General features: G+C 44.0%; 7 protein-coding genes across 11 annotated transcripts in view; 4 read left to right on the top strand and 3 right to left on the bottom strand.

The window, feature by feature from the left end:
• Positions 1–11,733: 11,733 nt before the first annotated feature.
• On the top strand, positions 11,734–22,711 carry LOC115179746 (cyclic AMP-responsive element-binding protein 1-like). Of its 4 annotated transcripts, none has more exons than XM_029741462.1 (8): positions 11,734–11,885; positions 13,376–13,501; positions 14,324–14,470; positions 19,104–19,207; positions 19,435–19,580; positions 19,962–20,144; positions 20,343–20,499; positions 20,765–22,711. In XM_029741462.1, exons 2-8 carry the CDS (start codon positions 13,415–13,417, stop codon positions 20,907–20,909), a joined length of 969 nt encoding a protein of 322 aa, XP_029597322.1. In that variant the 5' UTR covers positions 11,734–11,885; positions 13,376–13,414; the 3' UTR covers positions 20,910–22,711. The 4 variants fall into 4 exon arrangements, with proteins under 4 accessions (XP_029597322.1, XP_029597323.1, XP_029597321.1 ...); XM_029741463.1 differs by having other exon boundaries at positions 11,743–12,029; XM_029741461.1 differs by having other exon boundaries at positions 11,743–12,038.
• A 5-nt stretch (positions 22,712–22,716) lies between these two features.
• LOC115179747 (protein N-lysine methyltransferase METTL21A) lies at positions 22,717–26,037 on the bottom strand. The gene is made up of 3 exons (XM_029741466.1): positions 25,787–26,037; positions 25,462–25,573; positions 22,717–23,390 (listed from the first exon to the last, which is right to left on the bottom strand). The coding sequence occupies exons 1-3, from the start codon at positions 25,931–25,933 to the stop codon at positions 22,990–22,992; spliced, it is 660 nt and encodes a 219-aa protein (XP_029597326.1). The 5' UTR covers positions 25,934–26,037; the 3' UTR covers positions 22,717–22,989.
• A 141-nt stretch (positions 26,038–26,178) lies between these two features.
• On the top strand, positions 26,179–35,417 carry LOC115179744 (cyclin-Y-like protein 1). The gene is made up of 10 exons (XM_029741460.1): positions 26,179–27,045; positions 27,737–27,811; positions 29,035–29,075; positions 29,212–29,309; positions 29,404–29,439; positions 29,866–29,917; positions 30,011–30,130; positions 30,306–30,472; positions 33,700–33,862; positions 34,181–35,417. The coding sequence occupies exons 1-10, from the start codon at positions 26,883–26,885 to the stop codon at positions 34,295–34,297; spliced, it is 1,032 nt and encodes a 343-aa protein (XP_029597320.1). The 5' UTR covers positions 26,179–26,882; the 3' UTR covers positions 34,298–35,417.
• A 1,081-nt stretch (positions 35,418–36,498) lies between these two features.
• LOC115179743 (frizzled-5) lies at positions 36,499–39,120 on the bottom strand. The gene is made up of 2 exons (XM_029741459.1): positions 38,912–39,120; positions 36,499–38,719 (listed from the first exon to the last, which is right to left on the bottom strand). Exon 2 carries the CDS (start codon positions 38,701–38,703, stop codon positions 36,910–36,912), a length of 1,794 nt encoding a protein of 597 aa, XP_029597319.1. The 5' UTR covers positions 38,704–38,719; positions 38,912–39,120; the 3' UTR covers positions 36,499–36,909.
• A 30,457-nt stretch (positions 39,121–69,577) lies between these two features.
• On the top strand, positions 69,578–105,794 carry LOC115179434 (potassium voltage-gated channel subfamily H member 3). Of its 2 annotated transcripts, none has more exons than XM_029740949.1 (15): positions 69,578–69,635; positions 76,442–76,675; positions 76,949–77,095; positions 77,266–77,405; positions 81,090–81,351; positions 82,226–82,383; positions 84,474–84,681; positions 90,667–91,062; positions 95,930–96,129; positions 96,803–97,052; positions 98,121–98,335; positions 103,439–103,662; positions 104,300–104,400; positions 104,778–104,830; positions 104,987–105,794. In XM_029740949.1, exons 2-15 carry the CDS (start codon positions 76,546–76,548, stop codon positions 105,401–105,403), a joined length of 2,901 nt encoding a protein of 966 aa, XP_029596809.1. In that variant the 5' UTR covers positions 69,578–69,635; positions 76,442–76,545; the 3' UTR covers positions 105,404–105,794. The 2 variants fall into 2 exon arrangements, with proteins under 2 accessions (XP_029596809.1, XP_029596810.1); XM_029740950.1 differs by lacking the exon at positions 69,578–69,635 and adding an exon at positions 71,019–71,376.
• Positions 105,795–105,964: 170 nt separating this feature from the next.
• Positions 105,965–111,141, bottom strand: LOC115179435 (gamma-crystallin S-like). Its single transcript, XM_029740951.1, has 2 exons — positions 110,710–111,141; positions 105,965–106,237 (listed from the first exon to the last, which is right to left on the bottom strand). The coding sequence occupies exons 1-2, from the start codon at positions 111,034–111,036 to the stop codon at positions 105,965–105,967; spliced, it is 600 nt and encodes a 199-aa protein (XP_029596811.1). The 5' UTR covers positions 111,037–111,141.
• A 17,931-nt stretch (positions 111,142–129,072) lies between these two features.
• LOC115179200 (DNA-binding protein SATB2) overlaps positions 129,073–135,981 on the top strand; it is a 63,291-nt gene continuing 56,382 nt past the window's right edge. The window contains exon 1 of the mRNA XM_029740581.1: positions 129,073–129,697. The gene's annotated coding sequence lies outside the window, so the exon portion shown is untranslated. The remainder of the gene's footprint in view (positions 129,698–135,981) is intronic.

Raw genomic sequence — 135,981 nt, 5'->3', positions numbered from 1 at the left:
GTTTGTTAAAAAAAAGAGGGGAAAAGATACATACAGTCTCTAGTGAAAGTCTACACATCCCTTTCACATTCTGCTGCCTTAAAATTACATCTAAAAAGGGATTAAAATTGACGTTTTTCCTACAGATCTGCACAACCTACTCCACATTTCCAAAGTGAAAGAAACTTATAGAAAATGTTCCTAATTAATACACATTAAAATAAAATGTATTTTTATTTGACGAGGCAAGTCAGTTAATAACAAATTGTTATTTACAATGATGGCCTACCCCGGCCAAACCCTAATGAATCTGGGCCAATTGTGCACTGCCCTTTGGGTCTCCCAATCACAGCCATTTGTGATACAGCCTGGAATCGAACCAGGGTCTGTAGTGATGCCTCTAGCACTGAGATGCAGTGCCTTAGACCGCTGCACCACTCGTCTCGGATTGCATATGTCTTCATACTCCAGACTTAATACTTGGTGGAAGCACCTTTGGCAGCCATTACAGCTGTGGATCATACTGAATAAGATTCTACCAACCTTGTACAACTCTTATGTCAACACACATGTATCCAAGAGGTGTTGAGTGTTCCTGAGTGGTCAGGTCTCAATCCTGACTTAAATTTGCTTGAAAATCTTAGACAAAATCTGAATATTGCTTCCATCAATGACTCCCAACCAAATGCAATGAGCTTGAGCAGTTTTGACAAAAACAATGGCTGTATGTTTCCATAAGAGGTTGGTAGAATCTTATTCAAGCCAGGGGCATGCACTCTGACTTCGGCCGCCAGCGGTGTTGGCTTCGACTGGTGCAGCTGGCTTCCGGGTTAAGCGATCAGTGTGTTAAGAAGCAGTGCGGTTCGGCGGGGTCGTTATTCGGAGGACGCATGGCTCTCAACCTTCACCTCTCTCAAGTCCGTAGGGGAGTTATACGATGGGACAAGACTAACTACCAATTATATATCCCGAAATTGGGGAGAAAAAGGGGTAAAAAAATACAAATAAAAATAATAATTTCTAAATAAAATCTGGAGTAGGTTGTGTAGATCTGTAGGAACAAAATAAAATCCCCCAAAATGTGAAGACAAGGTGCAAGGGGTGTGTAGACTTTCACTAGGCCCTGTAGATGTGTGAGATATCCCAAGACGTACCAAACATTTCCCCGGGCTGGACAAGACAACCCGTGAGATAAAACAGTTTGTTCCAGTTGAGAATGCATCAATGTCATTTTCCCACAAACACACATATTCCCTCCCTGCCTCACAGAACAGAACAGTCAGATCCTCAATGACAAGCACAGAAGCTTCCAAAGAAGTGTTTTTCACCACCCAGTTTACCCTGCAGTCCTTCTGCAGTTCTCTAATGGTGTCTGGCAGCTTGGGGAAACAAGCTAATGCATCGAGGCATGGAGAGAAAAAGAGGTGGATTCCATCTCCAGCGTATTGAATTCGAAGCTGGATCTTCCTAATTGGCAGAAATGCATTATCTATACGTACACTACCATTCAAAAGTTTGGGGTCACTTAGAAATGTCCTTGTTTTTGAAAGAAAAGCACATTTTTTGTGTCCATTAAAACAACATCAAATTGATCAGAAATACAGTGTAGACATTGTTCATGTTGTAAATGACTATTGTAGCTGGAAACGGCAGATTTGTTTATGGAATATCTACATAGGCGTACATAGGCCCATTATCAGCCACCATCACTCCTGTGTTCCAATGGCACGTTGTGTTAGTTAATCCAAGTTTATCATTTTAAAAGGCTAATTGATCATTAAAAACCCTTTTGTAATTATGTTAGCACAGCTGAAAACTGTTTTCCTGATTAAAGAAGCAATAAAACTGGCCTTCTTTAGACTAATTGAGTATCTGGAGCATCAGCCTTACAGGCTCAAAATGGCCAGAAACAAAGACCTTTCTTCTGAAACTCATGTCTATTCTTGTTCTGAGAAATGAAGGCTATTCCATGCAAGAAATTGCCAAGAAACTGAAGATTTTGTACAACGCTGTGTACTACTCCCTTCACATAACAGCGCAAACTGGCTCTAACCAGAATAGAAAGAGGTGGGAGGCCCCGGTGCACAACTGAGCAAGAGGACAAGTACATTAGAGTGTCTAGTTTGAGAAACAGGTGCTCACAAGTCCTCAACTGGCAGCTTCATTAAATAGTATCCGCAAAACACCAGTCTCAATGTCAACAATGAAGAGGCGACTCCAGGATGCTGGCCTTCTAGGCATAGTTGCATTGAAAAAGCCATATCTCAGACTGGCCAATAAAAATAAAAAATTAAGAAGGGCAAAAGAACACAGACACTGGACAGAGAAAGATTGGAAAAAAGGTCTAAGTTTGAGGTGTTCAGATCACACAGAAGACCATTCGTGAGACGCAGAAAAAATAAAAAGATGCCGGAGGAGTGCTTGATGCCATCTGTCAAGCATGGTGGAGGCAATGTGATGGTCTGGGGGTGCTTTGGTGGTGGTAAAGTGGGAGATTTGTACAGGGTAAAAGGGATCTTGAAGAAGGAAGGCTATCACTCCATTTTGCAACGCCATGCCATACCCTGTGGACGGCGCTTAGTTGGAACCAATTTCCTCCTACAGCAGGACAATGACCCAAAGCACAGCTCCAAACTATGCAAGAACTATTTAGGGAAGAAGCAGTCAGCTGGTATTCTGTCTATAAAGGAGTGGCCAGCACAGTCACCGGATCTCAACGCTATTGAGCTGTTGTGGGAGCAGCTTGATTGTATGGTACGTAAGAAGTGCCCATCAAGCCAATCCAACTTGTGGGAGGTGCTTGATGAAGCATGGGGTGAAATCTCTTCAGATTTCCTCAACAAATTGACAACTAGAATGCCAAAAGGTCTGCAAGGCTGTAAATGCTGCAAATGGAGGATTCTTTGACAAAAGCAAAGTTTGAAGGACACAATTATTATTTCAATTAAAAAAATCATTATTTATAACATTGTCAACATCTTGACTATATGTCCTATTCATTTTGCAAATCATTTCATGTATGTTTTCATGGAAAACAAGGACATTTCTAAGTGACCCTAAACTTTTGAACGGTAGTGTAGCTACATTACTTCGTGTCCCTAATGCTTTGGTGTTCTTGTAAAGAAGATGGCTATAGCATAACATTGTCCGAAGCGAGCAGTCAGTCTGATGTCAGGGCTGTACTTCAGGTAATGTCCACCTTAACCCCAGAACACCAGACCAGGGACGTTATTCAGATTGGTCAATAGGCTACATGATATGAATATTTCCTAGTTTGATCGATGTGATGAGTCGATTGAAGAAGTGTTTAATTGATGAAGAAGTGTTTTTCACATGGACCTAGGTGTGTGTTCTTCCTTTTCACTTGTCTGTCTGCCTGGCTGTATAAAATGTGACAGGGAAAAAAAGCTGGCCAGCTAGTGTTTACCTCTCCCAGTCGTTCCTTACCTGCGGGCATTTTGGCTCGTGTGTGACTCATCCTCGGTCTAGACCGGACTATTCAACACACCAACACCCCAGGACTGTATTGGAAATGTTGACATCGATTCAAAACAGGCTGCCTAATCACAGTTCTCAGCCACTGAGAAAAGGCAGCTTAAACATCTACGTGACAAATGTAACTATTCCCCACATAGTGCACTACTTTGGGGGGAAAGGATGCCATTTGGGATGCAGCTATAGAAGTCGGCAATGTGCACTGTGGGAAATTCTGAATGATCAGAATGAGTAGTGTGACTGTGGTAGAGACAAGCTAGAGAAAGAGTAAAATAATACACTACAAATCTACAAAGACATCCCTGGTAAAAACAAAACAATTGTTTAACTGCCCTGATACAAACCCTATTGGCTGTGCAACAGAACAATCATTGAGCGGTGCCAGGTGTCTGCAGGATGTTGGCAGCGCCAGCGGTTTAGGGGACATTATTGTCACATCTGGCAGTGTTGATCTGCCTACCAAGTGGGAGGTGGAGTTGAGATTTCCCCTCCCTGTTGCTCCTTCCATGTTCCAGCTTTATTATGTCCTGACACTGGTGTCTGGTGTTCATAATGATCTGACACTGGTGTCTGGTGTTCATTATGGTCTGACACTGGTGTCTGGTGTTCATAATGATCTGACACTGGTGTCTGGTGTTCATTATGGTCTGACACTGGTGTCTGGTGTTCATTATGATCTGACACTGGTGTCTGGTGTTCATTTTGTTCTGACACTGGTGTCTGGTGTTCATTATGCTCTGACACTGGTGTATGGTGTTCATTATGGTCTGACACTGGTGTTTGGTGTTCATTATGCTCTGACACTGGTGTCTGGTGTTCATTATGCTCTGACACTGGTGTCTGGTGTTCATTATGTTCTGACACTGGTGTCTGGTGTTCATTATGCTCTGACACTGGTGTCTGGTGTTCATTATGCTCTGACACTGGTGTCTGGTGTTCGTTATGCTCTGACACTGGTGTCTGGTGTTCGTTATGTTCTGACACTGGTGTCTGGTGTTCATTATGTTCTGACACTGGTGTCTGGTGTTCATTATGTTCTGACACTGGTGTCTGGTGTTCATTATGCTCTGACACTGGTGTCTGGTGTTCATTATGCTCTGACACTGGTGTCTGGTGTTCATTATGTTCTGACACTGGTGTCTGGTTTTCATTATTCTCTGACACTGGTGTCTGGTGTTCATTATGTTCTGACACTGGTGTCTGGTGTTCATTATGCTCTGACACTGGTGTCTGGTGCCGAGATGATTCGCTGGTGAAAAGTACCATTAGGCCTGTAGGGAAAATAAAGATAGCATTATTGAAAAGGATGATGTACATGAATGAGCTGTCTAATAAATGTATTGCATTAAAAACATGCAACAAACATACGTACAAGAATAAACTTCTTGGCATTCGCATTGTATTGAGTATCAGTAGTCTATTCAGTGGTTGCTTTGCTAGAAGGGTGGATTTTGCCTGTCTGTGACCCCCCGCTTAGGAAGTCTGTGAGATGGTCATCCTCCTCACCTCACAGCTTTGGATTTCATCACCGACTCCAATGGATTATTCTGTGCCCCGCACGGGGCAACGGGAGCCCTTAGATATATCCAGTCATTGGGAATATGTCAACGTGGCCCTCGGTAATTAAAGCGTAATCATCCCGGTGAATTCTGAGCGTGGTCCTCATCAATGTTTGATTAGTCTCCACCTGGCTCTCCGACGCCCCTCGCCAGCCCTCCTCATTCTGCTGCTTTAAACCTGCAATATGTCACTTTTTGGGCGATCTGACTAAATTCACATAGAAATGTGAGTTCTAGATCTATCATTCTCATTGACAGCAAGTCTAATAAGCGATAGATCTGTTTTATCTGCACTATTTCTATGCTTCCCTTTCATAAGTTTTGTTTTGACTTTTGGTTTTGTACACCAGGTTTAAACAGCTGAAAATACAATATTTTTGGTTATTGAAAAGATATTTCACAGCGGTTTATCAATCAAATGTATTTATAAAGCCCTTTTTACATCAGCCGATGTCACAAAGTCCTGTACAGAAGCCCAGCCTAAAACCCCAAACAGCAAGCAATGCAGATGTAGAAACACGGTGGCTAGGAAAAACTCCCTAGAAAGGCAGGAACCTAGGAAGAAACCTAGAGAGGAACCAAGCTCTGAAGGGTAGCCAGTCCTCTTCTGGATGTGCCGGGTGGATATTATAATAGTACATGGACAAGATGTTCAAACGTTCATAGATGACCAGCAGGGTCAAATAATAATCACAGTAGTTGTAGAGGGTGCAACAGGTCAGCACCTAAGGAGTAAATGTCAGTTGGCTTTTCATAGCCGATGATTCAGACTTAGTGACAGCAGGTGCGGTAGAGAAAGAGAGTCGAAAACAGCAGGTCTGGGACAGGTAGCACGTCCGGTGAACAGGTCAGGGTTCCATAGCCGCAGGCAGAACTGTTGAAACTGGAGCAGCAGCACGACCAGGTGGACTGGGGACAGCAAGGAGTCATCAGGCCAGGTAGTCCTGAGGCATGGTCCTAGGGCTCAGGTCCTCAGGGAGGGAAGGGAGGGAGAGAGAATTAGAGGGAGCATAATTCAATTCGCACAGGACACCAGATAAGACAGGAGAAATACTCCAGATAAAACAGACTGACCCTAGCCCCCCGACACAAACTATTGGAGCAGGAGGGGTAGGGAGACACTGGATGTGCAGTAGGAGATGGTAGCCACCTGGATGTGCCGTAGGAGATGGTAGCCACCTGACTGTGCAGTAGGAGATGGTAGCCACCTGGCTGTGCAGTAGGAGATGGTAGCCACCTGGATGTGCAGTAGGAGATGGTAGCCACCTGGATGTGCAGTAGGAGGTGGTAGCCACCTGGATGTGCAGTAGGAGATGGTAGCCACCTGGATGTGCAGTAGGAGGTGGTAGCCACATGGATGTGCAGTAGGAGGTGGTAGCCAGCTGGATGTGCAGTAGGAGATGGTAGCCAGCTGGATGTGCAGTAGGAGAGCTGGTGGGTTGGTGGATGAAGACATGGCAGTGCTGCTGCACTGTGGGGCCGCCTGGCCTTCATGCATTATGTAGGACTCTGTCGCCATCTCACCACCTCTCCCTCTGTCTCTCTGCAGTAAAAATAGATCAGCGACTGTCTTTTTCTCCCACCACCTCTGTCTTGACTCTTCTCAGGTGTAGCAGGCTATGGCTGTTAGGCCTACCTCAAGAGCTAGGTGGTTGTGGTCATTTCTCCTCTGCATTCTTGTAGCGTTATTAGGTAAAGCATGCACACATGTTTGTGTGTGTGAGTGTGTTCCAAATTAAGCGAATGTGGAAAATTTGACAACAATTTATGGATTTAAGATTTTAAGCATCATCCAAACAATAAAAAGTCAAGTTATTTTTAAGGTAAATGTTTCATTTCCTGTAGGCTCCTCTTTTTACAATGAGTGTACTTTGCACAGTAGGCAAAGTCTCTAACAGCACAGATAAAAAGAGCAGACTGGCTTCATGCTGAAGGATACAGTATTGCTGAGTGTTGGAGTGAAGGCTAGAGGGAGTTCACACGAACACAAACACGCCCTCCTGGAGGAGTTGCACAGTGGGGGGCTCGTCGGAGAAACACTCCAGTCTTCCACTCACTGCCAGCTCAAGGTCAGTCACTGTTTACTGAATGCGTGTGGGGGTGTATAGACTATATGGTTCGATCTATTAAAAAAAAAATGTTTTAAAGCTAATAAAGATGATTGTCATAAATTGGTTTGAAGTGTAAGTTTCCCTTAGGATTTGCACCAGCTGCCAAAGCTGAGGGTTCATTTATTTTATAACACAGATAATTTTGTGTCTGCAATAAAGGGGTGTTTTTTTATGGCTTGTGTAAGTTGGAGAGGAATACTAGACAGATAAAGCAAATGAAATGGGCATCTTGAGCATTATAAAATGAACAGAAACTCAATAACCCCAGCACAGCATTTCCCACAATACAAGATCAGGGTTTTCTCTGTTGGAATACCAAAACATGCCTCCTTTCTCCCTCAACGTGATCACTAATCATAGATTAGATAAGTGAAAGTACCTAGCCAATAATTACAATAACACTATATCGGGTATTGCTTTAGTAGAGACCTTAATCAAAACCTATCCCTTTCTTTCAAAAGGGAAGATGGAAGCATGTATTTTTGTATGTATTCCAACAGTGCCCAGATTGTAGAAGCTTCCTATTTCTGATTTGCAGCTTGAGGGTGGCAGCAGATCTATACAGCATGCTCACAGACAGTGTTCTACTGCCCCCACCTGGGACTCCCTAAAAACACGCCCCTTCGATATAGCTACGACCGGAAGTGACTTCTCGTAGCAGCTTAGGATGAAAAGTCCTAACCTTAACCTAATTCTCCTAACCTGCTATGTTAATTATCCTAACCTGCTGCGTACGTTCTCTTAACCTGCAATGAAAAAGTTACTTCCGGTTGTAGCTGTATAGCACCCTCATATATGTCATCCTAACCAACCTGCCCTCCAAATACACCTCTGCTGTCTTCAACCAGGATCTCAGCGATCACTGCCTCATTGCCTGCATCAGTAATGGGTCTGCGGTCAAACGACCACGCCTCATCACTGTCAAACGCTCCCTAAAACACTTCAGTGAGCAGGCCTTTCTAACCAACTTGGCCCAGGTATCCCAGAAGGATATTGACCTCATTCTGTCAGTAGAGGATGCCTGGTTATTCTTTAAAAGTGCTTTCCTCTCCATCTTAAATAAGCATGCCCCATTCAAAAAATGTTGAACCAAGAACAGATATAGCCCTTGGTTCTCTCCAGACTTGACTGCCCTTGACCAGCACAAAAACATCCTGTAGCCACCGCGATATGCAACTTTTCAGGGAAGTTAGGAAACAATATACACAGGCAGTTAGGAAAGCAAAGGCTAGCTTTTTCAAACAGAAATGTGCATCCTGTAGCACAAACTCCAAAAAGTTCTGGGACACTGTAAAGTCCATGGAGAATAAGAGCACCTCCTCCCAGCTGCCCACTGCACTGAGCCTAGGAAACACTGTCACCACCGATAAATCCACGATAATTGAGAATTTCAATAAGCATTTTTCTATGGCTGGCCATGCTTTCCACCTGGCTACCCTTACCCCGGTCAACAACCCTGCACCCCCCACGGCAACTTGCCCAAGCCTCCCCCATTTCTCCTTCACCCAAATCCAGATAGTTGATGTTCTGAAAGAGCTGCAAAATCTGGACCCCTACAAATCAGCTGGGCTAGACAATCTGGACCCTCTCTAAAATTATCCGCCAAAATTGTTGCAACCCCAATTACCAGCCTGTTCAACCTCTCTTTCGTATCGTCTGAGATCCCCAAAGACTGGAAAGCTGCCGCGGTCATCCCCTTCTTCAAAGGGGAGACACTCCAGACCCAAACTGCTACAGACCTATATCTATCCTACCCTGCCTTTCTAAGGTCTTCGAAAGCCAAGATAACAAACAGATCACCGACCATTTCGAATCCCACCGTACCTTCTCCGCTATGCAATCTTATTTCCGAGCTGGTCATGGGTGCACCTCAGCCACGCTCAAGGTCTTAAACGATATCATAACCGCCATCGATAAGAGACAATATGGGCAGCTGTATTCATGGACCTGGCCAAGGCTTTCGACTCTGTCAATCACCACATTCTTATCGGCAGACTCAACAGCCTTGGTTTCTCAAATGACTGCCTCGCCTGGTTCACCAACTACTTCTCAGACAGAGTTCAGTGTGTCAAATCAGAGGGCCTTTTGTCCAGACCTCTGGCAGTCTCTATGGGGGTGCCACAGGGTTCAATTATTGGGCCGACTCTTCTCTGTATACATCAATGATGTCGCTCTTGCTGCTGGTGATTCTCTGATCCACCTCTACGGAGACAACACCATTCGGTATACTTCTGGCCCTTCTTTGGACACTGTGTTAACCAACCTCCAGACGAGCTTCAATGCCATACAACTCTCCTTCCGTGGCCTCCAACTGCTCTTAAACGCAGGCAAAACTAAATGCATGCTCTTCAACCAATCGATGCCCACACCTGCCCACCCGTCCAGCATCACTACTCTGGACGGTTCTGATTTAGAATATGTGGACTACTACAAATACCTAGGTGTCTGGTTAGACTGTAAACTCTCATTTCAGACTCACATTAAGCATCTCCAATCCAAAAATAAATCTAGAATCGACTTCCTATTTCGCAACAAAGCATCCTTCACCTGTTGGGGTTCGTTCCTTGCTCCTTGTCAATCATTGCCTCATTGGTGAAATTAGCATTCTGACAACATCTTTAATTAAATCATTCAAAAACCTTTATTAATGCAATTGCAGACAGAAGTTGACAACAGGAACATAGCACGCATGTTTCCGAGTAAATTCTGCATCAAAGAAAAGGTCCCAAGTAGTTTTTATCATCCTTGTAGTCAACCCCCTGTGATGTAACTGCCTACGTCATTACCTTATACTCATGAGACCAAATCCATGCCTACACAGCTATGTAAACAAGACTTTTATTGTTATCTAAAAGCTTAGCAGTAAATGTCCAAGTTGATTTATATTGGAATGTCTGACTAGTCTCTTATCTCTTACACTCCCCTGCAGAGTTCTGTCTTCACAGTCACACATTTCTCAGACAGTTTCTTTATAAGAGGCAGAGATGATAAAAGACTGTGGAACAACATTAAACCTTTATAATGAATGTATATATATTGTTAATCTGTAGTCTGGGACCCTATAAATGTAAGGAGGGAGGGGTCTTATAACCCCTCCCCTTCTATTAATACAACATAAGCATAATCAATTATTATAATACATCAAACATTTGGTACAGCCCCTATCATGACCCCTAGGTGAACCCCTGACACACTCATGCTGCCAAACATACCCTCGTAAAGCTAACTATCCTACCAATCCTTGACTTTGGCGATGTCATTTACAAAATAGCCTCCAACACTCTACTCAGCAAATTAGATGCAGTCTATCACAGTGCCATCCGTTTTGTCACCAAAGCCCCATATACTACCCACCACTGCGACCTGTATGCTCTCGTTGGCTGGCCCTCACTTTATATTCGTCACCAAACCCACTGGCTCCAGGTCATCTATAAGTCTTTGCTAGGTAAAGCCCCGACTTATCTCAGCTCACTGGTCAACATAGCCGCACCCACCCGTAGCACGCGCTCCAGCAGGTATATTTCACTGGTCACCCCCAAAGCCAATTCCTCCTTTGGCCGCCTTTCCTTCCAGTTCTCTGCTGCCAATGACTGGAACGAACTGCAAAAATCACTGAAGCTGGAGACTCATATCTCCCTCACTAGCTTTAAGCACCAGCTGTCAGAGCAGCTCACAGATCACTGCACCTGTACATAACTCATCTGTAAATAGCCCATCCAATCTACCTCATCCCCATACTGTTATTTATTTTGCTCCTTTGCACCCCAGTATCTCTACTTGCACATTCATCTTCTGCACATCTATCACTCCAGTGTTTAATTGCTATATTGTAATTATTTTGCCACTATGGCCTATTTATTGCCTTACCTCCCTTATCCTACCTCATTTACACACACTGTATATAGACTTTTTCTATTGTATTATTGACTGTATGTTTGTTTATTCCATGTGTAACTCTGTGTTGTTGTTTGTGTCGCACTGCTTTGCTTTATATCGGCCAGGTCCCAGTTGTAAATGAGAACTTGTTCTCAACTAGCCTACCCAGTAAATAAAGGTGAAATACAAAATATATATAAAATAAAAAGAAGTGGTAAGTTTTTAGGGAAATCTCACCCCCATCTGGGCTAAGAAGCTGGTTCCCCTTCCTTTGGAATCATATGGTAAAGCACAGTCTTTGGTTCATCATTTCCAACAGCCTCACAAAAATGTATCCCTCACAAAAAAATCTAAAATATATCTAGCCCATGAGCAAATTGGTTAGGGAACATTTGGAATATACCTCTTGATTTATCACTGGTGACAAGTATGTACAAAATAGTCTATTTGAGATTTTAGAATCAGTTCTACTGGCAATACAATGCTGTTTTTAGCATACTTACTGCTCATGTTTCCTAATATATAACAAAGATGTTCTAGTTTCTGTTTATAAGACGTCTTTGATTGACAACTGTTCATGTTCTCGGCTGACACATGTCGCACATGCGCACTTTTATGTAGGCCTACATTCGTACACTTCCGCCAATGTTCGTACTTGTCGGTATTCTTCGTGTGCATTTCGTCATTTTCCGTTCGAATTCGAGCCCTGTCGATAGAACTGATTTTCGTCGTCTCCCTCGTTCTCCGTGTTGTTGTTCATCTCGGTGACGCGACAGAGGTGTAGCCTGACGCGGTCTCTTACGTGTCGGTCTGAATAAAAGTGGAGCTCGGAGGACCCGGGAGTGACGAAGCGAGTCTGTGTCGGGTAAGCATCCGATGCGGAGAGAGGGATAGAAGAAAGCCCTGGTGTGTTGGAGAAATCGCTCCAAATCAAACAAAGAGATCATGGCGGCGGTGTTGCAGAGCCACACGATGTTGAGTCAGTCTACAAAGCTAGCCAGCCAGCTATGTGAGAATGGTACTGAAAATTGGGAGTGAGGCTTGAGTCCTCGAGTAAAGATTGCAACCACAGTAATTATAGCATCAGCATGTTGGCTAGCAGACCTAGTTTGGCCATCTAGTTACATAGCCAGCTGGCAACCACAAAAAAAATGTAGGTTCGAATGCCTAACTTGCTAAGCTAACTAGCGGTATAGAATGTTAGCCCAGCCCAAGTATATCTGGCTTAGCTACAGACATTTCCCTCCCAAAGAACTAGCTAACGTTAGCTTGCAAGATAGTCAGTCTGCAAACACAGCGTGGTTGTCTTGAATAAGCATACTACATTAGCAAACTTAGATAAAGACATCAATTCAAGTGTCATAGCTAGCCAACGTTGAATTAACCAGATGCAAAATAATTGATTAAGCTAATAAATACTCTTGATTTTTACCGCATGGAACACATTTGTATATTTACGCTAGCAGCTATAGCTAGTTAGCCATGTTGTCGATATTAGCTAGCTACCACAAAGCTTTAATATATCGAGCAACAATGTGAACATGGATACATTTCGTACCATTTGGTTGATTTTTTTAATTTATTTTTCTTGTCTATTAGTATAGCTAGGCAAGTGTCAGCTAGCTACTGTTATCTTTGTAGCTAACAATGCTATATACTTTTGCTAGCTAACTACTTGGAAAAAGGCGGCAATAACAGGATATCGTGTTAGGAAATGATGTACTGCATATTATACTGTAAATTGAAAATGCTCTTTTAAAACTAGTGTTGTCATAAAATCATTACGTTCATGCAATGTTGGAATTAGATAAACATTGAGCAACACACTCAATGAAGAACACATTTTTACCTTAGGAACGTTACTTATGGTTTGGGATAGTATCTCTCATACTTTTCAGATAGTCACATGTAATACTGCATGTCTGGTGTAGCCTACAATCACTTAAACAAACCTGGTCTGGTATGAATAGACAGGGGCACAAAAGCCACGACCTGAAACATCACATAATCAGTGCATAACATCACTTAATCAGGGCTCTCCAACCCTGTTCCTGGAGAGCTACCATCCTGTAGGGTTTCTCACCAACCTTCATCCTGGAGAGCTATTGTCCTGAAGGTTTTAGCTCCAACTGTAATCTAATGCACCTGATTCTAATAGTTAGCTGGTTGATAAACTGAATCAGGTTAGTTACAACTGGGGTTGGAGCGAAAACCTACAGGATGGTATCTCTCCAGGAACAGGATTGGCGTGAACCTACACAACTTTATCTCTCCAGAACCATGGTTGGAGAGCCCTGAATTAAATCCACACCCATACCAATATTTGACATTTTGTGTAAAAACGTACATTCACAGGCTCTCCAGAGTTCTCCACCCGCCAATCCAGCCAACTAAATGACCATGGAAGCGGGAGCCGATACACAGCAGGGTGGTGACACAGCTGTTTCTGAGTCTGAGGCCCAGCAGATCACACTGGCCCAGGTACAGTACCCTCATCAACGTTGCCAGACACTTTGAATCAAATGTAACTTTATTGATCCTCTGGTGAAAATTCTTTACGAGGCCCTACTTCTTGTGTACATGTATGAGTCTGTATGGCTGCGTTTACACTGGCAGCCCAATTCTGATGTTTTCCCCACCAATTTGTCTTGACCAATCACGTCATATCTTTTTAGAGCAGATATAATTGGTCAAAAGAAAGCTCAGAATCGGGCTGCCTGTGTAAATGCAGCCTATGCGTGTAGGGAGCCTCCATATGTGGGCTGCGTTCAGCAGGGCACAACATTGTAGAATGTTCAGAAATAAATATGTTATGTGGAAGAGCAGAACTGTTCTCTGACATGAAGAATAATCAATCACTTCTATTCATGGTCTTTGATTGTAACCATTATGTGGATTTTGGGCTCCTGAGTGGCGCAGCGGTCTAAGGCACTGCATCTCAGTGCTAGAGGCGTCGCTACAGACCCTGATTCGATTCCAGGCTGTATCACAACCGGACATGATTGGGAGTCCCATAGGGCGGCGCACAATTGGCCCAGCGTCGTCCGGGTTAGGGTTTGGCTGGGGTAGGCCGTCATTGTAAATAAGAATTTGTTCTTAACTGACTTGCCTAGTTAAATAAAGGTTAAAAAGATGGACCGGTTTCCCAAAAGCATCTTAAGGCTAAGTCCATCGTTAGAGCCATAGGATCCTATTGTGCTAAAATTAACTTGGCCTTAATATGCTTTTTGGAAACCGGGCCCTGGAACGTGCATGTACAGCCCACATTCATAAGCCGTTTCTAAATCTGCGTCTCTGCTGCAGGTGTCTATGGCAGCAGGACAGGTCTCCTCCAGCGGCCCCACAGTCACCCTGGTGCAGCTACCCAACGGTCAGACGGTTCAGGTCCACGGGGTCATCCAGGCCGCCCAGCCCTCAGTCATCCAGTCGCCTCAAGTGCAGACTGTTCAGGTGAGCCCCATTCCTCCCTCCATAACAGTAGTCTATTGTGATATACATAGGAAGGTACATGCAATAGGCCTTGGTAGTAGGCAGCAACAGGTATATTTGACCTGCACTGTTGGAGTTTTAATAATTTCACTGTACCCTTCAATTACATGTGACCCTGTGCATGTGACTAATGAACTGATCTAATCTATAGCAGAGAATCTCTCAGATGGCAGCTATTTGAGGGTTGGTGTGGGTCACATACAGTAATATAACAAATCAATGGAACATTATTGGATGTTGTATAGGTATTACTGCATTTCCAATAAACTGTAGGGTGTCCACGTGCTTTGGTGATGAAATTTCACTTCATGTTATATCCCTGTAATTTATTGGGTCAAAATAAAGAAGGCACAGTGATGCCAAAAAATGAATTACTGGGAGTTATATATACTAGTGTCTGACTCTCTATTTTCATAGCCTATAGTTATTCGCCATTAGTCAGCACCTCCACACAAAATATTTTTTTCTGGGTGTGTGCCAGCTATGCTTTTTATTAGACTTATGTTATAAAATCTATTTTACCAAGACAAGTATGATTCTTCATGTTCTGAATCGTTCAGTTGGGTCTTTCGCTAACATATCATTAACATATTTAAAAAGTTGAATTTCAGAACCTAATACATCTGATAATAAGCACCAAGCTCTGTTCACATAGCGGTGCAAGTTTCCTGTAATGACTTTTGAGAATTTTACATTTTGTGGTCAAAGTTGTTTCTGTGGGTCGCAAAAAGCTAAATTAGCATGGCACGAGCTGAAATAAATGTAAAAGGCTTTGGTAAAAAACAAATTGGGGTATATGCTTATTGCTCTGACATTTCAGAGGTACGCTTGTTTTTGTGAGATATCTTGGGGAAATTACAGGAATTTTGAAAGAATATGACATAGAGGTCGACCGATTTAATTAGGGCCGATTTCAAGTTTTCATAACAATCGAACATCGGTATTTAGATGTTTTATTTTTTTTACATCTTTATTTAACTAGGCAAGTCAGTTAAGAACGCATTGTTATTTTCAATGACAGCCTAGGAACAGTGGGTTAACTGCCTTGTTCAGGGGCAGAACGACAGATTTTTATCTTGTCAGCTCGGGGATTCAATCTTGCAACCTTATGATTAACTAGTCCAACGCTCTAACCACCTGCCTTACATTGCACTCCACGAGGAGCCTGCCTGTTACGCGAATGTAGTAAGAAGCCAAGGTAAGTTGCTAGCTAGCATTAAACTTACCTTATAAAAAAACAATCAATCAATCATAATCACTAGTTAACTACACATGGTTGATGATATTACTAGTTTATCTAGCCTGTCCTGCATTGCATATAATCGATGCGGTGCGCATTCGTGATAAAGGACTGTCGTTGCTCCAACGTGTTCCTAACCATAAACATCAATGTCTTTCTTAAAATCAATACACAAGTATATATACTGCTCAAAAAAATAAAGGGAACACTTAAACAACACATCCTAGATCTGAATGAAATAAATAATCTTATTAAATACTTTTTTCTTTACATAGTTGAATGTGCTGACAACAAAATCACACAAAAATAATCAATGGAAATCCAATTTATCAACCCATGGAGGTCTGGATTTGGAGTCACACTCAAAATTAAAGTAGAAAACCACACTACAGGCTGATCCAACTTTGATGTAATGTCCTTAAAACAAGTCAAAATGAGGCTCAGTAGTGTGTGTGGCCTGTATGACCTCCCTACAACGCCTGGGCATGCTCCTGATGAGGTGGCGGATGGTCTCCTGAGGGATCTCCTCCTAGACCTGGACTAAAGCATCCGCCAACTCCTGGACAGTCTGTGGTGCAACGTGGCGTTGGTGGATGGAGCGAGACATGATGTCCCAGATGTGCTCAATTGGATTCAGGTCTGGGGAACGGGCGGGCCAGTCCATAGCATCAATGCCTTCCTCTTGCAGGAACTGCTGACACACTCCAGCCACATGAGGTCTAGCATTGTCTTGCATTAGGAGGAACCCAGGGCCAACCGCACCAGTATATGGTCTCACAAGGGGTCTGAGGATCTCATCTCGGTACCTAATGGCAGTCAGGCTACCTCTGGCGAGCACATGGAGGGCTGTGCGGCCCCCCCAAAGAAATGCCACCCCACACCATGACTGACCCACCGCCAAACCGGTCATGCTGGAGGATGTTGCAGGCAGCAGAACGTTCTCCACGGCGTCTCCAGACTCTGTCACGTCTGTCACGTGCTCAGTGTGAACCTGCTTTCATCTGTGAAGAGCACAGGGCGCCAGTGGCTTATTTGCCAATCTTGGTGTTTTCTGGCAAATGCCAAACGTCCTGCACGGTGTTGGGCTGTAAGCACAACCCCCACCTGTGGACGTCGGGCCCTCATACCACCCTCATGGAGTCTGTTTCTGACCGTTTGAGTAGACACATGCCCATTTGTGGCCTGCTGGAGGTCATTTTGCAGGGCTTTGGCAGTGCTCCTCCTGCTCCTCCTTGCACAAAGGAGGAGGTAGCGGTCCTGCTGCTGGGTTGTTGCCCTCCTACGGCCTCCTCCACGTCTCCTGATGTACTGGCCTGTCTCCTGGTAGCGCCTCCATGCTCTGGACACTACGCTGACAGACACAGCAAACCTTCTTGCCACAGCTCGCATTGATGTGCCATCCTGGACGAGGTGCACTACCTGAGCCACTTGTGTGGGTTGTAGACTCCGTCTCATGCTACCACTAGAGTGAAAGCACCGCCAGCATTCAAAAGTGACCAAAACATCAGCCAGGAAGCATAGGAACTGAGAAGTGGTCTGTGGTCCCCACCTGCAGAACCACTCCTTTATTGGGGGTGTCTTGCTAATTGCCTATAATTTCCACCTGTTGTCTATTCCATTTGCACAACAGCATGTGAAATTTATTGTCAATCAGTGTTGCTTCCTAAGTGGACAGTTTGATTTCACAGAAGTGTGATTGACTTGGAGTTACATTGTGTTGTTTGTGTTCCCTTTATTTTTTTGAGCAGTATTTTTAAACCTGCATATTTAGTTAATGTTGCCTGCTAACATGAATTTATTTTAACAGGGAAAATTGTGTCACTTCTTTTGCAACAGAGTCAGGGTATATGCAGCAGTTTGGGCCACCTGTGCTTTTTTGTGTGAAGACTATTTCTTCCTAACAAAGACAGCCAACTTCGCCAAACGGGGGATGATTTAACAAAAGAGCATTTGCGAAAAAAGCACAATCGTTGCACGACTGTACCTAACCATAAACATCAATGCCTTTCTTAAAATCAATACACAGACGTATATATTTTTAAACCTGCATATATAGCTAAAAGAAATCCAGGTTAGCAGGCAATATTAACCAGGTGAAATTGTGTCACTTGTTGCATACACCAGGGTGTATGCAACAGTTTGGGCCGCCTGGCTCGTTGCGAACTAATTTGCCAGAATTTTACGTAGTTATGACATAACATTGAAGGTTGTGCAATGTAACAGGAATATTTAGACTTATGGATGCCACCCGTTAGATAAAATACGGAACGGTTCCGTATTTCACTGAAAGAATAAACGTTTCGTTTTCGAGATGATAGTTTCCGGATTCGACCATATTAATGACCTAAGGCTCGTATTTCTGTGTGTTATTATGTTATAATTAAGTCTATGATTTGATAGAGCAGTCTGACTGAGCGGTGGTAGGCACCAGCAGGCTCGTAAGCGTTCATTCAAACAGCACTTTCGTGCGTTTTGCCAGCAGCTCTTCGCAATGCTTCAAGCATTGCGCTGTTTATGACTTCAAGCCTATCAGCTCCCGAGATTAGGCTGGTGTAACCGATTTTGAAATGGCTAGCTAGTTAGCGGGGTGCGCGCTAATGGCGTTTCAAACGTCACTCGCTCTGAGACTTGGAGTAGTTGTTCCCCTTGCTCTGCATGGATAACGCTGCTTCGAGGGTGGCTGTTGTCGATGTGTTCCTGGTTCGAGCCCAGGTAGAAGCGAGGAAGGAACCATCAGCTTTCATATGTAAGTCGCTCTGGATAAGAGCGTCTGCTAAATGACGTAAATGTAAATATGTTCTCATGTTCTGAGCAAGGCACGTTAGCTTTCTTACATGGCACATATTGCACTTTTACTTTCTTCTCCAACACCTTGCTTTTGCATTTTTTAAACCAAATTGAACATGTTTCATTATTTATTTGAGGCTAAATTGATTTTATTGATGTATTATATTAAGTTAAAATAAGTGTTCATTCAGTATTGTTGTAATTGTCATTATTACAAATAAAAATCGTCCGATTAATCGGTATCGGCCTTTTGGTCCTCCAATAATCGGTATCGGCGTCGAAAAATCATAGTCGGTCGACCTCTAATATGAAAAGTGGATATCCATCTTACCTCTATTGTTTCATGTCCTTTGGATTCTAGAAGAAAGACCAGTTCAACAGGAAAGTGATTTTCCAGATTTGCCGCTTTTTTTCTTCTCTGGCCTCGATTGATTTAGTCACCCTAATTCTGACCATCCTACAAGGGTAAAATATTTTGAATGGATTATATTATTTTACCCATTGGTCAAAAAAAATTGTTTTTGATTGGACACCTTATAAACTGCAACTCTTGTTTGACCCTGTCAGATTTCAACAGTTGCAGAGGATTCCCAGGACTCCCAGGAGTCGGTGGACAGTGTGACAGACTCTCAGAAGAGGAGGGAGATTCTGTCCAGACGTCCTTCCTACAGGTACCGCTCCTCCACAGGGCCACTGTCACAGCCTCAGGGTGGCAGGAAAAGAATCCCAATCGCAACATGACTGTCATGTTGACTCAGTGTTGCCAAATTGGGATTCTTTTTTTTATGCAGATTGGGTGTCATTTTGGATCTGATTGGGCTGTGAATGAAATCTCATGACACGTTGTTGACTGAGAGTCCGAGACATTGATTGGGATTGTGTTTGTTATACCTTGCAGGAAGATCCTGAACGACCTGTCGTCTGACGTGTCTGCGGTCCCGCCGATCGAGGAGGAGAAATCGGAGGACGACTCGACCCCTGCCATCACCACCGTTGCCATGCCCACATCATGCCCCATCTATCAGACGGCCAGCGGCCAGTACAGTACGTAACCCCTCCCTATTCCATCCTCAGTTTTATCGCTCCGGGGGGGGGGGGGGGGTACTTCACCCGTACTCCAGTTTCATCATGGACATATGTGAAGACTGCCTGCTTGTTCTGGTTTGGACAAGCTTAGTTGGCTTACTTACTTTATATTTGATGAGTAGTGTATGGTCAATGACTATAGTGGAAATAGGGTCATGTTCAGTAGGGAGAAATGTTGAATGAAACGAAGGTTCTACCTGAACATGTCCAATAATGACAATGTTAATTTTCTGTTTCAAAACATTTCGCTATAGTTTGCCTTGCTGAACATGACCGAGCAGACCGTTGCAATGTTCCTAACCTGTCCATCATCCATTAACCCCGCCTCCTCCTCTGCAGTCACCATCACCCAGGGCGGCGCCATCCAACTGGCCAATAACGGTACAGATGGCATGCAGGGGATGCAGACCCTGACCATGACCAACGCGGCGGGCGCCCAGCAGGGCACCACCATCCTGCAGTATGCCCAGACCTCCGATGGACAGCAAATCCTGGTGCCCAGCAACCAGGTGGTAATGCAAGGTGAGAAAGTCTTGGACCATGGGAGGCCCCAGCCTCAATCAAGTTTTAGTTCTTACGGGGTCAGTTGTTCTGCTCGTACATTCTAAACAGAACCTCTTTCCTGCATATGCAGTCACACAACACAAACAACTCCTGTATGTCCACAATTTCTTGACGTAAACACCAACACGTAACGCTACGATCCCTTCCGTTTCCCAGCTGCCTCTGGAGAAGTGCAGACCTACCAGATCCGTACCGCCAACACCAGCAGCATGACTCCTGGGATGGTGATGGCCTCCTCTCCCGCCCTGTCCGGCCAGGAAGGCCCAGAGGTTGTAGTCACCCGTAAGAGGGAGGTCAGACTGATGAAGAACAGGTAGGTGGAGTAGAGGGTATAGATACTGTAGCACTGTTAGCTAGGGTTATGTTGATCACTTTAATGAAGGCTGTTGGGTGGAATGGTAGACCTATAATGTAGGTGTACATTTAGCAGGTTGTTGATATGGAACTCCTATTTCTATACCTACATAATAAAGCTGAGGTAATGCTAAGTGAAAAGATGAGTAACATGATGATCGTGTTAAGATTTGCTTCGCTGAGGCGGACATACAGTACTGACTGTCCATACCTGTGTGTGACAGGGAGGCGGCCCGGGAGTGTCGCCGGAAGAAGAAGGAGTACGTCAAGTGTCTGGAGAACCGTGTGGCCGTTCTGGAGAACCAAAACAAAACCCTCATCGAGGAACTGAAGTCACTTAAAGACTTGTACTGCCACAAATCAGAGTAGTGTCCCACCCCCATGTACAGAGACTCACCACAGAGCCATGCATCTAGCAGCACCCTCCCCCATTTCTATCTTTTTCTTTTTAAAAAGCTCTACCAGTCTATAGGACCTAGGATGACCTCATGAGTACCCCTAAAAAGGATGGCCTCATAGGTACCTCTTAAAAGGATGACATGAGTACCTTCCATCATGAGTACCCTAAAAGGATGAGGTGGAGCACACACTGTTTCTCCACCAATAGAATGGAGCCCCTAGTGGAATCTTACAGTGGTAGGTATCGTGTATATCCACGACACCACTGCTGATAACTAACCAGTAGTCCCCAGTCTCAAGATGTCAGATACCAGGAGAACACCAGCTGTGGAGGACTAGGACCCCTCTGCCCACCATGAACTACCCTATACAACTATTGAGTTTGGACCGTCACCTGGCAACACACGTTGAAAATTATTTTGGAAAAATTTTCATTTTTTTGAGTGCTACACTATTCAGTATTTAGGCTGATTGCTTTAACTCTTCTGTTACTTACTAACACTTTATGTGGACTGTAGATCCCAACCACTGTCAGATGAAATGTATTATCCTTGAGTTGGGTTATCATGTATTGAATTTTTCTGCTTGCAAACTTTTTTGTTATTCAGCATTGCTAAGTCGGGAAAACACATCTGGTGGCTGTTTTGGGGTAAGAGATGGATTGTGGGTGGATTGTCTGCATCAACTAACAGGCATTACAGGTAACCTCAGCGATATGACGTAGATGCAGAATGTAAACAGCGTAGTGGGTCAATTTCCACAACAACTAAGAGCGTTAAAGCGAGAAGCTCAACTTCTCTGTTGTTTTGGTGCCGTGGCTACCACTACAACGTGAAGCGATACTGTGTGAGAGCAAAGTGTTGCATCTCGCTCATCTCCGGTGCTGCTCGGGGCAAAGTCATTTCGCTGAGTACCTTTTAAAGAGTTGTGCTAATGTAAACTGAGCTACCACGCAGCTGACAGGAGGAGTTGTGAAATATGACTGAAGGGTAGACTATGGGTGTTGTATAGTGTGCTTTTAGGCATTCATGTAATGTATACGATGTCTGAGGCAGTGTGTGTTTGTTTCTCCATGGCCTGAACAGGCGTAAGGCATAATCATATTGGAGGATATCCTAACTTCCACTTAACTTAATCATCATGCATTGACATCAATGGGATTGTAGAGTGAAAGTTAGGATTAGCCCCACAATCACACTTTTTCATCTGTTGTGCCTCAAACACTTCTGATAGGACAATGGAAGAAGCATTTTCTATCATGTAGTTAAAAGGGATCGTTTGCTTGGGTCTGCAGTGACGTCGTAGACCTGGATTTTGGGATCCATCGCTGACATTTAGACTGACAACTCAGTCAACAAACGTGGGATTACACCAGGGGCGCGTTCAGCAGCTCACAACAATGTGGAACAGATTAAAAAAATTCAGCTAGAACTGTTTTGTAGAACAGACATGCCTTTCTGACATGTAAAATAAGGATTCATGTCAGCTCTATTCACGATATTTCTATCAGCAATGTTCCATAACATTTGCTTACTGAACCTGGTCTTCTGTTTGATTGGATAACAGAATGCCATATTGTATTATTTTTACGTAGCCATCTGTCATAAATAACGTATATGCATCTTATTTTTAAAGCACTTGCCATTTTTGTTCATATTTTGTAAACATTGTATTTCTTAATGTCAGCATTCACTTGTATGAAAAAAGCAAAAACAATTATATTACAGATTCTACTATTTGTTTTTGGCAGCTGTTAATAAATGTGTTTCTGGTATTATTTTTCAGATGTCTTAATTTATTTTCAAATCCATTTAATCAAAAAAGGATGATTGTAAATGTCTTAATTTCAATCACCCATAGTAGCTGGGTTGTGGCTCCATATTTTCTCCCTACTGGACACAACCCTGCATGAAACAAAACCATCCTCCATGAACCATCTCACTGGCTGTCCATTCATGAGTAGTAGCTCCCTGAACCATCAATGATTGACAGCACATTGATCCATCCACTGTGATTCAAACTCCTCACATCCCCCATCAGTCACTGGTTCCTACAGATCTCTCCTTGCTGGAAGCTTCACAGCCTTGTAGATGTGAATGTCTCTTTCCTTGTCATAGTGCACCTCGTGTACTGTGAAGCGCTGCTTCAGCATGCTCAGGAAGTTAGTGTCTCGCTCGTAGCGGATCTTGCAGGCCAGTAGCACTACACTACTCTCTGAGCTGAGGTGTTCCATCGTTTGCAGTAATGATGGAAATGTGTCTTCCAGGTAAACAATGTCTGCTCCCAGCACTATGTCAAAGCCTCCTGTGGGATAGCGCTCCAATCCCTGGCCCCAGGTCAGTTCTGAGACCTCCACTGCTCCTAGCTGATCCGGGGGAATGTTCTCTTTCACATTGGCTGCAAGGAAGCCCAAGGCAGGCTCACGGTCTGTGATGGTCACTTTTTTGGCACCTTTGGAGAGAAGGCTTGCACGGTTAGCACATGTAAAAATGTGACTAACAGTTAGTAGTTCTAACAGTTGAGCCTGATCCACGCTGTAGGGCCAACCCAAACAGTTCTGGTTCTGATGGTTTATTTTCACATTGTCCTTTCCAGAATGGTTCCAGCAACTATATAGTAGTCAGGCCAGCCCACATCAGCTCAACTATATAGTAATCAGGCCAGCCCACATCAGCTCAACTATATAGTAATCAGGCCAGCCCACATCAGCTCAACTATATAGTAATCAAGCCAGCCCACATCAGCTCAACTATATAGTAGTCAGGCCAGCCCACATCAGCTCAACTATATAGTAATCAGGCCAGCCCACATCAGCTCAACTATATAGTAATCAGGCCAACCCACATCAGCTCAACTATATAGTAATCAGGCCAGCCCACATCAGCTCAACTATATAGTAATCAGGCCAGCCCACATCAGCTCAACTATATAGTAATCAGGCCAGCCCACATCAGCTCAACTATATAGTAATCAGGCCAGCCCACATCAGCTCAACTATATAGTAATCAGGCCAGCCCACATCAGCTCAACTATATAGTAATCAGGCCAGCCCACATCAGCTCAACTATATAGTAATCAGGCCAACCCACATCAGCTCAACTATATAGTAATCAGGCCAGCCCACATCAGCTCAACTATATAGTAATCAGGCCAACCCACATCAGCTCAACTATATAGTAATCAGGCCAGCCCACATCAGCTCAACTATATAGTAATCAGGCCAGCCCACATCAGCTCAACTATATAGTAATCAGGCCAGCCCACATCAGCTCAACTATATAGTAGTCAGGCCAGCCCACATCAGCTCAACTATATAGTAGTCAGGCCAGCCCACAGCTCAACTATATAGTAATCAGGCCAGCCCACATCAGCTCAACTATATAGTAATCAGGCCAGGCCACATCAGCTCAACTATATAGTAGTCAGGCCAGCCCACAGCTCAACTATATAGTAATCAGGCCAGCCCACATCAGCTCAACTATATAGTAATCAGGCCAGGCCACATCAGCTCAACTATATAGTAATCAGGCCAGCCCACATCAGCTCAACTATATAGTAATCAGGCCAGGCCACATCAGCTCAACTATATAGTAATCAGGCCAGCCCACATCAGCTCAACTATATAGTAATCAGGCCAGGCCACATCAGCTCAACTATATAGTAATCAGGCCAGGCCACATCAGCTCAACTATATAGTAATCAGGCCAGGCCACATCAGCTCAACTATATAGTAATCAGGCCAGGCCACATCAGCTCAACTATATAGTAATCAGGCCAGCCCACATCAGCTCAACTATATAGTAGTCAGGCCAGCCCACAGCTCAACTATATAGTAATCAGGCCAGCCCACATCAGCTCAACTATATAGTAGTCAGGCCAGCCCACAGCTCAACTATATAGTAATCAGGCCAGCCCACATCAGCTCAACTATATAGTAGTCAGGCCAGCCCACATCAGCTCAACTATATAGTAGTCAGGCCAGCCCACAGCTCAACTATATAGTAATCAGGCCAGCCCACATCAGCTCAACTATATAGTAATCAGGCCAGGCCACATCAGCTCAACTATATAGTAATCAGGCCAGGCCACATCAGCTCAACTATATAGTAATCAGGCCAGGCCACATCAGCTCAACTATATAGTAATCAGGCCAGGCCACATCAGCTCAACTATATAGTAGTCAGGCCAGCCCACATCAGCTCAACTATATAGTAGTCAGGCCAGCCCACAGCTCAACTATATAGTAATCAGGCCAGCCCACAGCTCAACTATATAGTAATCAGGCCAGCCCACATCAGCTCAACTATATAGTAATCAGGCCAGCCCACATCAGCTCAACTATATAGTAATCAGGCCAGCCCACATCAGCTCAACTATATAGTAATCAGGCCAGCCCACAGCTCAACTATATAGTAATCAGGCCAGCCCACAGCTCAACTATATAGTAATCAGGCCAACCCACTTCAGCTTGGTTTGGCCCTGTAGTGCAAGTCTCCTACCAGTTTCTCCTGTGAGTTCTTACCTAGAAGAGCTGCCACGATGCCCACCAGTCCAGTGCCTGCCCCCAGCTCGATGGCAACCTTCCCCGTCAGCTCGACCTGCCCCAGCTCCAGGTACATACACATCACTACCGCCTGACAGAGAAAGAAAAACAGATGTAAGGAGAGAACAGTATCAGTAAATTGTGGCAGAATCAATCGTACCATAGTTGACTACATCTTTGTCACACTCAAGAAGACGACCTGTCATTCAACAGATGATTGAATAGTTCATATTGGAATTAAAATTGGCATGAATTTTTACAGAATGCGGCAAAGCATGTACACCAACGATGGTCGGTCACTCACTGCATCCCACACGACAGCAGCTACTCCGAGTTTATTCCAGTCCTGGGTTAGTCTGACATTGTGGTCAGCGAAATGGAACTCGGCAGACGAATTATGTAGTTTGGAGAGCACGGGCAAATAATTCCCATCATATGGTACAAGCGCCATAGTCAAAAGAAGACCATGGAAATGTAATATAATATATAACTTTTAGTTATATTGAAATTCATACCGCGCTGAACGATTTCTTATAAGGAAGTGGAAAAATCTATATTCTCGCGATAATAAAATCGTAGAGCTGACACTTGTCAAATGACAATGTTCACCAATCTCTGTCAAATAACAATTATTAATCTTGATAAACAGCCAATGGTAATTGACGTGCGTCAAAATGGGCCGTTCTTGAGGGCGTTTCTTCCTAGTTGGCTTTGGCTGGAGTGGGAACCAGCTGTTAGCAGGCTAGCTAGTCGTCTCAAATCTGAGCATTATACATTTCTGTGTACGGTGAACGACCATACCTGGAACATTTGCTGATGCGAAGGAATTCGGCATATTCTCTGACTGCAATGCATCGCAAGAATAGCTAAATCAAGTGGACCGGCATAAGTAGCCAGTTAGCTGAAGCCTGGATTAGCGTTAGCCGGGTGCAGGGCTAGCTAGCAATAGCTTGCCAGCTAGTTGCTAGCAAACTACGTCTGGTTTATGAAGACCAGATTAATGTTTTTTAACGTTGTATCAGCTGTCTAGCAGCTTCAGCTAGGCTTTTTAAAACCGAGTAAAGCGTTGCCATTAACGGTTAAACCGGCGTCCTAGCGTTGCCAGCCATTAGATTAGTTTAGTGGTCAAGCCTGTATCTGGCCGACGTATCTATGCGTTACTCGCCATGCCTTTGCGCACACGCCCTGAAAATGATAGGGATTCAACTGTTCAGTTTGAATGGTGTGTTGTAGATATGAACCCAGATATGTGGCTGCTACTCATGTATTTAAAATTGAATGTGTCATTTTGAGACCAGACATCACTGACAGAGGTTCTGTCTGATGTTATAGACGAGTGGACGGTTCTTTCACATTTCTGGGGTGTAGTCAGTGGTAGGACTTTAGCTAATTGTTCAATCATGGGGGCTACAGTGTCATGCTGCATGTCCCCCGGTGGGAGTCCAAAGCTTGCGAGGAGAGCAGTCGAGCTCGACGACTACCCAATAACCACCACTGGCGACGACGTAAGCGAGGACACGGGCACCTATCTGCAGCACATCAGCGATAGAGAGGTCCCGGATGGTAGGTGTACTTTTCGGATAAGCTGGAGTGGAGGGGTATACGTCATGGTCACACCTCTCTGAACAGCCAAGACATGCATGAAAGGGGAAAGGAAGATATTGCTTGCTGTTAACGCACAATGCATACATCACACATCAGCATATGACCTGTTGCACTATTGATTGTGCAGTCGTCATATTGGTTCAGCTATTCCAAGATATCCTGCAGAGTATCCAGCATTGTTTATGCTTCAGCTATAGCCAGGTAGCTTAGTGGTTAGAGCGTTGGGCCAGTAACCGAAAGGTTGTTGGATCGAATCACCGAACTGACAAGGTAAAAATCTGTCGTTCTGCCCCTGAGCAAGGCAGTTAACCCACTGTTCCCCGGGCGCCGAAGACATGGATGTCGATTATGGCAGCCCCCCGCACCACTCTGATTCAGAGGGGTTGAGTGAAATGCGGAAGATACATTTCAGTTGAATACATACAGTTGGACAACTGACTAGGTCTCCCCCTTTCCCAGAGTATAGTGAGTGTCAATGTCAAGTCACAAGGTGCACCCCCGGAAGTTCTGATCTGTAATCAGTCAGTATTATACTGTATCTCACTCTGCCGTTTTAAGATATAAATGGTGCATATAGTTGGGATACGTGTGCATTTCTTGTGGTGTTCGTGACAAAATAGGCTAAGTGTGTATTTCTTGTTTCTTTCAGAATTGGCGCAGGAGTCCAACCCATCCGATAATGCCAGAGCCAGCACAATCTTCCTCAACAAGTCGCAGACTGATGGTAAGTGTGTAGCGGTATTGTTAGAGGGGTAAATAAAATACTTTTTGTTCTGGCGCCAGGCAGGCAGGTATTAACCCTGCTGAAAGGTAAAGAGTAGGATAGATGGAGTTCTGCTACCAGAAACGCACATCAGCAGGAGAGACTGTCTAGAGTGTAGACTGTTGGCCAGATAGCAAGTGGAAAGGATAAGACACACCATAGAAAACACATGTCACAGCACAGGGGTAACCCAACCAATAATACCTCCTACAATAATAATGTGCAGAGCTATTTAAAAGGCAAGTTCATAGATACGATTGACAAGAACCCACTCATAACACTTAGAGAATTAGCAATATTCAGCATTACCTCCGAGGGGGGGGGGGGGGTTCATAGGCAAAACAAAGGCCTTAAAATGTCAACTCTTCTCGGCCAAATGTCAATAGTACCAAATCAATACAGTTCAAACAACAATAAACTCACACGCAACCTCCCTTTAACTAAAATGTCAACCCAAACACGTCTGGCAGGGCAATAGTAGTCCAGCGACACTGAGCATCAAAGGGAGTGTATGGGGGGGGGGAAGAGTGCTGCAGTGTAAAGCACAGAGAGAAAGGGGTCTTAGCTGTTGACTTCAGGCTTGCAGTTGTTTGTCAAAGTTTCGCAACAATGTTGCTACCACTCCATGTGATCAATGACAGGAGCGCTCCCAAGAGGTACACCCACCACCTAGAGAGCAAACACTGGCGTTCCACTTCAACACTTTACTAAGTATGCTGAAAATAAACAAGACTTCTGCAGAGTTGCACACACTGTCAAACTGCCGCGCCAACCGAGAGCTCTCCACAGAGCACCGGAAGAGCTATCTTTATCTCCCCCTTCCTGACTGCTGATGCGCTCTTAAAGTGGCAGTGCACGGTGAAGGCTCCGTGCAGCATGTCGCCACAAGTGGCATGGGGATCTTCTCCTTCTCATGGCTGTATCCTCTGCTTATCATGGAACGGCGCAGATAGAAATATCATGAATAGAGTTGACGTGATTTCTTATTCTACATGTCAGAGGGGCACACTTGTTCTACGTAATATATTTCTTTATCTGAACGTCCCATAACGTTGTGCCATGCAGATCACGTCCCAGGTGTGGTACGGACAACAAGAGAGTCTGTCTAATGGTCAGTCAGATAGTTATTCAACACGTTCAGGGAACTACCTGACCTAAGATTTGTCTGACTTTTTTTCCTCCAGTGCGGGAGAAAAGGAGAAGTAACTACTTAAGTAATCATCACGTGAGTAAATCCATCTTTCCAGTCGTGCGTTACTATGGCTACCCATGGACATCCACTGATACTAATGCAGAGATGTCAGGAAGTGATGCTATGTTTTTCCCTGTTCCTTTGACTAACAACTACTCCCTTTTCCTAGACGTCTCCTGGGTTATCTAAAAAGTACAGCTCCTGCTCCACAATATTCCTTGATGATAGCACGGTCAGCCTGCCCAACCTGAAGAGTACAGTCAAATGGTGAGTCCTCCACACACACACACACACACACACGACAGAGCAGAAAAGAGGCGGTCATTGTAAGAACTCACCGTCTTGTCTCTCTCTGTTCCAGTGTCACGTTGGCTATATACTATCACATAAAAAACAGGTAGGTTCTATCTGTCATTCATTTCATGAGAAAAACAGTGAGAAAAATTATGTAGAGACGTGGTGAGGTAAATGGAGGAGTTTTGTGTTGATGACATAGTAACATGGTAATGAAGGTGTGTTGACATAGTAACATGGTAATGAAGGTGTGGTGACATAGTAACATGGTAATGAAGGTGTGGTGACATAGTAACATGGTAATGAAGGTGTGGTGACATAGTAACATGGTAATGAAGGTGTGGTGACATAGTAACATGGTAATGAAGGTGTGTTGACATAGTAACATGGTAATGAAGGTGTGTTGACATAGTAACATGGTAATGAAGGTGTGTTGTCATAGTAACATGGTAATGAAGGTGTGGTCTTTCTCTGTGTGGGCTTGTAGCAGTAGTCTTGAGTCTTTTTTTTTTTTTTTTCCCCTCATCAGGGATTCAAACCGTTCTCTGGACATTTTCGATGAGAAGATCCACCCGTTAACGGTGAGTAGGGGGAAGTAGATACTGTGTGTGTGTGTGTGTGTGTGTGCACCAAGCCTCCTGTCAGACTGACTGGCCAGGCCTCCTCTTCCTCAGAGAGAGAAGGTTCCAGAAGACTACTACAGCGTGGACCCTGAACACAAGCTCATCTACCGCTTCGTCCGCACGCTCTTCAGCTCGGCCCAGCTGACTGCTGAGTGTGCCATCGTCACCCTGGTATGTATGCCACCAGTCAGTTGCCCTATGACAGGATGCCACCAGTCAGATACTTGTTCTGCATAATAATCTATTGTCTCCTGCTGAACACCTGGCCCTGGTAACGGTGTTACTGTGTGTGTGTCCAGCAGTGTCAGATGAGTCTCATTTTACTGTGTGTCCATCCTTTCCCAAGGTGTACCTGGAGCGTCTGCTGACCTATGCAGAGATGGACATCTGTCCGTGCAACTGGAAGCGTATCGTACTGGGCGCCATCCTGCTGGCGTCCAAGGTGTGGGACGACCAGGCCGTGTGGAACGTAGACTACTGCCAGATCCTCAAGGACATCACCGTGGAGGACATGTCAGTGTGCCTCTGTCCTGTCCCGTCACCTGTCCCCATGACTGCTCACCTTTACAAGTCACCCCAACCTTTAGGCATTAGATCTGAGGGATGGATAGGTATAAGCAATAGGGACGACTACCATCATCCTTACAGCTCTCCAATCCTCTCATATCTAAGTGCTTAAGGCAGTGCTCAACTCTGACCCTACGAGGTCCCGGAGCCTGCTGATATTCTGTTCTATCTGATCATTAATTGCACCCATCTGGTGTCCCAGGTCTTAATCAGTCCCTAATTTGGAGACAAGAATACAGTGAGGGGGAAAAAAGTATTTGATCCCCTGCTGATTTTGTACGTTTGCCCACTGACAAAGAAATGATCAGTCTATAATTTTAATGGTAGGTTTATTTGAACAGTGAGAGACAGAATAACAACAAAAATCCAGAAAAACGCATGTAAAAAATGTTATAAATTGATTTGCATTTTAATGAGGGAAATAAGTATTTTACCCCTCTGCAAAACATGACTTAGTACTTGGTGGCAAAACCCTTGTTGGCAATCATAGAGGTCAGACGTTTCTTGTAGTTGGCCACCAGGTTTGCACACATCTCAGGGGGATTTTGTCCCACTACTCTTTGCAGATCTTCTCCAAGTCATTAAGGTTTCGAGGCTGACGTTTGGCAACTCAAACCTTCAGCTCCCTCCACAGATGTTCTATGGGATTAAGGTCTGGAGACTGGCTAGGCCACTCCAGGACCTTAATGTGCTTCTTCTTGAGCCACTCCTTTGTTGCCTTGGCCGTGTGTTTTGGGTCATTGTCATGCTGGAATACCCATCCACGACCCATTTTTAATGCCCTGGCTGAGGGAAGGAGGTTCTCACCCAAGATTTGACGGTACATGGCCCCGTCCATCGTCCCTTTTGATGCGGTGAAGTTGTCCTGTCCCCTTAGCAGAAAAACACCCCCAAAGCATAATGTTTCCACCTCCATGTTTGACGGTGGGGATGGTGTTCTTGGGGTCATAGGCAGCATTCCTCCTCCTCCAAACACGGCGAGTTGAGTTGATGCCGAAGAGCTCCATTTTGTTCTCATCTGACCACAACACTTTCACCCAGTTGTCCTCTGAATCATTCAGATGTTCATTGGCAAACTTCAGACGGGCATGTATATGTGCTTTCTTGAGCAGGGGGACCTTGCGGGCGCTGCAGGATTTCAGTCCTTCACGGCGTAGTGTGTTAACAATTGTTTTCTTGGTGACTATGGTCCCAGCTGCCTTGAGATCATTGACAAGATCCTCCCTTGTAGTTCTGGGCTGATTCCTCACCGTTCTCATGATCATTGCAACTCCACGAGGTGAGATCTTGCATGGAGCCCCAGGCTGAGGGAAATTGACAGTTCTTTTGTGTTTCTTCCATTGGCGAATAATCGCACCAACTGTTGTCACCTTCTCACCAAGTTGCTTGGCGATGGTCTTGTAGCCCATTCCAGCCTTGTAGGTCTACAATCTTGTCCCTGACATCCTTGGAGAGCTCTTTGGTCTTGGCCATGGTGGAGAGTTTGGAATCTGATTGATTGATTGCTTCTGTGGACAGGTGTCTTTTATACAGGTAACAAGCTGCGATAAGGAGCACTCCCTTTAAGAGTGTACTCCTAATCTCAGCTCGTTACCTGTATAAAAGACACCTGGGAGTCAGAAATCTTTCTGATTGAGAGAGGGTCAAATACTTATTTCCCTCATTAACATGCAAATCAATTTATAACATTTTTGACATGTGTTTTTCTGGATTTTTTGTTGTTGTTCTGTCTCTCACTGTTCAAATAAACCTACCATTAAAATTATAGACTGATCATTTCTTTGTCAGTGGGCAAACGTACAAAATCAGCAGGGGATCAAATACTTTTTTCCCCTCACTGTATATAAAAAAGCAGTGGGAAGTGGCTTGGAAGTCCAGTTGAATTTGAGGGGTGTCAGGGTAGTTTTAGGATTCAGGCTGTGGGTCTCCTCAGTCCCTGGAGTGGCATAAGGCCCCCCTTCTTACCACTGTGGGCTTCTTACTGGCTGTAGGACAGGCTACAGGGCTCTTTGTGGCACATCCTTGTTCATAGGACTATATTACTGTAATTTCCGGACTATTGAGCGCACCTGAATGTAAGCCGCACCCACTGAATTTAAAAAATATATATTATTTTGAACATAAATAAGCCGCACATGTCTATATAGATGTACTATTGTAAAGTGATTGTTCCACTGGATATCATAAGGTGAATGCACCAATTTGTAATTTGCTCTGGATAAGAGCGTCTGCTAAATGATGTAAATGTATAAGCCGCAGGTGCCTACCGGTACATTGTACAAATGTACAATGTACAAATTAACAAATTAACTTTACACAGGCTTTAACGAAACACGGCTTGTAACAAAAATAAATAGGCTTTAACGAAACACGGCTTGTAACAAACAAAAAAATTAGCAGTAAGCTTTAGTTGTCTTTTTGCACTGAGTCAATTCCTCACGCTGCTGTTTCCAACGTCTTATCGACTCATTAAGACCAAGCTCCCGTGCAGCAGCTCTATTTCCTTTTCCAACAGCCAGATCAATCGCCTTCAACTTGAACGCTGCATCATATGCATTTCTCCGTGTCTTTGCCATGATGAGGGTGACAAAATGACTACCGTAATCAGAATGATGGGAAGTTTGAGAGTGCTCGATTTAATCTAAACAGTAAATAAAAAAGTTGTTTGACCTTAACCCGTTCGGCAATTTCATTGGTCTAATGAAAGCTTCATGCCGCCAAAAAACCGAGCACGTCACAATGTTTTTTTTTTGAGGAAAAAAAAATTAAAGCGGGAAAAATCCATATATTAGCTGCGTCATTGTTTAAGCAGCGAGGTTCAAAGCGTGGGAAAACAATTGCGGCTTATAGTCTGGAAATTATGGTAATACAATTTAATTGATTGATGCCGCTGACAGAGGTCTCCATAGAAGTGTGCAGGAATTTGTTTTGGCTCACCCAAGACTGAACTGTGAACATCCTCATATAAATCAATATTATGAGGAGCATCGTTAAATTGGAACGTTGCCATGTGGGTCAAAACTCAGTCTTATGTAATCAATAAAATTAGATTTAGATTTGCCTCTTCCCTCTGATGTTTTGAAAAGGAGGCTGGGAGAGTATGGAGGGTAAGACTGCTGAGATTCACGCTCTACCCCTTTCTCTACCTGTACCTCTCTCTCTACCTCTCACAGGAACGAGATGGAGAGGCACTTCCTGGAGCTGCTTCAGTTCAACATCAACGTGCCGGCCAGCGTCTACGCCAAGTACTACTTTGACCTGCGCTCCCTGGCCGACGACAACAACCTCAACTTCCCCCTGGAGCCACTTGACAACCAGCGAGCCACTAAACTGGAGGTGAGGAGAGCTTCTAGTACAGCAGGAATGAAAACATTGCTACTTGGCAAGAGGAGAGTTTAATGATAGTCCTGTTCAGAAACAACCCCAGCCCCTACTCCCCTACTATCATGTAGATACTAAACAATTGCATAGGTGTTAGAAATTAGGTAGATCCACTCTGCCTTCTGATTGGCTAGGGGGAATGTACACCTATCTGCACAAGTGCCTAGGTGGGAGGGGCCAATGTCTTGTCTATGTTATGGTTTAACTGTTGAGTGACCTTGGGGTTACATAAGTGTTGTTCCCAGGCTATATTAAGTGTTGTGGCGTTCCCAGGCTATCTCCAGACTGTGTGAGGACAGATACAAGGATCTGGGCAAGGTGACCATAAGGAGGTCCCTCAGCGCAGACAATCTGGTGGGTGTCCGAACCACCCACGCCGTGCTGTCGTAAAGCTGGACCTGCTACACACACAGGACAGGCGGAGGAGGAGGATGCACCGAAGGCCTTCCTAAACTAGACTCACTGGCACCATCAACACACACAGCGGGTCCCAAATCACCCCCAACCCCAGATCTGTATGGTGGCAGCTCCACCACTGATACCTACTCATACACTCCAGATCTGTATGGTGGCAGCTGCACCACTGATACCTACTCATACACAACAGATCTGTATGGTGGCAGCTCCACCTCTGATACCTACTCATACACTCCAGATCTGTATGGTGGCAGCTCCACCTCTGATACCTACTCATACACCCCCAGATCTGTATGGTGGCATCTCCACCACTGATACCTACTCATACACTCCAGATCTGTATGGTGGCAGCTGCACCACTGATACCTACTCATACACTCCAGATCTGTATGGTGGCAGCTGCACCACTGATACCTACTCATACACTCCAGATCTGTATGGTGGCAGCTGCACCACTGATACCTACTCATACACTCCAGATCTGTATGGTGGCAGCTCCACCACTGATACCTACTCATACACTCCAGATCTGTATGGTGGCAGCTGCACCACTGATACCTACTCATACACTCCAGATCTGTATGGTGGCAGCTGCACCACTGATACCTACTCATACACTCCAGATCTGTATGGTGGCAGCTGCACCACTGATACCTACTCATACACTCCAGATCTGTATGGTGGCAGCTCCACCACTGATACCTACTCATACACTCCAGATCTGTATGGTGGCAGCTGCACCACTGATACCTACTCATACACTCCAGATCTGTATGGTGGCAGCTGCACCACTGATACCTACTCATACACTCCAGATCTGTATGGTGGCAGCTGCACCACTGATACCTACTCATACACTCCAGATCTGTAAAAATCAAAGGGTTAGAGTGACTGACACCACACACTGACCATGGTGACGAAGCCTCTAACTACCCTGTGGTGTAGTTTGGCACACGGACGGACAGATAGTGACGCAGAAGGACGGTTTTCTTTGCTTACTGTGTAGGCCCTTTAGCTGTGAAATGTATCGGTTTTTAATTGAACATATTTTCAGTTGCTGTTTATTTCAAATAAACCGTAATAAACGATCAAATCTGTGTATGGTGTCCCATTTCTAGATAAGATTCATGGTGTCAGTCCTGGGTTTACTTTAGCCTGCCTGGAGTGCCAGATGGGCGGTGTTGGCAGTTTTGCAGCTATTCTATTGGTTTAATGTGCCAGGTTAAGCTCAATCAAGCCCTGTATTTGAAATGATTTCAAATAAATTGGGCTGGTTTTATTTTCCCATTGGTTTTTCATAGATCTGACAGGACTAGACTAGAGAAGCGTACGCTCCATAAGCGTTGGTTTTTAGAATCAGACCAACCCACGGCACGACAACATGTTCCAACAGGCCTTTATTCTCTACCTGGGTTACAGGCTACGTAGTTTAACATGCCAGAATTAGACATGGCACTTTTTTGAAGGAGAACTGCATGTACACTGACCCATTCAGTTGATTTATTAGGTATAAGACTTTTATTAAAGGCCACTTGATAAATGGGACGATAATACAACCGTTGAAGTAGTGGAGAAAATGAAATCCCAGTGTAGGTTTACTAAGAGGTAGATTATGGTTAACACATTTGCAGAGAGAAACAAGATTGTGCTGCTGTAATTACTAGAACTCACCACATGGAAGCAGAAGAGGCTACAACTGGGCTCTAAAGTGGGAAGTTGCACCTTTTAGAGGCACTCCAGTCTCCTTTCACCTGATTTAAAGGCACTTCTCAATAGGTGGTCCAGGTAAGTAATGACATAGCACAAGTGTGGGGGATCTGTATTGCTCCTCAAGCAAGGGGGAGAACGATGACATTATGGATTCCAATCAGACCAACTCCTTGAATGCCTTAAAGTTAAAACACTATTTTCACCCCTTGTGTATGCTTGGGATATCAATTTAACAGGAAGAGTAAAACAAAGACATTGTAGTGGTGACACTTCTCTCAATTCATCCGATACAGATTAAGACAATCTGGGTTTTTTTTTTAAAACGGACTTCATGTTAAATTCTGCACATGCGCATAAACGGGTAGTGAAATTTCTTCATCCTAACAAGGCATTACTGTGTCCATAAACATTTCCGGAGTGAAATGTCCTTTTAGGATGGCTACTTTAAATAAAATGACAAATAGTAATTCTCCATCTTTATTACGTATAGAAGAATACCATGCCACTCAGTTATCTCCAGGTTAATGACATAACTGTTGATTGGATTCCTGACCATTACGTTTCTGGTTAAGGACATACTAGCAAAACATGTCATTTAAAAATCCTAGAGACATTGAAGTGTACTTTTTTTCCCCTCCAGATAATTTAAAAACTTCAGGGGAAATCCCCTGCAATGAGTCTAGAATGAGAACTAGGAAATACAATACAAAATACTTTTTTCTATACTTCCACAATTTGTTTAATTATGTCCTTATGTGAAGACAATAGTTTACATAATTTACAATCCGTTCAATAAGTTAAATTAGCATCCATTTAGTTTCTTCTGACAGCCACTATGTGGAGCACCATGAGTCTGACGAGTCCAGCCAGTCTGGTCACACAGATGGGTGCGACAGGGACTTGTGCTCAGACTGCGAGGGGAGCAGCCCGGTGCGTGTCGTGAGGGATGTGCTGGCCTCACTGTACACTGACGCGCTGGACGGTTTGTGGCCCCAGCAGGGACATGAACAACAGCACCTCCCCAGGAACCTCCTCCACGACTCCAGAGTCTTCCCAGACCACACCCACACCCCTGAGGTGATCCCCACCACCAGGCTCATAAAGTACTTCAGCATGAAGATGGCGTGGTCTGGCCCTAGGCCTAGCCTCTCTCTCTCAGCCTGGCAGGAGCAGGAAAGGCCCCTGTCCCACTGGGGCCTGAGGTGCTGCTCGTACACCAGACAGGCCACCACCACCGCGGCAGGGACCGTGTAGAGGACGGTAAAGAGGCCCAGCCTTAACATCAGTTTCTCCAGCTTGTCCGTCTTGGTCCCCCCCTGCTTGATGACGCTGCGGATGCGGAACAACGATACAAACCCCGCTAGGAGGAAGAGGGAGCCTGTGAAGAGGTAGACCACCAGGGGCGCAAGCACAAAGCCCCGCAGGCTCTCCACACTCTGGTTGCCCACGTAGCATATCCCTGCCACAGGGTCTCCGTCTGCAGCGCTCAGGGCCAGCACAGCGATGGTCTTGACGCTGGGTACCAGCCAGGCAGCCAGGTGGAAGTACTGCGAGTACCCGGCGATGGCCTCATTGCCCCACTTCATGCCCGCTGCCAGGAACCAGGTGAGCGAGAGCACCACCCACCAGATTGCGCCGGCCATGCCAAAGAAGTAGACCAGCAAGAACACCAAGGTGCACAGGCCAGCAGGGCCCGAAGCGTCGTACAGCACGTGCCCGCCGTCCTCGGAGCACGCCACACGATCATGGCCCGCCGCCAGCCGCACCATGTATCCCAGGGAGATGAAGAGGTAGCAGGCAGCCAGGTAGACGATAGGCATCTCGGGGTAGGAGAAGCGGTCGCGGTCAATCAGGAACGTGACCACCGTAGTTAAGGTCGAGACGAAGCAGAGGACCGACCACAGGCCGATCCAGAGGGAGGTGAAGGCGTGTTCGTCCGGGGTGAAGTAGGGCTGACGGCAGGGCTGGGCACAGTTCTCCACGGGGCCTGTATGGACGCCGCGGCCGTACGGTGAGCGGGCTTCAGTCTTGACGGACACCAGGGGGTGGCGACAGCGGCAGCCGCGTTGTTCACAGTCCTGGTGGTGGTATTGACTGTGGTGGGGTTTGGGCAGGAAAGGCGGCCTGCGGCGGGCTGGGTTGCGGTGGGGGGCCTTGGAGGTAGGCTTCGGGGGGAAGGCCGGGCCTGGGGACAGAGTTGTGGCGTCACTGCTGTTCCGGTCCATACAGAGGCGGTCAGCATCACCCAGCTCTGGCAGCCCCTCGCAGCTCATCCTCTCGGGCCATTCAAAACCATACTGGCTCATCAGGGGGGAGCAGCCACGCTTGGCCCGGTCGCACACGGAGCGGCACGGGGGCAGAGGCTTGCGATAGTCCGGGATGCAGATAGGGGTGTACATGCTGCAGAGGAAGAAGAGCAGGTCAGGGGAACAGTGGATGCGCACCAGTGGCCAGAACTGGTGCACCTCCAGCCCCACCTCGTCCTGAGTGTCGTGGTTAAACTGGTTGGGAGTGTAGGTGAGGTTGTAGCCGATGCCCTTGCACATGGGGACCGTGATGGGTTCACACACGATGGCCTTGGAGGCAGCGCGCACCGGTTGTGCGCGCATCAGCAGGAGCAGGCACAGAACGCTGATGTAAAGAGGGCAGTTGTGCGTCATGGTCGCCATGGAAGCTCCTCCAACGCTGTGAATTTCCACACAAAGAAAATGGAGGTTATTGGATAGGAACTGCGCTCTGAACGTTTGAAACATTGTATTACTGTTTCCATGTTCTATCAATAATACACCCAATGCACTTTGGGTGTGCGCTTATTCACTCACACGTAAAGGCTAAGAAATACAGTGATGAAAAAAGTTGATAAAATTGATAACTCACCAAGTCGATCACACGGGAAATGTTAGCTACCTCATCAATATCCAATGCCAATCAATGATAGAAGCGCCATCTGATAATCTTGCCACCACTGAAATTTACTCCCAGTGTACCTTTAGGAAACGCGCCTCCGGAGCAATCAAATAAAGTCCATTTCGACTCGATAATACAGACGGAATTTTCAGGCAGCAACGCGTAATCCTTGCGCCACACTTTTTCTTTCAACAATATTTAGCGAAACAGCCTCCTATTTTCCGACTGTCTTCTCGCTGCGGCTCCTAACCATACTGACTAACTACACCTTGACCGCTTACTCTGGACAGCCACGCCCACAGGGCTGCGTCCTCTCCAATAGGAATCTGCTTACACCCTGAACGACTCAATCACTACATTCCTTACCCATAACCTACTTATCACATGAAGTCATTTCATTCCTTATTTTTATAGGCCTACAATCTATGTAACATCACCAGTAAAGTTAGACAATGTTTAAAATAGTGTGTGACCAACTCAAACCATTAATTTCTTTTACCATAACCTTATCAGACAACTGAATATAGCCAAACCTGTTTTTTTATTCATTCTATATGACCTGACACCTACGTTTAATCAAAAATAGTGTTTGATTACTAGTTAATGTGAATTTCAATTTAGATAAACACCTTCCTAGTATTGAGTTGCAACCCCTCCCCCGCTATACTCCTATAATGAACCTGTGTGTTTGTCCTGTGTGTGATATACTCCTATAATTAACCTGTGTGTTTGTCCTGTGTGTGATATACTCCTATAATTAACCTGTGTGTTTGTCCTGTGTGGGATATACTCCTATAATTAACCTGTGTGTTTGTCCTGTGTGTGATATACTCCTATAATTAACCTGTGTGTTTGTCCTGTGTGTGATATACACCTATAATTAACCTGTGTGTTTGTCCTGTGTGTGATATACTCCTATAATTAACCTGTGTGTTTGTCCTGTGTGTGATATACTCCTATAATGAACCTGTGTGTTTGTCCTGTGTGGGATATACTCCTATAATTAACCTGTGTGTTTGTCCTGTGTGGGATATACTCCTATAATGAACCTGTGTGTTTGTCCTGTGTGTGATATACTCCTATAATTAACCTGTGTGTTTGTCCTGTGTGTAATATACTCCTATAATTAACCTATGTGTGATATACTCCTATAATTAACCTGTGTGTTTGTCCTGTGTGGGATATGCTCCTATAATTAACCTGTGTGTTTGTCCTGTGTGGGATATACTCCTATAATTAATCTGTGTGTTTGTCCTGTGTGTGATATACTCCTATAATTAACCTGTGTGTTTGTCCTGTGTGTGATATACTCCTATAATTAACCTGTGTGTTTGTCCTGTGTGTGATATACTCCTATAATTAACCTGTGTGTTTGTCCTGTATGGGATATACTCCTATAATTAACCTGTGTGTTTGTCCTGTGTGTGATATACTCCTATAATTAACCTGTGTGTTTGTCCTGTGTGTGATATACTCCTATAATTAACCTGTGTGTTTGTCCTGTGTGTGATATACTCCTATAATGAACCTGTGTGTTTGTCCTGTGTGTGATATACTCCTATAATTAACCTGTGTGTTTGTCCTGTGTGGGATATACTCCTATAATTAATATGTGTTTTTGTCCTGTGTGTGATATACTCCTATAATTAATCTGTGTGTTTGTCCTGTGTGTGATATACTCCTATAATTAACCTGTGTGTTTGTCCTGTGTGTGATATACTCCTATAATGAACCTGTGTGTTTGTCCTGTGTGTGATATACTCCTATAATTAACATGTGTGTTTGTCCTGTGTGTGATATACTCCTATAATGAACCTGTGTGTTTGTCCTGTGTGGGATATACTCCTATAATTAACCTGTGTGTTTGTCCTGTGTGGGATATACTCCTATAATTAACCTGTGTGTTTGTCCTGTGTGTGATATACTCCTATAATTAACCTGTGTGTTTGTCCTGTGTGGGCTATGCTCCTATAATTAACCTGTGTGTTTGTCCTGTGTGTGATATACTCCTATAATTAACCTGTGTGTTTGTCCGTGTGGGATATACTCCTATAATTAACCTGTGTGTGTGTCCTGTGTGTGATATACTCCTATAATTAACCTGTGTGTTTGTCCTGTGTGTGATATACTCCTATAATGAACCTGTGTGTTTGTCCTGTGTGGGATATACTCCTATAATTAACCTGTGTGTTTGTCCTGTGTGGGATATACTCCTATAATTAACCTGTGTGTTTGTCCTGTGTGTGATAAACTCCTATAATTAACCTGTGTGTTTGTCCTGTGTGGGCTATGCTCCTATAATTAACCTGTGTGTTTGTCCTGTGTGTGATATACTCCTATAATTAACCTGTGTGTTTGTCCGTGTGGGATATACTCCTATAATTAACCTGTGTGTGTGTCCTGTGTGTGATATACTCCTATAATTAACCTGTGTGTTTGTCCTGTGTGTGATATACTCCTATAATTAACCTGTGTGTTTGTCCTGTGTGTGATATACTCCTATAATTAACCTGTGTGTTTGTCCTGTGTGTGATATACTCCTATAGTTAACCTGTGTGTGTGTCCTGTGTGTGATATACTCCTATAATGAACCTGTGTGTTTGTCCTGTGTGTGATATACTCCTATAGTTAACCTGTGTGTGTGTCCTGTGTGTGATATACCCCTATAATTAACCTGTGTGTGATATACTCCTATAATTAACCTGTGTGTTTGTCCTGTGTGTGATATACTCCTATAATTAACCTGTGTGTTTGTCCTGTGTGTGATATACTCCTATAATTAACCTGTGTGTTTGTCCTGTGTGGGATATACTCCTATAATTAACCTGTGTGTTTGTCCTGTGTGTGATATACTCCTATAATTAACCTGTGTGTTTGTCCTGTGTGGGATATACTCCTATAATTAACCTGTTTGTTTGTCCTGTGTGGGATATACTCCTATAATTAACCTGTGTGTTTGTCCTGTGTGTGATATACTCCTATAATTAACCTGTGTGTTTGTCCTGTGTGTGATATACTCCTATAATTAACCTGTGTGTTTGTCCTGTGTGTGATATACTCCTATAATTAACCTGTGTGTTTGTCCTGTCTGTGATATACTCCTATAATTAACCTGTGTGTTTGTCCTGTGTGGGATATACTCCTATAATTAACCTGTGTGTTTGTCCTGTGTGTGATATACTCCTATAATTAACCTGTGTGTTTGTCGTGTGGGCTATACTCCTATAATTAACCTGTGTGTTTGTCCTGTGTGGGCTGTACTCCTATAATGAACCTGTGTGTTTGTCCTGTGTGTGATATACTCCTATAATTAACCTGTGTGTTTGTCCTGTGTGTTATATACTCCTATAATTAACCAGTGTGTTTGTCCTGTGTGGGATATACTCCTATAATTAACCTGTGTGTTTGTCCTGTGTGTGATATACTCCTATAATTAACCTGTGTGTTTGTCCTGTGTGTGATATACTCCTATAATTAACCTGTGTGTTTGTCCTGTGTGGGATATACTCCTATAATTAACCTGTGTGTTTGTCCTGTGTGTGATATACTCCTATAATTAACCTGTGTGTGATATACTCCTATAATGAACCTGTGTGTTTGTCCTGTGTGTGATATACTCCTATAATTAACCTGTGTGTTTGTCCTGTGTGGGATATACTCCTATAATTAACCTGTGTGTTTGTCCTGTGTGTGATATACTCCTATAATTAACCTGTGTGTGATATACTCCTATAATTAACCTGTGTGTTTGTCCTGTGTGGGATATACTCCTATAATTAACCTGTGTGTTTGTCCTGTGTGTGATATACTCCTATAATTAACCTGTGTGTTTGTCCTGTGTGGGATATACTCCTATAATTAACCTGTGTGTTTGTCCTGTGTGTGATATACTCCTATAATTAACCTGTGTGTGATATACTCCTATAATGAACCTGTGTGTTTGTCCTGTGTGTGATATACTCCTATAATTAGCCTGTGTGTTTGTCCTGTGTGGGATATACTCCTATAATTAACCTGTGTGTTTGTCCTGTGTGGGATATACTCCTATAATTAATCTGTGTGTTTGTCCTGTGTGTGATATACTCCTTTAATTAATCTGTGTGTTTGTCCTGTGTGTGATATACTCCTATAATTAACCTGTGTGTTTGTCCTGTGTGTGATATACTCCTATAATGAACCTGTGTGTTTGTCCTGTGTGTGATATACTCCTATAATTAACCTGTGTGTTTGTCCTGTGTGTGATATACTCCTATAATGAACCTGTGTGTTTGTCCTGTGTGGGATATACTCCTATAATTAACCTGTGTGTTTGTCCTGTGTGGGATATACTCCTATAATTAACCTGTGTGTTTGTCCTGTGTGGGATATACTCCTATAATTAACCTGTGTGTTTGTCCTGTGTGGGCTATGCTCCTATAATTAACCTGTGTGTTTGTCCTGTGTGTGATATACTCCTATAATTAACCTGTGTGTTTGTCCGTGTGGGATATACTCCTATAATTAACCTGTGTGTGTGTCCTGTGTGTGATATACTCCTATAATTAACCTGTGTGTTTGTCCTGTGTGTGATATACTCCTATAATGAACCTGTGTGTTTGTCCTGTGTGGGATATACTCCTATAATTAACCTGTGTGTTTGTCCTGTGTGGGATATACTCCTATAATTAACCTGTGTGTTTGTCCTGTGTGTGATAAACTCCTATAATTAACCTGTGTGTTTGTCCTGTGTGGGCTATGCTCCTATAATTAACCTGTGTGTTTGTCCTGTGTGTGATATACTCCTATAATTAACCTGTGTGTTTGTCCGTGTGGGATATACTCCTATAATTAACCTGTGTGTGTGTCCTGTGTGTGATATACTCCTATAATTAACCTGTGTGTTTGTCCTGTGTGTGATATACTCCTATAATTAACCTGTGTGTTTGTCCTGTGTGTGATATACTCCTATAATTAACCTGTGTGTTTGTCCTGTGTGTGATATACTCCTATAGTTAACCTGTGTGTGTGTCCTGTGTGTGATATACTCCTATAATGAACCTGTGTGTTTGTCCTGTGTGTGATATACTCCTATAGTTAACCTGTGTGTGTGTCCTGTGTGTGATATACCCCTATAATGAACCTGTGTGTGATATACTCCTATAATTAACCTGTGTGTTTGTCCTGTGTGTGATATACTCCAATAATTAACCTGTGTGTTTGTCCTGTGTGGGATATACTCCTATAATTAACCTGTGTGTTTGTCCTGTGTGTGATATACTCCTATAATGAACCTGTGTGTTTGTCCTGTGTGTGATATACTCCTATAATTAATCTGTGTGTTTGTCCTGTGTGTGATATACTCCTATAATTAACCTGTGTGTGATATACTACTATAATTAACCTGTGTGTTTGTCCTGTGTGTGATATACTCCTATAATTAACCTGTGTGTTTGTCCTGTGTGTGATATACTCCTATAATTAACCTGTGTGTTTGTCCTGTGTGTGATATACTCCTATAATTAACCTGTGTGTTTGTCCTGTGTGTGATATACTCCTATAATTAATCTGTGTGTTTGTCCTGTGTGGGATATACTCCTATAATTAACCTGTGTGTTTGTCCTGTGTGTGATATACTCCTATAATTAAACTGTGTGTTTGTCCTGTGTGTGATATACTCCTATAATTAACCTGTGTGTTTGTCCTGTGTGGGATATACTCCTATAATTAACCTGTTTGTTTGTCCTGTGTGGGATATACTCCTATAATTAACCTGTGTGTTTGTCCTGTGTGTGATATACTCCTATAATTAACCTGTGTGTTTGTCCTGTGTGTGATATACTCCTATAATTAACCTGTGTGTTTGTCCTGTGTGTGATATACTCCTATAATTAACCTGTGTGTTTGTCCTGTCTGTGATATACTCCTATAATTAACCTGTGTGTTTGTCCTGTGTGGGATATACTCCTATAATTAACCTGTGTGTTTGTCCTGTGTGTGATATACTCCTATAATTAACCTGTGTGTTTGTCCTGTGTGGGCTATAATCCTATAATTAACCTGTGTGTTTGTCCTGTGTGGGCTATACTCCTATAATGAACCTGTGTGTTTGTCCTGTGTGTGATATACTCCTATAATTAACCTGTGTGTTTGTCCTGTGTGTTATATACTCCTATAATTAACCAGTGTGTTTGTCCTGTGTGGGATATACTCCTATAATTAACCTGTGTGTTTGTCCTGTGTGTGATATACTCCTATAATTAACCTGTGTGTTTGTCCTGTGTGTGATATACTCCTATAATTAACCTGTGTGTTTGTCCTGTGTGGGATATACTCCTATAATTAACCTGTGTGTTTGTCCTGTGTGTGATATACTCCTATAATTAACCTGTGTGTGATATACTCCTATAATGAACCTGTGTGTTTGTCCTGTGTGTGATATACTCCTATAATTAACCTGTGTGTATGTCCTGTGTGGGATATACTCCTATAATTAACCTGTGTGTTTGTCCTGTGTGTGATATACTCCTATAATTAACCTGTGTGTGATATACTCCTATAATTAACCTGTGTGTTTGTCCTGTGTGGGATATACTCCTATAATTAACCTGTGTGTTTGTCCTGTGTGTGATATACTCCTATAATTAACCTGTGTGTTTGTCCTGTGTGGGATATACTCCTATAATTAACCTGTGTGTTTGTCCTGTGTGTGATATACTCCTATAATTAACCTGGTTGTGATATACTCCTATAATGAACCTGTGTGTTTGTCCTGTGTGTGATATACTCCTATAATTAGCCTGTGTGTTTGTCCTGTGTGGGATATACTCCTATAATTAACCTGTGTGTTTGTCCTGTGTGGGATATACTCCTATAATTAATCTGTGTGTTTGTCCTGTGTGTGATATACTCCTTTAATTAATCTGTGTGTTTGTCCTGTGTGTGATATACTCCTATAATTAACCTGTGTGTTTGTCCTGTGTGTGATATACTCCTATAATGAACCTGTGTGTTTGTCCTGTGTGTGATATACTCCTATAATTAACCTGTGTGTTTGTCCTGTGTGTGATATACTCCTATAATGAACCTGTGTGTTTGTCCTGTGTGGGATATACTCCTATAATTAACCTGTGTGTTTGTCCTGTGTGGGATATACTCCTATAATTAACCTGTGTGTTTGTCCTGTGTGTGATATACTCCTATAATTAACCTGTGTGTTTGTCCTGTGTGGGCTATGCTCCTATAATTAACCTGTGTGTTTGTCCTGTGTGTGATATACTCCTATAATTAACCTGTGTGTTTGTCCGTGTGGGATATACTCCTATAATTAACCTGTGTGTGTGTCCTGTGTGTGATATACTCCTATAATTAACCTGTGTGTTTGTCCTGTGTGTGATATACTCCTATAATGAACCTGTGTGTTTGTCCTGTGTGGGATATACTCCTATAATTAACCTGTGTGTTTGTCCTGTGTGGGATATACTCCTATAATTAACCTGTGTGTTTGTCCTGTGTGTGATATACTCCTATAATTAACCTGTGTGTTTGTCCTGTGTGGGCTATGCTCCTATAATTAACCTGTGTGTTTGTCCTGTGTGTGATATACTCCTATAATTAACCTGTGTGTTTGTCCGTGTGGGATATACTCCTATAATTAACCTGTGTGTGTGTCCTGTGTGTGATATACTCCTATAATTAACCTGTGTGTGTGTCCTGTGTGTGATATACTCCTATAATGAACCTGTGTGTTTGTCCTGTGTGTGATATACTCCTATAGTTAACCTGTGTGTGTGTCCTGTGTGTGATATACCCCTATAATTAACCTGTGTGTGATATACGCCTATAATTAACCTGTGTGTTTGTCCTGTGTGTGATATACTCCTATAATTAACCTGTGTGTTTGTCCTGTGTGGGATATACTCCTATAATTAACCTGTGTGTTTGTCCTGTGTGTGATATACTCCTATAATGAACCTGTGTGTTTGTCCTGTGTGTGATATACTCCTATAATTAATCTGTGTGTTTGTCCTGTGTGTGATATACTCCTATAATTAACCTGTGTGTGATATACTCCTATAATTAACCTGTGTGTTTGTCCTGTGTGTGATATACTCCTATAATTAACCTGTGTGTTTGTCCTGTGTGTGATATACTCCTATAATTAACCTGTGTGTTTGTCCTGTGTGGGATATACTCCTATAATTAACCTGTGTGTTTGTCCTGTGTGTGATATACTCCTATAATTAACCTGTGTGTTTGTCCTGTGTGGGCTATACTCCTATAATTAACCTGTGTGTTTGTCCTGTGTGGGCTATACTCCTATAATGAACCTGTGTGTTTGTCCTGTGTGTGATATACTCCTATAATTAACCTGTGTGTTTGTCCTGTGTGTTATATACTCCTATAATTAACCAGTGTGTTTGTCCTGTGTGGGATATACTCCTATAATTAACCTGTGTGTTTGTCCTGTGTGTGATATACTCCTATAATTAACCTGTGTGTTTGTCCTGTGTGTGATATACTCCTATAATTAACCTGTGTGTTTGTCCTGTGTGGGATATACTCCTATAATTAACCTGTGTGTTTGTCCTGTGTGTGATATACTCCTATAATTAACCTGTGTGTGATATACTCCTATAATGAACCTGTGTGTTTGTCCTGTGTGTGATATACTCCTATAATTAACCTGTGTGTATGTCCTGTGTGGGATATACTCCTATAATTAACCTGTGTGTTTGTCCTGTGTGTGATATACTCCTATAATTAACCTGTGTGTGATATACTCCTATAATTAACCTGTGTGTTTGTCCTGTGTGGGATATACTCCTATAATTAACCTGTGTGTTTGTCCTGTGTGTGATATACTCCTATAATTAACCTGTGTGTTTGTCCTGTGTGGGATATACTCCTATAATTAACCTGTGTGTTTGTCCTGTGTGTGATATACTCCTATAATTAACCTGTGTGTTTGTCCTGTGTGGGATATACTCCTATAATTAACCTGTGTGTTTGTCCTGTGTGGGATATACTCCTATAATTAACCTGTGTGTTTGTCCTGTGTGTGATATACTCCTATAATTAACCTGTGTGTTTGTCCTGTGTGGGCTATGCTCCTATAATTAACCTGTGTGTTTGTCCTGTGTGTGATATACTCCTATAATTAACCTGTGTGTTTGTCCGTGTGGGATATACTCCTATAATTAACCTGTGTGTGTGTCCTGTGTGTGATATACTCCTATAATTAACCTGTGTGTTTGTCCTGTGTGTGATATACTCCTATAATGAACCTGTGTGTTTGTCCTGTGTGGGATATACTCCTATAATTAACCTGTGTGTTTGTCCTGTGTGGGATATACTCCTATAATTAACCTGTGTGTTTGTCCTGTGTGTGATAAACTCCTATAATTAACCTGTGTGTTTGTCCTGTGTGGGCTATGCTCCTATAATTAACCTGTGTGTTTGTCCTGTGTGTGATATACTCCTATAATTAACCTGTGTGTTTGTCCGTGTGGGATATACTCCTATAATTAACCTGTGTGTGTGTCCTGTGTGTGATATACTCCTATAATTAACCTGTGTGTGTGTCCTGTGTGTGATATACTCCTATAATGAACCTGTGTGTTTGTCCTGTGTGTGATATACTCCTATAGTTAACCTGTGTGTGTGTCCTGTGTGTGATATACCCCTATAATTAACCTGTGTGTGATATACGCCTATAATTAACCTGTGTGTTTGTCCTGTGTGTGATATACTCCTATAATTAACCTGTGTGTTTGTCCTGTGTGGGATATACTCCTATAATTAACCTGTGTGTTTGTCCTGTGTGTGATATACTCCTATAATGAACCTGTGTGTTTGTCCTGTGTGTGATATACTCCTATAATTAATCTGTGTGTTTGTCCTGTGTGTGATATACTCCTATAATTAACCTGTGTGTGATATACTCCTATAATTAACCTGTGTGTTTGTCCTGTGTGTGATATACTCCTATAATTAACCTGTGTGTTTGTCCTGTGTGTGATATACTCCTATAATTAACCTGTGTGTTTGTCCTGTGTGGGATATACTCCTATAATTAACCTGTGTGTTTGTCCTGTGTGTGATATACTCCTATAATTAACCTGTGTGTTTGTCCTGTGTGGGCTATACTCCTATAATTAACCTGTGTGTTTGTCCTGTGTGGGCTATACTCCTATAATGAACCTGTGTGTTTGTCCTGTGTGTGATATACTCCTATAATTAACCTGTGTGTTTGTCCTGTGTGTTATATACTCCTATAATTAACCAGTGTGTTTGTCCTGTGTGGGATATACTCCTATAATTAACCTGTGTGTTTGTCCTGTGTGTGATATACTCCTATAATTAACCTGTGTGTTTGTCCTGTGTGTGATATACTCCTATAATTAACCTGTGTGTTTGTCCTGTGTGGGATATACTCCTATAATTAACCTGTGTGTTTGTCCTGTGTGTGATATACTCCTATAATTAACCTGTGTGTGATATACTCCTATAATGAACCTGTGTGTTTGTCCTGTGTGTGATATACTCCTATAATTAACCTGTGTGTATGTCCTGTGTGGGATATACTCCTATAATTAACCTGTGTGTTTGTCCTGTGTGTGATATACTCCTATAATTAACCTGTGTGTGATATACTCCTATAATTAACCTGTGTGTTTGTCCTGTGTGGGATATACTCCTATAATTAACCTGTGTGTTTGTCCTGTGTGTGATATACTCCTATAATTAACCTGTGTGTTTGTCCTGTGTGGGATATACTCCTATAATTAACCTGTGTGTTTGTCCTGTGTGTGATATACTCCTATAATTAACCTGTGTGTGATATACTCCTATAATGAACCTGTGTGTTTGTCCTGTGTGTGATATACTCCTATAATTAGCCTGTGTGTTTGTCCTGTGTGGGATATACTCCTATAATTAACCTGTGTGTTTGTCCTGTGTGGGATATACTCCTATAATTAATCTGTGTGTTTGTCCTGTGTGTGATATACTCCTTTAATTAATCTGTGTGTTTGTCCTGTGTGTGATATACTCCTATAATTAACCTGTGTGTTTGTCCTGTGTGTGATATACTCCTATAATGAACCTGTGTGTTTGTCCTGTGTGTGATATACTCCTATAATTAACCTGTGTGTTTGTCCTGTGTGTGATATACTCCTATAATTAACCTGTGTGTTTGTCCTGTGTGGGATATACTCCTATAATTAACCTGTGTGTTTGTCCTGTGTGGGATATACTCCTATAATTAACCTGTGTGTTTGTCCTGTGTGTGATATACTCCTATAATTAACCTGTGTGTTTGTCCTGTGTGGGCTATGCTCCTATAATTAACCTGTGTGTTTGTCCTGTGTGTGATATACTCCTATAATTAACCTGTGTGTTTGTCCGTGTGGGATATACTCCTATAATTAACCTGTGTGTGTGTCCTGTGTGTGATATACTCCTATAATTAACCTGTGTGTTTGTCCTGTGTGTGATATACTCCTATAATGAACCTGTGTGTTTGTCCTGTGTGGGATATACTCCTATAATTAACCTGTGTGTTTGTCCTGTGTGGGATATACTCCTATAATTAACCTGTGTGTTTGTCCTGTGTGTGATAAACTCCTATAATTAACCTGTGTGTTTGTCCTGTGTGGGCTATGCTCCTATAATTAACCTGTGTGTTTGTCCTGTGTGTGATATACTCCTATAATTAACCTGTGTGTTTGTCCGTGTGGGATATACTCCTATAATTAACCTGTGTGTGTGTCCTGTGTGTGATATACTCCTATAATTAACCTGTGTGTGTGTCCTGTGTGTGATATACTCCTATAATGAACCTGTGTGTTTGTCCTGTGTGTGATATACTCCTATAGTTAACCTGTGTGTGTGTCCTGTGTGTGATATACCCCTATAATTAACCTGTGTGTGATATACTCCTATAATTAACCTGTGTGTTTGTCCTGTGTGTGATATACTCCTATAATTAACCTGTGTGTTTGTCCTGTGTGGGATATACTCCTATAATTAACCTGTGTGTTTGTCCTGTGTGTGATATACTCCTATAATGAACCTGTGTGTTTGTCCTGTGTGTGATATACTCCTATAATTAATCTGTGTGTTTGTCCTGTGTGTGATATACTCCTATAATTAACCTGTGTGTGATATACTCCTATAATTAACCTGTGTGTTTGTCCTGTGTGTGATATACTCCTATAATTAACCTGTGTGTTTGTCCTGTGTGTGATATACTCCTATAATTAACCTGTGTGTTTGTCCTGTGTGGGATATACTCCTATAATTAACCTGTGTGTTTGTCCTGTGTGTGATGTACTCCTATAGTTAACCTGTGTGTTTGTCCTGTGTGTGATATACTCCTATAATTAACCTGTGTGTTTGTCCTGTGTGTGATATACTCCTATAATTAACCTGTGTGTTTGTCCTGTGTGTGATATACTCCTATAATTAACCTGTGTGTTTGTCCTGTGTGGGATATACTCCTATAATTAACCTGTGTGTTTGTCCTGTGTGTGATATACTCCTATAGTTAACCTGTGTGTTTGTCCTGTGTGTGATATACTCCTATAATTAACCTGTGTGTTTGTCCTGTGTGTGATATACTCCTATAATTAACCTGTGTGTTTGTCCTGTGTGGGATATACTCCTATAATTAACCTGTGTGTTTGTCCTGTGTGTGATATACTCCTATAATTAACCTGTGTGTTTGTCCTGTGTGGGATATACTCATATAATTAACCTGTGTGTTTGTCCTGTGTGTGATATACTCCTATAATTAACCTGTGTGTTTGTCCTGTGTGTGATATACTCCTATAATTAACCTGTGTGTTTGTCCTGTGTGTGATATACTCCTATAATGAACCTGTGTGTTTGTCCTGTGTGTGATATACTCCTATAATTAATCTGTGTGTTTGTCCTGTGTGTGATATACTCCTATAATTAACCTGTGTGTGATATACTCCTATAATTAACCTGTGTGTTTGTCCTGTGTGTGATATACTCCTATAATTAACCTGTGTGTTTGTCCTGTGTGTGATATACTCCTATAATTAACCTGTGTGTTTGTCCTGTGTGGGATATACTCCTATAATTAACCTGTGTGTTTGTCCTGTGTGTGATGTACTCCTATAGTTAACCTGTGTGTTTGTCCTGTGTGTGATATACTCCTATAATTAACCTGTGTGTTTGTCCTGTGTGTGATATACTCCTATAATTAACCTGTGTGTTTGTCCTGTGTGTGATATACTCCTATAATTAACCTGTGTGTTTGTCCTGTGTGGGATATACTCCTATAATTAACCTGTGTGTTTGTCCTGTGTGTGATATACTCCTATAGTTAACCTGTGTGTTTGTCCTGTGTGTGATATACTCCTATAATTAACCTGTGTGTTTTGTCCTGTGTGTGATATACTCCTATAATTAACCTGTGTGTTTGTCCTGTGTGGGATATACTCCTATAATTAACCTGTGTGTTTGTCCTGTGTGTGATATACTCCTATAATTAACCTGTGTGTTTGTCCTGTGTGGGATATACTCATATAATTAACCTGTGTGTTTGTCCTGTGTGTGATATACTCCTATAATTAACCTGTGTGTTTGTCCTGTGTGTGATATACTCCTATAATTAACCTGTGTGTTTGTCCTGTGTGGGATATACTCATATAATTAACCTGTGTGTTTGTCCTGTGTGTGATATACTCCTATAATGAACCTGTGTGTTTGTCCTGTGTGTGATATACTCCTATAATTAACCTGTGTGTTTGTCCTGTGTGGGATATACTCATATAATTAACCTGTGTGTGTGTCCTGTGTGTGATATACTCCTATAATTAACCTGTGCGTTTGTCCTGTGTGTGATATACTCCTATAATTAACCTGTGTGTTTGTCCTGTGTGTGATATACTCCTATAATTAACCTGTGTGTTTGTCCTGTGTGGGATATACTCCTATAATTAACCTGTGTGTTTGTCCTGTGTGGGATATACTCCTATAATTAACCTGTGTGTTTGTCCTGTGTGTGATATACTCCTATAATTAACCTGTGTGTTTGTCCTGTGTGGGATATACTCCTATAATTAACCTGTGTGTTTGTCCTGTGTGGGATATACTCCTATAATTAACCTGTGTGTTTGTCCTGTGTGTGATATACTCCTATAATTAACCTGTGTGTTTGTCCTGTGTGTGATATACTCCTATAATTAACCTGTGTGTTTGTCCTGTGTGTGATATACTCCTATAATTAACCTGTGTGTTTGTCCTGTGTGTGATATACTCCTATAATTAACCTGTGTGTTTGTCCTGTGTGGGATATACTCCTATAATTAACCTGTGTGTTTGTCCTGTGTGTGATATACTCCTATAATTAACCTGTGTGTTTGTCCTGTGTGGGATATACTCCTATAATTAACCTGTGTGTTTGTCCTGTGTGTGATGTACTCCTATAGTTAACCTGTGTGTTTGTCCTGTGTGTGATATACTCCTATAATTAACCTGTGTGTTTGTCCTGTGTGTGATATACTCCTATAATTAACCTGTGTGTTTGTCCTGTGTGTGATATACTCCTATAATTAACCTGTGTGTTTGTCCTGTGTGGGATATACTCCTATAATTAACCTGTGTGTTTGTCCTGTGTGGATATACTCCTATAATTAACCTGTGTGTTTGTCCTGTGTGTGATATACTCCTATAATTAACCTGTGTGTTTGTCCTGTGTGTGATATACTCCTATAATTAACCTGTGTGTTTGTCCTGTGTGGGATATACTCCTATAATTAACCTGTGTGTTTGTCCTGTGTGTGATATACTCCTATAATTAACCTGTGTGTGATATACTCCTATAATGAACCTGTGTGGTTGTCCTGTGTGTGATATACTCCTATATTAACCTGTGTGTATGTCCTGTGTGGGATATACTCCTATAATTAACCTGTGTGTTTGTCCGTGTGTGATATACTCCTATAATTAACCTGTGTGTGATATACTCCTATAATTAACCTGTGTGTTTGTCCTGTGTGGGATATACTCCTATAATTAACCTGTGTGTTTGTCCTGTGTGTGATATACTCCTATAATTAACCTGTGTGTTTGTCCTGTGTGGGATATACTCCTATAATTAACCTGTGTGTTTGTCCTGTGTGTGATATACTCCTATAATTAACCTGTGTGTGATATACTCCTATAATGAACCTGTGTGTTTGTCCTGTGTGTGATATACTCCTATAATTAGCCTGTGTGTTTGTCCTGTGTGGGATATACTCCTATAATTAACCTGTGTGTTTGTCCTGTGTGGGATATACTCCTATAATTAATCTGTGTGTTTGTCCTGTGTGTGATATACTCCTTTAATTAATCTGTGTGTTTGTCCTGTGTGTGATATACTCCTATAATTAACCTGTGTGTTTGTCCTGTGTGTGATATACTCCTATAATGAACCTGTGTGTTTGTCCTGTGTGTGATATACTCCTATAATTAACCTGTGTGTTTGTCCTGTGTGTGATATACTCCTATAATGAACCTGTGTGTTTGTCCTGTGTGGGATATACTCCTATAATTAACCTGTGTGTTTGTCCTGTGTGGGATATACTCCTATAATTAACCTGTGTGTTTGTCCTGTGTGTGATATACTCCTATAATTAACCTGTGTGTTTGTCCTGTGTGGGCTATGCTCCTATAATTAACCTGTGTGTTTGTCCTGTGTGTGATATACTCCTATAATTAACCTGTGTGTTTGTCCGTGTGGGATATACTCCTATAATTAACCTGTGTGTGTGTCCTGTGTGTGATATACTCCTATAATTAACCTGTGTGTTTGTCCTGTGTGTGATATACTCCTATAATGAACCTGTGTGTTTGTCCTGTGTGGGATATACTCCTATAATTAACCTGTGTGTTTGTCCTGTGTGGGATATACTCCTATAATTAACCTGTGTGTTTGTCCTGTGTGTGATAAACTCCTATAATTAACCTGTGTGTTTGTCCTGTGTGGGCTATGCTCCTATAATTAACCTGTGTGTTTGTCCTGTGTGTGATATACTCCTATAATTAACCTGTGTGTTTGTCCGTGTGGGATATACTCCTATAATTAACCTGTGTGTGTGTCCTGTGTGTGATATACTCCTATAATTAACCTGTGTGTGTGTCCTGTGTGTGATATACTCCTATAATGAACCTGTGTGTTTGTCCTGTGTGTGATATACTCCTATAGTTAACCTGTGTGTGTGTCCTGTGTGTGATATACCCCTATAATTAACCTGTGTGTGATATACTCCTATAATTAACCTGTGTGTTTGTCCTGTGTGTGATATACTCCTATAATTAACCTGTGTGTTTGTCCTGTGTGGGATATACTCCTATAATTAACCTGTGTGTTTGTCCTGTGTGTGATATACTCCTATAATGAACCTGTGTGTTTGTCCTGTGTGTGATATACTCCTATAATTAATCTGTGTGTTTGTCCTGTGTGTGATATACTCCTATAATTAACCTGTGTGTGATATACTCCTATAATTAACCTGTGTGTTTGTCCTGTGTGTGATATACTCCTATAATTAACCTGTGTGTTTGTCCTGTGTGTGATATACTCCTATAATTAACCTGTGTGTTTGTCCTGTGTGGGATATACTCCTATAATTAACCTGTGTGTTTGTCCTGTGTGTGATGTACTCCTATAGTTAACCTGTGTGTTTGTCCTGTGTGTGATATACTCCTATAATTAACCTGTGTGTTTGTCCTGTGTGTGATATACTCCTATAATTAACCTGTGTGTTTGTCCTGTGTGTGATATACTCCTATAATTAACCTGTGTGTTTTGTCCTGTGTGGGATATACTCCTATAATTAAACCTGTGTGTTTGTCCTGTGTGTGATATACTCCTATAGTTAACCTGTGTGTTTGTCCTGTGTGTGATATACTCCTATAATTAACCTGTGTGTTTGTCCTGTTGTGTGAATATACTCTATAATTAACCTGTGTGTTTTGTCCTGTGTGGGATATACTCCTACAATTAACCTGTGTGTTTGTCCTGTGTGTGATATACTCCTATAATTAACCTGTGTGTTTGTCCTGTGTGGGATATACTCATATAATTAACCTGTGTGTTTGTCCTGTGTGTGATATACTCCTATAATTAACCTGTGTGTTTGTCCTGTGTGTGATATACTCCTATAATTAACCTGTGTGTTTGTCCTGTTGGTGATATACTCCTATAATGAACCTGTGTGTTTGTCCTGTGTGTGATATACTCCTATAATTAATCTGTGTGTTTGTCCTGTGTGTGATATACTCCTATAATTAACCTGTGTGTGATATACTCCTATAATTAACCTGTGTGTTTGTCCTGTGTGTGATAATACTCCTATAATTAACCTGTGTGTTTGTCCTGTGTGGTGATATACTCCTATAATTAACCTGTGTGTTGTCTGTGGATATACTCCTATATTAACCTGTGTGTTTGTCCTGTGTGTGATTACTCCTATAGTTAACCTGTGTGTTTGTCCTGTGTGTGATATACTCCTATAATTAACCTGTGTGTTTGTCCTGTGTGTGATATACTCCTATAATTAACCTGTGTGTTTGTCCTGTGTGTGATATACTCCTATAATTAACCTGTGTGTTTGTCCTGTGTGGGATATACTCCTATAATTAACCTGTGTGTTTGTCCTGTGTGTGATATACTCCTATAGTTAACCTGTGTGTTTGTCCTGTGTGTGATATACTCCTATAATTAACCTGTGTGTTTTGTCCTGTGTGTGATATACTCCTATAATTAACCTGTGTGTTTGTCCTGTGTGGGATATACTCCTATAATTAACCTGTGTGTTTGTCCTGTGTGTGATATACTCCTATAATTAACCTGTGTGTTTGTCCTGTGTGGGATATACTCATATAATTAACCTGTGTGTTTGTCCGGTGTGTGATATACTCCCTATAATTAACCTGTGTGTTTGTCCTGTGTGTGATATACTCCTATAATTAACCTGTGTGTTTGTCCTGTGTGGGATATACTCATATAATTAACCTGTGTGTTTGTCCTGTGTGTGATATACTCCTATAATGAACCTGTGTGTTTGTCCTGTGTGTGATATACTCCTATAATTAACCTGTGTGTTTGTCCTGTGTGGGATATACTCATATAATTAACCTGTGTGTGTGTCCTGTGTGTGATATACTCCTATAATTAACCTGTGTGTTTGTCCTGTGTGTGATATACTCCTATAATTAACCTGTGTGTGTGTCCTGTGTGTGATATACTCCTATAATGAACCTGTGTGTTTGTCCTGTGTGTGATATACTCCTATAGTTAACCTGTGTGTGTGTCCTGTGTGTGATATACCCCTATAATTAACCTGTGTGTGATATACTCCTATAATTAACCTGTGTGTTTGTCCTGTGTGTGATATACTCCTATAATTAACCTGTGTGTTTGTCCTGTGTGGGATATACTCCTATAATTAACCTGTGTGTTTGTCCTGTGTGTGATATACTCCTATAATGAACCTGTGTGTTTGTCCTGTGTGTGATATACTCCTATAATTAATCTGTGTGTTTGTCCGTGTGTGATATACTCCTATAATTAACCTGTGTGTGATATACTCCTATAATTAACCTGTGTGTTTGTCCTGTGTGTGATATACTCCTATAATTAACCTGTGTGTTTGTCCTGTGTGTGATATACTCCTATAATTAACCTGTGTGTTTGTCCTGTGTGGGATATACTCCTATAATTAACCTGTGTGTTTGTCCTGTGTGTGATGTACTCCTATAGTTAACCTGTGTGTTTGTCCTGTGTGTGATATACTCCTATAATTAACCTGTGTGTTTGTCCTGTGTGTGATATACTCCTATAATTAACCTGTGTGTTTGTCCTGTGTGTGATATACTCCTATAATTAACCTGTGTGTTTGTCCTGTGTGGGATATACTCCTATAATTAACCTGTGTGTTTGTCCTGTGTGTGATATACTCCTATAGTTAACCTGTGTGTTTGTCCTGTGTGTGATATACTCCTATAATTAACCTGTGTGTTTGTCCTGTGTGTGATATACTCCTATAATTAACCTGTGTGTTTGTCCTGTGTGGGATATACTCCTACAATTAACCTGTGTGTTGTCCTGTGTGTGATATACTCCTATAATTAACCTGTGTGTTTGTCCTGTGTGGGATATACTCATATAATTAACCTGTGTGTTTGTCCTGTGTGTGATATACTCCTATAATTAACCTGTGTGTTGTCCTGTGTGTGATATACTCCTATAATTAACCTGTGTGTTGTCCTGTGTGTGATATACTCCTATAATGAACCTGTGTGTTTGTCCTGTGTGTGATATACTCCTATAATTAATCTGTGTGTTTGTCCTGTGTGTGATATACTCCTATAATTAACCTGTGTGTGATATACTCCTATAATTAACCTGTGTGTTTGTCCTGTGTGTGATATACTCCTATAATTAACCTGTGTGTTTGTCCTGTGTGTGATATACTCCTATAATTAACCTGTGTGTTTGTCCTGTGTGGGATATACTCCTATAATTAACCTGTGTGTTTGTCCTGTGTGTGATGTACTCCTATAGTTAACCTGTGTGTTTGTCCTGTGTGTGATATACTCCTATAATTAACCTGTGTGTTTGTCCTGTGTGTGATATACTCCTATAATTAACCTGTGTGTTTGTCCTGTGTGTGATATACTCCTATAATTAACCTGTGTGTTTGTCCTGTGTGGGATATACTCCTATAATTAACCTGTGTGTTTGTCCTGTGTGTGATATACTCCTATAGTTAACCTGTGTGTTTGTCCTGTGTGTGATATACTCCTATAATTAACCTGTGTGTTTTGTCCTGTGTGTGATATACTCCTATAATTAACCTGTGTGTTTGTCCTGTGTGGGATATACTCCTATAATTAACCTGTGTGTTTGTCCTGTGTGTGATATACTCCTATAATTAACCTGTGTGTTTGTCCTGTGTGTGATATACTCATATAATTAACCTGTGTGTTTGTCCTGTGTGTGATATACTCCTATAATTAACCTGGTGTTTGTCCTGTGTGTGATATACTCCTATAATTAACCTGTGTGTTTGTCCTGTGTGGGATATACTCATATAATTAACCTGTGTGTGTGTCCTGTGTGTGATATACTCCTATAATGAACCTGTGTGTTGTCCTGTGTGTGAATATACTCCTATAATTAACCTGTGTGTTTGTCCTGTGTGGGATATACTCATATAATTAACCTGTGTGTGTGTCCTGTGTGTGATATACTCCTATAATTAACCTGTGTGTTTGTCCTGTGTGTGATATACTCCTATAATTAACCTGTGTGTTTGTCCTGTGTGTGATATACTCCTATAATTAACCTGTGTGTTTGTCCTGTGTGTGATATACTCCTATAATTAACCTGTGTGTTTGTCCTGTGTGTGATATACTCCTATAATTAACCTGTGTGGTTTGTCCTGTGTGGGATATACTCCTATAATTAACCTGTGTGTTTGTCCTGTGTGGGATATACTCCTATAATTAACCTGTGTGTTTGTCCTGTGTGTGATATACTCCTATAATTAACCTGTGTGTTTGTCCGGTGTGGATATACTCCTATAATTAACCTGTGTGTTTGTCCTGTGTGGGATATACTCCTATCATTAACCTGTGTGTTTGTCCTGTGTGTGATATACTCCTATAATTAACCTGTGTGTTTGTCCTGTGTGGGATATACTCCTATAATTAAACCTGTGTGTTTGTCCTGTGTGGGATATACCCTATAATTAACCTGTGTGTTTGTCCTGTGTGTGAATTACTCCTATAATTAACCTGTGTGTTTGTCTGTGTTTGATATACTCCTATAATTAACCTGTGTGTTTGTCCTGTGTGTGATATACTCCTTAATTAACCTGTGTGTTTGTCCTGTGTGTGATATACTCCTATAATTAACCTGTGTGTTTGTCCTGTGTGGGATATACTCCTATAATTAACCTGTGTGTTTGTCCTGTGTGTGATATACTCCTATAATTAACCTGTGTGTTTGTCCTGTGTGGGATATACTCCTATAATTAACCTGTGTGTTTGTCCTGTGTGTGATGTACTCCTATAGTTAACCTGTGTGTTTGTCCTGTGTGTGATATACTCCTATAATTAACCTGTGTGTTTGTCCTGTGTGTGATATACTCCTATAATTAACCTGTGTGTTTGTCCTGTGTGTGATATACTCCTATAATTAACCTGTGTGTTTGTCCTGTGTGGGATATACTCCTATAATTAACCTGTGTGTTTGTCCTGTGTGGGATATACTCCTATAATGAACCTGTGTGTTTGTGGGAGGAATGGTTGGTGCCACTATAGGTGCTTGGACCTGTCCTGGCATGGTTCTTCCTTTCATTGATTTGACCTCATTGCCTAGTAACCTAGATTTCCAAACTAAATATACTGGTGTTCTGAGGTTTTTCAGATCAGAACTGAAGATAAAGTCCTATACAAATAAAATAACAAATCAATAAGAAATGAAAAATTGTTGGTTACATGTCCTATCTCAGGTTGAGTCACACTGTGTTGAGTTAAGAGTTCTTGTTGGGAGCAGAAGACTGCTGTCTGGAGCCCAGTGAGGGATGGATAGAATCTACTCTGTTACGTGCATGTGAATGTAGGTGTGTGTACATGCTTGCTTGTACGTGCGTTTGTATACACCAGAGGAGGCTGGTGGGAGGAACTAAAGGAGGACAGGCTCATTGTAATGGCTGGAATGGAGTGAATGGAACTGAGTTAAACACATGAAACACCTGGAAACCACCTGTTTGACTCCGTTCCATAAATTCCAATCCAGCCCGTCCTCCTATAGCTCCTCCCACCAGCCTCCTCTGGTATATGTGTGTCTATCTGTTAAAGGACAACGCTGTGGGCCGCGCTGGTTCGTCGCTGTCTCTCTGTGTCCCCTGCTGCCCTCATTGTCCAAGGCTCTTTTGTTTTCTGTTTCTGATGGCATCTCTCAGGCCTCTTGTCATTAAGAGACTAGATGAGCGCCTGATTGCTCTGCGGGCCACTGGACAATCACAAAGAGGGCTTTGCAGCTCGCAACAGTTGAGCCATTGTGGACACGGCTCCTGGACTAATTGGCATTGACAATTAAGCATGTTGGAATACAAGGTCTGTTTTCTCAGCAGAGGAAGGAGGGAAAATGGGCTGAGTCAGACAGTTCAGTACATGCAGCACAGTATACACACAAGAAGACACAAAACACACACACACACAGAGGCAAAACACACACACACATTCAAAACACACACACAGAGGCAAAACACACACACACACACACAGAGGCAAAACACACACACACAGGCAAAACACACACACACATTCAAAACACACACACACACACACACACACACACACACACACCACACACACACACACACACACACACACACACACACACACACACACACACACACACACACACAGTGAAGACTGGAGTGCTGTGAGCAGTAGTAAAACCAGTATTTATCTCAACCTGCAGTAAGGTAGGCCTGTATGATCAAAGTGTGGTAGCTGTCTGACATCATGACGTGACAGCTGTAGGTGATTGAGGGACAGTCTCAGTGTTCACAGGGAACGGAACTACAGTAAACATGAGTATGGATTCAGTTGAAACATTCACACACAGCCATCCATTGTGTTCAAGTCTGCTTGGAACATGGTGATATCATTTATTAAAGAGGTTCAAAGGTGGAACTTGAGGTCTAACAAGCGAGCAACAATGCCCTCATGCCATTCTGACTGATTTATGGGTACTGTACAGTGTATAGCCCATGGTGGCGACCCAAATGATTCCCTATATAGTGCACTAGTTTTGACCAGGGCCCATAGGGCTCTGGTCAAAAGTAGTTCACTGTGTAGGGAGTAGGGTGCTATTTGGGATGCAGACAAGTCTACTCTGCAGCCAATGCCAGCATTGGTGTGATTAGTGGACTATTTATTTATGTCTCTAGGGTGTGTCTGACACAAGTACTGTATGCTATTACTCATTCAACAAATCCACATCCTGGACATCAGCTGATAGAATACAATAGAATAGGACTTTATTAGTCTTCTACTTCTTGTCTCCAGAGCACAGCGGCAGGAGACGGTACCTCAGAAAGCTCCAGGGCAGGAGACGGTACCTCAGAAAGCTCCAGAGCACAGCGGCAGGAGACGGTACCTCAGAAAACAGCAACCTTCTGGTTGACATTTTACCTATAACTTTTATTGCCCGGTCCAGGACTCTCTGAAAAGGTCCTAGCAGTCCCTTCCCATGGAGCTTACTGTGTAAGATGCAGCTCTTTCTCTCTCTCTCTCCCTCGCTATCTCTCTCTTTCACACACACACACACACACATACACAGTATTTGTGTAGACAAAAGGACAGACCACTTCCTCATCCCCATCCTCCCCCCTCCTCCTTCTTCCATACCTTACCTTCAGTACCACTTCCTCCATCCCCATTCCCCTCCAATCCTGTTCCATACCTTACCTTCAGTACCACTTCCTCCATCCCCATTCCCCTCCAATCCTGTTCCATACCTTACCTTCAGTACCACTTCCTCCATCCCCATTCCCCTCCAATCCTGTTCCATACCTTACCTTCAGTACCACTTCCTCCATCCCCATTCCCCTCCAATCCTGTTCCATACCTTACCTTCAGTACCACTTCCTCCATCCCCATTCCCCTCCAATCCTGTTCCATACATTACCTATAGTACCACTTCCTCCATCCCCATTCCCCTCCAATCCAACCTTAGTCTAAGCATTGTTTGTTGGAGGGCCAGGCCCCTTCAAGTGGTTTCTCCTTTCTTCTCTCTTCTCTTTTATCAAGCCTCCATGAATAAGAAACCTTTGAATTCATCTTTGATGAGGCCTTAAAATCCGGCATCCCGTTATTTATGTAAAAGGTTCCACATCACATGCATGTTTGTATGTGTACAGGGACATCCATTAGACGCCAAGGCATCAGGAACATTAAACAATAGTGTTGTACAAATGGTTTGATCAGCTGCATAGATTCACCACTGAAATGTTTGCTATTGATAACATCTGAAAAGGCTTATATTTTTTTGAACATGAACATACATGCACACTCATACAAACAGACACACACACACACATACAAAATGCTTTGTTTTTGGTGTTGCAAATGTGTGTTTCTAATTTGTTCTCCCAATGCTTCTAATAATGTGATTAGATTTTGACAGAGAGGCGAACGGTCACCAGTTTCCCAAAGCTTCAGCTTGAGTAGAGAACAGCAACAACCCCTACAGCCTCTCTCCCCTCAGTAAGGGGACTCACCTGGCCTGCCTGATGCTGGGATCAGAGGAGGAGAGAACAGCAACAACCCCTACAGCCTCTCTCCCCTCAGTAAGGGGACTCACCTGGCCTGCCTGATGCTGGGATCAGAGGAGGAGAGAACAGCAACAACCCCTACAGCCTCTCTCCCCTCAGTAAGGGGACTCACCTGGCCTGCCTGATGCTGGGATCAGAGGAGGACGAGAACAGCAACAACCCCTACAGCCTCTCTCCCATCAGTAAGGGGACTCACCTGGCCTGCCTGATGCTGGGATCAGAGGAGGAGAGAACAGCAACAACCCCTACAGCCTCTCTCCCCTCACTAAGGGGACTCACCTGGCCTGCCTGATGCTGGGATCAGAGGAGGACAGGGGGAGGAGGACAGGGGGAGGAGGACAGGGGGAGGAGGACAGGAAGAGAGGAGAAGGACAGGGGAGGAGGTGAGGAGGTGAGGAGGAGGACAGGGGGAGGAGGAGGAGAGGACAGGGGAGGAGGTGAGGAGGAGAGGAGGAAGACAGGGGGAAGAGGAGAGGAGGAGGGGAGGAGGAGAGGAGGAGGAGAGGAAGAGGATAGGAGGAGGACAGGGAGAGGAGGAAAGGAGGAGGACAGGGGGAGGAGGAGAGGAGGAGGAGAGGACAGGGGGAGGAGGAGAGGAGGAGGAGAGGACAGGGGGAGGAGGAGAGAAGGAGAGGAGGACAGGGGGATGAGGAGGAGGAGGATAGGGGGGGAGGATGGGAGGAAGAGGAGAGGAGGAGGAGAGGAGGAGGAGGACAGGGGGAGTAGGTGAGGAGGAGAGGAGGAAGACAGGGGGAAGAGGAGAGGAGGAGGAGAGGAGGAGAACAGGGGGATGAGGAGGAGGAGGAGGAGGAGGAGGATAGGGGGAGGAGGATGGGAGGAAGAGGAGAGGAGGAGGAGAGGAGGAGGACAGGGAAAGGCCCTCTTTGTTTTGTTGTTGTGGTACTAATTTGACATTTTACAAATTCCTGTGTCATCAAGTTCCTCAAGTGTGGTAATTAAGAGCAGCAGGTCACTCCTGAATGAGGCCTAAATGCAAACATGGTCACTGCCAATCAGCTGCAGGCAGGGGGTGAAGGGGCTGGGTGGGGGCTGTGGTAGACACACAGGACTCTCCCCCTTTCTCCCTCTCTCGTTCCCTGGGGAATTGTTATCGAGAGAGAGAAAAAGAAAGAGACAGAGAGAGAGAGAGAGAGAGAGAGAGAGAGAGAGAGAGAGAGAGAGAAAGAGAGAGAGAAGAAAGAGACAGAGAAAGAGAGAGAGAGACAGAGAGAGAGAGAGAGAGAGAGAGAGAGACAGAGGTTTTAATTTCAGTTCATGGAACATGGGACCAAAACGTTAAATGTTGTGGTAATATTTTTGTTCAGTATAAAAAAGAAAATACAAAATACATACACTACACACTACGAATATTTAGCTATCTGGAAATGATTTATGCTAATGGGATAACAATCAGATAAGCCTTTATAGCCTTTCATTGTATTTAATTGAATATGAATTGACTGTAATTTGCTCTAGAAAGATAAGAGAATTGACTAAATGTGAAAATGTAAATGAAACTTTCTCGAAAGTCCCACCTGCTTGTGTGTCTGGAGAGAGAGAGAGAGAGAGAGAGAGAGAGAGAGAGAGAGAGAAAGAGATGATATGACAGGACAGGACGAGAGAGAGAGAGGACATGAGAGAGAGAGAGAGAGAGAGAAAGAGAGAGAGAGAGAGAGAAAGAGATGATATGACAGGACAGGACGAGAGAGAGAGAGGACATGAGAGAGAGAGAGGCTAGCATTTTTCAACAGTGAATGTTTTTTTCTATGGTCTCACTGACCACCAAGAGAAACATTAGACCCCCCTGGTTTCTGCTTGAGAAGACAAACACACAACTAAACAGTAGCAATACAATAACCATCTCCCCCCGCCCCCTCCCCTCCCCCAGCCCCGCCCCTCCCCCTGCCCCGCCCCTCCCCCGCCACTCTCATTGTCTTGGTGTGTTTAAGAAAAGCTGTCTCTAATGAGGGGCTAATAGGTGGGATTCGGCCCCAATTGAGTTCCTCTCCGGGGGTATTGTTGGTATTGTAACGGCTGCCTGGCTCCAGCTGTAGAGCCTGTAGAGGACATGCATGTGAATGGGGATGACATGCAAATCTATTGGGCTGAAACAAGGTTATTTTGTATTGACAGTCAATGACAATCAAGAGGTTGAGAGGGATGTTGGTGGGGTGGGTAGTATACGCTGAGGTTGAGAGGGATGTTGGTGGGGTGGGTAGTGTACACTGAGGTTGAGAGGGATGTTGGTGGGGTGGGTAGTGTACACTGAGGTTGAGAGGGATGTTGGTGGGGTGGGTAGTGTACGCTGAGGTTGAGAGGGATGTTGGTGGGGTGGGTAGTGTACGCTGAGGTTGAGAGGGATGTTGGTGGGGTGGGTAGTGTACACTGAGGTTGAGAGGGATGTTGGTGGGGTGGGTAGTGTACACAGGTTGAGAGGGATGTTGGTGGGGTGGGTAGTGTACACTGAGGTTGAGAGGGATGTTGGTGGGGTGGGTAGTGTACGCTGAGGTTGAGAGGGATGTTGGTGGGGTGGGTAGTGGACACTGAGGTTGAGAGGGATGTTGGTGGGGTGGGTAGTGTACACTGAGGTTGAGAGGGATGTTGGTGGGGTGGGTAGTGTACACTGAGGTTGAGAGGGATGTTGGTGGGGTGGGTAGTGTACACTGAGGTTGAGAGGGATGTTGGTGGGGTGGGTAGTGTACACTGAGGTTGAGAGGGATGTTGGTGGGGTGGGTAGTGTACACTGAGGTTGAGAGGGATGTTGGTGGGGTGGGTAGTGTACGCTGAGGTTGAGAGGGATGTTGGTGGGGTGGGTAGTGTACGCTGAGGTTGAGAGGGATGTTGGTGGGGTGGGTAGTGTACACTGAGGTTGAGAGGTATGTTGGTGGGTGGGTAGTGTACACTGAGGTTGAGAGGGATGTTGGTGGGGTGGGTAGTGTACGCTGAGGTTGAGAGGGATGTTGGTGGGGTGGGTAGTGTACACTGAGGTTGAGAGGGATGTTGGTGGGGGTGGGTAGTGTACGCTGAGGTTGAGAGGGATGTTGGTGGGGTGGGTAGTGTACACTGAGGTTGAGAGGGATGTTGGTGGGGTGGGTAGTGTACACTGAGGTTGAGAGGGATGTTGGTGGGGTGGGTAGTGTACACTGAGGTTGAGAGGGATGTTGGTGGGGTGGGTAGTGTACGCTGAGGTTGAGAGGGATGTTGGTGGGGTGGGTAGTGTACGCTGAGGTTGAGAGGGATGTTGGTGGGGTGGGTAGTGTACACTGAGGTTGAGAGGGATGTTGGTGGGGTGGGTAGTGTACACTGAGGTTGAGAGGGATGGTTGGTGGGGTGGGTAGTGTACGCTGAGGTTGAGAGGGATGTTGGTGGGGTGGGTAGTGTACACTGAGGTTGAGAGGGATGTTGGTGGGGTGGGTAGTGTACCGCTGAGGTTGAGAGGGATGTTGGTTGGGGTGGGTAGTGTACACTGAGGTTGAGAGGGATGTTGGTGGGGTGGGTAGTGTACACTGAGGTTGAGAGGGATGTTGGTGGGGTGGGTAGTGTACACTGAGGTTGAGAGGGATGTTGGTGGGGTGGGTAGTGTACGCTGAGGTTGAGAGGGATGTTGGTGGGGTGGGTAGTGTACGCTGAGGTTGAGAGGGATGTTGGTGGGGGGGGGTAGTGTACACTGAGGTTGAGAGGGATGTTGGTGGGGGGGTGGTAGTGTACACTGAGGTTGAGAGGGATGTTGGTGGGGTGGGTAGTGTACCCTGAGGTTGAGAGGGATGTTGGTGGGGTGGGTAGTGTACGCTGAGGTTGAGAGGGATGTTGGTGGGGTGGGTAGTGTACACTGAGGTTGAGAGGGATGTTGGTGGGGTGGGTAGTGTACACTGAGGTTGAGAGGGATGTTGGTGGGGTGGGTAGTGTACGCTGAGGTTGAGAGGGATGTTGGTGGGGTGGGTAGTGGACACTGAGGTTGAGAGGGATGTTGGTGGGGTGGGTAGTGTACACTGAGGTTGAGAGGGATGTTGGTGGGGTGGGTAGTGTACACTGAGGTTGAGAGGGATGTTGGTGGGGTGGGTAGGGGACACTGAGGTTGAGAGGGATGTTGGTGGGGTGGGTAGTGTACGCTGAGGTTGAGAGGGATGTTGGTGGGGTGGGTAGTGTACACTGAGGTTGAGAGGGATGTTGGTGGGGTGGGTAGTGTACGCTGAGGTTGAGAGGGATGTTGGTGGGGTGGGTAGTGGACACTGAGGTTGAGAGGGATGTTGGTGGGGTGGGTAGTGTACACTGAGGTTGAGAGGGATGTTGGTGGGGTGGGTAGTGTACACTGAGGTTGAGAGGGATGTTGGTGGGGTGGGTAGTGGACACTGAGGTTGAGAGGGATGTTGGTGGGGTGGGTAGTATACACTGAGGTTGAGAGGGATGTTGGTGGGGTGGGTAGTGTACACTGAGGTTGAGAGGGATGTTGGTGGGGTGGGTAGTGTACGCTGAGGTTGAGAGGGATGTTGGTGGGGTGGGTAGTGTACGCTGAGGTTGAGAGGGATGTTGGTGGGGTGGGTAGTGTACGCTGATGTTGAGAGGGATGTTGGTGGGGTGGGTAGTGTACACTGAGGTTGAGAGGGATGTTGGTGGGGTGGGTAGTGTACACTGAGGTTGAGAGGGATGTTGGTGGGGTGGGTAGTGTACACTGAGGTTGCTTAGGAAGGTAAATGTGTTGTTAAAAGAAGTAACAGGATGAAGTGGGACACTGGGACATTTAATAAGATGGGAAATTGGACACTGTGTTCCCTACCTTAGTCCCCTACCTTTTACTAACCTTATTATAATTTCTTACTCCCTCTTCCCAGGCCTTCTTCTCTCTCTCCCTCTCTGTCTCTCTGTCTCTCTCTCTCTGCTCCCCCTAGTCTTTCATTCTGCCCATCTCCACTGTCTACATTAGTGTTGTTTGTAGGCTGGCTAGTCTTTCATCTGTCCAGTGTTTTTATGTTCTGTGCTCTTCAGCACAAAGGCTCCTCTACCTCACCTCTGGGTTGGTTTTGATGAGTACACCAATTGTAAAGGGGTCTCCATAGAAACAGGTGCAGGAACCTCCTCTGTTCCTGACTGAAGGCACACACACACACACACACACACACATGAGTAACAGACAATACAAGCCAACCACACACATGAGTAACAGACAATACAAGCCAACCACACACACATGAGTAACAGACAATACAAGCCAACCACACACACATGAGTAACAGACAATACAAGCCAACCACACACACATGAGTAACAGACAATACAAGCCAACCACACACACATGAGTAACAGACAATACAAGCCAACCACACACACATGAGTAACAGACAATACAAGCCAACCACACACACATGAGTAACAGACAATACAAGCCAACCACACACACATGAGTAACAGACAATACAAGCCAACCACACACACATGAGTAACAGACAATACAAGCCAACCACACACACATGAGTAACAGACAATACAAGCCAACCACACACACATGAGTAACAGACAATACAAGCCAACCACACACTCCTTGGGATTTGTAAGGATGTGCTGGATGTTTATTGTATCAGTGTAACACATCTGTTCATATGTTGAAAGAGTATAAGTTATCTACTAGTAAGTCAATTAACACACAGACATATTTAAGAGGGCCAGTTTGCAGTTACGTTGCACTTTGCATAACTAAATACTGTAATAGTTACATATATACACATATTGTCACGTATTGTCTCATGTAGTCCTTTCTCTTGCTTTTTAAATCGTCTGTGTTTCCATTTCTTGATGACTTCCACAACAGACCTTATCTTATCTCGTCTAGTTTCCGCTGTCAATGTCCTGTGACGGCTATGGATCTGACTATGAACAAACAGCTCCACCGTGTGGTATTAAAGGTGCACACGCAGCACACTGGTCTATAATCTACCAGTCCAAAACTGTCAGTTGTTGGCTATTTAGAATGATCAGAAAGAACTGCTCCCAGAGGCGGCCCTGTAGTCAGCTGCTCCTCTTGTTCAACCCCAGTTAGAATTCATCATAATTCAACTAATCAACTTTAAACACTTGTTCAGTTGAATCATATCTGTTAGCGCAGTTCACTTTTTTTATGAAGAAAGACGAACTAGTGTTAGTTGAATTCGTTGTCTATCAGGTTTTATACAGCTCGTTTTATCAAACTGTGAATCACTGAGTCACTTCCTCAATGAATATTCCCTCGCGTTTTGCGTCCTCTCTCCTCGCACCCTGCTCAAAACGCATCGGAGAAGGTCTGGAGGGAGGGAACCCCTCCTCCTACACGCTCAAGCAGGAGGCGGGGAGCTGGAATGCGAGGAATTGAGGTAAAATGAGTTGAGTCTGACTGTCATTTGACTATGCTGTCCATTTACAGTTTTATTTTATTTATAGTTGAATCATTCATTTATAGTTTTATTCTACAGCTAGTTGAATCATTCATGTATAGTTTATCTTCACCACTAGATGGCAGACTTGCCCTTCTTATTCCCCATCAGTTGTCGACACCTCCAGTAGCAGACAGACAGACAGTCTTAGATTTATTTTATAACAAATTATATATTTTAAACATGCTACTATTCACTAGCATTATCTGATATAAGTAAAGTGTAACAAATATAGTACAGTGCAACAACAATAACGGTTCTTTGCAGTTCTTTATAGAACCTTTTTGAGAGCTATACATGAAGCTGGATATTGAACCCTTCCTTTTTGAGAGCCATACATGAAGCTGGATATTGAACCCTTCCTTTTTGAGAGCCATACATGAAGCAGGATATTGAACCCTTCCTTTTTGAGAGCCATACATGAAGCAGGATATTGAACCCTTCCTTTTTGAGAGCCATACATGAAGCAGGATATTGAACCTTTCCATTTTGAGAGCCATACATGAAGCAGGATATTGAACCTTTCCTTTTTGAGAGCCATACATGAAGCGGGATATTGAACCCTTCCTTTTTGAGAGCCATACATGAAGCGGGATATTGAACCCTTCCTTTTTGAGAGCCATACATGAAGCAGGATATTGAACCCTTCCTTTTTGAGAGCCATACATGAAGCGGGATATTGAACCCTTCCTTTTTGAGAGCCATACATGAAGCAGGATATAGAACCTTTCCTTTTTGAGAGCCATACATGAAGCGGGATATTGAACCCTTCCGCTTTATACAGGCGTTTGGCACAATTAATTCTATCAGGAAATACACAGCACATGGACTCGATCTGGACTCTATGTAGATGTAAATAGAGCCAGTCCTTGATAAAGCGCTATCGAGACCTATGGTCTTTCAAACAACAGTCACTAGAGGGCGCTCCACTCCATCTAATAAATAATAAGATGACGAAATGCAGACATCACACGCTGTGAACATTCAGTTGTCTGGAAATGATTTATGATCATGGAAAAACAATCAGATAAGCCTTCATAGCCTTTCATTGTATATGATAGTATGTGAATTGACTGTAATTTGCTCTGGATAGATAAGAGAATCGACTAAATGTGAAAATGTAAATGAAACTTTCTCCAAAGTCACATGTGTTTTGATGGAGAACTGCACTGCTCATTGGTCTTATCCTCATACCTGCCTGTGTGTCTGAAGAGAGAGAGAGAGAGAGAGAGAGTGAGGGAGAGAGAGAGAGAGAGAGAGAGAGAGAAGCCTCCCTAGGCTAGGTATGTAACACGATGCGCACGTTGCAGCCGTTAACATTCCTCGTGTGTTCCAGTTCACAAATGTAGTCAAAGCATTGCCTACCATTCATCATCTCTCAACCACCCACAACAACCGGATTTTACTTTCCTTCTTCTCTTTGTTTATGACCATTTGAGTGGTCAACCCCGCGGTCTAAAAGTGGAGCCCCGAGGATCTCGGATCGGCGCGCTCCTACAGGGGCTCGGAGGCGCGCCCGGGGCTTCCAGATTTTTGCCCGGTTTCGTCGCAGCGGAGACCGATGCCTCGAATCGCCGAGACCGGAGAGGGTCTCAACGGTCTAGGACGCCAGCGACGAGGGGTCGTCTGGCGCCACAGAACACCTTCCTAGACACAATAGCAAACCGTTTTGATGGGACCCGTAAGTAACCACTCCACGTGCGCCTTTTTAGCCAGGTGACGCGCGTAAAGTCTAGGATATGTTTTCAATCACATTTTATTGTAAAAAAAAAATAAATAAGAATATGCAACCCTTATGTAGCATTATATTATAAGAACGTGTCTGAAGGACCTGAGGTGTTCTGATGTGTTGATGTTTATCTAGGACAGGGCTCTCCTTAATTCACATAGTTAGACGTTTTTCGATGTTCATTTGACATGACTGTAGTTCTACAGGACCAAAAATTACATCCCAGGAGGCAAGATCCTCTTAATCCTCATATAAATGTGTCTTACCAAAACTATTCAGATAGATGACTAGCTGAACTAGGGGTGTATTGAAGATAGATCACCTGGGATATGCATATAGGCTAAATTAACTTCAATATACATTAAGACATATGCAGTCTCCCAGGTAGACCTGTCTTGCAGTCAGATGACCAAATCGCCCTCTAGTGGCCTCATGGGTGGAATATTATTCATAATTTCAGAATTATTCAATAAATGTTTGTTTTTTATAAACGACTGAAATACGGTGTTTCTATGTTAAATGGTTTTGTTATATTTCAGTCTTCTGTGGTGTATATAAAGTGTAATATTGTAACTCAAACTCAAAATGTAATACATTTCAACTCTATATGTGACATGGTACACGTGTCTTCTATTTTTCAGCCCATAACCATGTGTGTGAGGTGGATACTTTTGTTTCAAAGTAGATGTGTTTAAGACTACCAAGAAACCCTCTGTGTGACCCTGGTTTAGCCCACTGCAGTAAATTAATTAGCAAAGTCGAGTGCATTGGATTTCCCCATGGCTTTCAAACTCCATAATATTACAGGGTGTGTGTGTGCGTCGTCTGTGTGTGCGCGTGTGTGTGTGTGTGTGTGTGTGTGTCTATACCGATCGCTGCCTGCACCTGCCCGCCCATCCAGCATAACTTCTCTGGACGGTTCTAACTTAGAATTTGTGGACAACTACAAATACCTAGGTGTCTGGTTAGACTGTAAACTCTCCTTCCAGACTCACATCAATCATCTCCAATCCAAAGTGAAATCTAGAATTGGCTTCCTATTTCGCAACAAAGCATCCTTCACTCATGCTGCCAAACATACCCTCGTAAAACTGACCATCCTACCAATCCTCGACTTCGGCGATGTCATTTACAAAATAGCCTCCAATACCCTACTCAACAAGCTGGATGCAGTCTATCACAGTGCCATCCGTTTTGTCACCAAAGCCCCATATACAACCCACCACTGCGATCTGTATGCTCTCGTTGGCTGGCCTTCACTTCATAATCGTCGCCAAACACATTGGCTCCAGGTCATCTACAAGACCCTGCTAGGTAAAGTCCCCCCTTATCTCCGCTCACTGGTCACCATAGCAGCACCCACCTGTAGCACGCGCTCCAGCAGGTATATCTCTCTGGTCACCCCTAAAGCCAACTCCTCCTTTGGTCGTCTCTCCTTCCAGTTCTCTGCTGCCAACGACTGGAACGAACTACAAAAATCTCTGAAATTGGAAACACTTATCTCCCTCACTAGCTTTAAGCACCAGCTGTCAGAGCAGCTCACAGATCACTGCACCTGTACATAGCCCATCTATAATTTAGCCCAAACTACTACCTCTTCCCCTACTGTATTTATTTATTTTATTTATTTTGCTCATTTGCACCATATTATTTATATTTGAACTTTGAACTTTCTTCAAACTACAAATCTACCATTCCAGTGTTTTTCTTGCTATACTTTATTTACTTTGCCACCATGGCATTTTTTTTCTTTTACCTCCCTTATCTCACATCATTTGCTCACATTGTATATAGTCTTATTTTTTTTTCTACTGTATTATTGACTGTATGTTGTTTACTCCATGTGTAACTCTGTGTTGTTGTATGTTGTCGAACTGCTTTGCTTTATCTTGGCCAGGTCGCAATTGTAAATGAGAACTTGTTCTCAACTTGCCTACCTGGTTAAATAAAGGTGAAATAAAAATAAAATAAAATTTGTACCCCTCCCTTGCAGTCTCTTATATAACGGCATGGTAACATCACCATCAACTCAATATAGCAGCCTAACAGTGAGATTGAGAGATTAATTTCCCATAACTCCTTTGTGTCAACGTGTGGCCTTTGGTCTATGGGTGATTAGTGTGTGACAGGTGAGGTGGTGGTGTAGGTAGGTGCTGACATAATATGACAGTCTCAGGACGGTTTCAAAGCCCAGCGTAATGGCAGCACTGAGACAGTCTCAGGACCGTTTCAGAGCCCAGCGTAATGGCAGCACTGAGACAGTCTCAGGACCGTTTCAGAGCCCAGCGTAATGGCAGCACTGAGACAGTCTCAGGACCGTTTCAGAGCCCAGCGTAATGGCAGCACTGAGACAGTCTCAGGACCGTTTCAGAGCCCAGCGTAATGGCAGCACTGAGACAGTCTCAGGACCGTTTCAGAGCCCAGCGTAATGGCAGCACTGAGACAGTCTCAGGACCGTTTCAAAGCCCAGCGTAATGGCAGCACTGAGACAGTCTCAGGACGGTTTCAAAGCCCAGCGTAATGGCAGCACTGAGACAGTCTCAGGACGGTTTCAAAGCCCAGCGTAATGGCAGCACTGAGACAGTCTCAGGACGGTTTCAAAGCCCAGCGTAATGGCAGCACTGAGACAGTCTCAGGACGGTTTCAAAGCCCAGCGTAATGGCAGCACTGAGACAGTCTCAGGACGGTTTCAAAGCCCAGCGTAATGGCAGCACTGAGACAGTCTCAGGACGGTTTCAAAGCCCAGCGTAATGGCAGCACTGAGACAGTCTCAGGACCGTTTCAAAGCCCAGCGTAATGGCAGCACTGAGACAATCTCAGGACGGTTTCAAAGCCCAGCGTAATGGCAGCACTGAGACAGTCTCAGGACCGTTTCAAAGCCCAGCGTAATGGCAGCACTGAGACAGTCTCAGGACCGTTTCAAAGCCCAGCGTAATGGCAGCACTGAGACAGTCTCAGGACCGTTTCAAAGCCCAGCGTAATGGCAGCACTGAGACAATCTCAGGACGGTTTCAAAGCCCAGCGTAATGGCAGCACTGAGACAATCTCAGGACGGTTTCAAAGCCCAGCGTAATGGCAGCACTGAGACAGCTTTCCACAACACTGCACATGCTGGGGAAGGGTTGAAGTTGTACTTGCTATTCCTCACATGTGCAGCCAGGAGGCTGTGTGTGTGTTTGTGTTTGTCTCAGCGAGATAAAACAGAATAAGAGGGTTAGAGAGGGAGAGAGATGGAGAGAGAGGGAGAGGGAGAGAGAGAGAGGGAGAGAGTGAGTGTGAGAGAGTAAGACAGAGAGACTCAGAGACCTGTCAGTGTGGTGCTAGGACAACAATCTGTCCCTCAACATCTGTAAGACCAAGGAGCTGATCGTAGACTACAAGAGAAAGAGGGGAGAGCACACCCCCATCCACATTGACAAAGCCTGGAGCGGGTCGAGAGCTTCAAGTTCCTTGGCGTACACATCACTAAGGACGTCACATGGTCCACTCACACCCGCACAGTCGTGAAGAGGGCACGACAGCTCCTCTTCCTCCTCAGGAGGCTGAAAAGATTTGGCATGGGCCCTCGGATCCTCAAAAAGTTCTACAGCTGCACCATCAAGAGCATCTTGACTGGCTGCATCACCGCTTGGTATGGCAAGTGCACCGCCCTCAGCCGCAAAGCGCTACAGTGGGTGGTGTGGACAGCCCAGTACATCCCTGGGGCCGAGCTCCCTGCCATCCAGGACCTCTATATATTCTTTATGTCATCTCCCTCTCTCGCTCTCATGCTTCCAACTGCTGGATGATGCAGCATTGTAATATCAAGCATAATGATCTCTTCCGTTGACATCAAATCAGGAGCCACGTGCCTCAGTGTACCAGGGCTTCTGAATGGCTGTCTATAAGCACAGCACAGTCTCTTCCTCTCCTCTCTTCCTGTGATACCTTACTGTTGGTGGCTCCTGGATTGACAGATCTCTAGGTCTTGGTGTTCAAGTCCAAGGCAAATGAGATGGATACCACATAAATAATCTGTGATAATCCATTCATGTGCAGAGATAGGAATGGATTATAGCAGATTATCTTGCAGCGTCCTGTCCATCTCATTGAGTATGGACATGTCTAGGATCACCTGTTGTCATGGTTACTGAGGTGGGGTAGTCATTGAGTATGGATGAGATGAGATGGGAACCACAGCTGTGCAGCAACTTTAGATATTACCAGGCTCACCTCTTGTCATTGTAGCTGAGGTGGGGTAGTCATTGTTTTTATCCCCATCAGGGATTGAAAGCATTACATTTTTGTCCATTTCTTTCTTTCCCTCCCTCCCTCCCTCCCTCCCTCCCTCCCTCCCTCCCTCCCTCCCTCCCTCCCTCCCTCCCTCCCTATATTATACACATTCTTCACAGTGAGTGCCCCATTCCTACAGATCCTATTTCTGTAAAGGACTCAATCATCTCCTGCAGAGTGAATTGTTCTCCTGTAGAGCTCATAAAGCCTTCCAATCAAACAACTAAATTACCCATAGAAATATTCAAGAGGGCGTATCTCCGTCAAGTGCAAGGCAGAGCCACTCAAATCCCCCTACCACCCTTGACTCAAACAGAAACTGCATTTATATGTAATTGATGTCTTGACTTCATTCATGCATGAATTAACACAGTTCTGTTTGTTGCCTTTGGCCCCTGATGCCCTTAATTTAAGCCAAGCTATGTGATTTGTTAGGTTTGCGTTTTCGTTCCCCCTGTCATACTCAGCCAGAGACCCGGCTTGGGGCAAAAACACACCCTCATCGCCCTTACCATCACAAAGACTCAGTCAAAGTCTTGCAAGTAATCCAGAGAAAAATATCATTCAACTTTTATACAAAGTTCAAAGGAGGTCTCTTTGATGTTCTTTATCCCAAATAGCATTTGAAACTCGTCCCGTCTATCTTTCTTTCTTTCTTTCTTTCGCTCTCTTTCTTCTCTCTCTCTCTCTCTCTCTCTCTCTCTCTCTCTCTCTCTCTCTCTCTCTCTCTCTCTCTCTCTCTCAGACAGTAACTTTGTCCTGGGTAACGCCCAGGTGCAGTCGCTCTACCCCATCGTCTACTGCTCGGACGGCTTCTGCGAGCTGACCGGCTTCGCCCGCGGTGAGCTGATGCAAAAGAGCTGCAGGTGTCACTTCCTGTACGGCTCGGACACCAGCGAGAGCCTAACCACTCAGATCCAAAAGGCTCTGGACGAGCAGCAGGAATTTAAGACTGAGTGCATCCTGTACAAGAAGGGGGGTAAGGAAGGGAACCATCTTGGTTCTAGTTGACAGAGATTAGTCAGTGGTCTGGTAAGACTTCCTCCACAGGTCCCTCAAGGGGTTTCTATGGCTCTTTCTCAAATGCATCTCTTCCCCTTCATCATAATCATTAGTCTAGTTTTCACTTGGTCAGTTCTTTCAGATAATTGCAGATGAAGGAGAGGACAGATGATCAAGGCCATTGAGACAGAACCTATATGTTTTCCTTATCTCTGACCTGTGGTTGTCTGTGTGTCTGTCCGTATCTCAGGAGACCAGTTCTGGTGTCTGCTGGACATAGTGCCCATCAAGAATGAGAAGGGAGAGGTGGTGCTGTTCCTGGTCTCCCACAAGGACATCACGGAGACCAAGAAGGACCAGCAGAACCAGGGGGACCATGGACAAGACTCAGACACTGGTGAGGGAGGGAGGGAGGTTCAGTTGAAGGGAAAATGGGAGAGAGGGGTTGGAGGGAGAGGGAGAGAGATACATTGGCAGTTACCTGATGAACAATGAATAAGCTAGTTACAGTACATCAAAAGAATCTTGTCTCCCTCCACCCCCACCCTTCGGCCTGCCTGTCCCCAGACGAGGAGACAGGTCTGGAGGTGCACAAGATCACCCGTCCCCCAGGCTTTGACAACAACCGCCGGCGTAGCCGGGCCGTACTCTACCAGTTGTCTGGCCACTTGCAGAAACAGGACAAGAGCAAGCTCAAGATCAACAACGTGAGTACACTGTAACACATGGATGGACATTTACAGAAAAAATCTTTGCAGTTAGCTACTGGAATTATATATTACATTATAGGACTGTAAAGAGTGATGCATTATGGGGGGTCTGTTAGAGCTCTGCGTCGCACGACACGTCCCCATATCACCCAGTTAGCAACATGTTTGCCCAATACATCTCACGTCATCCTCTTATATTCTCCAATACAGCCCATATCCCATCCTATATCACTCTTATATTGTCCAATACAGCCCATATCCCATCCTATATCACTCTTATATTGTCCAATACAGCCCATATCCCATCCTATATCACTCTTATATTGTCCAATACATCCCATATCCCATCCTATATCACTCTTATATTGTCCAATACAGCCCATATCCCATCCTATATCACTCTTATATTGTCCAATACATCCCATATCTCATCCTGTCAACACTCTTATATTGTCCAATACATCCCATATCTCATCCTATCAACACTCTTATATTGTCCAATACATCCCATATCTCATCCTATATCACTCTTATATTCTCCAATACATCCCATATCCCATCCTATATCACTCTTATATTGTCCAATACATCCCATATCCCATCCTATATCACTCTTATATTGTCCAATACATCCCATATCCCATCCTATATCACTCTTATATTGTCCAATACAGCCCATATCCCATCCTATATCACTCTTATATTGTCCAATACATCCCATATCTCATCCTGTCAACACTCTTATATTGTCCAATACAGCCCATATCCCATCCTATATCACTCTTATATTGTCCAATACATCCCATATCTCATCCTGTCAACACTCTTATATTGTCCAATACATCCTATATCTCATCCTATCAACACTCTTATATTGTCCAATACAGCCCATATCTCATCCTATCATCACTCTTATATTGTCCAATACAGCCCATATCTCATCCTATATCACTCTTATATTGTCCAATACATCCCATATCTCATCCTATATCACTCTTATATTGTCCAATACATCCCATATCCCATCCTATATCACTCTTATATTGTCCAATACAGCCCATATCTCATCCTATCAACACTCTTATATTGTCCAATACAGCCCATATCCCATCCTATATCACTCTTATATTGTCCAATACAGCCCATATCTCATCCTATCAACACTTTATTGTCCAATACAGCCCATATCTCATCCTATCATCACTATTATATTGTCCAATACATCCCATATCTCATCCTATCAACACTCTTATATTGTCCAATACACCCCATATCTCATCCTATCAACACTCTTATATTGTCCAATACAGCCCATATCTCATCCTATCAACACTCTTATATTGTCCAATACATCCCATATCTCATCCTATATCACTCTTATATTGTCCAATACAGCCCATATCTCATCCTATCAACACTCTTATATTGTCCAATACAGCCCATATCTCATCCTATCATCACTCTTATATTGTCCAATACAGCCCATATCCCATCCTATATCACTCTTATATTGTCCAATACAGCCCATATCTCATCCTATCAACACTCTTATATTCTCCAATACATCCCATATCTCATCCTATCAACACTCTTATATTGTCCAATACAGCCCATATCTCATCCTATCAACACTCTTATATTGTCCAATACATCCCATATCTCATCCTATATCACTCTTATATTGTCCAATACAGCCCATATCTCATCCTATCAACACTCTTATATTGTCCAATACATCCCATATCTCATCTTATCATCACTCTTATATTGTCCAATACAGCCCATATCCCATCCTATATCACTCTTATATTGTCCAATACATCCCATATTCCATCCTATATCACTCTTATATTGTCCAATACAGCCCATATCTCATCCTATCAACACTCTTATATTCTCCAATACATCCCATATCTCATCCTATCATCACTCTTATATTCTCCAATACATCCCATATCCCATCCTATATCACTCCTATATTGTCCAATACAGCCCATATCTCATCCTGTCAACACTCTTATATTGTCCAATACAGCCCATATAAGCACATATAAACATCAAACCACCACTCCTATGGCTAATCACTTCCTCAACATTTCAATGGCGAAGGTGCATAAAGATGTAGGAATTCAGACAATGACGTCATTGTTTTTAGCACTACCCACAGAGTTCTTAAACTATGGCTCCCCATATGGTTCAATGTGCCAGTAAATCAGTTTATTCCAAACTGCCATCGTCTTGGAGCTAGAATGGGATCATAATAACCCTTTTGTTAGTAGCCGTGGTTCAAGATCTGTTTGTGCTGTATAGCTACCTCCTATGGTTATTATCTGGCCGTTTGGTGACTAAGACAGCATCAATGGCTCTGGGATCAGTCTTGTTCGTAAGGATAAACCCTCTATCAGTCATGGACTTACTTAATTACAAAGGCCCATCCTTCCGTTGGGAGCAAAGGTCATCAGGGCTTCTGTCCATCTCACTCTGTTCTGGGCCATCTTCTCCAGATCTTTCCATCCTATACCAGTTCTTTTTGTTCTGGGCCGTCTTCTCCAGATCCTTCCATCCTATACCGGTTATTTTTGTTCTTGGCAGTCTTCTCCAGATCCTTCCATCCTATACCGGTTCTTTCTGTTCTTGACAGTCTTCTCCTGATCCTTCCATCCTATTCCGGTTATTTTTGTTCTGGGCCGTCTTCTCCAGATCCTTCCATCCTATACCGGTTATTTTTGTTCTGGGCCGTCTTCTCCAGATCCTTCCATCCTATACCGGTTATTTTTGTTCTGGGCCGTCTTCTCCAGATCCTTCCATCCTATACCGGTTATTTTTGTTCTGGGCCGTCTTCTCCTGATCCTTCCATCCTATTCCGGTTATTATTGTTCTGGGCCGTCTTCTCCAGATCTTTCCATCCTATACCGGTTCTTTTTGTTCTGGGCCATCTTCTCCAGATCCTTCCATCCTATACCGGTTATTTTTGTTCTTGGCAGTCTTCTCCTGATCCTTCCACCCTATACCGGTTATTTTTGTTCTGGGCCGTCTTCTCCAGATCCTTCCATCCTATACCGGTTATTTTTGTTCTGGGCCGTCTTCTCCAGATCTTTCCATCCTATACCGGTTCTTTTTGTTCTGGGCCGTCTTCTCCAGATCCTTCCATCCTATACCGGTTATTTTTGTTCTGGGCCGTCTTCTCCAGATCCTTCCATCCTATTCCGGTTATTTTTGTTCTGGGCCGTCTTCTCCAGATCCTTCCATCCTATACCGGTTATTTTTGTTCTGGGCCGTCTTCTCCAGATCCTTCCATCCTATACCGGTTATTATTGTTCTGGGCCGTCTTCTCCAGATCCTTCCATCCTATACCGGTTATTATTGTTCTGGGCAGTCTTCTCCAGATCCTTCCATCCTATACCGGTTATTATTGTTCTGGGCCGTCTTCTCCAGGTCCTTCCATCCTATACCGGTTATTTTTGTTCTGGGCCGTCTTCTCCAGATCCTTCCATCCTATACCGGTTATTATTGTTCTGGGCCGTCTTCTCCAGATCCTTCCATCCTATCCCGGTTCTTTTTGTATCTGTCTCAAGATCCCACATGGACTTTATTCATTCAGTATATAATTTTTATTTACCTCTATAATATTGTCTTGGTGTTTGCCTTCATGTTGTTATGATGTGTAATTTTATTCTCCAGAGTATGTTTGGGGCGACCACCAACCCTATCCCTGAGTACAAGGTGGCTGCCACCCCAAAGTCTCGCTTCATCCTGCTACACTACGGGACCTTCAAGGCGGGCTGGGATTGGCTGATCCTCCTGGCCACTTTCTATGTGGCCATCACCGTGCCCTATAACGTTTGCTTCACCGTGGTGGAAGGGCGGGACGAGGGGGGCGGCTCCGGGGCTCGCAACCCCCCAAGTTACAGCGACATCTTGGTGGAGATTCTGTTCATCATTGGTACGAGTGAAAAACCCCTCACTCACCCCCACCCAGAATGTTACCCCACCCCCACCCCCACCCCAGAATGTTACCCCACCCCCACCCCAGAATGTTACCCCACCCTCACCCCCACCCCAGAATGTTACCCCACCCTCACCCCCACCCCAGAATGTTACCCATCCCCACCCCAGAATGTTACCCCACCCTCACCCCCACCCCAGAATGTTACCCCACCCTCACCCCAGAATGTTACCCCACCCCCACCCCACCATTCCTTTCCGTGTCCAGGAATCTTCCAGCCGGGATTTCTAGAAAGCTGTGAATTTGGGAGTTACCAGAATTTTGCAACCCTAGTCCCTTTAAAAAACAGTAAAGTATGTTTTCAAACAGTGGAGACTGCTGAGGGGAGGACGGCTCATAATAATGTCTGGAATGGAGTCAGTGGAATGGTATCAACCACCTGGAAACCACGTGTTTGATGTGTCTGATACCATTCCATTGACTCCGTTCCAGCTGTTATAATGAGCTGTCTTCCCATCAGCAGCCTCCACTGGTTTTCTAATGGTTGTAATCCCATTTATCTGACAAGATAACAGCCCAAATTCTACGTCTTTCCCAGACATATTGATGTTGACATGAAAATAAATGTCTTAACCTGGTTGTAATCTGACATCTCTACAACCGATTTATGACCAGGAACAACGTCATTATGACGTCCCATGCCAAATGTTGCTTGCTGGGTTGAATGATGATTGAGCGATCCCTTTTAACTGCTGTCTGTGTGTCCTCTGTTGTGGTTTTATTGGGTATTTATTGGTGTTCTATGTGTTGGCTGGTCCAATCAAATGTCCCCTTTGTCCTATTCTATCTCACCATGTGTTTTCTGTGACAGACATTGCACTTAACTTCCGCACCACCTATGTGAGTACAACGGGTCAGGTGGTTTATGAAGCCCGCTCTATCTTTGTACACTACGCCACCTCCTGGCTGTTTGTTGACCTGATCGCCGCCCTGCCCTTTGACCTGCTCTACGCCTTCAATATCAGCGTGGTGGGTGTGCGGCACGTTCACGCAACGCAGGCATGCACAGACATATGTGAAGACGCATACATAAACAAGCACACATACTTTACACAGACACACACACATACAGTACCAGTCAACAGTTTGGACACACCTACTCATTCAAGGGTTTTTCTTTATTTGTTCTATTTTCTACATTATAGAATAATAGTGAACACATCAAAACTATGAAATAACACATATGACATCATGTAGTAACCCAAAAAGTTTTAAACACGTTCAAATATTTTTTGAGATTATTCAAAGTAGCCACCCTTTTGGCTTGATGACAGCTTTGCACACTCTAGGCCTTTTCTCAACCAGCTTCATGAGGAATGCTTTTGCAACAGTCTTGAAGGAGTTCCCACATATGCTGAGCACTTGTTGGCTGCTTTTCCTTCACTCTGTGGTCCAACTCATCCCAAACCATCTCAATTGGGTTGAGATTCGGTGATTGTGGAGGCCAGGTCATCTGATGCAGCACTCCATCACTCTCCTTGGTCAAATAGCCCTTACACAGCCTGGAGGTGTGTTTTGGGTCATTGTCCTGTTGAAAAACAAATGATAGTCCGACTAAGCGCAAACCAGATGGGATAGCGTATCGCTGCAGAATGCTGTGGTAGCCATGCTGGTTAAGTGTGCCTTGAATTCTAAATAAATCACAGACAGTGTCACCAGCAAAGCACCCGCACACCATCACACCTCCTCGTCCAAGCTTCACAGTGGGAAATACACATGCGGAGATCATCCATTCACCCACACGCGTCTCACAAAGACACGGCGGATTGAACCAAAATTCTCAAATTTGGACTCATGAGACCAAAGGACAGATTTCCATTGGTCTAATGTTCATTGCTTGTGTTGTTTGGCCCAAGCAAGTCTCTTCTTCTTATTGGTGTCCTTTAGTAATGGTTTCTTTGCAGCAATTCGACCATGAAGGCCTGATTCACGCAGTCTCCTCTGAACAGTTGATGTTGAGATGTGTCTGTTACTTGAACTCTGTGAAGAATTTATTTGGGCTACAATCTGAGGTTCTAATGAAACTTATCCTCTGCAGCAGAGGGAACTCTGGGTCTTCCTTTCCTGTGGCGGTCGTCATGAGAGCCAGTTTCATCATAGCGCTTGATGGTTTTTGCAACATCACTTGAAGAAACTTTAAACGTTTTTGACATTTTCCGCATTGACTGACCTTCATGTCTTAAAGTAATGACGGACTGTCGTTTCTCTTTGCTTATTTGAGCTGTTCTTGCCATAATATGGACTTGGTCTTTTACCCAATAGGGCTATCTTCTGTATACCCCCCCTACCTTGTCACAAAACAACTGATTTGCTCAAACGCATTAAGAAGGAAAGAAATTCCACAAATGAACTTTTAACAAGACACACCTATTAATTGAATTGCATTCCAGGTGACTACCTCATGAAGCTGGTTGAGAGAATACCAAGAGTGTGCAAAGCTGTCATCAAGGCAAAGGGTGGCTATTTGAAGAATCTCAAATATAAAATATATTTTGATTTGTTTTACCTTTTTGGTTACTACATGATTCCATATGTGCTATTTCATAGTTTTGATGTCTTCACTATTATTCTACAATGTAGAAAATTTTTAAAATAAAGAAAAACACTTGAATGAGTAGGTGTGTCCAAACTTTTGACTGGTACTGTACTTAGAAACACACACACAGAATGGTGACTGATCACTTTGTTCTTTGGCCAAAGGGCTTCATAGAGACATGGGGGTGCAGCCAGCCAGGGACTGGGGTGTGTCTGTCTGTGTGTGAGTATAGGTCATGTTTGTGTGAGACGTATTGAGCCGTCAGTCATACCGAGTCTCGCCAGGCTTTAATGGTGTCCAGTGATGTATCAATACCAGCCTCCTGCTGTCTCATCGATCCCCGAACCAAGAACATTTCTCAGAACAACACCTCAAAGGCATCAAAAACTGTCAAACTTTCCAACTTTCAAGAACACACACACACCTATGCACACACACACACATCACACACACTCTGTCAATACCAATGACCATTGACCTCTGCTTTCATGTCCCCTCCCTCCCCTCCTCTTCCCCTGTGCAGTACTTTGGGGTCCACCTGCTGAAGACAGTGCGGTTACTCCGTCTCCTGAGGCTGCTCCAGAAGCTGGAGCGTTACTCTGAGTACAGCGCCGTGGTTCTCACCCTGCTCATGTCTACTTTCGCCCTGCTGGCCCACTGGATGGCCTGCGTCTGGTACTTCATCGGACGCAAGGAGATCGAGAGCAACAGCCTGAGCTCCTGGGATAATGGTGAGTAAACCTGGCATCAAAATAAACACACACACACACACTCACACACACATACACGCACACACTAAATCCCTATTAAATGGTCTTTTATTTAGTTATGAGTTCAATGATAATGAAGAGCTATTGGGACATTGGATAGTTAGTAACTTCCCACACATGTAAAGACACAGTGACTCCTTGATGGTAACTCCATACATGTAAAGACACAGTGACTCCTTGATGGTAACTCCACACATGTAAAGATGTAAAGACACAGTGACTCCTTGATGGTAACCCCACACATGTAAAGACACAGTGACTCCTTGATGGTAACTCCACACATGTAAAGACACAGTGACTCCTTGATGGTAACCCCACACATGTAAAGACACAGTGACTCCTTGATGGTAACTCCACACATGTAAAGACACAGTGACTCCTTGATGGTAACTCCACACATGTAAAGACACAGTGACTCCTTGATGGTAACTCCACACATGTAAAGACACAGTGACTCCTTGATGGTAACTCCACACATGTAAAGACACAGTGACTCCTTGATGGTAACTCCACACATGTAAAGACACAGTGACTTCTTGATGGTAACTCCACACATGTAAAGACACAGTGACTCCTTGATGGTAACTCCACACATGTAAAGACACAGTGACTCCTTGATGGTAACTCCACACATGTAAAGACACAGTGACTCCTTGATGGTAACTCCACACATGTAAAGACACAGTGACTCCTTGATGGTAACTCCACACATGTAAAGACACAGTGACTCCTTGATGGTAACTCCACACATGTAAAGACACAGTGACTCCTTGATGGTAACTCCACACATGTAAAGACACAGTGACTGCTTGATGGTAACTCCACACATGTAAAGACACAGTGACTCCTTGATGGTAACTCCACACATGCAAAGACACAGTGACTCCTTGATGGTAACTCCACACGTAAAGACACAGTGACTCCTTGATGGTAACTCCACACATGTAAAGACACCGTGACTCCTTGATGGTAACTCCACACATGTAAAGACACAGTGACTCCTTGATGGTAACTCCACACATGTAAAGACACAGTGACTCCTTGATGGTAACTCCACACATGTAAAGACACCGTGACTCCTTGATGGTAACTACAGCGGTGTTGAGCTGTTTCTCCAGCCCTGATTCCAGAATGACAATATCCAACCACAAGACTTTGGATAACTGTTTTCTATTTTCTACAGTTATATATCAGCATCATGTAGCCAGCAACATGACCTTGTAACAAACAATGATCAGTTTGTGCTCTTCCATACATATCACTCCATCCTACTCTCCCTTTCTATTCTCTTGTCCTTGGAACTGTTTCTCTCTCATTCAATACTGACTTGTCCTCTGTCTGTCAGTTAGCTGGTCCTCTGTTTGTCAGTTAGCTGGTCCTCTGTCTCTCCATTAGCTGGTCCTCTGTCTGTCAGTTAGCTGGTCCTCTGTCTGTCAGTTAGCTGGTCCTCTGTCTGTCAGTTAGCTGGCCCTCTGTCTGTCAGTTAGCTGGTCCTCTGTCTGTCAGTTAGCTGGTCCTCTGTCTGTCAGTTAGCTGGCCCTCTGTCTGTCAGTTAGCTGGTCCTCTGTCTGTCAGTTAGCTGGTCCTCTGTCTGTCAGTTAGCTGGTTCTGTGTGTGTGTGTGTGTGTGTCTGCAATACTGTCCTCAATGACCCCAAGGCTACATGTACCTTAATATCACCTCAGACTCACAGACACCAGGATATCAGACATGGGTTCAAATAGTATTTGAAATCGTTCAATTACTTTGAGCATTTGCTTTAGCCTGGCTGGAGTGTCGGATGAATGGGGTTTGCACTTTTGTGACTATTCTATTGGTTCCATTGCACCTGGCAAGCTCAATCAAGCACAGCCAAAGTATTTTAAATAATTTCAAATAGTATTGGAAACCAAGGAACAGTGCACACTAGTCAAAGGGCTAGAGAATTGAGATACAGACAGGGTGTCTAAGGGGTTTACTGGAAGGTGGATTACATGGGAGAGAAGATGGAGGGCTGGGAGAGACAGCAGACCATGTTCACTCTCTCTCTCTCTCTCTCTCTCTACCCCTCTCTCTCTCTCTCTCTCTCTCTCTCTCTGTGTGTGTGTGTGTGTGTCTGTCTCTGTCTCTGTCTGTCTCTACATGATAATCACAGCTCTGTGAGATTCAGGTACCATAGAGAGCATGGGGTTCAACACTATGGACAGGGTCTGTATACAGAACATACTGCAGCACCATGGACAGGGTCTGTATACAGAACATACTTCAACACCATGGATAGGGTCTGCATACAGAACATACTGCAGCACCATGGACAGGGTCTGCATACATAACATACTGCAGCACCATGGACAGGGTCTGCATACAGAACATACTTCAACACCATGGACAGGGTCTGCATACAGAACATACTGAAGCACCATGTACAGGGTCTGCATACAGAACATGCTGCAGCACCATGGACAGGGTCTGCATACAAAACATACTTTAACACCATGGACAGGGTCTGCATACAGAATATACTTCAACACCATGGACAGGGTCTGCATGCAGAACATACTGCAGCACCATGGACAGGGTCTGCATACAGAACATACTGCAGCACCATGGACAGGGTCTGCATACAGAACATACTGCAGCACCATGTACAGGGTCTGCATACAGAACATACTGCAGCACCATGGACAGGGTCTGCATACATAACATACTGCAGCACCATGGACAGGGTCTGCATACATAACATACTTCAGCACAAATGGACAGGGTCTGCATACAGAACATACTTCAGCACCATGTACAGGGTCTACATACAGAACATACTGCAGCACCATGGACAGGGTCTGCATACAGAACATACTTCAGCACCATGGACAGGGTCTGCATACATAACATACTTCAGCACCATGGACAGGGTCTGCATACAGAACATACTGCAGCATCATGGACAGGGTCTGCATACAGAACATACTTCAACACCATGTACAGGGTCTGCATACAGAACATACTTCAGCACCATGGACAGGGTCTGCATACAGAACATACTTCAACACCATGGACAGGGTCTGCATACAGAACATACTTCAACACCATGGACAGGGTCTGCATACAGAACATACTTCAGCACCATGGACAGGGTCTGCATACAGAACATACTGCAGCACCATGGACAGGGTCTGCATACAGAACATACTTCAGCACCATGGACAGGGTCTGCATACAGAACATGCTGCAGCACCATGGACAGGGTCTGCATACAAAACATACTTCAACACCATGGACAGGGTCTGCATACAGAATATACTTCAACACCATGGACAGGGTCTGCATGCAGAACATACTGCAGCACCATGGACAGGGTCTGCATACAGAACATACTGCAGCACCATGGACAGGGTCTGCATACAGAACATACTGCAGCACCATGTACAGGGTCTGCATACAGAACATACTGCAGCACCATGGACAGGGTCTGCATACATAACATACTGCAGCACCATGGACAGGGTCTGCATACATAACATACTTCAGCACAAATGGACAGGGTCTGCATACAGAACATACTTCAGCACCATGTACAGGGTCTACATACAGAACATACTGCAGCACCATGGACAGGGTCTGCATACAGAACATACTTCAGCACCATGGACAGGGTCTGCATACATAACATACTTCAGCACCATGGACAGGGTCTGCATACAGAACATACTTCAACACCATTGACAGGGTCTGCATACAGAACATACTGCAGCACCATGGACAGTGTCTGCATACAGAACATACTTCAGCACCATGGACAGGGTCTGTATACAGAACATACTTCCACACCATGGACAGTCTGCATACAGAACATACTGCAGCACCATGGACAGGGTCTGCATACAGAACATACTTCAGCACCATGGACAGGGTCTGCATACAGAACATACTTCAACACCATGGACAGGGTCTGCATACAGAACATATTGCAGCACCATGGACAGGGTCTGCATACAGAACATACTGCAGCACCATGTACAGGGTCTGCATACAGAACATACTTCAACACCATGTACAGGGTCTGCATACAGAACATACTGCAGCACCATGGACAGGGTCTGCATACAGAACATACTGCTGCACCATGGACAGGGTCTGCATACAGAACATACTTCAACACCATGTACAGGGTCTGCATACAGAACATACTGCAGCACCATGGACAGGGTCTGCATACAGAACATACTTCAACACCATGTACAGGGTCTGCATACAGAACATACTGCAGCACCATGGACAGGGTCTGCATACAGAACATACTGCAGCACCATGGACAGGGTCTGCATACAGAACATACTTCAACACCATGTACAGGGTCTGCATACAGAACATACTGCAGCACCATGGACAGGGTCTGCATACAGAACATACTTCAACACCATGTACAGGGTCTGCATACAGAGCATACTTCAACACCATGGACAGTCTGCATACAGAACATACTTCAACACCATGGACAGGGTCTGCATACAGAACATACTGCAGCACCATGCACAGGGTCTGCATACAGAACATACTGCAGCACCATGGACAGGGTCTGCATACAGAACATACTGCAGCACCATGGACAGGGTCTGCATGCAGAACATACTTCAACACCATGGACAGGGTCTGCATACAGAACATACTGCAGCACCATGGACAGGGTCTGCATACAGAACATACTGCAGCACCATGGACAGGGTCTGCATACAGATCATACTGCAGCACCATGGACAGGGTCTGCATACAGAATATACTTCAACACCATGGACAGGGTCTGCATACAGAACATACTTCAACACCATGTACAGGGTCTGCATACAGAACATACTGCAGCACCATGGACAGGGTCTGCATACAGAACATACTTCAGCACCATGGACAGGGTCTGCATACAGAACATACTTCAACACCATGGACAGGGTCTGCATACAGAACATACTGCAGCACCATGGACAGGGTCTGCATACAGAACATACTGCAGCACCATGGACAGGGTCTGCATACAGATCATACTGCAGCACCATGGACAGGGTCTGCATACAGAATATACTTCAACACCATGGACAGGGTCTGCATACAGAACATACTTCAACACCATGTACAGGGTCTGCATACAGAACATACTGCAGCACCATGGACAGGGTCTGCATACAGAACATACTTCAACACCATGGACAGGGTCTGCATACAGAACATACTTCAACACCATGTACAGGGTCTGCATACAGAACATACTTCAACACCATGGACAGGGTCTGCATACAGAACATACTGCAGCACCATGGACAGGGTCTGCATACAGAACATACTGCAGCACCATGGACAGGGTCTGCATACAGAACATACTGCAGCACCATGGACAGGGTCTGCATACAGAACATACTGCAGCACCATGGACAGGGTCTGCATACAGATCATACTGCAGCACCATGGACAGGGTCTGCATACAGAACATACTGCAGCACCATGGACAGGGTCTGCATACAGAACATACTTCAGCACCATGTACAGGGTCTGCATACAGAACATACTTCAGCACCATGGACAGGGTCTGCATACATAACATACTGCAGCACCATATACAACTCCAGGGATTAGAGAGACAGTGCTGTCTGGCTCTGCATGTACAGGATAAATGAACACTGAATACTAAGTCAAAATCAACAGCTGTTAAATACTAAGGCATAGGTCATCAGTCTTTTTATTTCAATGATTTCATAAGTAGGGTGAGATGATTACGGACCACTGCACTCAAGGCACGGATGCGCACACACACACACACACACACAAATAATCACTGTGTCTTTTGGGTCCGTGGTGTCTGGTCCACATGTTAACGCAGCAATCTACTTAAAGGTCATTAAGTAACTGCAGGAGAATTTGCATTACTGTGACATTTCTACTAAGTGATATAAATATTAACGCTGTTCCCTATTCTCCCAGGCTGGCTTCATGAACTGGCAAAACGTCTCGACACCCCTTACTTCCTGTCACCTTTAACCTCGTTCCTCGGAGTCACTGATTCGCTGCACACTTCTAGAACGAATGAGTTGGCAGCCAATTACAATCATTGGAACACATCAGGGTCAGAGCCGATTGGACAGGATTTCTCCTCCTCCTTCAGCTCCGGCCAATGGAACGTCAGCGGGTCGGTGCGGAGCCAGGTGAATGGCTCAGGGGTCTCGGGGGCGGCGCTAGGAGGCGGGCCGTCAGTGAGGAGTTCCTACGTGACGTCGCTGTACTTCGCTCTGAGCAGTCTGACCAGCGTGGGCTTTGGAAACGTCTCGGCCAACACCGACTCTGAGAAGATCTTCTCCATCTGCACCATGCTCATAGGAGGTGAGACACACTGACTCACTGTTAGGAGGTGAGACACACTGACTCACTGTTAGGAGGTGAGACACACTGACTCACTGTTAGGAGGTGAGACACACTGACTCACTGTTAGGAGGTGAGACACACTGACTCACTGTTAGGAGGTGAGACACACTGACTCACTGTTAGGAGGTCAGACACACTGACTCACTGTTAGGAGGTGAGACACACTGACTCACTGTTAGGAGGTGAGACACACTGACTCACTGTTAGGAGGTGAGACACACTGACTCACTGTTAGGAGGTGAGACACACTGACTCACTGTTAGGAGGTGAGACACACTGACTCACTGTTAGGAGGTCAGACACACTGACTCACTGTTAGGAGGTGAGACACACTGACTCACTGTTAGGAGGTGAGACACACTGACTCACTGTTAGGTGAGACACACTGACTCACTGTTAGGTGAGACACACTGACTCACTGTTAGGAGGTGAGACACACTGACTCACTGTTAGGAGGTGAGACACACTGACTCACTGTTAGGAGGTCAGACACACTGACTCACTGTTAGGAGGTCAGACACACTGACTCACTGTTAGGAGGTCAGACACACTGACTCACTGTTAGGAGGTGAGACACTGACTCACTGTTAGGAGGTCAGATACACTGACTCACTGTTAGGAGGTCAGACACACTGACTCACTGTTAGGAGGTGAGACAGACTGACTCACTGTTAGGAGGTCAGACACACTGACTCACTGTTAGGAGGTCAGACACACTGACTCACTGTTAGGAGGTCAGACACACTGACTCACTGTTAGGAGGTCAGACACACTGACTCACTGTTAGGAGGTCAGACACACTGACTCACTGTTAGGAGGTCAGACACACTGACTCACTGTTAGGAGGTCAGACACACTGACTCACTGTTAGGAGGTCAGACACACTGACTCACTGTTAGGAGGTCAGACACACTGACTCACTGTTAGGAGGTGAGACACACTTACTCACTGTTAGGAGGTGAGACACACTGACTCACTGTTAGGAGGTGAGACACACTGACTCACTGTTAGGAGGTCAGACACACTGACTCACTGTTAGGAGGTCAGACACACTGACTCACTGTTAGGAGGTGAGAGACACTGACTCACTGTTAGGAGGTCAGACACACTGACTCACTGTTAGGAGGTCAGACACACTGACTCACTGTTAGGAGGTGAGACACACTGACTCACTGTTAGGAGGTCAGACACACTGACTCACTGTTAGGAGGTCAGACACACTGACTCACTGTTAGGAGGTGAGACACACTGACTCACTGTTAGGAGGTGAGACACACTGACTCACTGTTAGGAGGTGAGACACACTGACTCCCTGTTAGGAGGTGAGACACACTGACTCACTGTTAGGAGGTCAGACACACTGACTCACTGTTAGGAGGTGAGACACACTGACTCACTGTTAGGAGGTGAGACACACTGACTCACTGTTAGGAGGTGAGACACACTGACTCACTGTTAGGAGGTCAGACACACTGACTCACTGTTAGGAGGTGAGACACACTGACTCACTGTTAGGAGGTGAGACACACTGACTCACTGTTAGGAGGTGAGACACACTGACTCACTGTTAGGAGGTCAGACACACTGACTCACTGTTAGGAGGTCAGACACACTGACTCACTGTTAGGAGGTGAGACACACTGACTCCCTGTTAGGAGGTCAGACACACTGACTCACTGTTAGGAGGTGAGACACACTGACTCACTGTTAGGAGGTCAGACACACTGACTCACTGTTAGGAGGTCAGACACACTGACTCACTGCTAGGAGGTCAGACACACTGACTCACTGTTAGGAGGTGAGACACACTGACTCCCTGTTAGGAGGTCAGACACACTGACTCACTGTTAGGAGGTGAGACACACTGACTCCCTGTTAGGAGGTCAGACACACTGACTCACTGTTAGGAGGTGAGACACACTGACTCACTGTTAGGAGGTGAGACACACTGACTCACTGTTAGGAGGTCAGACACACTGACTCACTGTTAGGAGGTCAGACACACTGACTCACTGTTAGGAGGTCAGACACACTGACTCACTGGTAGGAGGTGAGACACACTGACTCACTGTTAGGAGGTGAGACACACTGACTCACTGTTAGGAGGTGAGACACACTGACTCACTGTTAGGCGGTGAGACACACTGACTCACTGTTAGGAGGTCAGACTCACTGACTCACTGTTAGGAGGTCAGACACACTGACTCACTGTTAGGAGGTCAGACACACTGACTCACTGTTAGGAGGTCAGACACACTGACTCACTGTTAGGAGGTCAGACACACTGACTCACTGTTAGGAGGTCAGACACACTGAGTCACTGTTAGGAGGTGAGACACACTGACTCACTGTTAGGAGGTCAGACACACTGACTCACTGTTAGGAGGTGAGACACACTGACTCACTGTTAGGAGGTCAGACACACTGACTCACTGTTAGGAGGTGAGACACACTGACTCACTGTTAGGAGGTCAGACACACTGACTCACTGTTAGGAGGTCAGACACACTGACTCACTGTTAGGAGGTCAGACACACTGACTCACTGTTAGGAGGTGAGACACACTGACTCACTGTTAGGAGGTCAGACACACTGACTCACTGTTAGGAGGTCAGACACACTGACTCACTGTTAGGAGGTGAGACACACTGACTCACTGTTAGGAGGTCAGACACACTGACTCACTGTTAGGAGGTCAGACACACTGACTCACTGTTAGGAGGTCAGACACACTGACTCACTGTTAGGAGGTCAGACACACTGACTCACTGTTAGGTCAGACACACTGACTCACTGTTAGGAGGTGAGACACTGACTCACTGTTAGGAGGTGAGACACACTGACTCACTGTTAGGAGGTCAGACACACTGACTCACTGTTAGGAGGTCAGACACACTGACTCACTGTTAGGAGGTGAGACACACTGACTCACTGTTAGGAGGTGAGACACACTGACTCACTGTTAGGAGGTCAGACACGCTGACTCACTCTTAGGAGGTGAGACACACTGACTCAGTGTTTCGGTGGCTAGCATGAGGCATTATAGTGACTGTCCCCCCCCACAATGAAAGTTATCACATCTCTGCCTTACTGCCTTGTGGTTCTGTACACACTATCAGCACACTGGGTCGAACACAAGTATAAGCCCTAAAACATGGCCCCCAGCCCTGGCGCCATGGCAACCCCATCCCATAAATACTGTGTTTTCAGATTGCCCATCCAAGACAGGGAGGAGACAGGGAGGGTCACGGAGTTGAGTGAGACGTTATATAAAACTTAACCTTACGATCTAATTCTAACCCAGATTTCAATCACACAATCATCAGCAGGAATGTTTAGCAGGTTTGGTTCAACCAAACTCAATCATCTATCAACACACATCTGATGTTGACGTGATGTTGAGGTGATGTTGAGGTGATGTCGAGGTGATGTCGAGGTGATGTCGAGGTGATGTCGAGGTGATGTCGAGGTGATGTCGAGGTGATGTCGAGGTGATGTCGATGTGATGTCGATGTGATGTCGATGTGATGTCGAGGTGATGTCGAGGTGATGTCGATGTGATGTCGATGTGATGTCGATGTGATGTCGAGGTGATGTCGAGGTGATGTCGATGTGATGTCGAGGTGATGTCGATGTGATGTCGATGTGATGTCGAGGTGATGTCGATGTGATGTCGAGGTGATGTCGATGTGATGTCGATGTGATGTCGAGGTGATGTCGAGGTGATGTCGAGGTGATGTCGAGGTGATGTCGAGGTGGTGTCGAGGTGATGTTGAGGTGATGTTGAGGTGATGTTGAGGTGATGTTGAGGTGATGTTGAAGTGATGTTGAGGTGATGTTGATGTGATGTTGAGGTGATGTTGAGGTGATGTTGATATGATCTTGACTTCAGGTCTGTAGCTAGTAGGAGGCCAGTGGTCCACATACAGACGACAGATTGGAAGAGGTCTGACAGCAAAATAAATATGTTGAGAGTTAGAAGCCTCTCTCATGCTCGGCTTGCTCTCTGATTAACTGAGGATTGCCTCCCAAAACAGTCTAGTGTCAGCGACACACCGTGACATGTCGCTATGACAACGGAGGCGGCTGGGCAGAGCAGGATGCCAGTTAGGAAGCACTTTGATGCCAAGATTGTGCCAGTCTGAGCCCTGGAAAGGGTTGCCAACTCAGACCACATCCTTAGAGATTACTGTAGAAAACAAGAATGGATAGCTGGATGGATGGATGGAGGGAGGGAGGGAGGGAGGGAGGGATGGATGGATGGAGGGAGGGAGGGAGGGTGGGATGGAAGGAGGGATGGATGGATGGGTGAATGGCTGTATGCATGAATCCACTAACTGTACACCAATATCAATTGTCCAGTAATTGATCAACAACAATTCCATAAAATTAGCACTGTGCTGAACCAGTGAAGACAATCAACCACTCTTCTACCTCTCCCTCTCAACCCCTCCACCCCTCCCCTTCTCCCTCTCAACCCCTCCACCCCTTCCCCTCTCCCTCTCCACCCCTCCACCTCTCCCCTCCCCCTCTCCACCCCTCCACCTCTCCCCCTCCCCATCTCCACCCCTCCACCTCTCCCCCTCCCCCTCTCCACCCCTCCACCTCAACCCCTCCACCACTCCCTCTCCACCTCTCCACCCCTCCACCTCTCCATCTCTACCTCTCCACCCCTCCACCTCTCCACCTCTAACCCTCCACCCCTCCATCTCTACCTCTCCACCCCTCTACCCATCCCTCTCCACCCCTCCACCTCTCCATCTCTCCCTCTCTACCTCTCCACCCATCCACCTCTCCTTCTCCACCCCTCCACCTCTCCCCCCAGCCCTGATGCATGCTGTGGTGTTCGGTAACGTGACAGCCATCATCCAGAGGATGTACTCTCGGCGCTCGCTCTACCACACCCGTACCAAGGACCTGAAGGACTTTATCCGGGTCCACGGGCTGCCCAAGGCCCTGGAGCAACGCATGATGGAGTGCTTCCAGACCACCTGGTCCGTCAACAACGGCATCGACGTCAGTGAGGTGAGCTACCAGGTTTTATGATCTGACCTCATGCTGTGAACAGGTCAAAGGTTACAATCTGTCTCTGTCATTTTAGGTTACTGCCATACAGAGTTTGTATCCAAAATAGATTTCCTATGGGCCGTTCTGGATCGCACAAGGCTAACTGACTTACTTGAAGTGGATTTAGCCAATGGTTATTCTATAAGGTTAACACATTGAATGAGGAAGTGAAAAAAAAGTTTAGTAGACAGATGTGGAATGTGTTCTTTATTCTCCTCTCCTCTTCTCTTCTCTCCCCTTCTTTCCTCTCCTCCCCTCTTCTCTTCTCTCCTGTCTCTCTCCTTTTCTCTCCTCTCCTCTCCTCCCCCCTCTCCTTCCATCTCTCCTCTCCTCTCCTCCGCTCTCACTCTTCTCTCCTGTCTCTCTCCTTTTCTCTCCTCTCCTCTCCTCCCCCCTCTCCTTCCATCTCTCCTTTCCTCTCCTCTGTTCTCACTCTTCTCTCTTGTCTCTCTCCTCTCTCTCTCCTCCCCTCTTTTCTCTGTCTCTCCTCTCCTCCCCTCTTTCCTCTCCTCTCCTCTCTCCTCTCCTTTATCCTCTCCTCTCTTCTCCTCCTCTCTCCTCCCCTCTTCTCTCTAATTTTCTCTCCTCTCCTCTCCTCTTCTCCCCTCTCCTCTCCTCTCTCCTACCGTAGCTGTTGAAAGACTTCCCAGATGAGTTGAGGGCGGACATCGCCATGCACCTGAACAAGGAGCTCCTGCAGCTGTCTCTGTTTGAGTCGGCCAGTAGGGGGTGTCTGCGTTCCCTGTCCCTCATCATCAAGACATCGTTCTGCGCCCCGGGAGAGTATCTCATCCGCCAGGGGGACGCCCTGCAGGCCATCTACTTTGTCTGCTCGGGGTCCATGGAGGTGCTGAAGGACAACACTGTGCTGGCTATACTGGGTAGGGGACTGGCAGTGTGTGTTTGTGGGGGGGAGGGTGGGGGGGGGGGCGTCTGTGTGTGTGTCTACTTTGTCATGGTGTTGGAGGTGGTGGTAGAACTATAAACCTTCTAAAACATCTGTGCAGCCTTCACTGCCAGTCTTTACCATTTAGCTATCATGTGTGTGTGTGTGTGTGTGTGTGTGTGTGTGTGTGTGTGTGTGTGTGTGTGTGTGTGTGTGTGTGTGTGTGTGTGTGTGTGTGTAGACTTCACTGTCTTCACAGGAACATGTCTCTCTGTGATTCATTATGAAGGAGGCCTGTATTATAGATGATGTGTTGGTTATTAATATGGAGGGTTCAGTACAGGAACATGTCTCTCTGTGATTCATTATGAAGGAGGCCTGTATTATAGATGATGTGTAGGTTATTAATATGGAGGGTTCAGTACAGGAACATGTTAACCTTGAGGAGGCCAGTACACAACACACGATTGGTTGAGACAAGTACACACGTTACATAAGGAGCTAAAATTAGCATGTATCTGTGTGGGGTGGGTGTCTTTATGTCTGTGTGTTGCATCACTTCATGGTGACCTGATTGGCTCTGACTCCCTGTGTGTGTTTCCTATGTATCCCCAGGTTGTGGAGACCTGATTGGCTCTGACTCCCTGTGTGTGTTTCCTATGTATCCCCAGGTTGTGGAGACCTGATTGGCTCTGACTCCCTGTGTGTGTTTCCTATGTATCCCCAGGTCGTGGAGACCTGATTGGCTCTGACTCCCTGTGTGTGTTTCCTATGTATCCCCAGGTCGTGGAGACCTGATTGGCTCTGACTCCCTGTGTGTGTTTCCTATGTATCCCCAGGTCGTGGAGACCTGATTGGCTCTGACTCCCTGTGTGTGTTTCCTATGTATCCCCAGGTTGTGGAGACCTGATTGGCTCTGACTCCCTGTGTGTGTTTCCTATGTATCCCCAGGTTGTGGAGACCTGATTGGCTCTGACTCCCTGTGTGTGTTTCCTATGTTTCCCCAGGTCGTGGGGACCTAATCGGCTCTGACTCCCTGTGTGTGTTTCCTATGTATCCCCAGGTCGTGGGGACCTGATCGGCTCTGACTTCCTGACCAAGGAGCAGGTGATCAAGACCAATGCCAATGTGAAGGCCCTGACCTACTGTGACCTGCAGTACATCAGTCTGAAGGGGCTCAGAGAGGTGCTCTGGCTCTACCCAGAGTACGCCCAGAAGTTCATCACTGAGATACAGCATGATCTGACTTACAATCTGAGAGAGGGGCATACGGCTGAGGTGAGTACTAGACACACAGTGTAAAAGAACGCATTCACTGGGACATACTGGCACTGTGGTGTTCTATCTCTCTCTCTCTCTCTCTCTCTCTCTCTCTCTGACTGGATTAGAAATAGCAGCAGTTTCTCAGAGTGTGCCGCGGCAGCTAAAAATAGCGTGCGAGGGAGGGGGTGGTTGTCCCTGCCTGCCTGTGTCCCCCTCTGCCTACAGCACAAAGCCGCCTGATTAATATAGATCCACAACAAGCAGATGGGTAGGTATAGATGTTTAGAAGTAGATCAGTAGTGAAGGGTGTAGAGGGGAGATCTCCTGATGACTTCAGGGCTGCAGTAGATCAGTAGTGAAGGGTGTAGAGGAGAGATCTCCTGATGACTTCAGGGCTGCAGTAGATCAGTAGTGAAGGGTGTAGAGGAGAGATCTCCTGATGACTTCAGGGCTGCAGTAGATCAGTAGTGAAGGGTGTAGAGGAGAGATCTCCTGATGACTTCAGGGCTGCAGTAGATCAGTTGTGAAGGGTGTAGAGGGGAGATCTCCAGATGACTTCAGGGCTGCAGTAGATCAGTAGTGAAGGGTGTAGAGGAGAGATCTCCTGATGACTTCAGGGCTGCAGTAGATCAGTGAAGGGTGTAGAGGGGAGATCTCCTGATGACTTCAGGGATGCAGTAGATCAGTGAAGGGTGTAGAGGAGAGATCTCCTGATGACTTCAGGGCTGCAGTAGATCAGTGAAGGGTGTAGAGGGGAGATCTCCTGATGACTTCAGGGCTGCAGTAGATCAGTGAAGGGTGTAGAGGAGAGATCTCCTGATGACTTCAGGGCTGCAGTAGATCAGTAGTGAAGGGTGTAGAGGAGAGATCTCCTGATGACTTCAGGGCTGCAGTAGATCAGTAGTGAAGGGTGTAGAGGGGAGATCTCCTGATGACTTCAGGGCTGCAGTAGATCAGTAGTGAAGGGTGTAGAGGAGAGATCTCCTGATGACTTCAGGGCTGCAGTAGATCAGTAGTGAAGGGTGTAGAGGGGAGATCTCCTGATGACTTCAGGGCTGCAGTAGATCAGTAGTGAAGGGTGTGGAGGGGAGATCTCCTGATGACTTCAGGGTTGCAGTAGATCAGTGAAGGGTGTAGAGGGGAGATATCCTGATGACTTCAGGGCTGCAGTAGATCAGTGAAGGGTGTAGAGGGGAGATCTCCTGATGACTTCAGGGCTGCAGTAGATCAGTAGTGAAGGGTGTGGAGGAGAGATCTCCTGATGACTTCAGGGCTGCAGTAGATCAGTAGTGAAGGGTGTAGAGGGGAGATCTCCTGATGACTTCAGGGCTGCAGTAGATCAGTGAAGGGTGTAGAGGAGAGATCTCCTGATGACTTCAGGGCTGCAGTAGATCAGTAGTGAAGGGTGTAGAGGGGAGATCTCCTGATGACTTCAGGGCTGCAGTAGATCAGTGAAGGGTGTAGAGGGGAGATATCCTGATGACTTCAGGGCTGCAGTAGATCAGTAGTGAAGGGTGTGGAGGAGAGATCTCCTGATGACTTCAGGGCTGCAGTAGATCAGTAGTGAAGGGTGTAGAGGGGAGATCTCCTGATGACTTCAGGGCTGCAGTAGATCAGTAGTGAAGGGTGTAGAGGAGAGATCTCCTGATGACTTCAGGGCTGCAGTAGATCAGTAGTGAAGGGTGTAGAGGAGAGATCTCCTGATGACTTCAGGGCTGCAGTAGATCAGTAGTGAAGGGTGTAGAGGGGAGATCTCCTGATGACTTCAGGGCTGCAGTAGATCAGTAGGGAAGGGTGTGGAGGAGAGATCTCCTGATGACTTCAAGGCTGCAGTAGATCAGTAGTGAAGGGTGTGGAGGGGAGATCTCCTGATGACTTCAGGGTTGCAGTAGATCAGTAGTGAAGGGTGTAGAGGGGAGATCTCCTGATGACTTCAGGGCTGCAGTAGATCAGTAGTGAAGGGTGTAGAGGAGAGATCTCCTGATGACTTCAGGGTTGCAGTAGATCAGTAGTGAAGGGTGTAGAGGGGAGATCTCCTGATGACTTCAGGGCTGCAGTAGATCAGTAGTGAAGGGTGTAGAGGGGATATCTCCTGATGACTTCAGGGCTGCAGTAGATCAGTAGTGAAGGGTGTAGAGGAGAGATCTCCTGATGACTTCAGGGCTGCAGTAGATCAGTAGTGAAGGGTGTAGAGGAGAGATCTCCTGATGACTTCAGGGCTGCAGTAGATCAGTGAAGGGTGTAGAGGGGAGATCTCCTGATGACTTCAGGGCTGCAGTAGATCAGTGAAGGGTGTAGAGGGGAGATCTCCTGATGACTTCAGGGCTGCAGTAGATCAGTAGTGAAGGGTGTAGAGGAGAGATCTCCTGATGACTTCAGGGCTGCAGTAGATCAGTAGTGAAGGGTGTAGAGGAGAGATCTCCTGATGACTTCAGGGCTGCAGTAGATCAGTAGTGAAGGGTGTAGAGGAGAGATCTCCTGATGACTTCAGGGCTGCAGTAGATCAGTAGTGAAGGGTGTAGAGGAGAGATCTCCTGATGACTTCAGGGCTGCAGTAGATCAGTGAAGGGTGTAGAGGGGAGATCTCCTGATGACTTCAGGGCTGCAGTAGATCAGTAGTGAAGGATGTGGAGGAGAGATCTCCTGATGACTTCAGGGCTGCAGCCCAGCTGGAATTCTCTGGATCTGTAAGGATATCACACACACATGATCTCCTGAGGGTCACACACACTCACACACACACACACACACACATGTAAAGACACACACACACAAGGACACACACACGCAAAGACACACACGCAAAGGCACACACACACATTCGAAGATACACATACGCACACACACATGCAAACACACACACAAGATCTCCTGAGGGTCACACACACACTGTGTTCTTTTTTGTGTTGCAGTCTGAGAGTGCGCTTTCCCTTTCTGTGGCATGCTGCACATTAATGGTGGCACATGCACACACACACACACACACACACACACACACACACACACACACACACACACACACACACACACACACACACACACACACACACACACACACACACACACTCTGAACAGTCAGAACAGAACATTCCCTCCTCAGTGCTGTTCTCCCCAGGCATCCCACTGCTAAATTTAGACCCTCTGATCTAAATATAGGTCTCTACTATGGGGACGTTGGGCTGGTATAGAGAGAAGAGGAGGAGAGGAGAGACCCTCTGATCTAAATATAGGTCTCTACTATGGGGACGTTGGGCTGGTATAGAGAGAAGAGGAGGAGAGACCCTCTGATCTAAATATAGGTCTCTACTATGGGGACGTTGGGCTGGTATAGAGAGAAGAGGAGGAGAGACCCTCTGATCTAAATATAGGTCTCTACTATGGGGACGTTGGGCTGGTATAGAGAGAAGAGGAGGAGAGACCCTCTGATCTAAATATAGGTCTCTACTATGGGGGACGTTGGGCTGGTATAGAGAGAAGAGGAGGAGAGACCCTCTGATCTAAATATAGGTCTCTACTATGGGGACGTTGGGCTGGTATAGAGAGAAGAGGAGGAGAGGAAAGTAAACAAGAGGTGGAGGAGGGGGTGAACAAGGGGGAGAGAGAGAGAGGTTCAGATGAAAGGGAAATGGGAGAGAGGGGGTTGGAGAGAGAGGGAGACAGATGCGTTCACAGTTACCCGATGAAGACTTAATAAGCTAATTACAGTACATCAAAAGGATCTTGTCTCCCTCCGATGCAGGATTAATTTTTTATTAAAGATAGAGGTGGGGGGGACAGAATAAATAAGGAAATGAAACAGAGAGAGCAGAATAGTCCTGGTTTTGCACGACTAGGATTCCTATTATAAAGGATATTAGGCTTCTTACAGTAGTGTCATTGTGAATAGTGTTTGTCTTCATATGTCAGTATTGTGAATGTTAATTTGTCTTATATAACGTGCATTATCCTCATGTAAAATATAATTCTGAAATATCATAGTGCAGCAGTCATTTAGCAGTATTGTGTCTTCATGTTGCGAATGGAAGTGTATTTATCTTGATATCCTAGTATTGTGAATGGTAGTGTATTTATCTTGATATCCTAGTATTGTGAATGGAAGTGTATTTATCTTGATATCCTAGTATTGTGAATGGTAGTGTATTTATCTTGATATCCTAGTATTGTGAATGGAAGTGCATTTATCTTGATAGTATTGTGAATGGTAGTGTATTTATCTTGATAGTATTGTGAATGGAAGTGTATTTATCTTGATAGTGTTGTGAATGGTAGTGTATTTATCTTGATATCCTAGTATTGTGAATGGATGTGTATTTATCTTGATATCCTAGTATTGTGAATGGAAGTGTATTTATCTTGATATCCTAGTATTGTGAATGGAAGTGTATTTATCTTGATATCCTAGTATTGTGAATGGAAGTGTATTTATCTTGATATCCTAGTATTGTCAATGCTAGTTTATTTATCTTGATAGTATTGTGAATGGAAGTGTATTTATCTTGATAGTATTGTGAATGGAAGTGTATTTATCTTGATAGTGTTGTGAATGGTAGTGTATTTATCTTGATAGTATTGTGAATGGTAGTGTATTTATCTTGATATCCTAGTATTGTGAATGGTAGTGTATTTATCTTGATAGTGTTGTGAATGGTAGTGTATTTATCTTGATAGTATTGTGAATGGTAGTGTATTTATCTTGATAGTGTTGTGAATGGTAGTGTATTTATCTTGATAGTATTGTGAATGGTAGTGTATTTATCTTGATAGTGTTGTGAATGGTAGTGTACTTATCTTGATATCCTAGTATTGTGAATGGTAGTGTATTTATCTTGATAGTGTTGTGAATGGTAGTGTATTTATCTTGATAGTATTGTGAATGGAAGTGTATTTATCTTGATAGTATTGTGAATGGAAGTGTATTTATGATGATACCTGGAATGCAGCAGTGTTTTCAATGCTAGTCTTTATGTTACATCAATGAGTCCTCTGCTGATCAAACTTAAACATCAACACTCAATCCTTCCACTTTTCTCTCCCTCTTCTACCCCCTCCCCATCTCTCTCTCTCTCTCTCTCTCTCTCTCTCTCTCTCTCTCTCTCTCTCTCTCACACACAAACACAGATGGACTGGGTGACTAACGGTGGTATTGTGAAGAAGCTTTCCTCAATCAAAGAGGACGAGGAGGGGTCTGAGGAGGCTCAACACTCGCCCCTCCCCAAAATGCCCCGTTCCCCTCTGGGTCTGGGATGGGGGCTGCGCTCGCCCCTGCGTAGCCCCTCCCGCCCCACCACTCTCCAGATTCCTGTGGTGAGCTTCAGATGCGCCCCTCTGGACCTCAGTCCCAGGTAGGAACCCTCCGTTGCAAGGGGGCATGTGCTGGGGGGAGCGCTTTAACAGACGGACTGTTTGTCAGTCAATCTGTGATGGTTTTGATGACATCAGCATCCAGTGCAACTTTTATTATGACTATTGAAATTGACTACGGTTCTCGTACCACAGGCTACTGAATGAGCTATGAAGACGTACTATAGGATCAAATAAAGGAAATATAGGATTATAGGCGATTATTCCACAACCTTATTCTAGGCTATTCCAGATTGTCTCTACCAGTCAGAGTGGGGGAGTGTTTCAGAATGATGCCAGGTCACAGAGGGACAATGGCCACTTTGTTTACTACCTCATCATCTGGCTGATAGTGCTTAGAGCCTATTTCACAGCTTAGCACAGAGCACGTTGTGCAGATCCATTCATTTATGTTGTGTTCAGATCACTGTTTATATCAGGATCATCAGTTCATTGGTGTTCTTCTGCCATCTGGTGGCCACAATACAAACTGATATACATGTCTGTTTCTCTCTCTCTCTCTCTCTCTCTCTCTCTTTCACCCCATCTCTCTCTCTCTCTCTCTCTCTCTCTCTCTCGCTCCCTCTCTCCCTCTCTCTCTCTCTCTCTCCCTCTCTCTCTCTCTCTCTGTATCTCTAGGTTTGTGGATGGCACTGAGACAGACAGTGTTAGTAGTTTGGGCCAGAAGTTTGACTTCAGCCCCAGTGTGACCCAGAACATCCCACCCAGCTCTAGTCCAGGTAGGCCACATTCATAACCTCCTAAACACAATACTGTACAGCATTGCTATGCATAGTGATATCCTTTAATCTAGATGAGCACACACAACTGTTCTGGGATATTTCAATGTGCTGCTAAGTGGGTTTTATAACTCTTTAGAACTTATTTGCTCTCTTTCCTGCATGAGCTCTCTCTCTCCCACCGCCGATGACATGGACGTCGATTAAGGCAGCCCCCCGCATCTCTCTGATTCAGAGGGGTTGGGTTAAATGTGGAAGACACATTTCAGTTGAATGCATTCAGTTGTGCAACTACCTAGGTTTCCCCCTCTCCTGTTTTCTCTCTCTCTCTCTCTCTCTCTCTCTCTCTCTCTCTCTCTCTCTGTGTCTGTCTACAGGAATGCAGGAGGATGCAGAGACCGTACAGACTATTACTAAACTGACAGAAGAGGTGAGTGGCATACGGCAGCACCACTGAGGAATAACTGCCATTCCTAGACTGGATTTTAATGGCAATTCTTAACTTTGCCTTATTTGTTCCTCCCTCTCCCCTTCTCCCTGCCCTATGCCCTACTCTCTCCCTGCCCATGTCCTGCCCCCTTCCCAGATGACTAGCCTATCCCTGCAAGTGTCACAGGTCAGCCAGGACCTCCAGGAAATGACACGGCTGCTCAAGCCCCTCCTCCAGCCGCTCCTCCTCCAAGGCTCTTCCCAGTCCATCCTCTCCTCCCTTATGGCTGCCCTGACTCCGCCCACCAGTGAGACTCTCAGTAGCTCCACCCCTCCACCTCCCAAAACTCCTTCCAACACCAACTTACTGCTGTTGGAAGATACAGAGATAGGGGAGGTAGGGGGGGAGGTAGGGGGGGAGAGGAGACACCTGGATCGCCACTTCCAGACACCTTCCGGGGGTCTGACACCCATCCCCCTGCCCCATCCTCACCCGGCTTCTATAGGGGCAGAGATGACCCCGACTAGCCCTGTTCAGCTCAGCTTCATCGACGAGGAGAGGACCACTGTCTGAGAGAAAGGATTCACCAACACAGGACTGGCATGACGAGACTGGCATCCTGGCATGGCTGGCATGACACCCCTCATATCACTGCATGAGGCACATGCCCACGGCTGCCCTGGGTTACTGTTTATTTAATACTAAGATAACATGAAGTAAGTTATTATTACCACATGTATTTTTTCCTAATATGAAATGTTATGAACTGACCAGTTATTGTTATACCATATCTATCACTGGCTATGATTAAATGAAACACATCAAAAATATAAACGTCTTGTTTTACAGTTTAGGCTCTAGTTGGTTTGACGCAGAGTGACTGCAGAGAGGATCTTGTCCATTGGTTGTTGGCTGTATTACACATTGTCAGACACCAAACACACAATAAAAACACAACTGGTCAGCTGCTTGCCAGTCAAGGTTTTATTTTAGCTGGTGGCCGTGGCTCAGTGTTAGGCCCATCTCTTGGGTGCCCATTGGTTGGTGTTGAGAATGGTAGGAGATGACTTGATCGAGCATTGGGCAGGAGGGATCGGATTGGTTGGGCGAGAGGGGGACAACTCTAGACCCTGGTTACTCAGTGAGGCGTCTGAAGGACTGGACGTTGGGACACACCGCGCCCCAGTCCGTGGGCTTGCGGTACTCGCCCTTCTCCAGGAGATACTGACGGCCCTTGTAGTTGGGGTGCTCGTAGAAGACCCACCAGCCGCCCAGCACCTTGCAGGAGTGCACCTCGCGCCAGTGGAACTTCTCCAGCATGGAGGGGCAGTCCTCGGTGGCCTCGAACGCCTGGCCTGCCAAGTCTCCCTTCCCATACAGCTGCAGCTTGTAGGGGATACCGCTAGCCTGGAGGAGGGGGGTAAGGTGGGGGCATCAGTACAGAGGGGAGGGCAGGATAGGTCAAACGGAAGGAAGCAGGGATATAGAAAGACATCAGACATATTCTGGATCTCATTCTCAGATCTCTACAATTCAAGATGATCAACAGGATTTAAATACTGAATGTTACACCAGCTGCATGCTGGGTAAGTCTAGTCTATGTTACTGCTACATTAATACTGAATGTTACACCAGCTGCATGCTGGGTAAGTCTAGTCTATGTTACTGCTACATTAATACTGAATGTTACACCAGCTGCATGCTGGGTAAGTCTAGTCTATCTTACTGCTACATTAATACTGAATGTTACACCAGCTGCATGCTGGGTAAGTCTAGTCTATGTTACTGCTACATTAATACTGAATGTTACACCAGCTGCATGCTGGGTAAGTCTAGTCTATGTTACTGCTACATTAATACTGAATGTTACACCAGCTGCATGCTGGGTAAGTCTAGTCTATGTTACTGCTACATTAATACTGAATGTTACATCAGCTGCATGCTGGGTAAGTCTAGTCTATGTTACTGCTACATTAATACTGAATGTTACACCGGCTGCATGCTGGGTAAGTCTAGTCTATGTTACTGCTACATTAATACTGAATGTTACACCAGCTGCATGCTGGGTAAGTCTAGTCTATGTTACTGCTACATTAATACTGAATGTTACACCGGCTGCATGCTGGGTAAGTTGAGTCTATGTTACTGCTACATTAATATTGAATGTTACACCAGCTGCATGCTGGGTAAGTTGAGTCTATGTTACTGCTACATTAATACTGAATGTTACACCGGCTGCATGCTGGGTAAGTCTAGTCTATGTTACTGATACATTAATACTGAATGTTACACCGGCTGCATGCTGGGTAAGTTGAGTCTATGTTACTGCTACATTAATACTGAATGTTACACCAGCTGCATGCTGGGTAAGTCTAGTCTATGTTACTGCTACATTAATACTGAATGTTACACCGGCTGCATGCTGGGTAAGTCTAGTCTATGTTACTGCTACATTAATACTGAATGTTACACCGGCTGCATGCTGGGTAAGTTGAGTCTATGTTACTGCTACATTAATACTGAATGTTACACCAGCTGCATGCTGGGTAAGTCTAGTCTATGTTACTGCTACATTAATACTGAATGTTACACCAGCTGCATGCTGGGTAAGTCTAGTCTATGTTACTGCTACATTAATACTGAATGTTACACCAGCTGCATGCTGGGTAAGTCTAGTCTATGTTACTGCTACATTAATACTGAATGTTACACCAGCTGCATGCTGGGTAAGTTGAGTCTATGTTACTGCTACATTAATACTGAATGTTACACCAGCTGCATGCTGGGTAAGTCTAGTCTATCTTACTGCTACATTAATACTGAATGTTACACCAGCTGCATGCTGGGTAAGTCTAGTCTATGTTACTGCTACATTAATACTGAATGTTACACCAGCTGCATGCTGGGTAAGTTGAGTCTATGTTACTGCTACATTAATACTGAATGTTACACCAGCTGCATGCTGGGTAAGTCTAGTCTATGTTACTGCTACATTAATACTGAATGTTACACCAGCTGCATGCTGGGTAAGTCTAGTCTATGTTACTGCTACATTAATACTGAATGTTACACCAGCTGCATGCTGGGTAAGTCTAGTCTATGTTACTGCTACATTAATACTGAATGTTACACCAGCTGCATGCTGGGTAAGTCTAGTCTATCTTACTGCTACATTAATACTGAATGTTACACCAGCTGCATGCTGGGTAAGTCTAGTCTATGTTACTGCTACATTAATACTGAATGTTACACCAGCTGCATGCTGGGTAAGTCTAGTCTATGTTACTGCTACATTAATACTGAATGTTACACCAGCTGCATGCTGGGTAAGTCTAGTCTATGTTACTGCTACATTAATACTGAATGTTACACCAGCTGCATGCTGGGTAAGTCTAGTCTATGTTACTGCTACATTAATACTGAATGTTACACCAGCTGCATGCTGGGTAAGTCTAGTCTATGTTACTGCTACATTAATACTGAATGTTACACCGGCTGCATGCTGGGTAAGTTGAGTCTATGTTACTGATACATTAATACTGAATGTTACACCGGCTGCATGCTGGGTAAGTTGAGTCTATGTTACTGCTACATTAATACTGAATGTTACACCAGCTGCATGCTGGGTAAGTCTAGTCTATGTTACTGCTACATTAATACTGAATGTTACACCAGCTGCATGCTGGGTAAGTCTAGTCTATGTTACTGCTACATTAATACTGAATGTTACACCGGCTGCATGCTGGGTAAGTTGAGTCTATGTTACTGATACATTAATACTGAATGTTACACCGGCTGCATGCTGGGTAAGTTGAGTCTATGTTACTGCTACATTAATACTGAATGTTACACCAGCTGCATGCTGGGTAAGTCTAGTCTATGTTACTGCTACATTAATACTGAATGTTACACCAGCTGCATGCTGGGTAAGTCTAGTCTATGTTACTGCTACATTAATATTGAATGTTACACCAGCTGCATGCTGGGTAAGTCTAGTCTATGTTACTCCTACATTAATACTGAATGTTACACCAGCTGCATGCTGGGTAAGTCTAGTCTATGTTACTGCTACATTAATACTGAATGTTACACCAGCTGCATGCTGGGTAAGTCTAGTCTATGTTACTGCTACATTAATACTGAATGTTACACCAGCTGCATGCTGGGTAAGTCTAGTCTATGTTACTGCTACATTAATACTGAATGTTACACCAGCTGCATGCTGGGTAAGTCTAGTCTATGTTACTGCTACATTAATACTGAATGTTACACCAGCTGCATGCTGGGTAAGTCTAGTGTATGTTACTGCTACATTAATACTGAATGTTACACCGGCTGCATGCTGGGTAAGTTGAGTCTATGTTACTGATACATTAATACTGAATGTTACACCGGCTGCATGCTGGGTAAGTTGAGTCTATGTTACTGCTACATTAATACTGAATGTTACACCAGCTGCATGCTGGGTAAGTCTAGTCTATGTTACTGCTACATTAATACTGAATGTTACACCAGCTGCATGCTGGGTAAGTCTAGTCTATGTTACTGCTACATTAATACTGAATGTTACACCAGCTGCATGCTGGGTAAGTCTAGTCTATGTTACTGCTACATTAATACTGAATGTTACACCGGCTGCATGCTGGGTAAGTTGAGTCTATGTTACTGCTACATTAATACTGAATGTTACACCAGCTGCATGCTGGGTAAGTTGAGTCTATGTTACTGCTACATTAATACTGAATGTTACACCAGCTGCATGCTGGGTAAGTCTAGTCTATGTTACTGATACATTAATACTGAATGTTACACCAGCTGCATGCTGGGTAAGTCTAGTCTATGTTACTGATACATTAATACTGAATGTTACACCGGCTGCATGCTGGGTAAGTTGAGTCTATGTTACTGCTACATTAATACTGAATGTTACACCAGCTGCATGCTGGGTAAGTCTAGTCTATGTTACTGCTACATTAATACTGAATGTTACACCAGCTGCATGCTGGGTAAGTCTAGTCTATGTTACTGCTACATTAATATTGAATGTTACACCAGCTGCATGCTGGGTAAGTCTAGTCTATGTTACTCCTACATTAATACTGAATGTTACACCAGCTGCATGCTGGGTAAGTCTAGTCTATGTTACTGCTACATTAATACTGAATGTTACACCAGCTGCATGCTGGGTAAGTCTAGTCTATGTTACTGCTACATTAATACTGAATGTTACACCAGCTGCATGCTGGGTAAGTTGAGTCTATGTTACTGATACATTAATACTGAATGTTACACCGGCTGCATGCTGGGTAAGTCTAGTCTATGTTACTGCTACATTAATACTGAATGTTACACCAGCTGCATGCTGGGTAAGTCTAGTCTATATTACTGCTACATTAATACTGAATGTTACACCGGCTGCATGCTGGGTAAGTCTAGTCTATGTTACTGCTACATTAATACTGAATGTTACACCAGCTGCATGCTGGGTACGTCTAATCTAACTTCCTGCTACATTACATTGATATTTCATAACTCCTTGTAATTATCTCTGATTAAGACAAAAACAACTGGAAAATACATACTGTATATTTGTGTATTTCTAGAACAGATACACAGTATTCATGTAACTCTATCTATATAACAATATATATATAACATTATCTAAATAAGAATATATACAATTCCCCTAGAGTCAAAAAACACATCTACAAGTTTGATGCACACTGACTCAGGTGCGAATGGAACTCTATTCGCTGTTTAGTGCACTACTTTAGACCAGGGCCCATTGGGCACTACTTTAGACTAGGGGGCACAGAAAATACCTTTCTCTCTTCTACACAACTACACCACCTCTTTACCATAATGGCTCATCCACTTACAAAGTGAACCATCTTGCAGGAGCAGACGTGGTCGTTGAGGCCCATCCAGCGCTGGTAGTCAGGGTACTCTTCCCTGGTCAGTACATACTGGTAGCCGGTGTAGTTGGGCCTCTCGTACACCACCCAGGCACCACTCTCCACCCTGATGGAGTTACAGCGGCTCAGGTAGGAATGGAAGTCTGTGCAGTCGCTGTCACACTCATAGCGTCGGCCCTGGTAGTTCTTGTCCTCGTAGAACACGATCTGGAGAGACAGAATACAATAGACTGTATTCTGATAACAGATTGACCTATGTTGTTGTCCCCTTGAGCTAAATCTAATGTCCATTTGGAACCATTAAAAGACTGTTATCCTAACTGGGTACTACTAGTGTTTACTACTGATCACATTGGTCACGTAGACATGTTTTGCAGTTGTTATCGCAGGTGTAGAGAAATGCTTATGTTCCTGACTCCAACAGTGCAACAATTCCTAACAATACATGCAAATCCCAAAAATACAAATAAATAATACAAATGTAAAAATATTAGAACGAGCAATATCAGAGTCCGGAATATATTGCAAATATATACATTATGGTGTGTATAGACAGTATATGAATAGAAAATATGTGTACGGCAGTAGTTGACTAGAATACAGTATATACATATAAAGTGGGAAAAACAGTATGTGAACATTATTAAAGTGACCAGTGTTCCATTATTAAAGTGACCAATGTTTAATTATTAAAGTGACCAGTGTTCCATTATTAAAGTGACCAGTGTTCCATTATTAAAGTGACCAGTGTTCCATGTCTATGTACATAGGGCAGCAGTCTCTAAGGTACAGGGTTGAGTACCGGGTGGTAGCCAGCTAGTAACAGTGACTAAGTTCAGGGCAGGGTACAGAGCGGAGGCTGACTAGTGGTGACTGTTTAACAATCTGATGGCTTGGAGATAGAAGCTGTTAATCAGTCTCTCAGTCCCAGCTTTGATGCACCTGTACTGTCCTCCTTCTGGATGGTAGCGGGGGGAACAGGCCGTGGCTCGGGTGACTGAGGTCCTTGATGATGTTCTTGGCCTTCCTGTAACACCGGGTGCTGTAGATGTCCTGAAGGGCAGGCAGTGTGGCCCCGGTGATGTGTTGGGCTGACCGCACCACCCTCTGGAGAGCCTTTCGGTTGTGGACAGTGCAGTTGCCGTACCAGGCAGTGATACAGCCCGACAGGATGCTCTCAATTGTACATCTGTAAAAGTTTGTGAGGGTCTTAGGTGACAAGCCACATTTCTTCAGCCTCCTGAGTTTGAAGAGGCGCTGTTGCTCCTTCTTCACCACACTGTCTGTGTGGATGGACTATTTCAGTTGTCAGTGATGTGTATGCAGAAAAACTTGAATATTTTTACCTTCTCAACTGCGGCCCGTCGATGTGGATACGGGGGTGCTCCCTCTGAAGTTTCCTGAAGTCCATGATCAGCTCCTTCATTTTGTTGACATTGAGGGAGAGGTTATTTTTCTGGCACCACTCAGCCAGGGCCCTCACCTCCTCCCTGTAGGCTGTCTCGTCATTGTTTGTAATCAGGTCTGCCACTGTTGTGTCATCTGCAAACTTGGTGATTGAGTTGGAGACGTGCGTGGCCACGCAGTCATGGGTGAACAAGGAGTACAAGAGGGGGCTGAGCATTCACCCCTGTGGGGCCCCAGTGTTGAGGATCAGCATAGTGGAGGTATTGTTGCCTACCTTCACCAGCTGGGGTTGGCCAGTCAGGAAGTCCAGGACCCAGTTGGACAGGGCGGGGTTCGGACCCAAGGCCCTGAGCTTTGTGATGCGCTTGGAGGGTACTATAGTGTTGAATGCTGAGCTGTAGTCGGTGAACAGCATTCTTACATAGGTATTACTCTTGTCCAGATGGGATAGGGCAGTGTGCAGTGCGATGGCGATTGCATCATCTGTGGATCTGTTGGGGTGCTATGCAAATTGTAGTGGATCTAGGGTGTTGGGTAAGGTGGAGGTGATATGATCCTTAACTAGTCTCTCAAAGCACTTCATGATGACAGAAGTGAGTGCTACGGGGCGATAGTCATTTAGTTCCAGTTACCTTCACTTTCTTGGGTACAGGAACAATGGTGGACATCTTGAAGCAAGTGGGGACAGCAAACTGGGATAGGGAGAGATTGAATATGTCCGTAAACGGACGCAGGACTCAACCTTCGCCTCCCGAGCACGTTGGGGAGTTGCAGCGATGAGACAAGATCAAAATTGGGGAGAAAAACGGGGTAAAATACAAAAAATACCAATAATAATAATCTGTGATTGTCTGGAGTCCCTGTCACATACGTCTCGTGTCTGAGTTGGTGAATTGTGACTCCACTTTGTCTCGCCTGTTTGATTGCTTTACGGCGGGCATAGCTGGTCTGTTTGTACTCGTCCATGTTCCCAGTCACCTTGCCGTGGTTAAATGTGGTGGTTCGCGCTTTCAGTTTTGCATGAATGCTGCCATCTATCCACAGTTTCTGGTTTGGATAAGTTCTAATTGTCACCGTGGGAACATCATCCTCTATACACTTCCTGATGAACCCAGTCACCGTGGGAACAACATCCTCTATGCACCTCCTGGTGAACTCAGTCACAGTGGGAACAACATCCTCTATGTACCTCCTGGTGAACTCAGTCACAGTGGGAACAACATCCTCTATGTACCTCCTGATGAACCCACCGTGGGAACAACATTCTCTATGTACCTCCTGGTGAACTCAGTCACAGTGGGAACAACATCCTCTATGCACCTCCTGGTGAACTCAGTCACAGTGGGAACAACATCCTCTATGTACCTCCTGGTGAACTCAGTCACAGTGGGAACAACATCCTCTATGCACCTCCTGGTGAACTCAGTCACAGTGGGAACAACATCCTCTATGTACCTCCTGATGAACTCAGTCACAGTGGGAACAACATCCTCTATGTACCTCCTGATGAACTCAGTCACAGTGGGAACAACATCCTCTATGCACCTCCTGGTGAACTCAGTCACAGTGGGAACAACATCCTCTATGTACCTCCTGATGAACTCAGTCACAGTGGGAACAACATCCTCTATGCACCTCCTGATGAACTCAGTCACAGTGGGAACAACATCCTCTATGTACCTCCTGATGAACTCAGTCACAGTGGGAACAACATCCTCTATGTACCTCCTGGTGAACCGAGTCACAGTGGGAACAACATCCTCTATGTACCTCCTGGTGAACCCACCGTGGGAACAACATCCTCTATGTACCTCCTGGTGAACTCAGTCACAGTGGGAACAACATCCTCTATGCACCTCCTGATGAACTCAGTCACAGTGGGAACAACATCCTCTATGCACCTCCTGATGAACTCAGTCACAGTGGGAACAACATCCTCTATGCACCTCCTGGTGAACTCAGTCACAGTGGGAACAACATCCTCTATGTACCTCCTGGTGAACCGAGTCACAGTGGGAACAACATCCTCTATGTACCTCCTGGTGAACCCACCGTGGGAACAACATCCTATATGTACCTCCTGGTGAACTCAGTCACAGTGGGAACAACATCCTCTATGCACCTCCTGATGAACCCAGTCACAGTGGGAACAACATCCTCTATGCACCTCCTGATGAACCCACCGTGGGAACAACATCCTCTATGCACCTCCTGGTGAACTCAGTCACAGTGGGAAAAAATCCTCTATGCACCTCCTGATGAACCCAGTGACAGTGGGAACAACATCCTCTATGTACCTCCTGGTGAACTCAGTCACAGTGGGAAAAAATCCTCTATGCACCTCCTGATGAACCCAGTGACAGTGGGAACAACATCCTCTATGTACCTCCTGGTGAACTCAGTCACAGTGGGAACAACATCCTCTATGCACCTCCTGGTGAACTCAGTCACAGAGTCAGTGTATACGCCAATGTTATTCTCAGAGGCAACCCAGAATATATCCCAGTCCGCATGATCGAAAATAATCTTGAAGCATGGATTCCGATTGGTCAGACCAATGTTGAACCATCCTTAGCTATAGTAGTTCTGGTGTTTGTATCAACAGTATCAAACAATGCTACGATCAATGACATTATCGAAGCTAACATACGGCATAGCATGAGAATAAACTCCCTGCCTACTGCCTGAAGACTATCGTCAATTCAAGAAGACTCATTTCAAATGAGCATTGACTAAATTGACACATACTCAATGACTTAGTTATAACAGACAGAATGCAGCAACCGCTCCCCACACTATCTGACAACATCAAAACATAGACTACTGCATCCGTCCTTCAGTTTAAAAGTCACCCTTTGAAGCAATCAAATCATAGAATCCCCTTGCAGGTATTAAGTATGTTTTAGACAATGTTTATTTTTTGCGTTCCCCTCCAAACACCGGTGTGTGTGTGTGTGTGTCTGTGTGTGTGTGTGTGACGCCACTGTGCTCCTTCAGCTAAAGCCGTTATCCTGTCCTCCGGTCGTTCCATACTCACCCGTCCCATCTTTGACATGGTTGTAGTACTGCCCAAGTCTCCCTGTGTGAGGTGGTGCTGGTTCCCGTACCCGCTCCCCCTCCCTTTTATACCAGCCGGGCCGGGCCAGGCTGGGCCTTTGTTTTATCAAACCGCTACAAATGCTTTGTCATGAAAATGAGATCCAAAAATTGAGTCAGTGATTCGAATGCTGTTCATGTCATTTCCAGAAAAGACAAGTGGGGATTATATGGCATAAAGGACTGAACTGACTGAACACGCGGGGGGGGGGCACTGACCCTGTGAACAGCCCCCCCCCCCTAACTCCCCACCCCACTGAGGTAAACACACAAACAGATACACACACATGCCAATATTATAAAGATCAAGACACTCACTAACCGACAGACACACACACACACACCAAATCACTTTTCACACAGTTGGTTTTTAATAAACACTCACCACAGGAGGTTGGTGGCACCATAATTGGGGAGGATGGGTTCGTGGTAATGACTGGAGCGGCATCAGTGGAATGGTATCAAATACATCAACACATGGTTTCCAGGTGTTGATTCCATTCCATTGACTCCATTCCGGCCATTATTATGAGCCGTCCTCCCCTCAGCAGCCTCCTGTGACACACACATTAATAACAATATCAGTGCCACAGCCAAGACCTCTGCCAAAATGTGAGATCCCAGATGAGTTGGATTATTGCGTTCCAGGACATTGAGAGAACAGAACTGCTGAGTCAACTCCCTCTGTTCTCTATCAAAATACCAACATAATCAATAGCTGCACCGTTTCATCCAATGATCAAGCTGGAAAGCAGCTGTCATTCAAGTCAATGACCAATCATTACAGCATTAGGCTACTGCTGGGTTGTGACAGAGCCGTCGTACCCGCCCAATGAGGGGAGGGTTCACATGGCCTCTATGGGCCTGTTTGTTTGTGTGTGGAATGGATGCAATACAACACTACAATACAACATTACAATACAACATTACAATACAATAAGACATATCAATACAATACTACAATACAATAATATAATGCTACAATACAATACTACAATACAATAATATAATGCTACAATACAATACTACAATACAATAAGACAATATAATATAATACGATAATACAATACAATAATACAACACAATAACACAAGACAATAATACAATCAATGAATACATCAATACATAAATGAAATAGTACAATAATACAATGAAATAATACAATAATACAACACAATAATACAAAACAATAATACAATACAAAAATAAAATACAATTCAATAATACAATACAAAAATACAATTCAATGGTACAACAATACAACACAATACAATAATACAACACATTACAATAATGCAATACTATACAATACACTACATGACAATAATACAAGACAACAATACAATGAAATAGTACAATACTACAATACAATACTACAAGACAACAATACAAAAATACAATACAATAATACAAGAATACAATATAACACAATAATACAATAAAGTAATATAATACAGTAATACAATAAAATAATACAATAATACAATAATGTAAGTAAGGTGGGATAATCAACGAGCGGTTATGCATAATGGTAAATAATACAACTCTGTGGAAGGTCAGTTCCACTCAGCTAGCGCGTCACACACCGTAATGTCTTCACTCCTTTCCGGAGAATGCATGGAGCCCCGAGTTGATTATCCCTTTCATACCTTGAATATAATTTATCACATTTTCCGCTAGAAATGTGTTCATTTTCCGCTAGAAATGTGTTCATTTTCCGCTAGAAATGTGTTCATTTTCCGCTAGAAATGTGTTCAGTATCCACTAAAGTAGCTAGCAAGTTTACTATAGTGCTACAATAGTTGCCGTGGTAACCAAACAAACAGACTAGTTCAGCTAACTAAACCATCAGTCCTAGCTTGCCATTATGAAAAACGAATTCAACAATGCCAAAAATGCTTTCAATTCGACTTTTGCTTTCAAAAGCACCTCAAACATAGAACATGTAAGAATGAACTAAAGCCATTGAATTATACCATGCAAATATACCATGCCTTATAGGGAAATAATGCACACTCTAGAATGCCCTTCGAGACAATCAGAAACAAGTATTCAACAATGCCATGGTATAATTCTCTATATTTGCCAGAGAGTTGAGAAGCACCAGAGAGCTGATACTGTAACTACTGCATGGACACCTCTCTATCAGTCTGGTGAATTCTGGTTCTAGACTGATTGACTTCCTGTCTCTGACCTGGTGAGACTGACAGAGGCACATTCATCTAGCTATTGAAATAGGCAGTAGTCTTGCAGTAAACACATTTTTGTGGCTGGTGTGTATATGGGTAGCCTCACTGTTCAATGTTGGAATCCTTGTCCAATTCTCTACTTTAAATAACCACAGCGCAGCACTCAAACGTAACTAAACTGTCTTGCCACTGTCTGTCAGCGACACCTGTCTGTCACCCTGCACCTCCAGCAGCTGCCACAAGGGGGCAGCATCTCCACAGTATAAAGCCTCCTATCATGTGTTCACTAAATGTATCAGTTGAAAAGGAAATTAGGTAATTTTTCCATTCTGGTCTCCATGGTTTCTGTTGGTTGAAAGAGTCCACATCAGTCGTGGTCTCCATGGCGATGAGGTGGCAAGCCAGCACACTTCGCTAACAAACTTACTTAACCCCTGGGACAGTGACTGACATTGCTATTGTCTTTCTAAGTTCACAAATAAGTTGGTCTCCAATAACCACCATTTATTTGTATTAGTCTATGGCCTAATGAATTGGTTTGGCATTGGCAGTACTAAGTATGGTGTTGGATAGTGGAGACAGGTGTTGTGAAACAGACCCAGAGGAGTGTCTTGTTTGGGTTTATTCAGTCAGTTTCATGCTATTGCACTACATTTTCATGCAATTAGTTCAGTTTCAAATGTAAACATGTCAATATTTACAGTTACAGGCAAGGAGAGAAAGATTGTTTGCCTTGAGTTCTGGTGGAAGCCGTCTTTGAGGGGGCCCTAAATCACCCCACCCCACACACACAAACACACGCAAACTTGTGCACGCATATACACATAGACATGCAAGCGTGTGCACACGCATACACACAGACTTGTCTCTCCTGGATCAGGGTTAATAACTGTGTGGTTAGCTGTCAGAGGCACTTAGTGTGAAGCTGGGCAGGCAGAGAGGGCTAACATACACACACACACACACACACACACACACACAGGCTCTCTGGCTGTTAAGGAGCCCTGGCTCTGCACAGAGAGGAGGATGGGATGAATGAAAGAGAGAAAGGAAGGCAGGCAGGACAAAGGGTAGTTATTCCAACAGTAAGAGAGGTTAAGTGTGATGTTGTCCCTTACAGGTGAGATCTGCTGAGACATAATGAGACTGGACAACTTCCTTCATCCACAAGTTCACACACACTGTCTGGAAAGAGGACGCTCCCCCACAACCAACTCTCTCAGATATATGGACTCAACTACCTCCATAACATGCTGCCATAGCCGCAGGAAGTCTTTTTTTTTGGGGGGGGGGGGGGGGGGGGGTCTGCTAATAAAGGCCCAATGCACTACTTTTGTGGAAAAAAATTCAACTAAATGTATTTGAGTGTTAACCAGCATTTGTAACTTGAGTCTGACAATTATCTGTACAAAACAGTTAGTAATACTTGTGGAATATAAAAATACTTGCTTGACATACAGTATGTTTTCTAGTTTCTTGAAAAACAACCTATTTCTGTGTGTAAACTGAAATGGTCTATTCATTCCCTTCACATTTTAGTAAACTCTCTAATCCAGAACAATTTACAGTAGGGAACACATACATGTTCATACTGGTCCCCCATGGGAATTGAACCCACAACCCTAGCATCGCAAGCACTATCCTGTACCAACTGAGCCACACCATCACACACTGTCACCACAAACCAATTGAAGTCTCAATGTACTCAATTACTGTATTGGTCATTGTTGTTCGTCATGGTAATAGAAAGTCTGCAGGTACTAACCTAGATGACCAGCGTATGTACAGTACAGTCATGTACATTTACATTACGTGGTTTGGAAGGATGGTCAATTAATACTGCACAAAAAGTGGTTGTTTTCCATGTTGTTTGATCAAGAAAAATATTTAATTTGATGTGTATGTATTGTGTCTTTGTCCGTAACGTTGCACCTTTTGATGTAAATGTTTGAGTACAGCGTTTAGTTCTTTCTGGATTTCATTAGAATGACATCACAGAGAAAGGGACAGGGCAACAATTCCAACTATTGAATCTTGCAAGATACTGTTCTTAATTATACAACTACCTTTATTGCCAAAGTGGAGATGCTGTAAAAAACATTTGCCCACGCTACAGACGTCTATATCGGGCCGCTAATACTGGTAAGGGCCCAGTATACTACTTTTGTGGAAAAATATTTTTTTGAATATATATACACAACCATTCAAAAGTTTGGGGTCACTTAGAAATGCAAACTGTCTCTAACCAGAATAGAAAGAGGAGTGGGAGGCCCCGGTGCACAACTGAGCAATAGGACAAGTACATTAGAGTGTCTAGTTTGAGAAACAGACGCCTCAGAAGTCCTCAACTGGCAGCATCATTAAATAGTACCCACAAAACACCGGTCTCAACATCAACAGTGAAGAGGCGACTCCGGGATGCTGGCCTTCTAGGCCATATCTCAGACTGGCCAATAAAAATGTAAGATTACGATGGGCAAAAGAACCCAGACACTGGACAGAGGAACTCTGCCTAGAAGGCTAGTATCCCAGATATTCCATAACAAATCTGCCATTTGCAGCTACAATAGTCATTTACAGCATTAGCAATGTCTACACTGTATTTCTGATCAAGTTGATGTTATTTTAATGGACAAACAATGTTATTTTCTTTCAAAAACAAGGACATTTCTAAGTGAGTCCTAACTTTTCAACGGTATTGTATGTATATATATATATACAGTACCAGTCAAAAGTTTGGACACCTAATCATTCAAGGGTTTTTCTTTATTTTTACTATTTTCTACATTGTAGAATAATAGTGGAGACATCAAAACTATGAAATAACACATGGAATCATGTAGTAACCAAAAAAGTGTTAAATATTCTTCAAAGTAGCCACCCTTTTCCTTAATGACAGCTTTGCACACTCTCGGCATTCTCTCAACCAGCTTCCCCTGGAATGCTTTCCCAACAGTCTTGAAGGAATTCCCACATATGCTGAGCACTTGTTGGCTGCTTTTCCTTCACTCTGTGATCCAACTCATCCCAAACCATCTCAATTGGGTTGAAGTCAGGTGATTGTGAAGGCCAGGTCATGTGATGCAGCACTCCATCACTCTCCTTCTGGTCAAATAGCCCTTACACAGCCTGGACGTGTGTTGGGTCATTATCCTGTTGAAAAACAAATTATAGTCCCACTAAGCGCAAACCAGATGGGATGGCGTATCGCTGCAGAATGCTGTGGTAGCCATGCTGGTTAAGTGTGCCTTGAATTCTAAATAAATCACAACAGTGTCACCAGCAAAGCACCCCCACATGATCACACCTCCTCCTCCATGCTTCACAGTGGGGACCATACATGTAGAGATCATCCATTCACCTGCTCTGCATCTCACAAAGACATGGCAGTTGGAACCAAAAATCTCAAATTTGGACTCATCAGACCAAAGGACAGATTTCCACCGGTCTAATGTCCATTGCTCGTGTTTCTTGACCCAAGCAAGTCTCTTTTTCTTCTTGGGGTCCTTTAGTAGTCGTTTCATTGCAGCAATTCGACCATGAAGGCCTGATTCACACAGTCTCCTCTGAACAGTTGATGTTGAGATGTATCTGTTACTTGAACTCTGTTAAGCATATATTTGGGCTGCAATTTCTCAGGCTGGTAACTCTAATGAACTTATCCTCACCAGAGGAAACTGTGGCGGTCCTCATTAGAGCCAGTTTCATCATTGCACTTGATGGTTTTTGCGACTGCACCTGAAAAGAAACGTTCAAAGTTCTTGAAATGTTCCAGATTGACTGACCTTCACGTCTTAAAGTAATAATGGACTGTCGTTACTCTTTGCTTATTTGAGCTGTTCTTGCCATAATATGGACTTGTTTTTTTACCAAATAGGGCTATCTTCTGGATACCACCCCTACCTTGTCACAAGACAACTGATTGGCTCAAACGCATTAAGGAAATAAATTCCACAAATGAACTTTTAATGAGGCACACCTGTTAATTGAAATGCATTCCAGGTGACTACCTCATGAAGCTGGTTGAGAGAATGCCAAGAGCGTGCAAAGCTGTCATCAAGGCAAAGGGTGGCTACTTTGAAGAATCTAAAACATAAAATATATTTGGATTTGTTTTACAATTTTTTGGTTACTACATAATTCCATATGTGTTATTTCATAGTTTTGATATCTTCACTATTATTCTACAAAGAAGAAAATAGTAAAAATAAAGAAAAACCCTTGAATGAGTAGGTGGGTCCAAACTTTTGACTGGTACTGTATACTTCCCGCGGCTATGCATGCTACCATTGGGCTCAATATGGTGGGGCTCCATATGCTGGGGCTCCATATGGTGGGGCTCCATACGTTTGGGCTCCATAATGTGGCGCTCCATATGCTGGAGCTCCATATGGTGGGGCTCCATATGGTTGGGCTCCATATGCTGGTGCTCCATATGCTGTTGCACCTTCTAGTTGTCTGCAGTGCAGAGCAGAAATCCTGGTAGTGAGTCTCCAAACAAACGTGAGGTTTGGGATCAAAGTCCAGCTCATCCCTGGAGCACAGATAAGATGAATGTGACTGTAGCCCAGCTATGTTTACCATGCCGTAACTAACATGATTATATAGCTCTGGATCAAACGCTACACTTCACAGTCTGATTGTTTTCACATTGGTCTAGCCTCTTATTCACAGACATCGAACGGGACCATCCCATTCAAATAATTTATGTCTAAGTATTTTTAATTTCTGACAGACAGACAGGTAGCAGACAGACATACAGTCAGGTGACAGACAGACAGGCAGACAGACAGAGACAGGATGGAAGATACAGTATATTGTAGACAGACAGACAGACAGACAGACAGACAGACAGACAGACAGACAGACAGACAGACAGACAGACAGACAGGATGGTAGATACAGTATATTGTAGACAGACAGACAGGATGGTAGATACAGTATATTGTAGACAGACAGGATGGTAGATACAGTATATTGTAGACAGACAGACAGGATGGTAGATACAGTATATTGTAGACAGACAGACAGACAGACAGGATGGTAGATACAGTATATTGTAGACAGACAGACAGGATGGTAGATACAGTATATTGTAGACAGACAGACAGGATGGTAGATACAGTATTTTGTAGACAGACAGACAGGATGGTAGATACAGTATATTGTAGACAGACAGACAGGATGGTAGATACAGTATTTTGTAGACAGACAGACAGGATGGTAGATACAGTATATTGTAGACAGACAGACAGGATGGTAGATACAGTATATTGTAGACAGACAGACAGGATGGTAGATACAGTATATTGTAGACAGACAGACAGGATGGTAGATACAGTATATTGTAGACAGACAGACAGGATGGTAGATACAGTATATTGTAGACAGACAGACAGACAGACAGACAGACAGACAGACAGACAGACAGACAGACAGACAGACAGACAGACAGGATGGTAGATACAGTATATTGTAGACAGACAGACAGACAGGATGGTAGATACAGTATATTGTAGACAGACAGACAGGATGGTAGATACAGTATATTGTAGACAGACAGACAGGATAGTAGATACAGTATATTGTAGACAGACAGACAGGATGGTAGATACAGTATATTGTAGACAGACAGACAGACAGGATGGTAGATACAGTATTTTGTAGACAGACAGACAGGATGGTAGATACAGTATATTGTAGACAGACAGACAGGATGGTAGATACAGTATATTGTAGACAGACAGACAGGATGGTAGATACAGTATTTTGTAGACAGACAGACAGGATGGTAGATACAGTATATTGTAGACAGACAGACAGGATGGTAGATACAGTATATTGTAGACAGACAGACAGGATGGTAGATACAGTATATTGTAGACAGACAGACAGGATAGTAGATACAGTATATTGTAGACAGACAGACAGGATGGTAGATACAGTATATTGTAGACAGACAGACAGGATGGTAGATACAGTATATTGTAGACAGACAGACAGGATAGTAGATACAGTATATTGTAGACAGACAGACAGGATGGTAGATACAGTATATTGTAGACAGACAGACAGGATGGTAGATACAGTATATTGTAGACAGACAGACAGGATGGTAGATACAGTATATTGTAGACAGACAGACAGACAGACAGACAGACAGACAGACAGACAGACAGACAGACAGACAGACAGACAGACAGACAGACAGGATGGTAGATACAGTATATTGTAGACAGACAGACAGGATGGTAGATACAGTATATTGTAGACAGACAGACAGGATGGTAGATACAGTATTTTGTAGACAGACAGACAGGATGGTAGATACAGTATATTGTAGACAGACAGACAGGATGGTAGATACAGTATATTGTAGACAGACAGACAGGATGGTAGATACAGTATATTGTAGACAGACAGACAGGATAGTAGATACAGTATATTGTAGACAGACAGACAGGATGGTAGATACAGTATATTGTAGACAGACAGACAGGATGGTAGATACAGTATATTGTAGACAGACAGACAGGATAGTAGATACAGTATATTGTAGACAGACAGACAGGATGGTAGATACAGTATATTGTAGACAGACAGACAGGATGGTAGATACAGTATATTGTAGACAGACAGACAGGATGGTAGATACAGTATATTGTAGACAGACAGACAGACAGACAGACAGACAGACAGACAGACAGGATGGTAGATACAGTATATTGTAGACAGACAGACAGGATGGTAGATACAGTATATTGTAGACAGACAGACAGGATAGTAGATACAGTATATTGTAGACAGACAGACAGGATGGTAGATACAGTATATTGTAGACAGACAGACAGGATGGTAGATACAGTATATAGTAGACAGACAGACAGACAGACAGACAGACAGACAGACAGGATGGTAGATACAGTATATTGTAGACAGACAGACAGGATGGTAGATACAGTATATTGTAGACAGACAGACAGGATGGTAGATACAGTATATTGTAGACAGACAGACAGACAGACAGACAGACAGACAGACAGACAGACAGACAGACAGACAGACAGACAGACAGGATGGTAGATACAGTATATTGTAGACAGACAGACAGGATGGTAGATACAGTATATTGTAGACAGACAGACAGGATGGTAGATACAGTATATTGTAGACAGACAGACAGACAGACAGACAGACAGACAGACAGACAGACAGACAGACAGACAGACAGACAGACAGACAGACAGACAGACAGACAGACAGACAGGATGGTAGATACAGTATATTGTAGACAGACAGACAGGATGGTAGATACAGTATATTGTAGACAGACAGACAGGATAGTAGATACAGTATATTGTAGACAGACAGACAGGATGGTAGATACAGTATATTGTAGACAGACAGACAGGATGGTAGATACAGTATATTGTAGACAGACAGACAGGATGGTAGATACAGTATATTGTAGACAGACAGACAGGATAGTAGATACAGTATATTGTAGACAGATTATAAAAGCCACTCGATGAGCCTCTCAGTCAGACCTTTATGCCACAAAATAACCACCATCAACTGCTTCCCTATTATTTAGAGATTTGGTCATGTGTAAAGCTACCAGTGGCAGTCATGGAATATGTTACAGTAATATGACCATGTGATAAATGAAATGAAGATGGAATATGTTACAGTAATATGACCATGTGATAAATGAAATGAAGATGGAATATGTTACAGTAATATGACCATGTGATAAATGAAATGAAGATGGAATATGTTACAGTAATATGACCATGTGATAAATGAAATGAAGATGGAATATGTTACAGTAATATGACCATGTGATAAATGAAATGAAGATGGAATATGTTACAGTAATATGACCATGTGATAAATGAAATGAAGATGGAATATGTTACAGTAATATGACCATGTGATAAATGAAATGAAGATGGAATATGTTACAGTAATATGACCATGTGATAAATGAAATGAAGATGGAATATGTTACAGTAATATGACCATGTGATAAATGAAATGAAGATGGAATATGTTACAGTAATATGACCATGTGATAAATGAAATGAAGATGGAATATGTTACAGTAATATGACCATGTGATAAATGAAATGAAGACAAAGGGAGGGGAAAGAGAAGCTGTAGTGAGTTTTGGTCTTGGAGTCTGTAGATGACATTATTTTAGTGCCTAAGAAATGAAAACTGGCCTCAGTTACTGCCTATGTTGACTTAACCATCGAGACCCTTCAGATCAAGTGGCAAAGCAAGGTCTTTTAGCCCAATTAGCGTCTGTCTGACCCGTGTGCTGCCGTCAATGTGTTTTGCATTAGCTAAGAGGCTACATGAGCTCCCCTCCCTTTGACCCAACAGTAGAGGACCTATGTGGTAATGTTATGACTCTTCAAGGTCCCCAGAAGGTGTGTCATGCCAGACAGGCACATCATACATGCTATCACACCAAGTCATTTAACCTACTACTCTGGTTATCTCCTTGTATTATCTGACTGCTACATGATTTACTATTTACCAGGTAAATCAATCAACCGAAATGTTAGTATTTTAATGACTATTTAATGTGTGTGTGTGTGTGTGTGTGTGTGTGTGTGTGTGTGTGTGTGTGTGTGTGTGTGTGAGCGAGCATACTTTCCCTTCGAAACTGTGTGTGTTGCCCAATGTCTTGAGGCTTAGGGTCGTGGCTGCAGAAATGTAATATGTTGGAACAAAATTCCTGTGGTGAAAATAACTCTTCGGATTCCTCACCTTTTTCCTTGTCTGATGAGGAGCCTCTGAAACCCCATGGCACGTGATCTTATCATTGCAATTGTCTCGTATCACCACGAAAATGCATGAAATATAATGTGATGAATGTGGTGGTTTTTCAGGTTTTTCATTTATGCCTTTGTAGCAGATTCTGTCAAATCCTGAAACAATTTAATAATTTATTCCTATGAATGTTTGTCGACTATACCCCCATTTTTTAAAATAATAATTTGCATTCAATTTCGTTCTGCGACTATGCAATTAAAATGATGCCAATGTATTCAAGGTATCACAAGTCGAACACCAAGTAATTGTGTAGCATATAATTCCAACTTTAATTTCCCTGACGGCCTTTGAACAATATTTTATTCGTCTGGAAAAACAATTGCTGTTGTTTTATGTTATGTTTCATCTTCCTTTTGTTCTTCATAGTATCAGGATAGCCATTATTCTTATTCCTCCGATTGCTGGTGTTGCTAATAGCCTAACATACAATTGTAGTTATTGCAGTAAAGTCGTTCAGTAAGTACAGACAATAATGTGCCCTCTGACATTATGTCCTAGTCTGGGTACCAGTCTTCTGAGCTAACATTCCACTCCCTGCCACAAGACAAATGACAGGAGAGAGAGGCAAGGAGTGGAATGTAATAAATAGCTGAACAGAGACAGCAAACAGGCTAATTATGTACCAACGGTCATTGTTCATTCACATTCATTGGAAAGATGCCGTTTTCCAGAGTTAAATTATATATATATTTAAATATCTTAACAATGAAATAACGAAATAGGCCTGACAAATATGCAAAAATAAAATCGGAATTAAAATAACAAATGCTGTCGGCTCACGCGTCAAGATGCGACTAATTATAAATAAAGAATAGTTTTGGTTATATCACTAACCTACTGTTGTGAATATAGTTTAGACTGTTGAATGTTTTAAGCCAATAAAATAATTTACATTTGGTTAATTAGATTACTTTAGACTATTTGTCTAATAAATGACACCATTCCCTTATTGGCAATTGTGTGAAAATGTATATTTGTCCTATTGAGACATTCTGGAATCGAAAAAGTATCAGTAACAACGCTACAATTAACGAAATGTCAGCTACACATTAGTTATAGTCTACGGAATGTCCTTCACCGTGGTAACTACAGAAAACAAGATACCGGTTAGTTTAAACTCCACAGAAATCAAACGAGGCGAAATTATGTAAATGAATTACTTTATAGTTGATTGTTGAAGGTAAGAGAATAGTTCGGAATAATGATTGTTTGTGAGGACCTGTAAAAAGCAAAGTTGAGGCTTTTTGTTGACTGTATAAAATGTCCGTAGGGTTGCGCTGTTTTCACGTCATATGAACGGCAGTCGCAAATGCTCCCACTATTTCCGGGCCCACTGTCTCTCTTGAATATTCATTCTACTAATACAAGTGTCAACATAGCCAATAAAAAGCATCGTCAACTAGGTTGGTTTGTGGCCGACTTACTTGTGGCGATGGACTGTCAAATTTCAGTCTGCAAGTTGTAATTATCTAACTCAGGTGAGAAACAAAGCTCCATTTTGTAATTCTTTAAACATTGTATTGCATACAATTTCGACGACCTGGTGCAGCTTGTCTAAAAACCTGTTGCACGTACTGTAGACCTATAACCACTCAACGGCTAGACTGTAACTTATTGCTGCATGTTTGGTATTTTGACTGATATGTTAACTTGGGTGTTTTATTGATATGCAATTTTGTTGACTACAAAACGTGTTATGCCCCTGACAAAAAGTGGAATATTTCATAACAACGTGAACAACATTATAATGAAATATTATTTAAACGTATAAATCAAATAAAAATAATGTATATCATGCACTCACAGGAAATATAGTCCAGTAGGCCTAGTTACAGAAAGCCTGTGGCCACGACCAATTTACTACAGTCATTTAACATGCCGCCAACACAGTGGGATTGTTCGTTTGTACAGACGTTATGTACGCCGATGCCTAACACCTTATATATAGACTATCTAGGTATCAGTTGTAAGCCTATAAACGTGTTGGCAATTAGAACGCTGTTTTTATAGTCGAGGAACAAAATATTTTTAACACATGGCGTTGTGAAAATGTTATACTATTTTATCAGGCTATACAGCATAGAATATGCCAATACCCTGTACATTGTGTGTGTGTGTGTGTGTGTGTCTGTGTGTGTGTGTGTGTGTGTGTGTGTGTATGTGTCTGTGTGTGTGTGTGTGTGTGTGTGTGTGTGTGTGTGTGTGTGTGTGTGTGTGTGTGTGTGTGTGTGTGTGTGTGTGTGTGTGTGTGTGTGGTGAGAATCCATGAGATACATTCTTTCGGTTACACTAATTTACTAGTTGCTCGGGGAACTTTTTTCCTCAACAAGAGTAGAAAAACATTTCATCTGACTCGGGTTAGTTAATAGGAAGTAAGTGAAACCAACCTTACATTTACGACACTCAACTGATTGCTATAGTCTTGATATAGGATTTGATTTGAATTATGTTAGTCATTTAATCATAAATATTGCATGAGTTTTAGGCATATGTATTGCACGTCGAGGAGGACATTATAACGCGGTTACGCACAATCTTTGTTCTGTTTAAATAGCAGAACATCCAGGTGAAGCGTTTAACTGTAGTCTACATGATGTGTCAGAATGATCTCTTGAAAGTTCACATTTGAGAGGAGACAGATTGCACCCCGGTATTGTGATCGATCGGCCATGTTAATTGTTGACGTTCCAGATATTTTTGGATCACCTGCTCAAAGTGAGGAGCTCCATTTTGATTAGCATGAAAGCCGTCCATGTGCAATGTCACAAAGGCCAATGACTGATGTTGAATGGATATACAGTATAATAGCTTCTGATACCTCCTCCTTTATATCGTAATAGCATCTGATACCTCCTCTCTCGCTCCCTGTCAAACAAAGTCTCCGTTTACTCCCTCTCTCGTATCATCTATAGCATAACCAACGGTCCGATATTTGGTTACCTTGCTGCTTCCGCTATTCGATTAGCCCATCTATGGCTCCGGTAGTAAAGACAAAGTAACATTCTAACTTCATATCTTCAGGAAAGCAAGGAATAAATGAACAAACGTGGAATCATGAGTTGTGCTGCCTGTCGTCCATCCCCTCGAGCGCATTATAGGCGGTTCAATCTAGGAGCTCCGACAGTGAGGTCTCTCTCTCTCTCTCCACCCCCTTCACACACAAACTAACACGCAAGCAAGCACACAGCGCGTATTTCCTCTATCTGCCTTATCTATCGTCCTCTCGCTCGCGATCTGTCAAGCTGCTTTGCTATCACACTCAAGTAGAGCGCGGAGAAGAACCATCGAGCTCCGAGTGACGGATATCCGACTTCTGCTCCCCGAAACATCCCCAAGTCCAGCCCTGGATTCAATACTTATCATCAATGGACAGAGCTTTCTACCCAACCAGGCGAGGTACAGGCACCACGTAAACAGTGAGTACAACTTGTTCACCTACTCTTTTTATTATGAGCTTTACCCTTTCAGTCAGCTTTAGCCTACTTTACCAACATTACAAATACAAGTATTAGGTGTCCGTTTATAACAATGATAATAACAACAATGGTTCAAAGCCTAATTATAATAGTAATATTTTAAAGGATAAAAATGCTATTAATTAATGATCGTTAATATTAGGCCCAAGACAATATACATTTAATCAATGTATCAACAATGTTCTGGTCGTGCGTCTAGCCTGAATATTTGGCTATTAAAAATAATAGCCTGAATGGGTGAAAAATACAAATTATAAGCAAGGCGTCAATGTTTTGGCGATAATTTAGGTAAATAATGCTCTATCATTAGGCTACCATATAATAACTATTATTAGCTATGATAATAATATTTGGTTTGGATTATATTATCTCATATTTACATTTTTCATGTAGCCTAACACATTTAGATTTCAGATAAAAATAAATGTAGATTATACATTCCACATTAACAATAAAGTTTATCAACAGCTTTACTACTGACAATTATTATAATTATAATAATTATTATACTTTTATAATTCTACTTGAGGAGTGTGTACGTTCTGATTTAAATCATTACGCAAAACAAAGACGAACTCGCTGTGTTGACTGCAAAATACATTTAGCGCGGCTTAGTGTCAGGTCGAGCCTATATCAATTTGCAATTTTCCATGCTAATTCATTTAGGACAATTTATCACATTGCGTACCTAGCTATCCAACATGCATTATCTTAGTGAAATTAGTTTCGTTTTGGAGTTTGAAAATGGAGTGCTACTGACTTATTACTCTACTTTTAGAGTTTTATTTCAACTTTTAATTTATACAAGTAAAAGGCGTAGTGTCCCGAGTCAAACCATTGGCTATAGGTCGGCCTATAGACCTACTTTGTGATTGAGACGTTGACGTATCAATACTTTTCCATGTGTATATTCTCAACTGCATTTAAATGTTTTATCGGAAACACGTCACGGGTCAAATGAAGGAATTTTAGCGCGTTTGAATGTTCATATGTTGAAGACAAACGAATGAGCAACCGGACTGAGCAAGCTGTCTTGCACCATAAGGTGAATACATAATCACCCTACACTGCATAAATGTCTACAACCTTTCATTAAAAAAAGTCATCTAAAATGTAACATTTATAAGCTGGCCTAATGAGTGGACAGGGCACATTTTTTGCTCAAACGTTTTTACAGCGAGAGAAAGAGCAGCGTTGCTCTCAGCCAGACGAAGCCTATTGTCCCCAAAAACGTCAACAGCAGTAATTTAGTGGTTCCACTAAAATGCCGCTTTCATTTGGATAAACTTGGTTTCACTGCGGTATGCCAAGTGGAGAGAAAAATGTTGTTCCTCCAGCTTTCTGTTCATTTCTCTCCCCCAAAATAAAAACTTCAGGGCTTGACTATTTAAACAAAATGACTGAATGAAATGCCCCCTTACCATTTTGCTACTTTATCGTTATTTGATTCTATGTAAAACAGTACATGCAAAAGCTAGGCCTCTTACCATGGGTGTGTCTCCCTCATTAAGCATACAGTTAAATGGTTAATTCAAATAAAATCCTATTTTTATTCATCACATGCTTCATAAACAATAGGTGTAGACTAACAGTGAAATGTTTACTTAAGGCCCTTCCCAACAATGCAGAGAACAAGAAAATAGACAAATAATAGAAAAGTAAAAGATGTAATAAGACTGTAAGTAATAATACATTCACAATGAGTAATGATAACTTGGCTACAGTGCATTCGGAAAGTATTCAGACCCCTTGACTTTTTCCACATTTTGTTACGTTACAGCCTTAGTCTAAAATGGATTAAATTGTTTTTTCCCCTCATCAATCTACACACAATACCACATGATGACAAAACAAAAACAGGTTTTTGGACATTTTTGCAAATGTACAAAAAACCCCCCGGAAATATGACATTTATATAAATATTCAGACCATTTACTCAGTACTTTGTTGAAGCACCTTTGGCAGCAATTACAGCCTTAAGTTGTCTTGGATATGATGCTACAAGCTTGGCACAGCTATTTTCAGGTATCTCCAGAGATGTTCGATCAGGTCCAAGTCCGGGCTCTGGATGGGCCACTCAAGAACATCAGGGACTCCTGCGTTGTCACTCCTGCCTTGTCTTGGCTGTGTGCTTAGAGTTTTTGTCCGGTTGGAAGGTGAACCTTCTACCCATTCTGAGGTCCTGAGCCCATTCTGAGGTCCTGAGGTTTTCATCAAAGATCTCTCTGTACTTTGCTCCGTTCATCTTTGCCTCGATCCTGACAAGTCTCCCAGTCCCTGCCGCTGAAAGACATCCCCACAGCATGATGCTGCCACCACCATGCTTCTCAGTAGGGATGGTACCAGGTTTCCTCCAGAATTGACACTTGGTATTCAGGCCAAATAGTTTAATCTTGGTTTCATCAGTCCAGAGAATCTTGTTTCTCATGGTCTGAGAGTCCTTTAGGTGCCTTTTGGCAAACTCCAAGCGGGCTGTTATGTACCTTTTACTGAGGAGTGGCTTCCGTCTGGCCACTCTAACATAAAGGCCTGATTGGTGGAGTGCTGCAGAGATGGTTGTCCTTCTGGAAGGTTCTCCCATCTCCACAGAGGAACTCTGGAGCTCTGTCAGAGTGACCATCGGGTTCTTGGTCACCTCCCTGACCAACGACCTTCTCCCCCGATTTCTCAGTTTGGTGGGGCAGCCAGCTCTAAAAAGAGTCTTGGTGGTTCCAAACTTCTTCCATTTAAGAATGATGGAGGACACGTGTTCTTGGGGAACTTCAATGCTGCAGACATTTTTTGGTACGCTTCCCCACATATGAGCCTTGACACAATCCTGTCTCGGAGCTCAATGGCCAATTCCTTCCGCCTCATGGCTTGGTTTTTGCTCTGACATGCACTGTCAACTCTGGGACCTTATATAGACAGGCCTTTCCAAATCATGTCCAATCAATTGGATTTACCACAGAGGGACTCCAATCAAGTTGTAGAAACATCTCAAGGATGATCAATGGAAACAGGATGCACCTGAGCTCAATTTCGAGTCTCATGGCAAAGGGTCTGAATACTTCTGTAAATAAGGTATTTCTGCTTTCAATAAATTAGCAAAAATTTGCAAAAACCTGTTTTCACTTTGTCATTATGGGGTATTGCGTGTAGATTGATGAGAAAAATGTTTTATTTAATCAATTTTAGAATAAGGCTGTTACGTAACAAAATGTGGAAAAAGGGAATGGGCCTGAATACTTTCTGAATGCACAGTATGCACAAGGGGTATCAGTGCCAAGTCGATGTGCAGGGATACAAGGTCATTTAGTTAGATATGTACATATACCTAGGATTAAGTGACTGATAATTAACAGTAGCAGCAGCATACCGTATGTGATCAGACAAAAATGTTAGTGGAAAAAGCTTCAATGCAGATAGTCCAGGTTGCTATTTGGTTAACTATTTAACAAACAATATATTTAGCTGTCTTGTTTAGCAGTCTCATGGCTAGGGGGTAGAAGCTGTTCAGGGACCTGTTGGTAACAGACTTGGTGCATCGGTACCGCTTGCCATGCGGTAGCAGAGAGAACAGTCTATGACTTGGGTGGCAGGAGTCCTTGACAATTTTTAGGGCCTTCCTCTGACACCACCTGGTATAGAGGTCCTGGATAGCAGGGAGCTTGGTCACAGTAATGTACTGGGCCATACGCACAATCCTCTGTAGCGCCTTGTGGTCGGATGCCAAGCAGTTACCATACCAAGCGGTGATGCAGCCAGTCAAGATACTGTCAATGGTGTAGCTGTAGAACTGAGGATCTGAGGGCCCATGACAAATCTTTTCAGCCTCCTGAGGGGAAGAGGCATTGTTGTACCATCTTCACGCCTGTGTTGGGGTGTTTGGACCATGATAGATCCTTGGTGATGTGGACACCGAGGAACTTGAAGCTCTCGACCCGCTCCACTGTGGCCCTGTTGATGTGAATGGGGGCGTACCAGGCCCTCCGTTTCTGTAGTCCACGATCATCTCCTTTGTCTTGCTGATGTTGAGGGAGAGGTTGTTGTTCTGGCACCACACTGCCAGGTCTCTGTCCTCCCCCCTATAGGGTGTCTCATCGTCGTTGGTAATCAGGCCTACCACTGTTGTGTTGTCGGCAAACTTAATGATGGTGTTGGAGTCATGCGTGGCCACGTAGTCATGTGTGAACAGAGTAAATGAGGAGACTAAGCACCCACCCCTGAGGGGCCCCTGTGTTGAGGGTCAGTGTGGCGGATGTGCTGTTGCCTACCCTCACCGCCTGTGGGCGGCTCGTCAGGAAGTCCAGTTTCAGAAGGAGGTGTTCTGTGCCAGGGTCCTTAGCTTTGTGATGAGCTTGGAGGGCACTATGGTGTTGAACGCTGAGCTGTAGTCAACAGCAGCATTCTTACATGGGTGTTCCTCTTGTCCAGATGGGAAATGGTAGTGTAAGAGTGCGATAGAGATTGCATCATCTGGGGCCTCCCAAGTGGGGCTGCGGTCTAAGGCACTGCTAGAGGTGTCACTACAGACCTGGGTTCGGTCCAAGGCCTTGATCGGGATTCCCATAGTGCGGTGCACAATTGGCCCAGCATCGTCTGGGTTTGGCCAGGGGGGCATTACTTAACTCATTGCGCTCTAGACATTTTTTGTGGCGGGCTGGGCACCTGCAGGCTGACCTTGGTCGTTGGTTGAATGGTGTTTCCTCCGACACATTGGTGCGGCTGCTTTTAGGGTTAAGCGGGCGGGGGTTAAGAAGCGCGGTTTGGTGGGACATGTTTCGAGGGACACTCGACCTTCGCCTCCCGAGCCTGTTGTGGAGTTGCAGAGATGAGACAAGATCAAAATTGGGGTGAAAAATAGGCACAAAAAAATGACATTGTGTTGGGGCAGTATGTGAATTGGAATGGGTTCCGGGTGAGTGGGATTAAGGTGTTGATGTGAGCCATGACCAACCTTTCAAAGCATTTCATGGATACAGATGTGAGTGCTTTGGTGCGATAGTCATTTAGACAGGTTACCTTGGCGTTCTTGGGCACAGGGACTATGCTTGAAACATGTAGGTATTACAGACTGTGAAGTCAGTGAAGGCACTTGCCAGCTGGTCAGTGCACGCTCGGAGTACACGTCTTGGTAATCCGTCTGGCCCTGCGGCCTTGTGAAGGTTAACCTGTTTAAAGGTCTTGCTCACATCGGTTTTGGAGAGCGTTATCACACAGTCGTCCTGAACAGCTGGTGCTCTAATGCATGGTTCAGTGTTGCTTGCCTCGAAGCGAACATAGAAGGCATATAGCTCGTCTGGTATGCTCGTGTCACTGGGCAGCTCACAGCTGGGTTTCCCTTTGTAATCTGGGATAGTTTGCTAGCCCTGCCACATCCAACGAGCGCCAGAGCTGGCGTAGTACTGTAGGATTCGATCTTAGTCCTGTATTGACACTTTGCCAGTGTGATGGTTCGTCGGAGGTCATTGCGGGATTTCGTATAAGCGTCCCGATTAGTGTCCCACTCCTTGAAAGCGGTGCTCTAGCCTTCAGCTCAGTGCGGATGTTGGCTGTAATCCATGTCTTCTGGTTGGGATAAACTTATTAATAAAGCTGAAGACTGGTGTGGTAAAATCCTGAATGTTATCGGATGAATCCCAGAACATATTCCAGTCTGTACAAGTGAAACAGTCCTGTAGTTTAGCATCCGCTTTATCGGACCACTTCGCACTGGTACTTCCTGTTTGAGTTTTTACTTGTAAGCATGAAACAGTTGGATAGAGTTATGGTCAGATTTGCCAAATGGAGAAAGAGGGAGAGCCTTGTATGCATTTCTGTGTTTTGAGTAAAGGTGATCTAGAATTTTGTCAACCCTTGTTGTACAGGTGACATGCTGGTAAAAATGTGGTAAAATGGATTTCAGTTTCCCTGCATTAAAATGACTGGCCACTAGGATCACCACCTCTGAATGTGCATTTTCTTGTTTGCTTATGGCGCTATACAGCTCGTTGAGTGTGGTCTTAGTGCCAGCATCGGTTTGTGGTGGTAAATAGACAGCTATGAAAAACATAGATGAAAATTCTCATGGGAAATAGTATGGTTTGCAGCTTATCCTGAGGTATTCTAACTCAGGCGAGAAAAAACTCAAGATTTCCTTAACATTAGAGATTGCGCACCATCTGTTGTTAACAAAGAGACACAGGTAGAAGCTTTCAGTTCTCAGAGTGAATGGGCATGGCCGGGCAGTAGGCCTAGTTAAT

This window comes from Salmo trutta, chromosome 39 (assembly GCF_901001165.1).
Source record: "Salmo trutta chromosome 39, fSalTru1.1, whole genome shotgun sequence".
Classification (NCBI taxonomy): Eukaryota; Metazoa; Chordata; class Actinopteri; order Salmoniformes; family Salmonidae; genus Salmo; species Salmo trutta.
Note: the sequence above shows the minus strand (reverse complement) of the source record. Positions and strands in the feature narration are given on the sequence as shown.

Bases quoted from the DNA above. Each gene is read 5' to 3' on its own strand.
- LOC115179746 (XM_029741462.1), top strand. From the start codon at position 13,415: ATGACCATGGAAGCGGGAGCCGATACACAGCAGGGTGGTGACACAGCT. The intron at 14,471-19,103 runs GTGAGCCCCATT...TGACCCTGTCAG, and splicing joins CTCAAGTGCAGACTGTTCAG to ATTTCAACAGTTGCAGAGGA. The intron at 19,581-19,961 runs GTACGTAACCCC...CCTCCTCTGCAG, and splicing joins GACGGCCAGCGGCCAGTACA to TCACCATCACCCAGGGCGGC.
- LOC115179747 (XM_029741466.1), bottom strand. From the start codon at position 25,933: ATGGCGCTTGTACCATATGATGGGAATTATTTGCCCGTGCTCTCCAAA. The intron at 25,574-25,786 runs GTGAGTGACCGA...TTTCTCTGTCAG, and splicing joins CTGCTGTCGTGTGGGATGCA to GCGGTAGTGATGTGTATGTA. The intron at 23,391-25,461 runs GTAAGAACTCAC...TTCTCTCCAAAG, and splicing joins CATCGTGGCAGCTCTTCTAG to GTGCCAAAAAAGTGACCATC.
- LOC115179744 (XM_029741460.1), top strand. From the start codon at position 26,883: ATGGGGGCTACAGTGTCATGCTGCATGTCCCCCGGTGGGAGTCCAAAG. The intron at 27,046-27,736 runs GTAGGTGTACTT...TGTTTCTTTCAG, and splicing joins CGATAGAGAGGTCCCGGATG to AATTGGCGCAGGAGTCCAAC. The intron at 30,131-30,305 runs GTATGTATGCCA...TCCTTTCCCAAG, and splicing joins AGTGTGCCATCGTCACCCTG to GTGTACCTGGAGCGTCTGCT.
- LOC115179743 (XM_029741459.1), bottom strand. From the start codon at position 38,703: ATGGCGACCATGACGCACAACTGCCCTCTTTACATCAGCGTTCTGTGC.
- LOC115179434 (XM_029740949.1), top strand. From the start codon at position 76,546: ATGCAAAAGAGCTGCAGGTGTCACTTCCTGTACGGCTCGGACACCAGC. The intron at 97,053-98,120 runs GTAGGGGACTGG...ATGTATCCCCAG, and splicing joins CACTGTGCTGGCTATACTGG to GTCGTGGGGACCTGATCGGC. The intron at 104,831-104,986 runs GTGAGTGGCATA...CCCCCTTCCCAG, and splicing joins TTACTAAACTGACAGAAGAG to ATGACTAGCCTATCCCTGCA.
- LOC115179435 (XM_029740951.1), bottom strand. From the start codon at position 111,036: ATGGACATTAGATTTAGCTCAAGGGGACAACAACATAGGTCAATCTGT. The intron at 106,238-110,709 runs GTAAGTGGATGA...CCCCTCCTCCAG, and splicing joins CCTGCAAGATGGTTCACTTT to GCTAGCGGTATCCCCTACAA.